Source organism: Globicephala melas, chromosome 2 (assembly GCF_963455315.2).
Source record: "Globicephala melas chromosome 2, mGloMel1.2, whole genome shotgun sequence".
Taxonomy (NCBI): domain Eukaryota; kingdom Metazoa; phylum Chordata; class Mammalia; order Artiodactyla; family Delphinidae; genus Globicephala; species Globicephala melas.
The window spans coordinates 165,442,961-165,549,661 of record NC_083315.2 but is presented as its reverse complement, the minus strand read 5'-3'; the positions used below and the strand labels follow the sequence as shown (position 1 = coordinate 165,549,661).

The 106,701-nt window shown below is 39.5% G+C and overlaps 3 protein-coding genes across 8 annotated transcripts; 2 read left to right on the top strand and 1 right to left on the bottom strand.

Annotated features, from left to right (window-relative positions):
• Positions 1–23,273: 23,273 nt before the first annotated feature.
• CPSF2 (cleavage and polyadenylation specific factor 2) lies at positions 23,274–54,809 on the bottom strand. Its single transcript, XM_030883523.3, has 16 exons — positions 54,651–54,809; positions 50,945–51,005; positions 46,490–46,671; positions 45,260–45,419; positions 45,074–45,179; positions 43,937–44,066; positions 41,876–41,991; positions 40,555–40,742; positions 39,578–39,868; positions 32,847–32,947; positions 32,315–32,515; positions 30,314–30,466; positions 29,363–29,588; positions 27,956–28,255; positions 26,604–26,738; positions 23,274–26,204 (listed from the first exon to the last, which is right to left on the bottom strand). The coding sequence occupies exons 3-16, from the start codon at positions 46,636–46,638 to the stop codon at positions 26,112–26,114; spliced, it is 2,349 nt and encodes a 782-aa protein (XP_030739383.1). The 5' UTR covers positions 46,639–46,671; positions 50,945–51,005; positions 54,651–54,809; the 3' UTR covers positions 23,274–26,111.
• Positions 54,810–54,930: 121 nt separating this feature from the next.
• NDUFB1 (NADH:ubiquinone oxidoreductase subunit B1) lies at positions 54,931–60,286 on the top strand. Of its 2 annotated transcripts, none has more exons than XM_030883526.3 (3): positions 54,931–55,132; positions 59,098–59,242; positions 60,177–60,286. In XM_030883526.3, exons 2-3 carry the CDS (start codon positions 59,103–59,105, stop codon positions 60,211–60,213), a joined length of 177 nt encoding a protein of 58 aa, XP_030739386.1. In that variant the 5' UTR covers positions 54,931–55,132; positions 59,098–59,102; the 3' UTR covers positions 60,214–60,286. The 2 variants fall into 2 exon arrangements, with proteins under 2 accessions (XP_030739386.1, XP_060151189.1); XM_060295206.1 differs by lacking the exon at positions 54,931–55,132 and adding an exon at positions 55,285–55,290 and having other exon boundaries at positions 59,096–59,242.
• A 5,287-nt stretch (positions 60,287–65,573) lies between these two features.
• On the top strand, positions 65,574–98,809 carry ATXN3 (ataxin 3). Of its 5 annotated transcripts, none has more exons than XM_030883536.2 (11): positions 65,574–65,683; positions 72,575–72,739; positions 72,967–73,011; positions 74,530–74,615; positions 75,041–75,107; positions 77,954–78,041; positions 83,662–83,794; positions 84,130–84,296; positions 85,600–85,696; positions 89,779–89,858; positions 94,289–98,809. In XM_030883536.2, the coding sequence occupies exons 1-11, from the start codon at positions 65,660–65,662 to the stop codon at positions 94,381–94,383; spliced, it is 1,047 nt and encodes a 348-aa protein (XP_030739396.1). In that variant the 5' UTR covers positions 65,574–65,659; the 3' UTR covers positions 94,384–98,809. The 5 variants fall into 5 exon arrangements, with proteins under 5 accessions (XP_030739396.1, XP_069901102.1, XP_060151186.1 ...); XM_070045001.1 differs by lacking the exon at positions 94,289–98,809 and adding an exon at positions 86,874–86,927 and having other exon boundaries at positions 89,779–89,833; XM_060295202.1 differs by having other exon boundaries at positions 65,609–65,683; positions 72,512–72,739.
• The last annotated feature ends 7,892 nt before the right edge of the window (positions 98,810–106,701 follow it).

Sequence of the window (106,701 nt, the reverse complement as noted above, 5' to 3'; positions counted from 1 at the left end):
GTCTCTGCTGGGCGGTTCTCACACAGGGCCTCTCATCTAGTTGCAATCATACATTCCTCTGCTGGAGCTGTGGTCATCTGAATGCCCATCTGGGCTGGATGTCCAAACTGGCTCACTACTGTGACCTGTGGTTGATACTACCTGTCAGCTGGGAGCTCAGCTGGGGCTGTTGACTGAGGGCACCTACACGCAGTGCCTCTCGAAGCAAGAACAGGCTGTGAAAAGGAGCATTCCAGGAGCAGGAGTTCCAAAACCCCAGGTAGAACCCGTAAAGCTTCTTATGGCTGAGCTACAGAAGTCCCAGGGCATTACTCTGCCGTATTCCATTGGTCGAGCAAGTCATTAAGTGCAGCCCAGATTCAAAGTGGGGAGGAGTAGACCCTTCCGCCCCGTTTCAATGGGAAGATTAGCAAAGAATTTATGGCCATCTTTAATTTACCACATTTATTAAACAATAAAATATATATTGAGCACCTACAACATGCCAGGTGCTACTGTACGTGCTGGGGATGCAGAGGCAACAAGACAAAGTTCCTGCTCTTCTGGAACTTACTTTCTAGTGTGGGGACACAGACAACAGACAAGCCAGGAAATAAGTAAAGCTAAACAAAAATATTTAAATTAATTAATGGATTAGGTGATATCCCTGTTTCTCTAAAGTCCTGGGAGCTTTTTAAAATTTTATTTATTTATTTATCTATTTTTGGCTGCGTTGGGTCTTCGTTGTTGCACACGGGCTTTCTCTAGTTGCAGCGAGCGGGGGCTACTCTTCATTGCGGTGCGCGGGCTTCTCATTGCGGTGCCTTCTCCTGTTGTGGAGCACGGGCAGTAATTATGGCTCGCGGGCTCTAGAGCGCAGGCTCAGCAGTTGTGGCACACGGGCTTAGTTGCTTTGTGGCATGTGGGATCTTCCTGGACCAGGGCTCAAACCTGTGTCCCCTGCACTGGTAGGCGGATTCTTAAGCACTGCGCCACTAGGGAAGTCCCAAAGTCCTGGGAGCTTCATCGGTCCTTGGCTGTGGGCACCCTTGCCTTTGTGCCTTGGGCTTCAGGTGTTACTGTTACAGCTCGTATCTTTGGGGGGATAGGCCGTTTCCATCTTAGCCATCTCTGAGGGTTCCACGTAGAGTGACATTCAACAGTGACTGTACAGCAAGGTGGTTAAGAACATGGGGGCTTTGGAGACGGATGTCGTAGGTTCAAATCTCACCTCTGCCAAGCTTCTCATTGTGTGGCCTCAGCAAATAACTGAATTTCCCTGTGCCCCATTTCCCCCATCTGTAAGCTGAGGAACTAGGGCCAGTAAATGAACCTACTTCCTAGAGTTGCTGTGAGAAGTTGCTTGAGAGCCTCTTGTAAAGGTGGCACACAGTAGGTGCTTTATCAGTGTGTGTTGAATGAGCGGACATCTCCTCAGGCCTCTGACTCAGCTCCTCCGCTGCAGGCGCTCCAGCCGCCCACCCACCCACAGCTGACGGGGCTCATGGTGCTTGTTCACACACAAGCTTTAAGTGGTGGTGATGAGCAGGCCCACTGCACCTGTCACTTCAGGACAACTAAGCAGATGTTCCCCTCAGGGGCTGTTCACTCACTAATTAGCTCAGCCCCGGGGAAGGCCTCCGGGTGCTGGCTTAGTCCTCCCATGGCCGAGCTTCACGGTGCAGAGTCTGAGCTCACGGCCACACGAGCCCTTAGCCTCACAGGCTGCAGCTTCCCGGCCTGTGAAACGGGATGCCAGCGCCCCCCGTTCCGGGTGGGGCGGGCTGGTGGCGCGCTGTGGCTCCTGCGCCTGGCCACTCTGTGGTTAAGCCCAGTGGCTTACCTCGTGTGCCTTCCAGCCCCGGCAAGTAGGTTAAGGCCAGCCTGGGAAGATTATTTGCAGGGAATTAGAGCAGGATTAGGACACACTTCTGACTGCTGGCTCAGGTGGCTCATCCGTAGCTGCTATCTGCAAAGGGCTGGTGCTACATTTAGCTGACAGCGAGCACTGACGGGGGGGTGGAAAGGGTCTCTTATGGGCTAGAGAAGCCGCTTGAGCAGGGCCCTCGGGACTTGGGGGGTGCTGCCCTGCTCCCCGCTCCCCCTCCGAGGCCCTCTGACCAGCTGCACCAGTTCCGCAGAGGACGGGCGGGGTGGGGGGAGGGGAGCTGGGAACGAGGACACCTGAGTGGGTGCTTGTCCTGTCACTCACTGTGCAACCCGGGTGAGCCACCTTGCCTTTCTGGGCCTCTGTCTCCTCACCTGTCTGGGCCTATGACCCGTCAGAACTCCCTGCCTCTAATGTTTGAGAGACCATTCAAATCAGAAGGCAGGAGGTTGAGGAGGAAAGATCAGCTGGGGATTCCTAGTGGGTGTGAAGGCGACACCAGCAGAGAAAGGCCGAATTGACACTGACAGGGAGACAGTGAGAATTCAATGTTGAGTGAATGAATAAGGAATGAATGAATGAATGAATGAATGAATGAAATGGTAAATGTGATTGATATATAGGACATTTAAAGAGCAACAGTTTCCTCCCAAGGCTGTGAAAATAATATAACTAAATTTGCTTCTGAGGGCGAATTATATAATCCCCATAAAATGGATAAAATCAGAATTATTCATATACTTAAACAATATGAACAGTAGCCCTTATCGAGCACTTACCAGACATCGTTCTTTGTGTGTTACAACTATAACCTCATTTAGTCCTCACAGTAATATAAAGTAGTTAATATTATAACCCCCAATTTAAAGATGCGGAAACCGAGGCACAGAAATGTCCGAGGCTAACCCTGTAGTCTTGCTTCAGAGCCCTTAGGCGAACATTCCCCAGGTTAGCCTCATAGTAGCTAGAAAGGCTCTTAGGTCAGAGCAAGCCCTGGCCACATGTCCCTGAGGTGTGTACTGTTTACCTGAGACCCGCCTCCATCACCCCTTCCAGATTAAGAGTCCTCCACACTGAGTGGGGTAAGACGTCTGAGCTTCGGACTCCCCAGCTTGTCCAGTTAGAAACCTTCGGGTTCCCCAGTGTCCTGCACCAGCTCTGCCAGGCACCAGGTCCACAACCCAGCTGCTTGCTGCCTGGAACCGGTCCACAGTGCTCTTTTCCAGTCACCAGCAGGGCTGTGGGGCAGGAGGGTGTCCCCCGACCCTTCCCTGACCCTTCCTGTGCCACACGCAGGCCTGGACTCACTCCAGAGCCCTTACCTCACCGCCAGCAGAACATTTCCTCAGGATGAAAACTCAGGGGCAGGTGCCAGGCTTCCTACAGGATGATCCCATTGACAGACCCCAAATCCTGCACGACGCAGGGGCCTAGAAGTTTGGGAACGAGTTTGTGGGGACCTCAGGTCCTCAGGCTGGTTCCACTACTTAAAAATGACCTCAAACAGATCACGGCCTTTACTCATTCCTCATAGCCTCATAGTAGCCAGAAAGACTCTTAAGTCAGAGCAAGCCTTGGCTACACGTCCAGGACGCACGCTCCTGGTTGGCAGCAGAGGGCTGGAATATCAGATGAATTTTTTTTCTGTCACAGGCACATGACTTCCAGCCCACACAGTAGCCCACAGAGGTAAATACACCATTTTTCATCAGTTCTAAGACATGCCATTATTTTATAAGCCACTAAGAAGGGGGAAATGCTACTAGTGAAATTTTGACGTGCAAACAATTTTAAGACTCATCCCAATTTCAGAGGCGTTAAAATGTGGGAAAATGTGCTTTTCGGAATGAATGAAATATGCTATAATCCTCATTTGAGAGGTCAGAAAACCAGGGCCTTGGTGTCGGTGAACGTATTCAAGGTCACATGGTAAATGAGGACGTGTGGTTTTCAAGACCTGTTCTGACAACAAATCCTGTTTCTGCTATGTGTCCCACTTCTCTGAGAGGTCATGGAAGGAAAGGAAGTGGGAGGGCCAGCCTTGCAGAGACGCACATTGATCAGCAACGCGTTGTTTATGGGATCAAACTTTGCCTCATGCCCCTTCGGGATCCTCTAATTGCAGGGAGCGCAGAGGGTCACAGGAAGACCTGTCCCTGTTCAGGAGGCAGGGCGAGAAAGGGACACTGGAAGGGCAGGCAAGCCCCAGTGAGGGGAGCAAAGAAGGAGGGTGGAGACCCCCAAATCTCAACCCTCCTACTCATCACCTGGGTGGTCCCTGCGCTGACCCCATTAACAGAAGAGGAAACCATTTCTGAGGCAGATCGTCAGCGAGATGGATGTTGAATAACAATGCACTTTGAAAACTGTGAAGCACTAATATTTAATTTCCTAATATTACAAGTGAAATTTAATTTCCTACTATTACAAGTGAAAATACACAAACCCGGGCTGCTGTGCAGTTCCATCTCAGCATGCTATCACCTTCAGAAGAAACCCCAAAATGACTGGAAAGCAATTTAACTCTTTATTTATGCTAGTCTCTTCAAAAATTCCAAAATGGGATTCAACGTCTCTTGTGCTTGTCCTATGTGATACAAGGTGTATCTCTTACAGCATCACCCAGTAGCTGCCTTGAAACTGCATTCAGGCAGTTCAATCTCTCTTCCTCCCTCCCCTTTCTCTCTCCCCAAGAATTCCCAAAACAAAGGACAGAGGGGGAGGGGGAGAGAGAGAGAAAAAGAAAGCCTAGCCCACAATGGCCTTTCTCTTTTCTCTCAGTTCCTCCCATTTCGGTATTTACCCCTTTTCTCTTGTATGCAGATCTCTGCCCCTTTGGAAATAACTCAACCTACATTTTCTTTGCCCTTAAAAATTCTGCAGTTCTATCCCCCATCATCATTAGCACACCACCACCCGCCCAGGCCCAGGAGCTGCCCACATAGCAAAGGATTAGTTCTCTTGTGGGTGGAGTATGGGGAGGATGTTAATACTTTTTTTCTGGCATATAAATAACCATCAATGACCTACCTCTTCACCTATCACATAGCAGCTGTTGGATTCATGATGGGCAGGTAAATATAATGCAAAGTATAAGTTCTCCTGGTGACTAAGCTCTTATTATATACATACAAATATTCGTCAAGATTCCCCCCAAAATTATCCCTCAGAAAAGGGAGCTGCCTTAGATCCTTACAAATGTTACAGGAAGCTCTCCTTCCCATGTTACAGGAAGCTCTCTTATTTAAAATATTAAAATACTGTTTAGAGAAGACACATCAGTCTGAAAAAAAGTCGGTGCTAATTAGGGACGCTTCTAAAGCTCCTGATAATCACCTGATAGAAACAATAACAAAGGAGACACTTAACACAGATTTATTTAGTCCCTAAGGGGAAGGGCCTTGCAATTATGTGAAATGTTGTTTTTTAAAAAAAGTTAAAAAAAATTATTTATTCATTTATTTATTTATTTATTTATTTGTGGCTGTGTTAGGTCTTCATTGCTGCGCACAGGCTTTCTCCAGTTGTGGTGAGCGGGGGCTACTCTTCATTGCGGTGCACGGGCTTCTCATTGCAGTGGCTTCTCTTGTTGCGGAGCATGGGCTCTAGGTGCGTGGGCTTCAGTAGTTGTGGCACGCAGGCTCTGTAGTTGTGGCACACAGGCTCTAGAGCGCAGGCTCAATAGTTGTGGCACACGGACTTAGTTGCTCCATGGCATGTGGGATCTTTCTGGACCAGGACTCGAACCTGTGTCCCCTGCACTGGCAGGCAGATTCTTAACCACTGAGCCACCAGGGAAGTCCCCCCCAAAAGCTCTTTTACAGACCACTAAAAAGCAATGCATTTACCAAGGCTGGGCACCTGCTGGGTCCCCACCAATCTCTGGCATCCTGGATGCCTCTCCCCCTCTCTTGGGCTTTCACACGCAACTCCACATTGCGCTGGGGGATGAGCTCACCCAGAGGAGGCTGAGGTCTTGCAGCCTCTACACTCCCTCTCTGTGGGGGGCAGAACAATGGCCCCGAGGTGTCTGCGTCCTAATCCCCAGAATCTATGAATATGGTACCTTACATGGCAAAAGGGACATTGCAGGTGTGATGAAGGATCCTGAGATGGGAGATTATCCAGGTGGGCCCAAAGTCATCACAAGGGACCTTTTAAGAGAGAGGCAGGAGGTCAGAGAAGATGTGACAGCAAAAGCAGAGGTTGGTGTGATGCAACGCAGCTGCAGACCATGGGCCCAGCAATGCAGCAGCCTCTAGAGGCTGGAAAAGGCAAGGAAATGGATTTTCCCCCTCAAGCCTCTAGAAGGAACGCAGCTCTGCCAACACCTTGACAGTGAGACTCTGTCAGATTTCTGACCTCCAGAACACTAAGATAATAAATTTGTTAGTTTAAGGGGGAAAAAAGGCAAGGCATTTAGTACTTATAATGCAGAGGTTATGAATGTGTGTCCACAGGAGGAATTGTTCCCTGTGTTTCCAATGACAGCGTCACACACAGTTTCAAAAGAGTTTGCATCTCTACCAACATGGGCTGAGGTCAGAGGACTCGAGTCAGAGGACTCGAACGAGTAAGGATAGAGATACAGATGTCAATGAACCTCCAGCAGAGCTTGGATGAAATTGCTCCATGAAACCAGACAGGGCAAAAAAGCCAATTTCTAAATTAATATAACCTTTTTATATAATGTGTGACTTTTAGATATGGAGGGTACAATAAAAATTGAATCATAAATACATAACTATTTTATTTATTTCTCCAGAAGTTTATATATTCAAGTTAGCCAAAAACATTGGTCTTTGTTTCCTTGGTTGTTTGGTTGGCTGGTTTTGTTTGAGCATGTTTTAAATGTTTTCATTGGGATAATGGGAAATTACTTTATACTTAGAGTTATATGAATTGGGCATATATGGGCATAATAGGAACAGAATTAATGGGCCTAGAGTTTATGTTTTAGTCTGAAGGGAACTAAAACCTGCACTTACCTGAAATTTTAGGTTGATGGCTCCATATTTGGAGGGATGCATATTTGTTTCCTGGGTTGTGACTTGAAGAACAGTTGTTGAAACATTTAAGACACGCAACGGCTAGGTGAGCCCCTTACCATTGTCACTGGAAGCATTAGGCTGGGAATTCCTTCTCTTTGTAAGATCTACAGAAGACCTTACTGGAGGGGGAGGGAAAGGCAAATTCAACTAGCGTTGTCCTTTTCCATCAGAGATTTTTTTTTTAGATAAGAATATTGTTATTGTTTAATACTTGGAAGAGTTCTAAGTATTTGCAGATATCAGTAACCAAGGTAATTTCTTTTTTAAAAAATTTTTATTGGAGTATAGTTGATTTACAAGTTGTGTTAGTTTCAGTTGTACAGCAAAGTGAATCAGTTATACATATACATATATCCACCCGTTTTTTACATTCTTTTCCCATATAGGCCATTACAGAGTATTGAGTAGAGTTCCCTGTGCTATACAGCAGGTTCTTATTAGTTATCTATTTTATATATAGTAGTGTGTATATGTCAATCCCAATCTTCCAATTTATCCCTCCCCACCCCTTACCCCCTGGTAACCATAAGTTTGTTTTCTACATCTATAACTCTCTGTTTCATAGATAAATTCATTTGTACCCTTGTTTAGATTCCACATATAAACGATATCATATTTGTCTTTCTCTGACAGCTTCACTCAGTATGACAATCTCTAGGTCCATCCATGTCACTGCAAATGGCATTATTTCATTCTTTTTTATGCCGAGTAATATTCCATTGTATATATGTACCACATCTTCTTTATCCATTCTTCTCTTGATGGACATTTAGGTTGCTTCCATGTCCTGGCTATTGTCAATAGAGCTGTAATGAACATTGGGGTGCATATATCTTTTTGAATTATGGTTTTCTCTGGATAATCCCAGTAGTGGGATTGCTGGGTCATATGGTAGTTCTATTTTTAGTTTTTTAAAGAACCTCCATACTGTTCTCCATAGTGGCTGTACCAGTTCACATTCACACCAGCAGTGTAGGATTCCCTCATCAGAGATTAATTCTAAAGAGAAAATATCTTACCTGTGACATCAAAGCCCTGGCTTTCCCAGGGTCCTTCAGAGAAGAGCAGAGTGGTGTAGGGCAGGAAGTTGGGGGAGAGTAATGACGCCCCCGCCCCGCAGTGGAGGCCTGAGTTCCCCATGCTCTGCCTATTCCCTGCCTTCAAAGAAGTAACCAATGGGGCTTCCCTGGTGGCGCAGTGGTTGAGAGTCCACCTGCCGATGCAGGGGGCACGGGTTCGTGCCCCGGTCCGGGAAGATCCCACATGCCACGGAGCGGCTGGGCCCGTGAGCCATGGCCGCTGAGCCTGCGCGTCCGGAGCCTGTGCTCCGCAACGGGAGAGGCCACAACAGTGAGACGCCCCCCTACCGCAAAAAAAAAAAAAAAAAAAGATGTAACAATGACAATCTATCTCCTGGGATTCAATGTCTAAAGAATTTTCCAGATCAAGCATTAGCAAATTCTAATCCAAGCTATACCCTACCTCTTTCCAATAATTCATCATCTTCCCTATCATTAAGGAACTTTTAGAAATCCAAACCGAACTTGCTTTCCCCTCTACAGGGCCTGGTTAGTGTTTCTCTTGATGACAAGAAACAAAAGGAAAAAAAAAAATTAAGGAATTTGGTGCCATATTTTGAAATACTAAAAAAAATTTAGGAAAATCTCTGATTTAGCAACATTTCTACTCAGACTTCCCCAAAGAGTCTTGATTTGAGAGAAGAGTTGACGAAAAATTATTCAGTGGTACAGTTGTGTAGTGTTTTGATTGTCAAAGGGCTTGTCGATCTATCCTGTTTGATCCCCTCAACGACCCCTCAAGGTAAGCAGGGCAAGTATTACCTCCAATTTGGAGATCAGAGAAGATTTAGGTTTGGAGAAAAATGAGAACTAACAAATATTTGTTTGGCTCTTACAATTGTTTGGTCCTATGGGGTGGGCCCTCTTTAGTTAGAACTCTTCTAGTGCAAGTTTCAGAAAAACCAGCTCAAACCAGCTTAAACAAATGAACAAGCCAAAAAAAGGAATTCATTGGTTCATATAAGAAGTGCAAGGGGTGATTTCAGAGGAATTCAGCTCTCTCCTCTCCCTCCTCTTGAAACGGAGCAGGACCCTGTGGTCCTCGCCCCCCATGTCCTCAGCCTGCCTTTTGTCTGTGGAAAAACTTTAGCCAAACAATAAGTTTAATCAGAGAAGTGAGAAAATGCAGAAACAAAGGAAAACAGTCAAACAAGACCAAATAATAATAGTCATTAAAGCAAAGTCAAGGACCTTAATTCCTCCTCGAGGGCTCTAGATCATATTCTGAGCCGTATCCCGTGAGCTGTCATATAGATACTGAGATCCCCACCAGGCGGAAGAAGTTACCTACATGATGAGCAGACTGCTGCCATGATATCAGCTGCCACAATTCTGAGAACTGGCCTCAAAGAAATGGGAACAAACCGACCCTGGCACTGAGGACTAACTGTACTTAAAACAGTCAAGATGACGCTGATCAGACCACTGCAGGACCAATTTCAAGATGATGGTCAGAGCTGACTGTGCTCTTTCCGCGTGCAGCCCCCTCCCTCCGTCTATAAATCCCCCCCAATTGTCAGTGGCGGGGAGTCAGCCTTCAGACAGGCGTCCGCCCCATGCCCAGCTCCCACAACAGGTTGCCAGCCTGTGAAATAAAGCAGACTTTCCTTTCCACCAAGCTTGCCTTTCTTGGCTTTAGAGCAGCGAGCAGCCGGACCCCACTTTTGGTTACACACACACACTCTCTCTCTCTCTGTTCCCCTCACCCCTTCTGTTTCCAACTGTAGCTTTCTTCTGTGTTGCCTTCATTCTCAGGCAGGCTGTCCCCCAAGAAGCAGAGATGACCACCCCAGGATTAGATGCTACCAGTTTAGCAGTCCAGTGGAAAGCAAAGTCCTTTCTCACCACTGTTTCAATAAAAGTCGGATGCTGGGCCTCTTCAGCCTGACCTGAGTCACATTCCCAACCCTGAACCAATTACTGTGGCTCTGCCTTGTGTCAGTTGCTTCCGGGGGCGTGGTCATTCCCCTTCCAGTCAAATGACAGGAGACCCAGGAGAGGATGAGTCTCTCAAAGGCAACCTGGCGTTGTTACTAGCAGAAGGGGGAATGGTTGCTGGGTAGACAAAAACTACAGAAGTCTATTCCATTCATCATTTTCATTATTCAGTTGAGAAAAGTGAAGTACAGAGGCATTGTCCTGGGTCTTATAGCCAGATCTCAGACCACAGAGCCCATGGCCTCTTTGCACATTGGTGGAGACAAATCCATTGACATGCCTTAAAGTGGTTGAACTGATACCTGAACTTGGGCCATCTGCTGTTCGGCTCTAACTCATGCTCATTGCCAGAAATACGAGCTTATATAGTCCTACTATGCCTCACATTGTTAGCTCACCTCCCACCGCCATCCCAATAAAGCAACCTATCGTTTAAAGAGAACATACTCTCAGGTCCAGAGTAAGTCAACCGTCAAGCCTCTGCATGCTCTTCCTTTAGACCTGCTGGGAGGCAACGGGAAAGCCAGCCAGGCCCCAGCCTCCATTTCTTCCTGAGGTTGCCCCTGCTCCACCTTTGCTCCCCAGCCAGTAGGAGGAGCTCAGTAGTGTTCCCCCACTTCCTTCTTTCTCTCCACCACTCTGCTCTTGGGTGTCTATCCAGTCAATACAGTTCTGATCTATCTAAGAGACTGCCATACCTGTGCTCTTGAACATATAACTATTTAATGCCAGGGATGGGACCTTATTTCTTTTCTCCCCGCACCCTGAAGGTAGTCAGCTTTCCATAAATGATTCTGACTTGCACTAACCCCACTTTGGTGGTATCTTGAGGGTTAACATTCAGTAGATTAAAGAGATGGCATAATGATAGGTATTACTCATTTCTCTTTCCAAATTTTCTGATCACAGATTTTCCCAGAAGCCACAGATTGCTCCAGAGTGGATGGGAACAATTCCATAAGCATTACATTGGGTATGAATTGGTCTTAGGGTTATTTTTCTAATCAAAGCATCTTTCAGTTGCTTTACAGTGTATTTTTTAGCAAACAATTTCTCCAAATCATGTCTTTTCTTAGCCTAGTTCCTCACAGTAAAAAAGCCCCTCTTTTACGTTTCTCTTTCCATTCTTTGAGATACTCATTTTTTTCTATAGATAGATATAAATGAATTAAATATATTTCATTTTCCTCAAATTTTAATGTGTTTTCTTTAAATTCTATCCCCTAGTTCAGGCTGAGAATAGGGAGTTAGAATATCCAGAGCATTAAAGATTTATCACTTCCATCGTAATTTATAGGACTTCTCTTATTTCTAAGGAATATCTCATTTGCTTAGGTGATTTTGCAGAAGAAAGGGGAATTAATATTTTCTGAAGCTCTGTATGAGTTTTCAAAAATCTGTTGGATGGTGAGTTTTTAATAACTCCAACTAATTACCCTTTTTAAGATTAGATGTTAGGTAGAAGCCTTTAGGTTTCCCACCATTGAAAACTACTAATAAAACCAATTTATAATGAACAAAATGTGGTTTCAATATGAAGATGCCTCCAGGGGACAGCCATTTGTACAAGAAAGATTTTCTGCAATTCAGGTCTGAGGAGATCTATAGTAAATCCTTCCAACAAAGGAATGTTGGTTGGAAGTACTAAAATTACGTGAGCAGTTTTCCCCTTTGCTGAGAGCAGTGGGCTGAATTAATGTGATATTTTTTTCTACCTACTGGGTTGTAATGGTAATGAGTATGGGGAGGGCCTCGTGGAGGATGAGAGCTGTGGGGACCCCGGAAAGTCTTCATTTGCCAGGTCTTACTTTTATTACCTATTCCCCACAGTGCCCTGGATCTAAAAAATAGAATGTCATGCCCTAGGCAGCGCAATATGTTTGACTTGGGTGATAGAGTCATAATGCAGGCCGTGTCTTGTAAATTATGCAGACTAATCCCACCCCAGGTCCATTTTATGGATAAATAAAGTGAGGATCACCGAGGACCAGAGACTTGGCCAGGGTCCCCTAGAAAGTGGCAGTACCCAGCTTTCCAAGTCTCCAATCAGCATTCTTCCTACACTGAGACTCATTTGTTCTCACTCATCATGCTTGTCATCCATTTTGGGTGGGCAAGCTGAGGACAAGACCCAGATTTTTTTGAACATGTCACCTGAAACCACACTTAATATCAGAACTTGTCCAGACTTTAGCGTATATTGGAAATGAGATGGCCATAGATGGACAGGGGTCCATTAGCTGCAAGAGTAGAAATGGGAGGGCAATGAAGCCAAGGGCAGTGATGTTCCAGGAGAAATGCTTCCATGCAGCCTCTCTACCTTCATGGTCTTTCCTCCTCCCCTCCTTCCCCAGTACCTCCCCTACTGCCTCTCTGCAGCTCCTCTGTACACTGGCACTGAGGATTGCTGAAGAATGGGGAGGTGGGAATTTTCATGTGACACCCATACAGTGTCCTTTTAGACGGAGTACTCACTGAGGCAAAAGAATTAGTAAAACTCATGAATCAAAAACTGGGAAATTTTTCATCTTCAATGCAGACCTAGGTTAAAATCCTCCCTCAGCCATTTGCATATATGGTTTTACAAAAATGTAGTCATACCTTATATATTACTCTGCAACTTATTTTTTCTCATTTTAATTAATGTGAACATCTTTCCAGGTCAGTATGTAACATAAATGTCAATCAAAATTATTTTTTTTAATGGGTGCTAAATATTCCACACTGTGGAATAATCAATTCAACACCATAATCAACTCAACCGCTCCCTTTACATGGATGTCCAGTGTTAATCAGGTTTGCTATTCAAAAAAATGCAGTAATAAAGTGCTTAGGCCAGTGCCTGCGGTAAAGGCACACCAAACATCAGGCTCCCTGTCTTCCTTAGCTATTGGTGCCTTCACAACCCGAAATGGAATTAAAACAGGAGTCAAAGGTAACAACTCCAAAGACTCACTAATCATCTTGTACATCTCTGCTTCCTGAGTTCGTAAGTTTTTCTTACTTTCTGAATTTGCACTTGACACCAGTCCTTTTCCTACTGTATTTCAAAGGAGGACATCTCAAAATGGTAAATCTGTCTGGAGCAGCTCTATCAGCAGCAGAAAAATGCTCCAAAGATGGGACAGGGGAAGCAGCAGCATGCTGTGGAAACATTTTTTTTTTAACATCTTTTATTAGTATGGAGGTTCCTTAAAAAACTAAAAAAATGGAAACATTTAAAACAAGGGAAACATCACATGATTCTGGATTAAACATCAGCTTTAAGCTGAACGCTATTTCTATTTTGAAATAGTGGTGAGGAAAGCAAGTTGAAGACCTGGGAATAAACGGATCCTGAAGTTTCAACCCAATGGACAGAGAAACATGGAGGCTTCCTTCTCTGAAAGATAGGAAATACACTTGTTTTATATCTTCGCATTCTTTCAATCCATACAACTGTTTCCTTCCTCTTTCCTCAATATCTATGTGTTGCCATGTTGGGATAGGCCTACAAGTGTAGTCAATCTTTTGAAGTCTTTAATCTATCATAAGAGTGGAATACTCAGAAAATCTGGATTCATATCCTGGTCATGGTTGTTATTTACTAGTGATTGACACCTGGGAAATTCTTAGCGTTGAGTCTTCACTTCCTCATCTGTACAGGGGGGTAACTTGTTAGATCTGGCTGCTGCGAGGGTTAAATAAAAGTAATGCAGAGCAAGTGTGTGACACATAGTAAGTGTTCAATAATAGTCCTCTTCAGTCTGGATCAATGGAAACACAGATCCTTTCTCTCCCTGGTGTATTAGTGTATAGCATACTATTGTTAACAGCTTATATTTCTGTTGTCCTTCATCGATTTCCATAGGATTGCCAAAAGATATTAATCCTTTCTGAGCAATTGGAAGAAAAATATGCTTATACTGACCTGATTTTTTCAGGAAACCAAAGTCATGGAATGAAGAATTCACCCAAGACTAAAGCACTGCTGCTTCTAGGAGTGGCTGCAGGAGGCTGATGTTTGTGGGTAAGTTTGGTACAGTTGCTCGTGTGCTCTGCCTTTTCCCACTGTGAAACATGGTTTTGTTAATTTATTTTATTTTTGGCTGCATTGGGTCTTTGTTGCTGTGCTCAGGTTTTCTCTAGTTGCGGCGAGCAGGGGCTCCTCTTGGTTGTGGTGCGGGCTTCTCACTGCGGTGGTTTCTTTTGTTGTGGAGCACGGGCTCTAGGCACACGGGCTTCAGTAGTTGTGGCACCCAGGCTCAGTGGTTGTGGCTCGTGGGCTCTAGAGCGCAGGCTCAGTAGTTGTGGCCACGGGCTTAGCTGCTCCGTGGCATGTGGGTCTTCCCGGACCAGGGCTCGAACCTGTCTCCCATGCACTGACAGGCGGATTCTTAACCACTGTGCCACCAGGGAAGCCCGTGAAACATATTTTTAATAATTACTAGCAATAATGTAGAGAGTGACAGTTCTAACAAATCTTAAAAAAAAATTTTCCTGGTTCCCCCAGGACGGTCAGGGTCAAATGTAATGTCATAAGTTTTGAGAGAGAAACCTTGGGAGGGGGAAAGGCAGCAAGAGAAGGAAAGATAGATAATTCACATAGAAGATGCTGGCACTGGAAGCAAATTCTCGGAACAGTTATGTTTGGGGGTTGGTGGTGGGTATACCACTGATGCTCTCATTTAGTTGTTGAATGTTGAAGACGTTACTTTTCTTCTCCAAAGAAAAGGCGTTGACTGCACATTAAGTACATAAAGCCAGGTCACTACTGGGAAACTGAAGAACACAGCAACTTACCTGATAGTCAGTTGACTTGGATGCTTTTAGTAAGATCCTTAGCTCATTTCTTTGTAAGGTACCCTCTTTTCCAGAAAATGAGCCCTATTGCATACTCCAACCCATATTCTCAGTTTCTATTTGCAGTGGTTTCCAGGCCATTCAGCAAGCTGGTTACTCTCCTCTGGACCTAATTCAGATATTAATGTCCGTAAAGAGTGGTACTTAGGCTGTTTGCAATTATGAGCTAGTACTAATATCATCACCATGATGCATGACTTTATGAATAAATCTGTATACATTTCAGATTATAGAGAAAAATTGGAAACCATCCAAAAACTGGGAAGAGCTAAGTAAATAATGATACAGCCATATGATGGAATATTTGCAGCCATTAAAAGATGTTTATACGGACTTCCCCGGTGGCGCAGTGGTTGAGGGTCCGCCTGCTGATGCAGGGGACACGGGTTCGTGCCCCGGTCCGGGAGGATCCCACATGCCGCGGAGCGGCTGGGCCCGTGAGCCATGGCCGCTGAGCCTGTGCATCCGGAGCCCGTGCTCCGCAACGGGAGAGGCCACAACAGTGAGAGGCCCGCGTACAGAAAAAAAAAAAAAAAAAAGGGGGGGGGAAAAAAGATGTTTATAAACCTGGGAAATTCTTCTCTAAAGACAAGGGCAAAATTGTATACGTATTACATAAACATTTTATTGAAAGAGATGGAAATAGGCCAAAATGATAAAAGTACTACATTTAGTATAGGGCTTTTTCCTGTTTCTTTATGCTTTTCTGCACCCTTCAAATTTCCTATCATGTGCATTTATTAAATAGTAGAAGGGAAAGTAAAAAAAAAAGGGGGGGAGGGAGAAAAATGTATTCTGAACTAAGTGGAGTCTTACCAGTAGAATGAAGTAGCAGGTCCATCACCATCTTTATTTTAAACACTGTCTTAGTAATTACAAAGTCCATGTGTCTATTAGTAATAAGGCTCTAAGTCATTACCTTTTTTGACAGTTATCGTTATACTCAGCTTATAGTCCACTGAAATGCCATTTTTTTTTTTTTTGGCCGCGTTGTGCAGCATGCAGGACTTTAGTTCCCCAACCAGGGATCGAACCCGTGCCTCCTGCATTGGGAGCGCAGAGTCTTAACAACTGGACTGCCAGGGAAATCCCTGAAAAGTTTCTTTATAAACTTAGAATCCTAGGCTAGGGTTTTCTCTCCATTATATATTTGTGCCATTGGTTTAGAAAGACAGGTGAAATTTCATTTTCTCAGATTTCACCCATTGTCCAAACTTGTCAGGATCCCTTTAGGTACCAATGTTATCTTATCATACAAGAGCTATTTCTTCTAGTGGCAGGTCATTTGCAAACTGTCTTAACCTACCACCAATATCCTGAACTAGAAAATTTATAAAAATGGCATGTAAGATGAGGAACAGAGCCTGCTAATTCAGACTAGCACATGTCCATCAATGAGCAGCTTTTAGAAATGGCTACAGAAGGGTTAGAAACCCACTTGACTAAATCTCACCCGACCCCCATCTCTCCCACTTACCCATAAAGATTTTAAAGTAAAGTGTTAAGTGGCTTTTTGGAATCAATATATAAGCATTCCTGGATAAATATATCCCAAGATTCTCATGCAGCTTGTGGGTTTTCTCATTTTGACCATGGGAAGTCTGTTTTCTGTAATTCTATGGGGAATAACATCACCAGTAAAGATAAGAAAAGATTCAGTATCTTTAGATTAATGCATTATCACCTTGACCAAATCAGAAAGTCTGCTGCATTTAAATTGTCTTAGAAAATGTCTAAAGATAAAAACGTCTTTGAGCTACATTAGGTCATGTGGTATAAATTCCACTGTTATTTAGAGTAACCTGTGAGTAATACATTAGAAGTTACTTTGAAGGATCCTTCTCTAGAAGCTAAATGGATAAATATTAGAGCACTTTTTGTAGATCAAGTGGTAAAAGCACCCGATTCACTACTGATCAGCTATGTGACTTTAAATAAGCCACTTAGACACCCCAGAGCCAGTTTCTTTTTCTGTAAAAATGAGGTGACAGGTAGCCTTTAGGGTTGTAATAAAGATTGAATGAGGTGATGGATGTGAAAGTGGCACTAAATAATTATTAACATGTATTGAGGTGCTTACCATGTGCCAGACACGCCACATGCTTTGCATGGTTCATATTATTTAATCCTCATGCAAACCTAGGCAATGGTACCATTACCATCCCCATGTATTTGAAGCGCTAAGATTTAAAGTAACTGGCCCAATCCACACAAAGTGGTACTCAAAACTAAAGAACTCTGGGGCTTCCCTGGCGGCGCAGTGGTTGGGAGTCCGCCTGCTAATGCGGGGGACGTGGGTTCGTGCCCCGGTCCGGGAGGATCCCACATGCCGCGGAGCGGCTGGGCCCGTGAGCCGTGGCCGCTGAGTCTGCGCATCCGGAGCCTGTGCTCCGCAACGGGAGAGGCCACAACAGTGAGAGGCCCGCGTACCGCAAAAAAAAAACAACAAAAAACCACTAAAGAACTCTAATGATATATCTGTAATGCCTATTATGTGTCAGAATTGGGAGACTAATAACAGACCATAAACTTAAGTTTCCACATCTGTAAAATGGGGTAATGACAGTGTCCATCCTGACCGTGATCATTATTGTTAAATGAGACAATGCATATAAAGTACTTGGCACAGTATTTGGTACATAGAAAATACTCAGTGTCAGCTACTACGATAGGGGCTCAGTTATTTTTTAGTAAAAAAGCACTTGTGCAATTATTCCCATTAGATGAACCACATCTCTAAAATGGAAATAATTATGACCATAGACTCCATTTTCCCATTGGTAGGATTAAGTTCTAGTAATTATTATACAGGTTCCACATTTGTTACATAACTGGACTCCATCTTAAGCTTACTGAGGAATCGTTTGTCCAGGGGCATATTATTCCTCCCACTCCAAATTGTTAAGATTGAAGAATAACTGACTGTTTAATAAAAGAACACCTCAGCACTACTCAGTATAGTGAACTTGGTCATGACACTCCTAAAGCTTAAGAGTTAAGGGCGTGGATGATCCAAATGATGAAATGACAGGCAAAGTTTTTTTTGCAAGGACAGTTCTAAAATAATATTAACACAGATCTTAAGAGCTTTAACTGCTAATGTGTTTTGCTTAGACAGCATTTTGGATTGTGATCGCCATGTGTGGTATCCTCTTGCCAGACCCGCTACTCCCGAGATGGGGTTTCCACCTCCTTCCTTTTCATCCTCTCCTCCACTAACCCCACTCCACAGTGATCATTACTTTGGCTTAACTCTAGAGTAGGAAATAATGAGGAAAATATTGTAGCAAAATAACCAAGACAAATACCCAAAGACTATAAAGTCCCATTCAAAGTAGAAACCCTTGGAATCTGTGCTTATTTCACCATTGCTGGACCATCATGTAAACTGGAACAGAACATCTGTCGAGGCCAAAGGTGCCTTCTTTAAAATACCTGCTATGGGGTTCAATTGGCAGGTGCTGCCATGGAGCGAGGAATAGAAGGAAACTCTGTTCTTGTGGCAGCTGTGTGCAGGGGGCTTCAAGCAAATCAGCCAGCCCCATGGTCAAAAATTGATTAATTACAGGGGAGTGAACAAATAAGTGACTATATTGAAGATTATGGGAGCCCCTGTTTTTACTATAGGGTAAAGGAGGTACAAATATGAAGAGAGGGAAAGCTAGAATAAACCTTGTGGAGTAGAGGTGGAACTGGAGAGCAGTGTGAACTTGTGGTTTTTAACATAGAGGGATGGATGATGAGGAAACAAGCATAGATGTAGATATTTCCTAATTGTTTACTGAGGACCTGGTAGCAATGATAGCACCGTGGCAATGAGCACAAGTGAGCACCCAAATCTTGGTTCTAAGTGACATTCTCCACTAAAGTGAACCAGGATTCTGGAGAAATGGCTGATCCCAGGACTGGGGTAGTGAAAATGCAAGATGGAACATCTTGTGGTGACTGAAAGTTAGGAAGTGCTCATAGAGCCATGGGGACGTGCAGCCATTATGGAAATCAGTATGGAAATCCTCGAAAAATTAAAAATGGAATTACCATATGACCCAGCAGCCTCATCGGATATGTATCCAAAAGACGTGAAAGCAGGATCTCAAGGAGATATTTGCACACCCATGTTCACTGCAGCATGATTCACAAGAGCCAAGTGGTGGAAACAACCCAAATGTCCATCAACAAATGAATGGATAAAGAACATGTGGTACAACCAGACAGTGGAATATTATGCGGCCTTTAAAAGGAAGGAAATCCTGTCACATGCTACAACATGGATGAACCTTGAGGACAGTATGCTGAGTCAAATAAGCCACTCACAAAAGGACACCTACTGTACTGTTCCACTCATTAGGTATCTAAAGCAATCAGAACCATAGAAACAGAAAGTAGGAAGGTGATTACCAAGGGCTGGGGGAAGGCAAGCGAGAACATTAGTGCTCAGCAGGTATAGAGTTTCAGTGTTGCAAAATAAAAAAGTTCTAGATCTGTTGCACAACAACGTGAATATACGTAACACTACTGAACTTGTACACTTAAGAAAGGTTAAGATGGTAAATTTAATGTTATGTTTTTTACCACAATTAAAACAAACAAAAAAGAACCTGAGACCATGTCAAAAGAGCACAGAAGCCAGCTTAAAAGTGCTCCCACTTAGCCAAATCTAGGAAAACTGCAGCATCAAAATGAATCACGACAGTTTGTAGATCATAAAACAGAATCCATGTTCCACACCGATATAAACAATGAACAAACAAATGGGGGAGAAGAGAATGTGCTTACACTAGAATGTCAAATAAATGTAGAAGCCACAGTGTACTAAGAAAATCACCTTTTGGCAATCTTATCTGATTTCTTCAGATAAGAATCATCAATAGATTCTAAAACTAGAGGATAAATATTTATAAAGAACAGGATATTGACATAGTCTCAAAGTAGCTCCCCACAAAATATTTATTAACTTGACAGTGGAGAAGCCTTGGAAACATAACCATGAAAAATTAACATCACCAGTAATGGGGAAAATTGACACTATGTGCTTCCTGATATAATGCAGAGAAGAACAAAGCATCATTTACTTCTCTAGTATTCCTGTCAAAAACCCACAACCTGAATCTAATCATGAGGAAACATCAGACAAACTCAAAGGAAGGGCCATTTACAAAGTAACTGATCGGCACTCTTCAAAAATGTCAAGGTCATAAAAAAAAAATTTTTAAAAAAGGAAAAACTGAGGAAGTCTTCCAGATTGAGGAAGACTGAAGGGAAAACATAACTAAACACATGCATCATCCTGGACTGGATCCTAGACCAAAAAGGAAAGGGTTATTTTAGGGACATTTTGGACTAACTGGTAACATGTGAACGGGGTTTGTGGATTAAATGGCAGAATTTCATCAACATTGGTTTCCTGACTTTGATGGAAGTAGTGTAGTTATGCAGGAGAGTCCTTGTTTTTAAAAAATACACACTGTAGTGCTTATGGCTAATGGGACGTCATAACTGCTACTTAGTATCAAACCATTCAAAAAATAATATGTATATATAGATAGAATGATAAATAAATACGGCAAAATGTTAACAACAGGGGAACCTAGGGAATGATATATAGGATCTTTTAAACTATTCTTGTAACTTTTCTGTCAGTTTAAAATTATTTCAAAATAATAAGTTAGAAAATAAGACACACACAAGTGGTCTTTTAGCTATTATGAATTTATTACACTGGTTTTTGTACTAGAAAAATCTCTGCTTAATAGTTTCCTTATCTCAGGTAAAACTATTCAAAAGAATATTTGAAATAAATGTGAAAGAAGTTTTTTTAATGGGCAATAATGTAGATATAAGATTCTGCTTAATAGTTAAAAATGCACAATGTTCTGAATCTTTCTCATTAAACATAACTTCTTTCATCCTACAATAGTCTGTCTCCTTGAAAAAAATTACATATGGGAGATATTGAAAAACCTTGAGAATCTGAATCCTATACATTTAGGTAATTTGTTTTTCTTATAACTGATAGAGGATTTCCATAATCTCATTAGAGACACACATCCTTTGATACTTGAGTAGGAAATTTAACCTGAACAATGACCTACTGATGATATTGGGAATGACAGCATCTTTATGATTTCTGGTATATTCCACTGCTTTTATTTTCATTATAGTTTGGTATTTAATAGGTAACTTTTTAATATAAAAAATCTCCTATGATACCAAATGTCTGTCCATAAAAGAAGAGTTTTTAAATATTGGGGGGGTGGTCATTTAGAGTCAAATGGTAATGGCATATGTTGGGCCAAGACCACATGTGTTTCTAAGGTAAATTACATTTCTCATAAGCTCGGTAAGTGAATCTGAAGAGAAATGAGAGCTCCAAAAATATTTAAAACGAGGACAGCAGGCAGCACCCTTAGAATAAAAACAGCTTCCCATAGAGATTTGTTTGAAGGACTTCACTAGTTTTGAATGTACAATTAGAGGTGCCTTTAAAAAAAAAAAAAATTGTGTCAAGACGAAAAAGGAAATGCACACAATAAATTGGATATTGAACGTTAAAATAACCTCAGAAAGCGATGTAGTACGTCCTTATGAATCCTTTGTGTATTCTCTGCTTGAAACTATCACTCAGTATCAAATGTTTGAGTAGGATCCATAGAATTCCATTAACAATGTCACAAAAGAAGCACATACACTTTCGGTTCTCTTCAACTACAATGAGGAGAGATTTAAAACTCTCCAAACTCCTATTTTGCTCCTCGAAATCACATTTTGACTTCAAGAACTAAAATGAAATGGGCTTGAGTAGTGAAGGAAAAAGCACCAAAAAAATAGAGCTGTGTGGGAATGGGGCGGGGCGGAGGGGGGACCAACAGGAGAGAGAAGCCAAGATACCCTCATTTCCAGCAAAGTCCTGGGTTTTTACTGTGACAATTTGGGGTATTTTCTCACAAACACAATTCACGTGGTTAGAGTGAAAGAAAAGCAAAAGAAGGAAAAAAACCTTTCCTTGATCCCTGCCCAGGTAGGCAGATCTGAAGATTCCTTCTCTAGTTCGCACTGCATCGTCACTTAGCCATCCACTTTGTAGTTATCAAAAGGCTGAATAAAGAAGGGGTTAGGGGTGGCAGAGAACAACCACCACGCAAACAAACAAGCAAACAATCAACCTCTCAATCACTGAATTACTAACCACTATTTACACCCTTTGACTTAAGTGGTAATGAGTTCATCAATACTTAAAGGACAATAACCGTGTGATAAAACTCTAGAAGCTTAAAACCAAAGAAAACTACAGAAGGTGACATTTACCCTTTCTCTCCCCGCCCTCCCCACCTTCACTGGCCATCACACAGAATGGAAGCAGTCTCTCTCTCAGCAGGCTATTGTCCTAAGTAACAGCTGCCAGATGCTGTTCTTAGAGCAGATAAACTGAACATATTCCCCCTAAGCAAAGTGAATATAACTAAGGAAGCGAAGCAGCACAGCACTGCAAGTAAAAAAGTACTTGAAATTTACAGCTTAAAATCTCAGAATGTTATGCCTGAGAGGAACTGCAGAACTCATGTAGTTCAACATACTTATTTTAGTATTGAATCAATGGATTCTATAAGGATTCTAGATTCATTCATTTAATATAAAATGAACGGACTCTATGAAGGCTAGGTTCCAATTCCAACTCTGTCTCTGACCAGCTATCTGACTCAAGCAAACCCCTTACCTCCCATAGGCCCATTCATTCAATACTAAAATAAGCGTGTTGAACTAGATGAATTCCATAGTCCCTCTCAGCCATAACATTCTAAGATTTTAAGCTCTAAATTTCAAGTACTTTTTTTTTTCCTATTAAAAGTGAGTGGCCTTTTTACAGAAATTGATAAACTGATTCTAAAATTCATATGAAAATGTTAGGGAACCAGAACAGCCTAAACAACCTGGAAAGAGAAAAAAGGTGGAGGATGTACACTTGCCAATTTCAAAATTTAATACATAGTTACAGTATTAAAAACAATACTGGCATAAGGATAGATGTATACATCCGTGAGATAGAATTGAGAATCCAAGAACAAAGCCATATACTCATGGGCAACTGATTTTCAACAAAGGTGGCAAGAAAATTTGATGAGGAAATAGTCTTTTCAACAAATGATGCTGGGCTACTGGATATCTAAATGCAAAAGAATGAAATCAGACCCCTACCTCACATCATACATAAAAGTTAACTCAAAATGGATCAAAGACTTAAATGTAAGAACTATATTAAACCATAAAGCTCTCAGGGAAAAAAAAGCAATGGGTTTCTAAGATATGACACCAATAGCACAAGGGACCAGAGAATGAAACAGATAAATTAAGACGTCATCAAAATTAAAAACCATTGTGTTTCAAAGGACACTATCAAGGTAGTGAAAAAACAAACAGAATGGGAAAAAATATTTGCAAATCATACATATGATAAGGATTTAGTATCCAGAGTGTATAAAAAACTCTTTAACTCAACAATAAAAAGATAAATGACCCAATTTAAAAATAGGCAAAGGATCTGAACAGACATTTGTCCGAAGAAAATATACAAACAGCCAATGAGTACAGAAAAGAAGCTCAAAATCATCAGTCATTAGAGAAATGCAAATCGAAACCACAATAAGATACCTCTTCACACACACTAAAACAGCTAAAATAAAAAAGATGGTGAGTAACCAGTGTTGCCGAGGACATAGGAATGTAAAATGGTGCAGTCACTTTGGAAAACAGTCTGGCAATTTCCCAAAAGGTTACACAGAGTTACCATATGACCCAGCAATTCTACTCTTAACGTATATGCCTCCCCAAATCGAAAACATATGCCCATACAAAAAACCTGTACACAAATGTTCATAACAGCATTATTCATGATAGCCAAAAAGTGGAAACAAACCAAATGTCTCTCAACTGATGAGTGGATAAACAAAATGCAGTATATCCATATGGAATATTATTCAGCCATAAAAGAATACTGATACATGCTACAGCATCGATGAATCTTAAAAGTTATGCTAAGTGAAAGAAGTCAGACACAAAAGGCCACATACTGTATGATTCCATTTTTATGAACTGTCCAGAATAGGTAAATTCATAGAGACAGAAGATAGATTAATGCTTGCCTGGGGCTGAGGAGAAGCGAGAATGGGGAGTGACTGCTAACGGGTACGGAGTTTCTTTTCGGGGCGATGAAGTATTCTGGAATTAGATGGTGGTAATGGTTGCACAACTCTGTAAATATACTAAAAAATAATAATAAATGTAACTTTAAAAGAGTGAACTTTAAAAGTATGTGAATCGTATCTCAAATTTTTTTAAAAAGGCAAAGGCCCTCCTTAGAAAACTGATTTTCTCACTTCTGTTTCAGGCCACCTACTGGTTCATGAAAATATAGAAAGTTTGCAATGATACTTGACATTTATAATCCCACTGCCACAAATATTACAACAAAATTTCTTTTTAACCAAATTATAGCTATCAGCTGATGGTCCATTGTATTTATTTTGCCTCTGCACAATGACGATCTGAAAGTGCCTCTGAGTTCATGATTTACCTCAGAGTCCTTTTTAAAATTTATATTTTTCTTAAGTAACTGAGACTAAACAAATGCCTTCATTTTAGAAATTTTAGTAATACTGTCATCTAGAAACAGGTAAAAATATTGCTCCTGCATTGACATTAGTTAGCACAGCCATCTTCAAGCAGTACTTTAAAATTTAATTCCTGTGCATAGGACAATAAAAACGCTAGGCAAGAGACAATTTTTCAATATCACTATTGCAATGTAATATGTATAACCAGATGCTTTAAGCCATGAAACAAATGCAGACTTTCTTTCTCCGGAATATAAATAGGATTCTAGGCTTACTCTATTCAGTAGTAAGAGTTTAAGTGATTTTTTTTTCAAAGCTCTGCAAAGAAAACATACTCTTTATCTTCATCGTCTGTAACTTGTTTTGTGTGTCTGGTTTTCAGTACCAGAAGGCTGTAAACTTTGCATTAGCAATTTAACTCACAGTAAAAGCTTTCTAAGCATTTGAAATAGAGTGAAATATTAATTCTTGTCTGATATCACTGGGTTGTATTATACATAGTTCCATATAAGTTAAACAAGAAATCTGACCCTTCTAAAAATGCTTAAGTGTAAAGAGTAGGGTTTAAATAAGAAATAAACATCAAGGTCTGTCGTGATTAAGCTACATTCTAAAAAAGCACCCACAGATTACAATAGGGTGACATGACTTTCATTTTTAAGTTCAATGAGAACTGCATATACTGTTTTTACTCTTAAACACAAGTGGTTTATACTGTATCAGGGATGCTAGCCCCAAGAAAGAGATGAACATAGAATGGATGGCCTTATTCAACTTCAGTATTATTTCTGTAGTAATGTGTGTAAAATCCAACCACTGCTTGGGCAACCTTAGGAGAAAGCAAGCCTAAGAGATGAAGACCTTTACACCCTTTAATTATACTGCTACCTTATAAAAATATGAGGTTCAACATTTGTTTCCCTAAAAGCAAAGCACAAAACAGTCTCCAGTACAGTAACCTAGCTGATAGTTAAGATGTGTTTAAAATGTATGCAGGACCTTTAAGACTAGAACACGTCAAGGAGTTTTTTCTGAATTATGTATATTCAAATGATGGTGTTATAATTCAAGCTGAACAACAACAACAACAAAATCTTGATAAAAAAGGAAATGGGAGAAATAAAAACTGGTTTCTGAACCAAATGTGTACCATCTCACAGTAGAGTGAATTACTGGGAAACGTAGGCATGGAGTAGATAAGCTCCCTGTGAAGAAAACTGCATACAGGAATTCAAAAGAATTACAGCACACACTCTGTTTTTTTTGTTATTTAAATACATAGGCTCAAAAAACTGTTTCATCAGGGTTTTCTTACAGTGCATCTTTTTAAGATAAATTCTCATTTTTCATTCCAGGAAATGTAAGAAACAGTTTGCAAGAATTCATGCAAACATGTTTCTCTAAGGCCATGAACTGGTTTGCTAAGTTGCATTGTTTTATTCAAGTAACAAGCCCTTCTAGAATAAGGGGTCTCTAAAAGAAGCCAATCACCTTCAACTCCAGGGCCTGCACACTTGTAAGGATCTCTCACTCTGAAAGCCAAAAGGTAGCATGCTCATTTCAGCATTAGCAATATGGTTTCTATTTACATTTTAAAAAATCTAATGCATGTTCAATTTTTCTGGCAGATTCTTTTTGTATGTTACAAAACGAAAATGCAAAAGCTTAGAGTAAGAATCCTTTTTTCTTAGAAAGGTCAAACAGATACTTCTTGACATCATGTCCTTTACACAATGGCATACTGTTCATATAAAAGGTCTCTTATCCTATAAAAATCTTGACAAAGGCAGCCTTCTAATCCAATGCGTCCAGTTTCCGTCTAGAAACCAAGTAAAAAAATAAGTTATTTAGCAGACTTTCTATCCATTAATATGCAGACATAATAACCAAACTATATTAACTAGATTGCTCTATGACTGATTAGGAAATGGACTGCTCTGATTCACAGAATATGGATATAATATTCAAGTCATGAATTTTACATAGACACATAAATGTCACAGGAGTCAAATAATAAAAATTTACAATAAAATTATATATCACGTCTTTGAGAGTCACTTTTAAAAGCCATCAAGGTCATCACTATAAATGTGATGTCTTCACTATAAATTACTGATCTCCAGTGTGTAAAATTAATTCAATCAAGAATTACAGAATTCAAAATAACTGAACATCAGGAGCATCTGTTCAGTGCAGCCCTTCTTAAAAACACACTTACTCTACGGACTGCTACTTGATTGTTGCAAACGAGTACACCTCCTACGAACTCAGCTTGGATCCCCTCCCTTAGAAGAACTTGTTTGAAGTCCGACAGTCTTGGTTCATTCATAAAAACTGACTGATGTCCAGGAACCTTAGATAAGGTTAAAGGCGAAAGAAGAACTTCAAATAAAACACCAGACACAGATGTACTGAATAAAGTGAAATAACACATGATCTCTAAGATATTTCCTATTATCCCCTGAATTCCTTTGACAGATCATTTCAAGACTATAAATCACATTCCAAGTTGTTAGTCTGAATTTTACCTCATTATTTTACATTACAAAGCCCTTCACATTTCCTGAATGTTTCACAATCAATTTTATTAGTCGTGCCTCACAATAACAGAACGCCGTTTGATAACGTTATGCTCTTCACTCCCCCACTTGCCTAAGGGGGTCAACTAGAGTGCGAGTAGGCAGAACTGAACAAAAAAATTCATTTTCCAGATCCCAGTCCTTTGTATACAGTTCAGAGGATAATTCTCCCCTGATCCCACTTCCACTTTCCTTCCTCCCTCACAGTGAATGCGTGGGTTTTAGAATCAGAAAGGCAAGTGGTTCAACCTAATGCCGCTGCTTTGAATATATTCTCTAGCCATAGAGGACATACGCTCTGAAGTTGCTTTGACGCGCGGCAGCTTTAGCACAGAAAGAAGAAAGTTCCTAATTCCTCCCCACAATTTTGTTGTACTTGAAGGGAATCCAATGACAGAGGCCATCTCTCCATTCTTTATTGCATAGAAGGGCCAAAGACATCACTTGACAGTCGTGTCAGACTCTCATAATATAGTTTTAATATTGCTGTAAGTTAATTACCTGGAAGCTCTGCCAGTTAACTAGCTATCTCTTGAGAACACGTAAATAAAATACTAGACTAAAACTATTCCTATAGGAAATAAATGATTTCTAACTGCATCAAAACCAAAAGTGTTTAAGTTGAATCAATAACACACAAAAATGGAGTACAAGAGTATGACATTCTTAGAAAATTATAAATCTCCTGACTGGAAGCAGGTAGATGACCCTCACAATCATCAAACTTAATATTTAAAAATCCATACTGAAAAACAAATCATGAAACAATTATGTATCTTATAAGAAGATCTGCTACAGGTTTCCTTACTATCGTTATCATTCTCTAGCCATAGAGGACATACGCACGCACACTGAGACATACCTTGAGTAATTTTTTTTAAACTCCAAAATGAGCCTATATATGACATATTTTAAATGGTTAAAAACATTTAAAAAAACATTCAAAGGATGACAAATTAAAGGAGAGAGAGAAGCAGCACATGCTTTTTACCTCATGAGGTGGTAAGGGTTCCAAAGTAGGAATGATCTCACTTTCTTCACCTGTTTCTTTCTCATCGTCTCCAAACAGACTTTTCATGGCCTTCTGCTGTGCTATAACGCTAGAATCTGAAGGAGCATCCACTTGCATTTCTGAGTCTTCTCCGTCATCCTTTAGTTCTCCTTCTTCTAAAATAACTCCTGTGTCCACTTTGGAAACTCTCATGTCTAAGACACCATCTATCCAAGCTAATTCAGCATCTTTTGCCTTACAAAACTGAAGGGAGCTGACAAGTGAATCTTTTAATCTCACCTAGATATGATGCAAAGGGGAGGGAGAGAAACAATGCCCAAAGAGTATAACTTAACAATTAAATATGACCTATTATTATTTTCTAACTCTAGTACTGTGTATTAAAATTTGAAAATCTTTCATTCATCTGATCTTCACTGTAACTGGTAATGACCTAATGGCCTGTAAAATCATAGGGCCCCTGTCTACTTTCTTAAGGTTCTTAACCTTGACTGTACATTGGGACCACACGGGAATTTTTCTTTTTTTAACATTAATGCCAGGGTCCCACCTCCAGTGATTCTAATATAACTGGTGAGACTAAGGCCAGAACATTGAGCCCCTTGACTCCCCCAGAGCTCTCCAGATGTGTAGCCGGGGTGGAGAACCACTGATCAGTCTCATCCCTAGGACCTGATGCTACTTCAGGAGTACTGAATGGCTTAGGGTTTCCTCAATATACCACGCAGTTTCACACCTCCATATTCCGGGAACGCTGCTTCCTCTTGTTCTGCCCAGAATGACGCTGCTGCCTGGTGAATTCCAATCCATTTTTTCCAAACAAATATAGACACCACTCTTGCCTTACCTGATACCATCTCCCACTACCAGATATGAGTTAATCAAGCCTTCCTCTGTGCCATTCCTGTTTTCTATACCTGTCTCCATTTTTTTTCAATTAGGAATAGAACCTTAACATCTGTGAATTTTTAGGAAACTTCTGAATTCCTAAACACTCCCCATTCCCCTCACCTCTATACTTTCACAAATGTTGTTCCCTCTGCCTGGAACACTTTTTCTCCCTCTCTTTACCACTCTATATACCACCCTGACAACCCGTCTAAATAGCCGTCGGGATTCAGCCTAGTTATCCCTTCCTCTGGGAAACTGTTTCTAAACCTCCCAAATTCGGGTTGGAATCTCCCTCTTGATACACTCATAGCATCCTGTACTTCCTCTATCAGAGGTATAACAGTATGATAAATGCTATTTCCTTGTTACAAGCCCCACAGACTATAAAATCTGCTAGGACAAGGGACCACATTTGTTTCACTCACCACCGTATTCCTAATCTATCTGTCCTAATCTGCAACAAAAAGTACTTATTTCTATGTGGCTCATACTTACCTGGTAGATATGAGTTTCACTAGTGGCATCGACTGTTTCATGTAGCTTTGGCATGTACACTTTAATATCTTTCCCACCAAACCCACGGCAGCACTCTGCAAGATCCTGACTGGCCTCTGGTGGTCCATGGACAATGATCAACTGTCGTGGTTTCATCTGATTGATGATTTTTTTAATGGAATCCCCATCAGAGCGTCCTTCATAGTCTATGTAAGTAACCCTGGCTCTGTAATTACATGATTATTCAAGCTTACTTTTCTGGTAAGTTAATTCTAAAATTAGGTTTTTAATGGCTTTTATCATCAGGAAAGAAATGTATCAATATGTAGAATGAGGATTTGAGGAATACACGTGTTACATTGTTAATATGTATTTTTGAGCTCTTAGCCATACCCAAGAATGTATACTAGATGATACCACTAGACAAAAAGCCACTTTGCTCTCTGATAACTTTAAAAATTATATTCCAAAATGATCATTTACTGGTGTTAACTGCACTAAACAGAGAAAAAAAGGTTCACGATTTTTTAAGGCACAGTGGTTATTTTTAAGACACAGTGGTATTTTTAAGATGTTAATGCACTCGCAGAGATGTTTGAGTCAAGGAGTTTATTTTATTAAACAAGAGTTTAGAAAAATTAAACTTGAAATTATATAAGCTCACCTGCTACTAGACTTACTAGAAAGACCAGAAAGAATGTTTTTTCACATACATGTACAATTTAAAGTTTAACCCCCTCCTCACCACCAATTCATTTTGGCATTCAAATATCATTAATGAAGGGAAAAAAAACACCATACTTCACAAGAAGAAAAAAATTACATTTTAAAAGCACAAACTTACTAGAGGATATTCAGAAATCTCACTTTTGAAACAATGTAAATTATGTGACTCAAGCGCTTGAAATTTTACCTCCTAATCTATGCTCAAAATGCAACAAGAGCACTTACTTTATTTCTATAGATTCTGTTGTAGAAATACACTTAGTAGGAACATCAGATAAATCCTGATCCATGGGTTCATCTCCATTTGTCAGGCCAGACTCTAATTTGCTTTTTTCTTCTTCAGTAGCTTGAAGTTCTGGCACTAAGAAATCCTCTGGTCTAAATAAAAAGTCTCTAATTAGAAGCAGTAACAAGCAAGCCAATATTACTTAATACATACAACTAATTAGTAGATGGCATAATTTTTAGACTCCTCACATATATCAAGATTCAAATACACATTTGATCCAAAGTCAGTGCAACTTCACAATATCAATTATCAGATGACTGCATATATTACGTTCTTCATGACCATCAAGGAGTAGTACACTTTAAAACACACCATGTGGGTGAGTGAAAAGGCCCTACCTACACACGTCATTAGAAGACCTTAGTGGCTATCATAAGTATTCTTGCAACCTGGCCCTGCATTTGTTTCAGTAATTCTTTTTCTCAATTTCTGTGGTTTCTCTTGTCAATTTCCAGTCCTTATAAATCTCAGATCTCCTTTGGTTTCCTTAAGACACCCACATTATTCCTTCCCTGCCCGACGAAAGCAGATGACTCTCCATTTTTGCACATTACAGAGAAACCTGAGATACAAAATCATTAGCTCCCTCAAGAGCCTTCAACTTTATTTCAACAAACTACTAGCACAACTGTTTTCCAATATCAGAGAGAGTTCTACATTAAAATTAAAAAGCAAACTTTTTTTTAATGTTCTCTCTAATCTCTATATTTATCATGCCCTCACACTCCTGAGAATCCAGGCCTCTGTCACCCAACATCTAGATTGCTGCAGGAGCCCAACATCTCCAACTGTAATCCACATAACAACTGTAGTAGCAACCACTTAAAGTGCATTTACTATGAGTCAGGTTCTATGCTAAGTGCCTTCAAAAGCATAACCTCGTTGTATTCTTACCCCCATTTTTCAGATAAGAAAATTGAAGGTAAAGAGCACTGTCCATATGATAAACAGATTGGCCATTAATTAAGTGAAATGGTAAGCAAACTCACCAATACGGTTTAGATTGTTAGTTTTTCTCCCTACTATTTTAGAGGGCCAAGTAAACAGTAGAATTTTCCTAATTAAATTCAAGGATGACCTAAGACCATAGGCTCAAGATATTTACAAAGAAAGTAAAAGAGAGGGAACTAACTGTGTTGCGGTGGCAAGGGAGAGACAGGAAAGTTTTCCAGTGGTTTGTGAGGCCAGATTCAGCAGCCTGAAAGCTTGGGATGGGAAGGTAGAACCAAGCTGAAGGAAGAACATGGGTAAAGGCATGACATGAAAAAGCTGAGCAGGGGGAAACTGAGAGAAGGCTGGAACCACCAGAGTGGAGAACACACACTGCTGTAAGAGAAATATAGAGAAATATAATAGAAAAGTAGGGAGAAACCAAATTGTGAAAGACAGCGTGCATTATGCTAAAAGGCAGTTGACATTTACGGATCTTTATTCAGGATAGTAGTGTTTTCAAATCTGTGATTAGAATGTGTGATTTCAGTTGTTTTTCTAATAGTGGGTATAGATTTGGTAGATTTTCTATGGTTCCACTCACACTATCTCCTATTCTTCTTGTAACTAAAACATGTGTGCAACACTACTTGAGACATAACCCATTTCCCAAACTTAACATAACCTTAGCCATCAAAAGTTCTTCCTATCATATGTTTTTCTCCAATGCACATCCCTTACCTCTTTTTAAGTGGGGAGGGCATGAAAGAGTCCTGATCATCATTTTAAACATTTCACATACCTAAGTAATAAAACTACCAGTTTTCCTTTATTATTAACTCTCTATATGTTCCTCAACCTTTCTATTTTTATATTTCAAACTACAAGCTGAGATACTCAGAAACTAAGTACATGATGACCAGAAAGACCAAATTCTTTGAGCTAAAATGACAATACAGTTACTACCTCCAATCTGTAAGAAAGAAAAACTTGTTTTGCTCACATACTTGATAATTTCTCCATATTCATCCCATTTAATTCTTTCTTCTGGGGCAGGAAACATAGGATAAGACTTTTTAGCCTGTTTGAAGAAACTTCCTTTACGACTACCTTCACCTTTCATCATCAGGTCATGCTTAGTCTTATGAGCTGATGGCTGGTCAATATCTTCCTCAACGTCACTCTCATCACTGGAATCTATGTCTGCCCTAAGGGAGTTTGGGAAAAGACAAAGGTCATAAAGTCCCCAAAAGACTTTTAATTAATATTTATAAAATTATTAATGAATTAACATTCACTATTAATTCAATGATAATGATAATATTACTGGATTGATATTTCGTGACATAGAGCATCAACAGCCAGTTAGTAAATTAACGTTAGCACTGAAAGGATTTAGTATTCTAGCACCACTGGAAAGATGTAATAAAAGTAATAAAGTCAAAAGAAAATTTAAATATTTTCAACTAAACGTTTTTGTCCAGAAATAAGTTATCAAATTACTTAGATAAACTTCTAATCTGTCTGAAAACAACTTACTCTTTTGACTGTTCAAGTTTTTTAGCAGCTTCTTTCTTTAGTTTCTCTTTTTCCAAGTATTCTTCAAGTTCTTTCCCTTCAAGTTTCACACGTTTCCTCAACTACAGAAAAATAGCAGATGAAAGGAAATATCAATATTAGGGGGTTAAGGCAGTGGGGTGTGAGATACATCACATCTCTAAATTGATTCATCATCTTTAAACTAAATTTTCCTCTGAAATTATTTAAGTTTCCATTATGTGCAATTACAGATCCTATTTAGATTAGGACTAAAACTGAGCTGTCACATTTCCAGGATGGGTTTAATTTAAATCAAACTGGCTAAAAATCACCAATCAGGCAAAGAAAATACAGAGAAGTATTTTTATAATTTGGTGTAGGTGAGACCTACACATGACATAAAACCCAAAAGAAAACGTGAATAAATATGGTGACAGGGAAAAAAATATTCTCACATTTTAAATCTCATGAAATTTAAAGAAACTGAGAAAATTATTTGCAGCATTATTTGACTATCAGAAGCCACTCTGTCCTAAGAGCTCTTCCAAATCAGTTAAGAAAAAGATCAAAAAAGGACAAAATGATATACAAGCAATTTATAAAATAAGAAAAATAAACAATAGCCAAAAAAAGATATATAACTTTACTAATGATTTTTGAAAAAAATTTAAATGTAATACCATCTTTTAATTTATGAAATTGGCAATGCTAATTACTAATGGGGAAAGGGTACTTTCATCTGCTCTGGGAAAATTAGTGCAACTATGTTAGAAGGCAGTTTGTCAACATCTAAAACTAAAAATGTGCTTGTCGTTTAACACAGCATTTCTACTTCTAGGAATTTATCCTACTGAAATGATCACACAAACATGAAGAAAAAAAGTACATGGCAGCAATGTTTGTAATAGTAAAAAACTGGACATAACTTTAAAATCCATCAACATGGAATGATTAAATCAGTAGTTCCCAAACTTTCTGATCTCTTTTAGACTCTTAAAAATTACTGAGGGCTTCCCTGGTGGCGCAGTGGTTGAGAATCTGCCTGCCAATGCAGGGGACACGGGTTCGAGCCCTGGTCTGGGAAGATCCCACATGCCACGGAGCAACTAGGCCCGTGAGCCACAACTACCGAGCCTGCGCGTCTGGAGTCTGTGCTCCGCAACAAGAGAGGCCGCGATAGTGAGAGGCGTGCACCCCCATGAAGAGTGGCCCCCGCTTGCCGCAACTACAGAAAGCCCTTGCACAGAAACGAAGACCCAACACAGCCAAAAAAAAAAAATTCTGAGAACCTCAAATAATTTTTGGGTTTTGTGGGTTATATTTATTAATATTTACCATATCAGAAATTAAAACTGAGATTTAAAAAATATTTATCTGTTCATTAAAAAGTAATAAAACCATTCATTACATGTTAACATTAACATCATTTTTTACAAAAGATAATTATAGTTTCCAAAGCAAAAAAAATTAGTAAGATGTATGGCATTATTTTACATTTCTGAAAGTCTCTTTAATATCTAGCTCAATAGAAGACAGCTGGATTCTCACATCTGCTTCTGCATTCAATCTCTTGCAATATATTGTTTTGGTTAAAGTATATGAAGAAAATCCAGCCTCACACAGATGAATGGTTGGAAAAAATTTTTAAATAGCCTTTTCATGAATATTCTTCTTTGATATTACATTAAAACTCAGAAAGTGGTAGTTTCTTAAAGGTTAGTTGTAATGTGGAATCTGTAACCATACCGATAACTTTTATACTCTGTTACTAAAATTTACTGATTTATCTTACACTTTGACTGCATCTTTTATTTGTACATTATTTTGCAACTTCATGCAGTAGTTATTTGGAAAATACTAGTTCACTAAGTTACACAGATCTTACAAATATTGACAATATTTTTAAAAATCACATTTGCAAATATCACCACCAATCTCATCAGAAAAGTCTTTTAAGTTGTCAGTCTCACAGTGACGGGCGTAAGTTTTCCAAAATTCTAATTTTCACTTGAAAGTTTCAATTTTATCAGATTGAGGCAAGAAATGCTGTCAATTGTTTTCCTTAGATCCGCAAGCTCAATTATTTATTTTTGGGAAAATATTTACCAAATAGCCAAGTCTGAATAACTATGTCATTACTTCAAGTAAAACCAGTGTTTCAGGAAAAAAAAAGTGGCTAGTTTAACTCAACAACTCAAACAATTACACAAGTGGTTTTCTTCAGGACAAACATCATATTTCAGTATGCAACACAAGTGCTTTTGTATATTTCACATATTGGCACTCAGATTATTTAAAAAAACCTTTTTACTAAAAGGATTTAATTAAGTTAGTAACTTTTACTGCTTCATCAAGGACATTCTTAAGTGAAACTGACTTTTTTGAACTACAAGTGTGTGGTAATGAAAAATGCAGTGATTAATACAGTTTGGTGCCACTGCCCTGATTTATGCTAAGGCACCAGCACTTTACCCACCATTGCTTTCACTAGTCAATATAAATGTAGACACAGTAAAAGGCAAATAACATCTTAATATTATCATGAAAAACAGTCTGTGGACTCCATGAAAGCATCTCAGGTAGTCTCCAGGGGTCCTTACACCATACTTTTGGGAACCACTGGATTAAATAATCAAAGTACGTATACATAATGTATTATTAAAGAATTATTAAAAAGAATTCATTCATTTATTCAAAAACATTTGAAAATTTATTAATACCAAGTATTAAATACAGTAAATCTGTATCTACTTTCACTGTTCAAAAATATGTGGATAATTTGGCCCCATTTCTTTTTTAAAAAAAATCATATAGATATTTGCATGTAAAAAGAAAAAGAAATCTAGAACATATATACTTCAAAAATGTCAAGTCATGACAACTAAATGCAATGTGTAATCCTGGATGGGATTCCGAATAAAAAAGGAAAGGGTTGGGCTTCCCTGGTGGCGCAGTGCTTGAGAGTCCGCTTGCCGATGCAGGGGACACGGGTTCGTGGCCCGGTCTGGGAAGATCCGCCACATGCCGCGGAGCGGCTAGGCCCGTGAGCCATGGCCGCTGAGCCTGAGCGTCCAGAGTCTGTGCTCCGCAACGGGAGGGGCCACAACAGTGAGAGGCCCGCGTACCGCAAAAAAAAAAAAAAAAAAGGAAAGGATAATTATAAAGGACATTGTTGGAACATTCACCAAAAGTCAAGGGGAGTCAGTGGATGAAATGGTAGTATCATATCGGTGCTTATTTCCTTATTTCAATGGATGTATTATACAACAGTTTTGCAGGAGAGTCCTTGTTTCTAGGTAATACACACTGCTGTGTTTAGAGGTAATGATGGAATACCTGCAGCTTACTTCCAAAAAAATATCTAATATTGTGTCTATATGTATAAAAAGAAGTCATAAGGCAAATCCAGTAAAATGTTGACAACTGGGAAATCTGGGCATACTATTTTTTATAACTTTTCTGTTAACATTGAAATTATTTTAAAATAAAAAGCAACAAAAAAAATTAAACCGAAATCAAGTGTTTCTACTATATAGGATGAAAGAGTGATTTACATGTTACACCTGGCATCCCACATTTGCTTACTTGGAAATAAGTTCAATTTAGAAAAGTGTCATTATTTTCCTGTAGTACACACTCTCAGCAATTTACATAGATCTCTATCTTAACCACAAATAAACTTTGACAGAACATTTACCTCATGATTTAGTTTATGCCTGTTGCTATAATAAATTTTACTCTCCATCTTATTTTTCATTTAAGGTATCTAAAGTTAATGACTATATTCAAAAACAGATTTCTAGAATAGTCAACCCTAAGATGTTTTTCTCCCTAGTCCTTCACTGTATTACCTCCAAGTTATTCCTTTTTCCTAATCAAATTTACTCCAATTCATTAATCCTTATTCATTTACTGTTTTTGCTCTTCTTAAATGAGTAAGATTTGACTCTAGAGAATGATAAATGTAGATGAAAAAATACCATACATAGTAAACTCTTACCTAACATGATAAGAAATCTGGTTTATTGCCTATTCACCTATTTGGTCATTCATGAATTCAACCAACACATTTATTGAGGACCTTCAATGTACCAAGCACTGTTCTGGGTGCTAGGGATATAAAAAAACAAGATCCCTTTCTCATGGAACTTGTATTCTAGTTGGTAGTAGGAAAAGGAAGACAACAAACAAAGGAAAATATCAGATAGTAATGGGAGCTAGGAAAAATAAAGTAATGTGATGGGTTGGCAACTAACTGAGTAGTAGGGTGGTAGTCAGAGAAGCCCTACCTGAGGAGGTGACCTTTAAACTGAGACTTGAATGACAAGGAGTGACCAAGTGCAAAGCTGGGAAGAACATCAGAGGCAGGAGACCCTGATGCAGTGAAGCAGTGTTGAGCATAAAGACAATGGAATGAGATATGGTCAGAAAAGTGGGTGGAGATCAGATCAGTGGGATCTTGAAAGCCCAGGTAAGGAGTGTGAATTTTATTCAAAGAGTAAAAGGAAGCCACGAGGGTTTAAGCAAGGGAATGACATGAAATGATGAATTTTTAAAAGATGCCTTTGGGAGTTGTTCAATGGGTACAGAACTTTTTGCAAGATGAAAAGTTCTAGAGATCTGTTGTACACCAATGTTCATATAGTTAACACTGCTGTGCTGGACCCTTAAACATGGTTCAGATGGTAAATTTAATGTTATGTGGCTTTACCACAATAAAATCAGAGACAGAGACAGAGTGAAAGGGAAAGATATGTCTTTGGCCGCTATGAGAAGAAAGGATTATGGGAGTATAAAAGTAAAAACAGGGAAACCAATTAGAAAACCACTGCACAGTCCAGGCAACACCACTTAGCATGGGCTAGGATGATTGGGAGTGGAGATGGAGAAAAGTAGGCGGATTTAGGATATATCTGGAGGTTGAGTCAATAGGACTTGCTCCTGGATTAGATATGGGTAGTGAGAGAAAAGTAAGGAACTGAAAATAAATTTTAATAATCTGTGCATTAGAAGCCTGGATAGTGGTTACCCTTGGAAGGATAGGGAGGATCAGAAAGGGGGTATCTGGGGTACTGGTAATAGTCTGTTTCTTGATCTGGGTATAAGCTAGACAGGTGTGTTCAATTTGGGAAAATTCATCACGCTGTACACTTACAATATGCAAACTTTTCAGTATATATTACACTTCAATGAACATTTTTAAAATTTCTGTATTTGGGGCTTGAATAAATATGTGGAAAGCATTGCTAGTCCATGACATGAGGAAGACTCAGAGAAGAACAAGTTTGGGAGTAGAGGAGGAATAGTAAAAATTATTTTGGATGTCACCAAGTAGAGGGAAAAGGTGATAGATAATGGAGAGAAAAAGAATAACTACAGAAGAAATACCCCTAACAAGGTGAGAGGGCAAAGAACCCTAGACATATGGGGCTTCCCTGGTGGCGCAGTGCCTGGGAGTCCGCCTGCCAATGCAGGGGACACGGGTTCGAGCCCTGGTCTGGGAGGATCCCACATGCCGCAGAGCAACTATGCCCATGCGCCACAACTACCAAGCCTGTGCTCTAGAGCCCGCGAGCCACAACTACTGAGCCCATGCGCCACAACTGCTGAATTCCGCGCGCCTAGAGCCTGTGCCCCGCAAGAGAGAAGCCACCGCAATGAGAAGCCCACTCACCGCAACGAAGAGCAGCCCCCACTCACCGCAACTAGAGAAAGCCTGTGCGCAGCAATGAAGACCCAACACAGCCAGAAGATGGAACAATGATGATTAGCAGAAGTGGTGAGGTTCATGAATTGAAAGTCCCAATGGGACCAAAGAATTGTTGGCATGAGAGTACTAGAGAAAGTCAGCTATGAGACCAGAGTGGGATGCTTGAGAGATCTGGAGATCATAACAAGGTTAAAGGTATGACCATGGGAGTGGACAGCATGATCATGGGAAGGGATGGCTGAGGTGGAGTGGAGGAAAAGATCATTAAGAAATAAGGTGTCAAGGAACTGAGAGGGCCAAAAACTGGATAAATCATACATATGGATGCTAAAGTCATCAAGAATAGAGTCCTGAGTATGAGTGGACTGGAAGACTGTGAACCAGGGTCTAAAGTCACCGATGAACAACAGAGAATGACCAAGAGATCAGTGTCTGAAACAAGGAGGGGTCAGTGTATTTTCAAGTCTGACAGCATGAACTACAGAGGGAAGAGAAATGGCTTGAAAGCTGCAACACAGAACAAGGATACCTACCCCGCCCAAAGTACACGAAGCATGAAAGAGAAGGCTACAGGAAAAAGAAATCATTAGGAAATAGCCAGATTTCAATTACAGGAAGGATGTGAAAGGAATTTTTCAAAGAGCAAATAAGAATACAACATATATGCATACTCTCTGGGTATGGTTCCAGAGGGTACCATGGAAGGGTTCAATACTGAGAGTTTCCAATTAAGGAGCTCTGAAATATGTGCTATTAAAGCTTCTCTACTGTTAGTCAGATAAAAATCCTGAAACAACTTCAAGTTTTATTTTGGGTCACTGTTATAAACATCTTGTATAATGTACCCCCCAAACAATTTTAAGATAAGGTTCATGGACTTCCATGGCAGTCCAGTGGTTAAGACTCCGTGCTTCCACCGCAAGGGGCATGGGTTCAATCCCTGGTCAGGGAACTAAGATTTCACACGCCACACAGTGCGGCCAAAAAAGAAAAAAGATAAAGTTCAGATACAAGCACTTACCTCTATTTCTGTAATTTTTTCAGAAGGATTATCAATTAGGAAACGTGCTAAAGTCCCAGGAGTAGTTCTGTAAGTTAGAATGATCGAGTTTTTAGGGTCCTGGCACCACTGAATAAAGAGATCCCTTGAAAATCCACATTCTAGGTCGGGTTGGCTGGCAAGTACCACTTTAGGGCTAGGTACTCGAGCCAAGTCAGAAAGACCATGACATAGAGAGAGATGACGAAACTGAAATGGATTATTTCTTTTGTCTTCAAAACATCTCATCAATTTATCACTCATCCATTCTACCTAATATGGGGGGAAAAGGTGACAATAATTAGAAAATACTGTATTAAAACCTCAATGTATCCTACAATAGTCAAGGAGTTCAAATTCCATCTTGTTTAAAGTCTTTTTTCCACCAATGGCTGCTTATATTTGTACCATGTTAATAAGCAGCTTATTGTCTGTTTCTATTCCCCATCAGATCTTCCCAGAAATTCATCCCTAGAAATCTCATTTTGCATTACGTTTCAGTTATAAGTCACCTTAAATCTTATTCAGAAGGCGGTATATAAGTTCTAAATGAATATCTTACCCCAGACATTGCTACTTCAAGAGAAAGAGCTTATCCAAAAGGAAGAGAAAAACAGATTCTAACAATTATATCCTATGAAGTAGGTTCTACTTTTGCCGTCATTTTACAGATTGTGATACTAAGCATTAGAGAACCAAGTTGCCCCGTCTGTAAAATGGGGACAAAAACAGAACCTACTTCATAGGATATATAAGGATTAAATGAAAATAATACACAAAATGTACAGAACAGTAAGTGGTTGATTTTTAGTTTTTATCATCATCATCATCATTACCAACATTATTATCATCAACCCCAAGAGAAAAAGAAAATCCAAAGGGCAATTAACACATTGTTTTCCATAAGCCCAATCTCTGCAGAAAACATCTTTATTACAAATGATAACATGAAAACCAACCTGGGACTTAGAAAACTCCACCACATTATAACTGACATTATTTAGGAGTGCCAATGAGTAAACACCCAATCCTGCATCTTTAGTTCTCCAAATTTGATCAAGGAGTTGAGCAAGTTCCAAAACCCTGCCAGCAGTGTCCACTGCTATTAACACATTTCCATCACCTCGAAGTGTTTCCAGGACATTTGCTAGAAAACAAGAATGTAAAATCCTTATAGAACATAACAATACTTTGCTATAAAATTAAAGATAACTTTATCTCCATGTTTTTACTATGAAGACTATAATTTATAAGAATGCCATTAACTCTCAATTTTTTTTTCCATTGGAAAATTATAAATCGGTGGTTTCCAACCCTTTCCCCCACAGTATACATAGAAAATGACATTTGTATAGTATACCGGGAAAATTGGGTGAATAGGGCAAATGCAATCAGCCTTGGGTTTCCAGCTCACTCTGGTCTTACCTGCCTACCTCAATGAACTTCATTATAAAACATAATTCCCAAATTTATACACACACATTTATAGTTTAGATTAATACATACATATTTTGTATGTATGTATGCCTGTAGAATAAAAGATAAATAATATTCCCTCTTCCAATAAAAGACTTTCTAGATGAAAGTCTGCTTGGAAATATTTAGTCAAATCAAACTCTAGCAAAAACAAACAAACAACAAAAAAATACCAAGAATTGAAAACTTCTTAAAAGTTAGAGTAACACAGTATATAAGTCATACTTTTTAAGTAGAAAAATGAAGGCAGTGGTATCAAACATGTTGAAAGTGGAATCCAATTTTCCCTGTTGAATTCCCATGCAGCTTACAAAAAAAGAATGTAAGGTAATAGGGCTCAAGCCAAAGCAGAAGCAACCAGGGATGGCCGAGATACATCTCTTTAGAATCAAGACTACTAGACTAGAGCATAAAACACCCAAACACCAAAATCAGCAGACTATTTGCACCCTCATTTACCTCCTTTGTTCATTTTTCTTTTCGAGTGTAAATGTTTTTCTAGTAGATTTATACGAGATCTTTATATATTTTGATGTTCCCTAGACATATACCAGTGAGAGCTAGCTGTGTGCTGAATGGCAGGAAGAAACCAATCTTTATACCTATCCCAAAGAAGTTAAATTCAAACCAATTAAAGCATCTTTTTGTAAAAATATTGATATGGTCACATAATATTTTTTCAAAAATACTAGAGTTAGCCAATCTCATATGACAAGAAAAATGTCAAACAGAACAGAATAAACAGTAATTCATACTACCATGTACTTCCACAGCTCTGTACAAAGGACAGTATGCAATACATACTCAGAAGTTGCTCGTCTCTTTGTTTTCTCCTCGGCTGCACATACGTAGCATTAAATGAATCTGTGATAAGTAGAGAGGGTCTGCTTAGCATTTCCAGGGAACATCCATTTAAGTGGCTATAACGAAGTTGAAGAAGAGGAATACTTTATATCATTTCAAATAAACAATAGCTTTTCTTACCTAAAAAATAACTTCTTTTATAAGGTTTTTTCCTTTTCTAACTATAAAAGTATACATGTTCCTTGATAAGAAAATCTGATAAATTCAAAAAAGGAAAATTAAGCTCTTCCAGAGTACCATCACTCAAAAGATAATCGAGGGCTTCCCTGGTGGCACAGTGGTTGAGAGTCCCCCTGCCGATGCAGGGGACACGGGTTCATGCCCTGGTCCAGGAAGATCCCACATGCCGCGAAGCAGGTAGGCCCGTGAGCCATGGCCGCTGAGCCTGTGCGTCCGGAGCCTGTGCTCCGCAAAGGGAGAGGCCACAACAGTGTGAGGTCCCCGTACCGCAAAAAAAAAAAAAAAAAAAAAAAAGATAATTGATATAATATTTTGGGGTATATCTTCTAAGTACATAAATTTTTCTATGCGTATATAGGTATATGTGTTTTACAAAGGTGAAATCCCATGTATATGATTATATACTCAGTTCTATATCCTACTTTTCTCCCATGACATTAAAATCATTTTCTAAATCTGATTTTTAACAATTATAAAAGCTTTCTGTTGTGTTTGTACAATATTTATTTGGTCATTTCCCTTTATTGATATTTAGGTTACTTTTTTTTTTGCCATTATAAATAATCTGTCAAAGAAAACTTTTGCAAAAAGCTTCAATTGCATTTCTAGTTGTTTCTTTAGGACACATTCCTAGAAATGTATTTACTAGAATATATGATATTGCTAAATGGCTTTCCAGAAAGGTTTAACCTTTTTCAGAAAGCTCTCCCTTTTCCAGAAAGGTTCAACCAGAAAGAATGACCAACTCACTAAATATTTCCCAGAAGAATACTACCATTTAAAAACAATTTTAACAGTATTTAATTTAAAAAATCATTACCATTTAAATTTTCTCTTTTTTGACTTTATAACTTTTGTCCATTTTGCAACTGGTATCTTTTTGATTGATTAATACCTGGTCTTATAAATAAGTCTTTGCTCAACTTGATGTAAATATTTTCCCTCGTTTATAGGTCTTTAATTTAGTTTGTTTCAGACATTTTAAACCTGTATGTAATCAAATCTAGCAGTCTTCCTTTGCAACTTGGTCCACTGCCTCTCTGCTTACAAAGTCTTTTCCAAATCAAGAGATCAGACTCACCAATACTGTTTCATTTTCTATTTAATTCTAATCCAACTGAAATTTATTTCATTATGTGGTAAAAAAAAAAAAACACAAACCAAGTTTTTTCCCAAAATATTTGAATACCATTTACTCAAATACCCATCTTTCCTCATTAACCTGTGATTACAAGAGCCTAAAATTCAACTTATTAGTCTTAAATATTTCTTAAAAAGATACAAAAGATCTTGAGGATACTGTAATCTAATATAGAATAGCTATGTACTTGATGTACAGAAATTACAAAAGAAGCCAAAACAATTTTATAGAAATGCTGTAAGTACAAAATGAAGTTTTAAAATTAAACTACTGTGTCCCCTTTTAAAGGGAGTTTGACTTTAAATATAGTTATATTAGATGGTATTAATGACTTTATCAAAAACAGAAAAAAAAAAACCCCACCTGCAAAGTTCCTCTAAATAGGTCAAGAACATATAAAATATAATTTGTTGTACAAAAATTAATCTCCTTTGCAACATCTCCAGAGAGAAATCTGTTTTATAAGTGGATATTTGCATGTAAATTTCAAAACAATGTCTTTTATCTCATATCAAACTTTTTCCCTTACAATGCAAATAACTCTGAAAACATTCACTGTTTGATGTTTTTAAATTGCTCTAGATTTCTAGTTAAAAAAATAACTTTGTTTCTAATTTTCCCTCCAAAGAATGAAATAATACGAATTGCATTTCCATTAGCTTTTGTCTTGATATACCTACATCTCCCTCTTGTGGTTGAAGTCAACTGCATAAACAATTTCTTCTTCTCCATCTTTGACTATCTTCCATATTGTTCCACCTATCATATGACCAGCTGGTAGAGGTGTGATAGACAAGCCATGTCCTTTACCTATGTCAACAAGATAACGACAGTACTCAGATTTCTTTTTACAACCCTAAAGAAAGGTTACTTATTTATAGCTATTTTTAAATACGTAACATATGCAATGATACAAAATTCAAAAGTAAAAAGGCATACAGTGAAATGCAAGTCTCACCCGCCTGTCCCCCAGCTGCCCCATACCTTTATGCAGGCACTCTTGTCATTTTATTATATATTCTTGCAGATATATTTGTGCTGATAAATAGAAGGCTAGAGACTGCCATTACTATTTAATAACTTAGCATGAACTAATAAATTTTAATATTTCTATTGTGCACATAATTATCAAGTGTTTCCATCTTCGCTAACCTCTAAACTGACAATTCTTATCTCATTATGGTAAAGAATTATCGTACAGAAAACAAGTACAAGCAAAACTGTTAAGACCATTGTTACTTCCTGGCTAATCTTCAGAGTCCATTTTGTGCCATTTTTTCATATTTATGGGTTCAAATTTATAAGAATGTTTTAATATAATTCTCTCTATAGATGAAAAATGTATACTTAATATATGACTTCCTGACCTAATTAAATGACAATTTTCTTTTAATGTTCAATTCTAGAATTCAGGCATGTTCTACTCTGTGCTGCCATAGCACTTCATTGACTTCAGTCACTACATTTAGTCATCTGAGCTACTCAACCTACATCTGATCTACTGTCCTCAACCTAACTATGAGCTCTTAGAGAATCTGGCCACATTTACCTTTGTGCACTATATACAGTAAACACTAAATAAGTGTTTCCCAAATTAAATGTGAAAAGGCTTGAGCTGTTGCATTTTGTTAGAATATAGTCTGGAATATTTTAAAATTCAAATGACTTTGGGGAATTTCATAGTTCCCTATGAAAAAATGCTAATTTTTTATTCTTTAGACAATAGTGCCTATAATTTTTATGACAAATTCCCCTTGTACTTTTCAGTAGTTTAAACCCCATTAGTCCAATTATTTGCTACTGGAAACAGCTTTTACCTTTCAAATTCACAATCTGAGAGAATTTTAACTGCTGTATTTTATCAAAGGCTGCATCCACATCATCTAGTGTAAAGAGTGTAAAATCTTCTGTATTGTGTCGGGACTAAAAGAACAACACAAATAAAAGGTTAAAAATGTTCACTGCAGGAGTGTTAAAAAATTTTTTTTAATTGCTTAAATTACCTGATACAGATCATACATGAACATCTGCCCCATTTTATAAACAGGAATGGTTGCATAGATAGCACAGTTCAGACCCAACTTTCCGACAGCATACGGAAGGGCGCCAAGATGGAGAGGATCGGGGTGAGACAACAGTACTGCATCAATCTGGTGAACATGCCTAGAACACAATCAAAATGACTATTTCTCAGTCTTGTTCCCAAGGGTAAAGGCAGGATACTCAAAATTAATTTGCCAGTTCTGATTCCTCTCAGTACTCTGAATTGAAGACTATGCTGGGGTAAAAGAAAAAACTAAGAGCTAAAATTATGTTACCTATGAATTTCAATTATTACTATCCCTGTCCTACATAGAGATCAAAACTATGGTATAAGTTGCACATAAATATATAGTGTCTAGACACATTTTTTTAAAAAAAGGAAAAAGAAAGGGAAACAGTAGACACCACACATAAGCTGATTTCAAGTGGCTATCTTGTATACTATTAATTTAAGTTCAAGAACTCAGCTTAGAATTTAAGAAATTGTTAAGGAAAGGATATTTAAGAGGCCACATATTTATTATGGATTTTTGTCTCAGCTTTTTAGCATGGTGACTGACAGTATATTCATGATAGTAAAACTTCAATTAGTCAATGAATAATATGTTCTCAACAAAAAAATAAGAAAAAAAATTTTTGCTACAAGTTCTAAGTGTTTTAAATGTTTAAGTCCTGGTTCCTTCCATAATTAGTACAATACTGCTAACGTAACTAAATTTTTCTTTGACGGATTAGTATCCTTTTGTATCTCACGGTCTTTATTCTAAGTATCAGTTCTCAAATTGAATCAAAAGATAACAGGAATTGCATCAAAAGATAATAGAAAATAAGCTAATGTGATCTGACTGAAGAACTTTTACAAGGAAGGTTTTTCCTCTCTTCAAATTCTTATAAACTTAATCTTACTCTTTTTCTAAAATTAGGGTGCAAAAACTTCTACTGAGTTCCATCGAGCAAGTAACAATTAACTTAATATTTTGCTGAATTTCAATAAACACAGCTTGAGTCAATCAAAACTACACAAATAAAAACAGTCAGTATTTGGCTCTGCAGCATAAGTAAAACTAAACATTTTACTATCAACTAAATTAGAGCAAAAAAGCAAATACTGTGTAACATCAAAATGGTATAACAGTGTAAAAAAGAGAAGTTGATTTACTAAAAGTGTGGAAATATTAACAGCAACTTACTTCCTCAGGGAATCTATAATATCCATAGAAAAGTGCTCATCCCAGCCACAGTCCAATAAAAATCTAAACTCATCGACTTGGAGAAGATAGCAAAGAGCAGACTCTTCCTGGACCCCAGAAAGGGTAGTTAATTTGATAATAGATGTCATTTTTTCGGTCCAATAACAACAATCCAAAAGGTTCTTTCAATAGAAATAAAAACATAGTTAAACATAAAAGTCATTTTAAAGACCTATTTCCATCATTGCTAAGCGTAAAGGTACAAACATAATCTTACACACTCCTGTTTACAAAGAGTCCTTCTGTGGCTCCCCAGTGTGGTTTAATGAAAAGTAGTAGATTTTGGAATCAGACAGACCCGTATTTGAATCTACTCCTATGTGGTTCTGGGCAAGTTAATTAACATTTCCTCACTTATGTATCCTAGTCTATAAATCATGAGTATTAATATATACATAGAAAGGATGTTGGAAGATTTCAAACAATGTGTAAATTACCTAGAATGGAGGCTACAAAGTTCCTCAATAAATAAATGTATACTAAATTAGTGAACCTATTCTTCAAGGTAAATTTCTTCCTCCTTTATTTTGCTCTGTGATGACAGTAATTACACCTCATTACAGTTATTAGTTTATGGGTCTTTCTCTACTAGTAGACCAGGGGTTCTTAAATAAAGGGACCCCCACCCCCGAGAATCTGATAAAGGGCTATGGACCTTTCCTTCTCCCCCCAGTCCTTAAAAAAAGATGAAAAGGCCCATATACATGTAAAAATTCATGTATTTTTCAGGGAGTTTAATGTTAAGAACTCTTGCACTGGAATGTGAGCAACTGAAAAACAGAGGTAGCACCTTATGTTTGTAATTTCTAAAAGAGAACCTGACACATAGTAGGTGCTCAACACATACTTGATAGAATATAGTCAGGATGCCTACTACATATTTCAAGAAGATACAACGTGAACACATGTACTGGAATTTAGGACCTAGAATTTGTGTGCTATTAAACAGATGTTATTAAAAACACTGATTAGCAAAGTACAACTCCACAGCTACATTTCAGATCTTAGCTTTAGCCTTTCCTGGCTAACTACGCAAGTAAGAGAGGTCACTGCATATCTCACGATCCCTCGCCATCTGCCCAAGGTCATCTCAACAAACTAAGGTAAACCGCCCACCTTTCTTAACAGGCTGTCAGGGGGCTAATCCTGCCATATCATATCTCCCATCCTTGTTCACCTCGGTCATAGCCAAACATCCAAGACTCCTAGGTTATCCATAATCACTGATGTGTACATCTAATTGGACCCAATCCACTACCTCTTCTCCCTCCGAAATCCTTTCAGTATGCCCTCTGGAACTACTGCACTAACCTGGAACTTCAACTTCTTCTCTGAACATTCTCCTCACCTGCAAATCTTCACAGAAACCTAGTTTCTCCTGCAGGCTTCTCAAGAGGCCTTTTTTCCTCTTGTACTCCCTGACCTCCGAAGCAGGAAGGATGTGCTCCTTCCTCCTCACTGCAGCTTCCAACCTGTCTTCTCCTTCCTCCTCAAAATACTCCAGTCCCATTGAAGGTCATGCTGCCCAGCCAGCTCACTGTGAGCCTTTCCTATTCTTCCTTACTGCTGGCATCTATTAATCTGACCTCACTCACTGAGGACTTTTAGTTCCTGACTCAGTCTTCCTCTGAGTAGCTTCAATACTGACCTCTTAGTTCCTTCACTTTCTCAACTCCAATAATCTTCATTTCACTTCAGCTACCCACCACCACAGTCACAACCATGACCTTATCATGGCCAATAAGCTGCAGCACTTTCAAAATATCACCTTCAACTATCTCCCTCTCTCACTCCCACCTTCCTTACTCTAGAATTCTTCCTTACTCTAGAATTCCCACTGCAAAAATCCTTTAGCCTCACTGGTATCTCTATCACTGGCTACTTTTTCACTGTCCATGACCGCCTCCTGTCTCCACTCATGTCTTACCATTGATCAGCGATCCATCATGATTATTTTGCAAAATACTCTCAAGTATCTTGCTGCTCTAATCCTTCTTTGTACGAGGCTGGCAAAATCCCAACCCTCATTGATTCCAATGACTCACTTTGTCTATTCCAGCAGCTCAATGTTGCCAGAAGGGGAAAAAAAAAACAATCACAAAACTATGCTATTTGCTCTTCAAATTCATGGCCAAAGATCTCAAACAGGCACTATGTCCTACCTATCGATCTGATTTTTCTTAGTAGGTTGACTTTCCATCTCTGAGACCATCATTTCACATCTCCTCTTCTCTGCTCAAGTATCACACCCCCTTCTCTCCACCCTACTCTCTGTTGATAATCTCACCTCATTCCTCAATTATAAAATAAAAGTAATCAGACAGTAACCCCTCATTTTCCAAATACCCTGTTAACCTATCTGCATGTATACTGTTGTGTCTCCTATCATAAGGAACAAATAGCTCAGCTCTCATCCAAGGCCAATCCCCTGTATGTGCTCTGAATCCCACTCTCGTTTCTCTTCTAAAGATAACTTCTTCAGTCATCTCCTCCTTCTCCTGTATCATCAACGTCACTGATGTACCATTCCTATTAGCATACAAAGATACTCTAGAATTTCCCAACTTAAAAGAACCCTCTCTTAATTCTCCAATCCCCTGCAACTGCTTCATCATTTCTACACTCCCCTTTCACAGCAAAATTTCTCAGAATATTTGTCCACAGATGTGTCTCCACTTTCTCAGCTCCCATTCACACTACTAAATCTGACTTCTTTCTCTACCCTATCACTACAAGAGCTTTCATCAAGGTCACTGACAAACCTCTATACAACTGAAGCCAACAGACATTTCTGTGGTCCCAAATTACTGGAAATCGTAGAAGCAATCAACAAAAGTAACAGCTCCATCCTCCCAGAAACACCTTCCTCTTCTCCTCTGTCAACCCTCTCCTGTTTTTCTTTATATCTAACTGGCCATTCCTCACTCACCTTAGTTAATGCCTCTTTCTCCCCTCAACCTCTAAATGAGGCAGTGCTTTTCAGCAGGACTTTCTTTTCTCTTTTCTCTCTAGGCAATCTTACCCAATCCCACAGCATTAAGACCATCTGGCCTCTGATGGCATCATCCTTGATTCCTTCCTTAACTTGTTGCTCACATCCAATCCATCAATAAGTCCTGCATTTTTACTTCTATTGTATTTCTCAAGTATAATAATTTCTCAAGTATTTCTTTCTATCTCTACTGTCACCAAGATCTCTAACTAGTTCGAGCGATTATTTTCCCTGCCTCAAATTTATTCTCTCAGAAACATTTTCTGACCACCCTAAAGTCCATCCCCACCTCAGTTACATCCTATAATGTGCATCTTCCTTCTATTTTCCTCAAAATACTTAGTGCCCACCTGCACTTGCTGCTTATTTACTTACTCACTTTGTCCATCCCCTTCTCTCCTCTTAACCTCCACACCAGAATAATGACTCCATGAAAGTAGAGACTTGGTCTATTTTGATCATAGTTATATTCCAACACCCCACGGTGCCTAACACATAGTGGTGGTCAGTAAATGCTTCTTAAATGAATAAATGAAGATGGCTGGTATTAAATGAGCTTAATGCTGTTACCACACCATTAACAGCTACCTATTTACATGTATTTCCTCTGGCTTGGAAGAGCTCTCTGAATGCAGGACTAGGTTTGATCTATTTTTGTATCCTTACTATTTTAGCACATCTTACACGTAGTGGTTGTTTAACAAATAGTTACTGAAACAAAGAAGTTAAAATTAAAAATATATTGACTTAGGGACTTCCCTGGTGGTCCAGTGGTTAAGAATCCTCCTTCCAATGCAAGGAACGCAGGTTCGATCCCTGGTTGGGGAACTAACATCCCATATGCCACGGGGCAACTAAGCCTGCGTGCCGCTAACTAATGAGCCCACATGCCACAACTAGAGAGAAGCCTGTGTGCTCTGGAGCCCGCGCAGCGCAACTAGAGAAGCCTGCGCCCACCCACGCACCACAACAAAGATCCTGTGTGCTGCAACTAAGACCTGACGCAGCCAAATTAATTAATTAATTAATTAAAAAAAAATATTGACTTGGTGTGTTCCTATTTGTAAGGTATGAGATATACAAAGATACTAATTCTCTATCTGATGAAAAATGAAAAATTAAAAATATTTATAAGTACACTTTTGGATAGGACTTGAATCTCCCTGTACCACAATTATATTAATGGCCTAAGAGAAACTTTTCCTACTCAAATCTACCTTACCCCCCACTTTCCTTATTTAGAGTATGAAGTGAAAATACAAAGTTTCTTGCAGGTAGAACTGAATGAGCTCATGTTAAAACTTTTTTGCAGACAGACCCAGATTTCAATAGATGAAAAGATTTTTATTACAATTGCTTGTAATATAATAAAGCTGTATCTTTATTAGACAGTCTTTACTTACTGGTATCTCAGTCGTATATAGGATGAAACACCATGAATTCAAAGAAAGAGTTCTTTAAAATCTAAAAAATAAAGAAATAAGAGTCTCATGAATGCGGTATAATGATTTACTTCTGTTTTTAATTACAGTATTTAACGTCTATGTCTTGCCCTAAGGTGAAAACCTGAGCAAATAGAATAACATATGCTCCTTTTTTTTTTTTTGGCCGTGTGGCGAGGCATGCAGGATCTTAGTTCCCTGACCAGGGATGGAACCAGTGCCCCCTGCAGTGGAAGCACAGAGTCTTAACCACTGGCCCACCAGGGAAGTTCCTATATGATTCTTTGTTAAAAAAAATAAATTTGTAGGGCTTCCCTGGTGGCGCAGTGGTTGAGAGTCCGGCCTGCCAATGCAGGGGACACGGGTTCGTGCCCCGGTCCGGGAAGATCCCACATGCCGCGGAGCGTCTAGGCCCGTGAGCCATGGCCGCTGAGCCTGCGCGTCCGGAGCCTGTGCTCCGCAACGGGAGAGGCCACAACAGTGAGAGGCCCGCGTACCACAAAAAATAAATAAATAAATAAATAATACGTTTGTCATAATTATAGGAAGCCTAAACTTACATAAAAAAAATAGGACTAAGATAATAAAAGACAAAAATAAATAACATGAAATTGGCTCTAATCAGGGGCTGAAATATGCGGCTTAGGAAATAAGATTTTAAAAACTGACATTAGCTTATGTTATTGAGAATCAGAAAAGAGGTGGGATCATAAATTATTCGATAGGTAAGGACTGGTAGGCCGTGGGCAGAAAGAGACAAAGAGAAAAAGCTATTCAAACAGGGGAATAACATGATAAAAGGCATAAAACAAAAACTTAGAGTACCAGTGACAAAAGTAGCCTGGCACACTTTCATATAAGCAAAAAATTAAAGAAAAGTCCTAATGAATAGAAAAGGGCCAGCTAATGAAAGGCCTTAGAAACTTTGGACCCAGTTCTAATTGTTGAACAGAGAACAGGCAACAGAGAGACATTTTAAGATCACTTATCAAGTAAGATGACGTGATACAGGTAGTTCTGTATTTTAGAAAAACTAGCTGGGGTACATGATTAGATAAAGAAGATAGAGAAAGCAAGGAGATAAAAAAGGAGAGTATTTAGGTATTTAGCAGCACACTTCCTCCTTTCAACTTTGCTGGTTCTATTTTGAGACTAAATTTCTTTAGACTCAAATGTACCTTATAACTCTATGACATGACTTCTTAATTGTTATCTAAATAACCAAGGCTTGAAACACTCCTTGTTTTATTCCTTCCTTTACTTCTTGAACAGACTATTACCAACTCCTGATTATTTCCCCCTGAGAATGCCTTGTACATTTATCATTCCCTTTCCATTCCTACTGGAAGTACCTTAATACAGGGCCTCGTTACCTTACATTTCGGTTTCTGTTTCTTTGCCTCCAGCCTTTCCTTCCTTCATCTCAACGTATACCTTACTACCAGATTAATCTTCCAAAACACCCCTGCACTTAGGATCCCTTACTCAGAAATCTCTGAAGGCCTCCTACTGCTTGAAAAAGCAGAACCTGAATGCCTTAACTGGCAATGGAAGGAGCCGGCAAGCTGCTCTGACATCACCATTGACTATCATCATTTTAAGGCCCAGCTCAAATCCCACTTCCTCACTAATCCCTCTATCATTAGTCTAGACTAGAACAGCTCTGTCCAACAAAAATATAATGCAAGCCAGATATATAATTAAAATTTTTTTCACAACCACATTGAAGTTTCACAGGTGAAATTACTTTTATTTAACCCAATATATCCAAAATATTATCATCTCAACATGTAATAATTAAAGAAATTATTGAGATTTTTTTTGGTACTGAGCCTTCAAAATCTAGTGTGTATCTTATAATTACAGCACATCACAATTCGAACTAACCACAATTTCAAGTGTGCAATAGCGACATGTAGCTAGAGGCTACTGTAATAGCAGAGATTTCTAGAATCTAAAAGCAATGTTTTGGACTGTAGAGCATTGTGCTTTGCCACTCCTAAAGTGCAAGTTGGCACCATACTATTTTGTACATGTCTTAGGCTTTATTTAATGGTATCACCAACCACTTAGTCTCCCAGACTAAAAATTCTGAAGTCACCCTCTTATCACCATTTTGGCTGCCACCAGTTGAATTCTATTTGATATTTCAGAAATGTCTGACATCCTTTACTATCCTGCCTCAAAGGAGGCATTCATTACCTTACCTGAATGATTGCAATTTCCTCTCATCTAGTTTTCCTGTTCCAAGTTGATCTTCCACACAGCTATCAGAGAGACCACCCTAAAAAACAAATTTCCTCATGCCCCTTCCTTGTGCAAAGCAGTCCTTGACTTCCGGCTAAATACCGAATAAAATCTAAACACCTTCCTTGGAAAGCAAGGTCCTTCACAACTTTACCTCAATCTCCCTGTTGCTTCACCAACCGCCCTTACACTGCATGCTCAAGCGCATTCATTCTCCCGTTCTCCCTAAGCATGCCAAAACTTCTCAAGTCTCTGCATCTCTGTACTGCAGCCAGGAATGACCTTCTCCTGAGCTTAGTACATTCCTTTTGACCCTTCCTGACCCAGCTCAAATATTTACTCCTTTATAAAGCTATTTTGGTGTCTCCAGGCAATGTTATTTATTTTTAGCTAGCGCAAGTAGGCACAAAGAATATATGTTGAATGGACGTTAAACGTATGGGGGAAGAGTAAAAGTGAATCTTTTTAACTCCAATACCAAGCACAGCGCTCAAAGCAACATAAATGTGCACTGAAAGGAATGAACCTTCACCATATTATAAATTCCTTCCGGGCAGTGATTTCTGACGGATACCATTTCACCTTAATTATCTATCAGTTAATTGCTCTCTCAATAACGATCGTGCATGTTGATGACAACTGAGGGGAACCATGCAAAATCTACGGGAAAACGAAAGAGTCTGGGTTAGCACTGGAGCTCAAGTGAGAAAAGTCTCCTCCTGGTCAATTCCGGGAGAGCACGGGTTTCACAACACGGTCAAAGGGGTTCTAAAATTAAAACTTAGGACATGGGCAATGATAACGCAGGCTCGCCTGGTCACAGGAAGCCAGCCTTGCCGGAGTTAAAATTATTCTGACCTGTTTACTGAAGAGCATGTAAATAGAGTAATGATGCTGGAAGCGCTCAAAGGAGATGCTGGGGCGGGGGGGGGGGGGGGGCGGGGGGCCGAGGCTGTTTTAACAAAGCACTGTAATGTCTTAAAGGTCTTTGAAGTCGATTAACTAAAAAGAACGCCTACTTTGTGCCCAGTAGTCTCGTGATCTCTCAACCCGAAATGACGGGAAGACCCCGAGCGAGGAAGCTGAGAACAAGGTAGCCACAATGCTAAGAAGCCAAAGCTGGCGTCCAGCGACGAGAGACTGAAAGGCCGGAGGGAAACAGCAAAAAGGAGGAAAGGAGAGTCTGGGAGTGAATCGTAGGAACTGCCACAAAAGACCGAGAGCTTTAGACACTTGGAGAAGTCAGTCTCTTTCCCTCGCTGAACACTTCTGCCAGAAACGACCGGGACAGTCGCACCCGCAACCCTGGGGGAACGTCCGCGGCGGAGACCGGGTCGGAGTCGGAGCCAGGCTCTCCCCGAGGGCCGAGACGTTCCCTCCCCCATGCAAAGGCGCACTGCTTCCTTCCGCCCCCACTTGCCTCGTCAGTCCTCCCCCAACGCCGTCCACTGCCCTTCCCAACCCTTAGTCGCATCCAGGTTCAAGAGCGAGAAAAGATGAGGTTGGCTCAGCAGCGCCGGTGACGATCAGGCAGCAGAAGCCCCTCTATGGCAGCCGCCATTTTGAAACTGGAGGCGATCCGCGGAGGCGGGGAAACCCAGGGTGATACCATCTTCGGGGGTGGGAGGGACTAAGCTGGAGGAAGGAGGTGGCATTTACACCGAGTCTCGTCACCTGGGGCCGAAGTTTTATTTTTACAGAATTTACAATGTGTTTAAGCTAAAAGAAATATGAGAAGAGTCAAGCAGTGAAGGAAGAAGAGGAATAATTTATCGGAGCCACCCCTCCCTTCGAGCGGGCGCGGCGAATGGTGGGTACCGAGGCCGCAGCTTCCGCCGGCGCCGGTGGCTGGGCTCACCGCCGCCCTAGGTCGTGGTCTCGTTGTTGTTCCCGAGGCTTCAGGTGGGTCCAGGCTCTCGGGAGGTCGAGGCGGCGAGAGTCCTCTTTATTCAGGCGGGGCGGGTGCACCTCTAGGAAAGCCCTCAGCGGCGGTGTGTACCTGCGGGTGGGGGTGGTCTGGGCCTCCCCGAGACTGCAGCGGCCCACCTTCCCGAGGCTTCCAGCGAAGGAGAGAGGGAAAGGCGAGGAAATAGGGATTGCTTTGATGTGGGCGGCTGCGCTCACGGTTCCTGCCTGGCGCCTTTGGGAACGGGTACTCTGAGGCTACCCTAACTGAAAAATATCTTTAGGTTCACGGCTCCTAGGCTGCAGCGGGGAAGGGACTGCTTCTTCGCGAGCATCTCCGATTGGTCCAAGTTTCAGAGTTCTGCCTTCCTCGTTATTCAGGATTGGAAGCTAACCTTGCTCTCTTCTAAGTCTCCAACCGTCTTGAGCCGACCATTCCACAAAATACACACTTTTTCAAAACTTAGTTTTTAAAAAAGTAATACTTAAAAAAAAAAAAAAGTAATACTTATGCTTGATTTCTCGGGCGTATACGTCATTAAGACGAGGTTCCAGACCTCAAGGAGTTCCGTTTCTCCATGCATCCAGAACTGCTTTTTATAGGTTAAGTCGACACTTTTTGATCACTACATATAAAGTGCTGTAGGGACTAATTAGAGTAGAATTTATTTTTTTAATGTCTAGTCGTCTGTATTATTCCAGCGTGAATTCAGAGGGGCTTACAAAAATGCACACTATATACAATTTTCTTTTTAGAAGTTAAGCGGAAAAAAATTGGGTTGAAGAAAAGGTAATACAGGCATATCAAATTTTATCGTGCTTCACAGATAATGCATTTTTAACAAACTGAAGGTGTGTGGCAACCCTGCATTGTCAGATGTTGGTTAGCATTTTTTAACAATAATGTGTTTTTTAGTTAAGGTATGTACATTGTATTTTTAGACATAATGCTATTGCACACTTTAGACTCTAGTGTAAACCTAATTTTTATGTGCACTGGGAAACCAAAAAATTCTTGTGACTCGCTTTATCTCTATGTTATGTTCGCTTTATCGCGGTGGTCTGGAACCAAACTCATGATATCTCCAAGTTATGTCCTTATTAGGAAAAACAAGATAAAGCCAAAAGTAAGGTTAATATAAATGTTGACCTTTATACTTACTGTAAGAGACAGTAAAGCACCAATGAGCTTGGACCAAGGATCCAGACTGCCTGGGTTTTAATACCGGTCTGCCACTTACTGCATCTGTGACGTTAGGCAAGTTGATTGTCCCTGGATTTCCTCATCTGAAAAAAATATTCCTACTGCATTGGGGACATTGTATTAGTTAATACGTGTATAGTAATGTGAGGATTACATGAATTGGTGATTGTGAAAAGCATTAAGAACCATGCCTTACAGAGAGTACTCTAAGAGTCAGCTCTTTCTAAAGGTAGGGAAAAAATTTTGGATCATTTTGGTATCAAAGGATACATCATCCGTTACTCAATTCCCTAAGTCCATAAGATAAAAACTAGTTTGTTTTGTTTTGTTTCAGGAATAGCATAGCTACTCCCCAGTTCCAAAGTAAAAAGAAAATTTTTCTTGAGAGATCTTCATATAAAGAAGACACTAATAATATGTACAGTGACGTTGAGGGCACCCCTGTGGATGTCACTCTTTATCCAAGCCTAGACCTGTCTCATTAGAGATTGGCCCAGGTGCTTGCTGCCCTTTGCCCATCAGATGAAGCCGTTTTACTGTCTTGAGCCGGTGATCAGGAGCCTGTCTACGTTCCCCCTCCTATCCTTTCTCTAGGGAATCATTCTTGCTCACTTTTTATGTCCATCAATCTTTGTCTTCCCTGGTCATCCCTTTGTCTTTGCAGTGACATATGCAGGATAAATTATGCTGAGTGCCACTGGGTCCCAAAGTCCACTTAGTAGTGGACTGTACAGTTGTAATATGAAATGCCTGTGGGGCTAAGATTTGCCATTTATGTCTTTGGGATGGAATCAGGCTTCCATCATGGTAGTTGAATCCTGTAGAGTCTCTGTGAGAGCCTGTATACAGCAGGAGTCTCAAGGTCTTGGCTCATCTCTTCTGCTTAGAGTAAAGCCAGACAGAATTGCCTTCTGGCCCTGTTAGAGGAGTGCCAACAGTAATGGCTTATAGCCCACAGGTGGCCATGGGCTTATTTAAAAAGTCTTGGGCTGAGAGTCAGGAATTACTTTTTTTGTTGATTAAATACAGTTATCTTACAGTCAGCTGTGCTGAGTGTTAGAATTGACACCTCTTAAGAAACTTGAGGAACCTAATAAGGACAGGTAGGAGAATAGATGACCCCCAGACTTCTCTAGAAACCTATATTGTCTAGTATTTTGTAGTTTAGTGCTTTCCAGGTTACATCATTTTATTAAGGCATGCATTGTTATTCCCATACTTGACTGGCTCAAGTTTATAAAACAAGTGGCTAACTTGATCGGAATCACAAAAAGTACCTAAATGTTTATCAAACAGTATTTAAGGATCTAAATGCAAATAATGCTACTTAGGGAACGTACAATGCTAAGAGAACCACCATCTTCTAGGAATAAGGTAAGATTGGTTACCCTTACATTTATATCCCAAGAACTATTTGCAGCAAATCAGCTGGGGAGTTATTTCAAACATCTCATTTACTTACATCATAATTTTCTAGATCAGTGATATTCAGACTGGAATCTGCTGTGTGTAATATTACACTCTGTGAAAGACAGTATGTCGTAATTTTGTGACTTAACTTCATGTCTATTTCCTAACCCAGTGCCTTTAGATAGTAAAGCTTGAGAAATAAAGAATCAGAATGTGTGTGAGAACCAGTATCCTAGAAAGAGCAGCAGGAATCCAGTCTACATAATCCTAGCAGAGTTCAGTGCTGAGCCCTTTTGTTAGCAGTAATGTATTATCTTTCTATGATGTTGTCCTGTCTTCTCAGCCATAATATAGGATTTATTTATTATAGATTGATGTGCATACATATGTATTTTTATTTCATCTTTAGATACAAATTTTTACAGAAAATTGATGATTCAACTGTGTTTTTATTGAATTACTGCAAATTCATTTTCTATATGATGACTTCTAGATCTTCTATGAAGAAGTCCTCCTCTTCTGCCTTTTAGAAACTCTTCTTAACACTTAAAAAGTCTTAAGTACAATAAATATCAATTAGGGGAAGGTTCTCTACAAGAGGCATTTGGATATGATAGAAGGAGCTAGAGCTTTGGAATGAACCTGAGTTTGAATTCCAGATCTACACGTAACACCTATTTGGGTTAAACTGTATTCTTACCTGTAAAATAACGATAACAATGTTTCGTGTTATATATTGGACTATATGATGGCTCTGGTACCTAGTAGTCATTCTACAAAAGTAAGTTCCTCTGTCCCCATATGTTTTGTAGAGTCATTTAATTGATACTCAGATCTGTTGTGACATTATTCAATAGGATTTTTTAAAATTTCTCATATGTTTTCATTTCCTTTCAAAAATTAGTTTAAAAAAATAGTTTTCAATAATTACAGCTTGAAAGAATTCTGCTTCTGACAAAATACTATTATATTTGGTTTAACATTGTGAGAGGTTCTAAAAATATTTTACAAATGTAAAGGTTCTAAATCAATACTAGGAGGGTGCAAATACTCAGCTTTTGCAGGTAGAATTTTTTTAATACTCTCTCCATTCCTGTGTTATATCAGATCACTGGTGGAGCTAGAAATAAAAGGTAGTAAATTGACTTCAGTGCAGTATAATTTTTATACTAATCACTGTACCTATATAATCTTCATCAAGTAGATTTTAAGTAGTATACTACATTCTGATGCCAAACAAATGTAAAGAGGCTTATTACGCTTTTAACATCTATATCCTTCCTGTTTCAGATGTGATTTAAAAGATACTTCAAAGGCAGTTATATTTCTGGTCATTTTTTTTTTATAGCATTCATGATGAACTTACTTCAGATTGTGCGTGACCACTGGGTACATATACTTGTCCCTGTGGGATTTGTCGTTGGATGTTACCTAGACAGAAAGAATGATGAAAAGCTAATTGCCTTCCGGAACAAGAGTCTGTTATATAAAAGGTTAGTTTTTGTATTTTTTTATTAAACCAACAGTCAGGTTTTAGAAGTATTCTTCTTAATGTCATTTGTGCCAAAATAAACAGAAGGGGTAATTTTCCCCCCCTGAGGATTTAGTTTTAAGTGATATTATTTTGTAGTCTTGTTTGTTGCTTAATCCTTAGACAAAACTCTATGATTACTTTTGGAATGTAAGTAAGTCTTTAGTTTCTGAACAGGCTATTTCACATCTTTGAAAGTCTTTTTTTTTTTTTTTTTAAGTCAGGGTACATTTTAACCTAGAAACAGTCTTAAACCAGCTTGCCAAAGCCTCCCCTATGTACTTTAACATATATGATCATACACTGTCTTACTTAGGCCATGATGTAGCTGAAAACAATGGCACTAATTGTGGCTTGGTGCTGTGTTCTCAGCAACACTGGTTGAGACCTTTAGACATGGTGGTTGGGTGATCAAATAGCACCTGGCAGCTGCCTGGTCCCACTGTGTCTCTGGAGATGGCACCAGACTTAGAGTTAGCAAGACAGGGTGTCTGCCACTGACTGTGCAGCCAGGCAGGAGGAAGCTCAAGGGACAAGAGAACCAAGCAGCAGCCAAAGGCGTTGTGTAGAGGAGGTTCCAGCCAGGGATTTCAAGAAAGAAAATGAGCTAGAAACAATATAAAAAACATTAAATGAACTCACTGAGAGGATAATTGCTTTCATATAAAGATAGACTAAGAAATTACAGTTCTTTAATCTGGAAAAATGAAGAGATGGTAAAAGTTTAAAATCATGAGAGAATAGAATGAATATGTTGAATCTCATAACTTTTAAATGGGTCAGTTTAATACAATATGAAATACTGAATCCATATTCTTGTGACTTTCCCTTTTATCCTCTCATAAAAGTTTTATTTACACTTTTGCTTTTTCTTCCTTTTTTTTCTTTCCATGCAGGGAATTAACACCCAGTGAAGAAGTCACCTGGAAATAAAGGCTGCTGCTGAATTACAGAATGTTCACAGTTTTTAAATTATAAGAGAAATAAAAACACATTCATTACTTAATTTGAAGACTTTGAAGTGTGATTCTTTTTGTGCTGAAATAATCTTTCCCATTTCAAATAACAGACACTTAGTAATTAAAAAATAATCACTGAATCATATGGCTCAATTTTTCAGAAAAATTTTTTCAAACATGTTCTTCAAAGGCACTCTAAAAGGATAATGCTAGGATTTTATTTGGCAGAAATCAATAGCTGAAAATTTTAGTGACCTTGAATTTAGCAAAGATTTCTTAAATACAATACATAAAGCATGAACCAGTTTTAAAAACCAAGACATTGTACTTTATCAAAATTAAAACTTCTTCAAAAAACACAGTTAAGGGAATGAAAATGCAGCCATAGACTAGGAGAAAATATTTGCAAAACATACACACAACAAAGAACTTATATTTAGAATATGTAAACTCATAACTTACTAATAAGACAACCCGATTTTTAAAAAGCAAAAGATTTTAACAGACACTTCACCAAAAAAGGCATATGAGAATGGCATACAAGCACGTGAAAAGATGCTCAAATCAGTAGTCACTAGAGAAAAGCAAATTAAAACCACAATGAGAAACCACTACACACCTATCAGAATGGTTAAAATTAAGGAGACTGATCTTACCAAGTGTTGGCAAGGGTGTGGAGCAACTGGAACTCACACCCTGCTGGCAGGAATGGAAAATGTAGCTGCCAGAAGTTGCACCACTTTGGAAATCAGTTTAGCAGTTTCAAGTTAAACATGCACCTACCATACGACCCAGCCATTCCATTCTGAGGTATTTACCTCAAAGAAATGCATATATGCCAAAAGAAAGCATATGTCCACACAAAGACATCTACATGAAAGTTCATAGCAGCTCTACTTGTAATAGCCAAAAATTAGAGACAACCCAAATGTCCATCAACACGGATAGATAAATTGTATTAAATCCATATAATGGAATATTACTACTCGGCAATTAAAAGAAATGATCTATTGATACAACATAGATGAATTCCAAATTAATTATCCTGAATGAAAGAAGCCAGACAAAAAGCACACACTATGTGATTCCACTTATATAAAATGCTAGAAACTGCAAACCATAGTAACAAAGCAGACCAGTGGTTGCCAGGGAGGTCCAGGAAGGGGTTGGAGGAATCATTTTCTTGATTATGGTGATGGTTTCTTGGGTATGTACATATGTCATCTGTTACATTCAACTACCTCTTCTTGGAAAGCAAATTCTGTTTCAGGTAAGCTTGAATTTAGGAGAAGTGAAATTACAATGAAATGATACTCCCTTATCACTGATTCTTTTCAGAACTCAGGACATTTAAAGATGACACACAAATTTTAAAATCTCAGTTGTTTTGAAATTCTGTTCAACTATTTGGTTTGGGGTAACAAAATTTAGGCCAGTTTAAAAGAGACAATGTTCAAGAAGATAGATATAACTTTGTGCCATCTTGCTTGTTAACAAAATTTCAATGAGGTAGATTTAGAGATAAGTTGAACTGTCCAAGGTGAAATAGAAGTCTCCTGGAAGTGCATCTGTTTCATGTCCTCTGTCTCCAGGAACTCCTTGATTGGCTCAGTAATCACTGTCTCCTACTGAACTATTGTAATACTTGTCTGTGCCCCCAAAATTTGTACATTTATTCACTTCTATGCACCAACCCTTGTTATAAAGAGTAAGACTCCTTTGACACTCAAAAACTGATAGTCCACTGGCATATGAAGTAGTCAGTCCGGTGTGTTGTAATGAGGGTTTTAATGTAGGCAGGTGCAAGGTATAGTGGTGGCACAAACGGCTTTTCTTCAGAGGACTTTCCGGAAGTCAAGGGAAGCTGTTGTGACTGGAGCAGAGGGAATTCCAGGAGATAAAGCCAGACAGGTCCAGAGCACAAAGAACCTTTTAATCCAGCAATAGGAAGCCACTGAAAGATTTCAAATAGAGTAATACCGTCTAATTATTTAAGGATCCCCCCCAATATAAGCTCTGTGAAAGTTGGACTGTTTGTCTCTCTCATGGTTATAGTCCCAGTGCCTGATACGTAGTAACATTCCATTTGTAAAGATAAACTGGTGAGGTTTGCATTTTTGAAAGATCACTGACAGCACTATGAATTAAACATACTGAAGCTGGAATCAGAAGACCAATTCAGAGATCCTGGACCTGGAATACACAAGAGACCAAGAAGGCTAAGCAGTAGCAAAGCAAACAGAGAGGAAAGAGCCATGAACATGCACATTTGAGGACTGACTGGAACAAAATGTGAAGTGGAAGAATGGGGGGAAAAGAATCAAGAATGATTCTCAGATGCTAGCTTCATTTGAAGGCATTTAATTCATTTGAAAGGCATTGACTACAAGATATACAAAGTCAAATAAGACATGGACCCTGCCATCAAGACATTTATAGGGTATTGGCAAAGATGTATGGTCAAACCAACTGTTATGATACTATGTAAAAGGTACCAAGTAAGATACAGGCACATACAGGAGCTCAGAGGAGGGACAGGAACCTTTAAGTTAGTTGAAGAGCCGGGGATGCTTCCTGGAGAGTGTGGTCATTGAGTTGTTTTTGGTTTTTTTTTGTTTTTTGTTTTGCGGTACGCGGGCCTCTCACCGCTGCGGCCTCTCCCGCTGCGGAGCACAGGCTCAGAACGCGCAGGCCCAGCGGCCATGGCTCTCGGGCCCAGCTGCTCCATGGCATGTGGGATCTTCCCGGACCGGGGCAAGAACCCGCGTCCCCCGCATCGGCAGGCAGACTCTCAACCACTGCAACACCAGGGAAACCCGGTCATTGAGTTTTGATGAACAATACGAGTTAACTTATGAAGTTCAAGTTTGGGATGTGCCGAATATCAAGTGGAGTTATCAGAATAGGAAATGCAACAAATCTAATACCCAACTCACACATGGCTTCAGGGGCAAAGCCACACCCAGAATTTGCATTCTGACTTCCAGGCGCTGATCTTTTCATTTTATGATGCTTGCTATTAATCACATACTCAATAGGTCGGAAGGCCTAACGAAACGATTAGTAGTAATTCAACATTACTACATATTGCCAAGCACTGTTCTACATGCTAAATGAACAAAACTATACGGTCCTTTGGGGTCATTTACATCCTAATAAGCAATTAGTCACTGTAGAGAGTTGGATCATTACCCTCCAAAATTCAAGTCCACCCAGAACCAAAGACCTTATTTGGAAACAGTTTTTGCTTATGTATTTAGTTAAGTATCTCAACATGAAATTACTCTGGATTAGGATGGAACCTAAATCCAATGACTGGTGTTTTATAAGGGGAGAGGACACAAACAGACACAGAAGGAAGAAGGTCATGTACAGAAAGAGGCAGAAATTGGAGTTAGGGTGCCACAAGCTAAGAACACCAGGAGCCACCAGAAGCTGAAAGAAGAAAGAAAGGATTCTCCACTAGAGGCTTTGGAAAGAGCATGGCCCTGCTGACACCTTGGTTTCAGACTTCTGGCTGCAAGAAGAATAAGAAAATAAATTTTGTTGTTTTAAGTCACCAAGTTTGTGGTAATTTGCTACAGCAGCCTCAGGAAATGAATAAAATCACATATTTTTTCTGAATTAGTAATACATTAATTAGCTCAAAAAAAAAAAGACTAGGAACTCCCCTGGTGGCGCAGTGGTTGAGAATCCACCTCCCAATGCAGGGGACACAGGTTCGAGCCCTGGTCCGGGAAGATCCCACATGCTGCGGAGCAACTAAGCCCATGCACCACAACTACTGAGCCCGCACTCTAGAGCCTGTGAGCCACAACTACTGAGCCCACGTGCCACAACTACTGTAGCCCGCATGCCTACCTGTGCTCCGCAACAAAGAGAAGCCACCACAATGAGAAGCCCGGAAGCCCGCACACAGCAACAAAGAGTAGCCCCCGCTCGCCGCAATGAGAGAAAGCCTGCGCACAGCAACGAAGACCCAACGCAGCCAAATAAATAAATAAATAAATTTATTTAAAAAAAAAAGGACCAAAATTGTATACAGTGAAAAGTCTCCCTCCCACTCTTTCCCCATTTGCCTTAGTTCCCTTACCACTCAAACATGTAACCTCTGGGTTTTCTGTATATTCTTCCAGAGATTTGTAATGCATATGCATGAAAAAAGAAATACATGTTTCTCTATACAGACACATTTTCTTTAAAAAAAAAAATCAGAAAAACTGGTTTGCATATTTTTTGCTTCATGAGACCATGGTTTCTTTCCCCAGTTAGGCCACAATTTCTTAAGAACACAGACTATTTCCAATACAGGACTGTATTTCCAATACAGGACTGTATATGCAGAGACATTGGATAAATGGTTACTGAATCCTCCCCTTGAGAACCTGGTCCTCGCTGGCAGTCTCCTTTCCTTCCCTCCCACTGCCCCTTCTGTCCCTCTGGACCTGCACTCACCAAGGTCACCAGTGGTCTCCATAGCAACACAGTTCAGTTGGCTCTTGTAAGTCCTTATGTTGCTGGACCTCTGGGCAGCAACTGACACTGACTGCTCCTTGAAACATTTCCTTCCTGGGGCTTCCATACGTTACACCTTCCTGCTTTTCCTCCCTTCTCCTAGGCTATGCCTTCTCTACCCTCAGGGCTCTGTGAGATCCTCTTCTCAGTCTCTTCCTTTTCTCCAAGATGATTATATCCACTCCTGTGGTTTCAGTTCCCTTTTTTATGCCAACAGCTCTCTGTTCTACAGCCAAACTATCTGTCTACCTATCTAGTTGTGCTGTTCTTAATCTCTTCATGCCTCAGCTTCCTCATGTATAAAATAAGGATAATAACGCCTACATCAAAGTTTGCTGTATTAAATTCGTTAATACATGCAAAGCACTTACAAGAGTGCCCACCGACAGTAAGCCCTACGTAAATATTAACTCTTATTTTTACACAAGTGCTCAGTATTCAGGGATGTAATGAGAATTTCTGCGCAGGAGGAGGAGAAAGATATTAAATAATTGTATGCAAATGCGATAAAAAGAAGGTACAAGGTAAAATAGAAAACAAAAAGAACATAGAATTCAGGTGGTCCTTATCCAATCCCCCTGAAGCCTAAGAATCCACCGCAATGAGTGGGAAGCGGAGATGATCCTCCACACGGCAGGGGGCGCTGCATCATCCTCCAGCCGGGGGCACAACGGGAGATGGGAGGACGCGCTACAAAGGTCACGTGCTCCGGAGTTTACCGCCCCGGCGTTCACGCCTCTTCGATCCACGTGTCTCGCATCCTCGGGGGTGATTGGTCTACACGAGACACGTGGGCGGGGGTGGCACGAGGCAGGGCGGGGCATGCTGGGTGGAGGGGTCGGGCTGGGGGCGGAGCTGGAGGGGGTTGGTTCGGCGCGGGGGCCGTTGGCTCCAGACAAATAAACATGGAGTCCATCTTCCATGAAAAAGTGAGTGTCCGCGTTCGGTGGGGAGCTGTCTGCAGCGCGGTGGCGGGCGTGGGGCGCGGCATCGCTGCCTCCCGGGGAGCTGGGTGGGGCCCGAGATGCCCCCATCCCGATCTCGCCGGGCGGGAGGAGCTTCACCTGGAGGGGAGTTTCACCGATGCCCCCATTGCACCCTAAGGCCCGTGCCCGAGGAGCCGGAGGAGACCCGGGCCTGAGATGTCTGGGAAGCCCGCAGGGAATAAGGGCAGGGCCGGCGGCACAAGAGAGGAGGTGACTTCCGCGCTTTCTCTCCACTTTCCGTGGGAGTCCTCCAGTTCCTCTCCCCCACTCTCCCTAGGTTCTAGCTAGTCACCTCTTGGACACGTCCCTCTACCCTTCCCAACTCCACGTCGCTCTCCCAGTCCTACCCGTTGGAAGAATTAACTTTTCCTTCTCTGGGCTCCTCAATTCTAAATTGGAATTTCTCATACACTCAGATCCCTCTGCACTGGGTCCGTGAGCATCCCGGGGGCAGGGACCTTGGCTCGTCCCACGGAGGGCGTGACCCTTAGGGAAGTGAAGTAGGAAACCCAGTGCGCCCCTGAACTGGGAAGTCGTCACAAGAGTTTTTGTTATGAGATGTTTGGGTTTCGTTTCTTTTGGTAATGGCATCTTTCCGGATCAGGAGGCCAGCTTTCTTATTAGGTATTAAGAGTGGGCAGGAATAATTTTGTTTTTGTCTGCCTAGCCTGTTTTGCTTTGAATCTTCCATGACCATGCGCTTGAAGATAATGTTTGTGGCATGTGGAGAAACTCGTCTTTTCTCGCAGTTATCAAATCATTTGGGTGTGAGTGAAACCTTCCTCAGGACAACTTTGTCACATATCTTGTTTCATAATAGTTTCGTGTTTAGAAAGGGTTGCTGGTGAGGCTGTTATTTAGTAGGAGCGAAGGGGTTTTGTTTTGTTAAATACTTGTCCATTTAAAAATACACACACAGCAATCAGATAAAGCAATCGAAGACAAAGGAAGTGCAGTATAAATCTAACCAAATTGTTATGGAATGCTTTTCTTTATAGAAAACATTTCAGAAAGTTTGGTACTAGAATAGACCAGTTTTTATGTGTGGGTGAGGAAGGTCTCAGTGGTACGGTTATCACCAATCTTTTGACTTGACTGACATGTTATATGAATCCTGGACAAGAGAAATTTAGCTGCTTGGCTAAGGAGACTGGATGAAGAGAACCTCGAGTGGGCATATTTTTATGACTGATTTTCAAAAGCTTTGCTGTAGGACCAGATGGTTCAACACTGAAGATTTTAAATTTGTGCACATCACTTCCTGAGAATTATACAATATATATTTTTTAACAATAATGATTGGTACCTAGTTTGGATAGAGTTCAGCGAAGGTAGCTGCTTAACCATGGGATCAAAAGAAGCTGGACGCTAGCCTAATGAAAATCTACTTACCTGAAAGCAGTCACTCTGAATTATCAGCATGAATGTAGACTTAAACCTACTTCAAGAACACATTTACCCTTATCAACTTATAGGTACTTAGCAAATGAAGACTTAAAGTTCTTCAGGCATATTTCAATAGTATGGAAAGCACCTGTAACCATAGGGCCCATTGTCCATCTCATACACTGTCCATTCTGGGAATGTTTGAGCTCAACATGACATTTTCCAGAGCACCCCCTTCCCCTCCTCCACATACATTTAACTCTAGGTCCTGGGTTTGGAGAGCCGGAGAACCAACTTTGGCCCTAGGGAAGCTGTGCATGTAGGGTTATCTGACTACAAAGGACTTTGCAACCACTTCCTCTTGGAATTTTGGTTTCTCCATTTTCAGAATTGTCTCTTGGAGTGCCCTTTGTTAAATTAAAATGTAAACTCAACAGTTGTTTATTGATATATCCCCAGTGCCTGGCACATAGCAGGTGCTCAATAAATATTTGAATGAATCAAGAGTGTTCCTTGAGCACCTAAGATGTATATGGTGCTATTTATCTAAAGTAAACAAGTTTTTCTGTAAATATTTTATTTTTTAAAATAGGATTTTTTGGGGCTACATTGAGTCTTCATTGCTGTGCGGGCTTTCTCTAGTTTCAGTGAGTGGGGGCCACTCTTCGTTGCGGTGTGTCGGCTTCTCATTGCAGTGGCTTCTCTTGTTGCAGAGCACGGGCTCTAGGCTCACAGGCTTCAGTAGTTGCGGCGTGCGGGCTTGGTAGTTGTGGCTCGCAGGCTCAGTAGTTGTGGTGCATGGGCTTAGTTGCTCCGTGGCATGTGGGATCGTCCCAGACCAGGGATCAAACCCATGTCCCCTGCGTTGGCAGGCAGATTCTTAACCACTGCGCCACCAGGGAAGTCCTTCTCTAAATATTTTAGACTTTGCAGGTTTTTTACGTTCTCACATATTCTTGTGTGTGTGTGTGTGTGTGTGTGTGTGTGTTTTCCCAACCATATAAAAATGTAAAAACCATTCTTAGCTCCTGGGGCAGATTGAATTTGGCCCAAGGGCTAGAGTTTGCCAATCCCTAACTTAAACCCTAGTGCTATATGGCCACCAACTGCTGGAGTTTTTTGTTGTTTGGGTTTTTTTTTTTTAGTTCTGGTGCCTGATTTCTGTCGTTTTTGTTATCCCTTCTGTTGCTGACAGCTCTTGGTGAGGTTAGTGTGCCATCTGAATTGGTACTTTTATGTGTTTACAGCTGTGAATGATAGCCAAACTTGTTGGGATTATATTTAAAATTAGTGAAAATACTGGAAAGATGCTGAGATTTGACTTTGTGACATTCGTTATGGTTTTTTTTTGTGATTGGTGGTTCTTAACCATCTTCAGGATATTTGAAGTTTAAGAATCACCAAGTTCCAAATAGGTGGCTTAAGGAAGTGGTAATAGTACAGACTTGAAACCTCTGCCCGGGTTTGAATCTCAGCTCTGCCGTTTACTACCTGTATGATCCTGGGCAAGTTACTTGTTATCTCTGTTCTCCAGTTTCCTCCGCTGTATTTGAGGGTTTTGAAGTGTCTGTCTCAGCGTTATGAATGCTTAGAATGCTACTTGGCACATAGTGCTGGACAAGTGCTGGCCACTGTTGTTATTCAGATGCTTGTGCTTGCCAAACTTCATAATAAGGGGTGGGACCTTATTCTTACTAAGATGAGATGAACAAGTGCTGCTAGGTTGATTGTGTGGCCCCAGTTAGGCCATTTCTGAGCACACCTTTGGGTTTATGCCCAGTTTCAGTTGGAGGCAGTAGTGTCTCTGGGAATTTGAACTAGTTTCAGGGAGGTCCTGAAGACTCTGGGGACAGTGAGGGAATGATTTGGTTGAAGTTACCCTTGGTGGTTTTGTAAGATATCTTGGTAAAACTGAAGATGCATTTTGTTCATCCTTGGATCCCAACACAATAAAGTCCGGGCTTGAAATCATGGAATTTCAATACCACTGAACTTTGACTATAGCAAAGTGAACTTCTGTCCAACTTTGGTTAAAGTTTGATGAGAAAGAAGTGGTTGGGGGACTTCCCTGGTTGCATGGTGAAGAATCCACCTGCCAATACAAGGGACGCTGGTTTGAGCCCTGGTCCTGGAAGATCCCACATGCCGCGGAGCAACTAAGCCCGTGAGCCACAACTACTGAGCCTGCACTCTAGAAGTCCGCAAGCCACAACTGTGGAGCCCACATGCCACAACTACTGAAGCCTGTGCACCTAGAACCCATGCTCTGCAACAAAGACAAGCCACCACAATGAGAAGCCCACGCACCGCAACGAAGAGTAGCCCCCGCTCACTGCAACTAGAGAAAGCCCGCACACAGTAACGAAGACCCAGTGCAGCCAAAAATAAATAAATAAATTACTAAATTAAAAAAAAAAGAAAAGAAATGGTTGCGGGGACTTCCCTTGTGGGCCAGTGGTTAAGACTCCATGCTCCCAATGCAGGAGGCCGAGGTTTGATCCCTGGTCAGGGAACTAGATCCCGCAACTAAGAGCCTGCATGCCACAACCAAAAGATCCCACGTGTTGCAACTAAAGATTCCACATGCCTCAACTAAAAAGATTCTGCATGCCGCAACTAAAGAGCCCGCACGCCGCAGCAAAGATCCTGAGTACCGCAACTAAGACCCGGCATAGCTGAATGAATGAATGAATGAATGAAGTGGTTGGGGATAGTTTAGGGGGTGGGATGGGCAGGCAGGGAAATGCATAATCTTAGATGGGACCATTTTACAATTTTTTTGGTCCATGTAGAATTTGACTCATCTTGTGACTTTAAAAAATAATTTTATTTAAATTTGACTGTACAATTTGTTCTTTCCTTCTATTAAATCATCTTAGAAGTACAGAACTTGATATAATTTCCTAAAGCAATACAGTATTACTTCAATTAGGTTTAATTTCAAGTGCTTATTTTTTGTATTTTAAAGCTAATTTTTTATAGAGAGAATTTTAAAATCAAATATTTGGATTCACTGTTTCTATGTATGTTATTACATATGGTGACCATAGTCTGAGAGCCCCAAACTGAAGCATGTAGCCTGACAGCAAACAGAAAATTCCAAGATAATCCAGTGTCTGGTCACTGTATTAGGTAGCTCTTAATGTGAAGTACCTGTATCTTAGTAGAGACTTTTTTATCGTTGTTTGAATTTTTTATTAAGGATAACAAGTGTAGATGCACACAGATCATAAGAGTATAGCTTAATGAAGTGAACACAAGTGTGTAAATAATACTTAGATCAATTAACAGAACATTTACCTGCATCTTATAAGCCCCCTTACATCGTTCGTCTTCCAGGATACTAACTCTCCCTCCACCCCTGCAAGGGTAACCACTACCCTGATTTCTAACGTCATCGATTAGTTAGTTTTGTCTGTTTTTGAAGTTTTGTAAATGGAATCATATAGAGTGTACTCTTTTGAGTCTGTCTTCTTTTGTTTAACATTGATTGAGTCATCCATATTGTTGCAGGTAGTTGTAGTTAACTCACTGTCATTGTTACATAGTAGTCCTTTGCGAATGTAACACAATTTAGCCATTCTACTGTGATGAGCATTTGGGTAATTTCCAGTTTGGGGGCCAATACAAATAGTGCTTCTATGAACGTTCTTATACATGTCTTTTGATGAACACAGGTTTACATTTCTGTTGCTTATGTTATGTACCTAGCGGTGGGATTGCTAGATCATAGGGTAGGTAAATGTTAAGCTGTAGTAGATATTTCAAGTAGTTTTCCAAAGTGGTTAAACTAATTTACACTTCCATCAGTAGTATATAATAGTTTTGATGTCTCTAATCGTCTCCAACATTTTAGCCATTCTGGAGTGTGTAGTAGTAACACACTGGTAGTTTTAATATAGGTTTCTCTGGTGGTTAATGAAGTTGAGCCCCCCTCTGTGTTTTTTATCCATTTGGCTATCCTCTTGTGAGTTCTTGTTTGTCTTGCCCACTTTTCAATAGAATATAAGTAGACATCTGTGTATCCCTCCAATTCACATTATATTGTTCAGTGAGACTGGCTTTCTGGCAGGAGGAATACAGTAGAAGAAAAAAGAAGTGGAGACAAGTACTCTCTCACCATCGTAGTTATGACTTGAGGGATGGATAGTGTCTTCTTTACCGCAGGTTACTTATTCTGTACCAAAATACGAAGATAAACTTGTCTCAGCCCCCTTTCTCACACTCAGACTGTCTCAGTGCTGCATTCCTATTCCATTATATACATATATCCTGTATCTTCTTCAGCAGCGGAATTTTGTTCCTAGAAAATTAACTCAGGAAAAAGATGTATCTTGCAAGGTGTTGGTCTTTGGGGTCTGACCTATTGTGTGACATAGCTCGAAACAAACTGCAGGATGTCAGACAGGTTGGGTTAATGAACAGACTTTACTGGGGAAATGGAGAACTTAGAGGGCCAGAGTTATTAGCAGGAGAAGAAGGTGTTCTCCCATCTGCCATCATACTACAGAAAGACCAACCCGGGGCTGGGTTCACTGGGAGGGATCTCATCCACCCATTAGTCTCCCTTCTTATAGGGAAACAGGAAAGCAGCAGTGTTGAGGGGAGAGGGGTGATACACAGGCTGCTTAGTTGGAGGAAGCCTGGATTTAGGTTTGGGGTGCCAGTTGTGTGAGAAAGCCAGCTGCCCAGCCCGCGAAGGGCCTGTGGGAAGTTGTTTTCTCCCCACACCCATAACAGGAAGCCAGTGATCCCAGTTCCCAATTGGAGAACTGAGCTTGGATGCAGCCCCCTTGCTGTTTGTCCAGAAGTGAACTCCAGGGGTGGTTTTTGGACAGTTTTGCTCATGCACCAAAACTGTGTACATTATCTGCAGAGTTCTTGAAGAGAACCTTGGCTCTGTAGCTATAAGTCTTCATAAACATCGAACAGAATTTTTCTTACTATATCAATTTTTGAGATTCTTCATCTGTTCATGGATTTGAAATTCCATGAACGAACATTTAGATGGATTAGAGATTATCTTGTTAAAAGAAAAAATGTTCTAGGGATTAAAATTCCTTTTCAGCATTAGTAATTTACCATGGAATCTCCAAAAATGTATTTATTTTGGCCACTGAAAACAAAGGAGGCTAAATGTTTATTATAATAGAGTAGTTTTTAATAAAAATTGGATTTGGTGTATTTGACAGATGATGTTTGTTTAGTATAAATCATTCTTAAATTTTTGATCATATAGCTAAATAATTGTAGTTTCATTAATGGTAGAATTATAAAATAAATGTTAACAAATGAAAATGCATGTACCCGTGTTAATCATGCTTGTCTAAAGCTAAAAATGTTTGGTTTGCCTGTGTTAAATTAATGATTAAATTTCTGTTTCAGGGAAGATACTGTACAAATCTGTTTTACAAATCCCATTTGAATTTTTTCTTTTGGAAATATTAGCAAGAAGGTTCACTTTGTGCTCAGCATTGCTTGAATAACCTGTTACAAGGAGAATACTTCAGCCCTGTGGAATTATCTTCAATTGCACACCAGCTAGATGAGGAAGAGAGGATGAGAATGGCAGAAGGAGGAGTTACTAGTGAAGACTATCGCACATTTTTGCAGGTACTGATTTTAAACTCACTAAATCACACTTCTTAAAGAAATGTGGGTGCTGTTTAGAAAAGGATGAACCGCTCTTCCTATGGGGATCTGACTTGTTAATTATAACTCAGCTCTCGTCTTTGTAGATGGGAACGCACAAGCTGTTACTTTAAATATGCACACTAATGACACTATCCTTCTCTTCCCACCCTCAACCCCTGTCCCAACTACCTATCCAAATTAAACAGCAGCCTTCTGGAAATATGGATGACAGTGGCTTTTTCTCTATTCAAGTAAGTAGTCACAGGCATCTACTAAGTGTTGTTTATGTCCCAGGCACTGTTTAAGCTCAGGGTATGCTTTTCACAGTCTTTCATAGTCACTGTAATGATGTAACCATCAGAAGTTCCTCCAGTAGATTATGTCTAAGATTCTATACCAGAGTACTAGATTTTTATGCAGATAAACATGACAATTAGGATGACAGGATCTTCATCTCAGAGGAGGGCTTCCTCAAAGGAGGTTGTTAATTTGCATCCGGATGCTAATAACCGTAATTCCAGTAAGTCGCAGGATTTCAAACTTACCATCTCCTGTGTAAATTTGAGAAAATACAACACTTTCCTACCTTCCATTTAAATCAGCCCACTAGGATTGGATTCCTTCATTATGGTCTGTGTCTTTTGCCTTTTTCCTTTTTAAATCTTATCACTCCCCTTGAATTCTGTGGGTGAATATATGTGTACTTGTGAGATTGATTCTTTCATCCGTGGATCTTTCATTCCATTTCTAACACCTGTGAGGCGTATCCAGCGTTCTTTAGAACTTCTCTTGGGGGAACGTTTTCTGCAGATATCTCTGCTTGTGTTCTGCTGTACTGTCCTCCTGGACTCCTCAGTCACCAGCGTTTCCAACCAGTGCTTTATTGTGGACCGTTCCAGGTGACAGCTACTGCACGGCTTGGAGCAGAGGCCTGAGCAGGGCCAGTGCTTGCCATTTCCTGTTTGTGCAACGCTGCTCTTTTTTTTTTTTGGTTGTACCACGTGGCCGTGACATGCGGAATCTTATTATACTTCCCCAACCAGGGATGGAACCTGCATCCCCTGCAGTGGAAGTGTGGATTCTTAACCACTGGACCACCAGGGAAGTCCCTGCAGCGCTGCTCTTGGTGCCAGTTCACATTTGCGCACCTCATAGCGTTCACTTTTTGTTGTAGTCGTGCCTGGTTCACTTACTGCTTTGTTGGCTACCTTGGAGGGAAGGTAGTGAATTTTCAGAAATTTCCCTTTTTTTTCTCAGTTTGAAATAATCAGGTTTATCTTTTGTTTTTTTCCTACAAATCACAAACCCATGATAACAGAAGTTTAAAATTTATGAAAGCTTCAGTTTAAATCCCCAGAAATAACTCATTTTAATAGACATAAAATTATCATTATTACATATCAGGTAGTGAGTTGACTATCAGTTTTCTAAAGCAGGACCCGTAGCAGCCAAATTATCACGTTTGCAGTGGACTAGTTTTAAGAGTAGCACTTACTGGATAGAAAATACATCTGGAGTTTTGAGGCAGTTTTATCTAGGAATTGTGTGGTTCTCTGGAACATTCCAGAAACTTAGTGTAAAAAGTACTCTTTTAATGTTACGTTTGTATATTATTTATGGACTTAGTGATATATCTAGACACACACACACACTTTAAAAACCATAACCTTCTGGGGAAATTTATATATGAACTACAATTGTGTATACAACTAACATGGCTACACCACTTAAATTTGGAATTTTTAAAAGTTGTTATTTTTTTATAACAGGTTATAAGCAATGCCTTGAAAGTTTGGGGTTTAGAACTAATCCTGTTTAACAGTCCAGAGTATCAGAGGCTCAGGATCGATCCCATGTAAGATTTTATTTTGCCTTTCCTACATTTGATTTTTAAATTTATACTTTCTTAAAGGAGAAAAATACATCTTGCATGCTTTTGTTTTGATATTGCCCGTTTCAATCCCTCAGGTTTTCCTAGTTCACCTTTTGCGGCTGTCTGTGAACATCTGCCCACTGAGCCCTCCTGACCCCTCAGTGTCTGGCAGTGCAGAGCTGATCCTTGAATGGGGTGTGGTGCCATCGCTTTTGCACGGCGTCACTTATCTGCACAGAGATTCATACTGTTTTGTAATTTTTTAAAAATCAGTGATACTTAAAACTGTGAATATAATCCTAAATCCTCATAGGTTTTGTGTAATACTTTCCAATAGACAAACTAAATGAATATGAACTCTAGTATTTCAACTTAATATTATGTATGTTTTTTTTTCCTGTTTCTAGAAATGAAAGATCATTTATATGCAATTATAAAGAGCACTGGTTTACAGTTAGAAAATTAGGAAAACAGGTAATGCTTCCCCTCTTCCCCTGTCTTTTTCCTCATTCTGTAGCTCATTTGCAACTGAAGTGTAAGGGATTTGTGCCTTCGTCTTTAAGGCGCCTGTCCCTTTCACTTCAGTTGCAAATGAAACTCACCAGTAATGTGTGTATGTGGCCTGGTTTCAATAGAGAGAGAGAGGACATAAGTAAAATTCTCTATTTAATAAGACAATACAGCCGTGGTTACTTTTAATATGTTTATGAGTTTTTATGTTGTAAAGATGCTCCGTCAGTTAACCACTATTTTCATGGGTTTGTATTAAGCGTAGCAATGTCACAAAGCCTGAAATAGTGTCTAGCATGAATAAAAATTTCCAGTCATGTTTGCTTTTGCTTAACAAGGTTATTCGCATTCCAAAATGCCATGTAATATATGTATCTGCATAAATCATTTCTATTTTTTCTAAAAAAAGGACATGGAATGTGTCTTGAGCAAGGCTTTTTCTAAGATCAAGAAAAGTACCTAAAGTGTTATTTTTTAAAATAATTGCCAGTGATCTTTGTATACACGATACCATTTTTGAAAGAGTTAAAGTCCTTTTTCTTAGAATTTTGACACTTTGAAAGAGGATTATTATTATTTTTTGGCATTATTTATTTACTTGTTTATTTATTTATGGCTGCATTGGGTCTTCGTTGCTGTGCGTGGGCTTTCTCTAGTTGCGGCGAGTGGGGGCTACTTTTCATTGCGGTGCGTGGGCTTCTCATTGCAGTGGCTTCTCTTTGTTGCAGAGCTTGGGTTCTAGACACGCAGGCTCCATAGTTGTGGCACGTGGGCTCAGTAGTTGTGGCTTGTGGGCTCTAGAGCGCAGGCTCAGTAGTTGTGGCGCATGGGCTTAGTTGCTCCGTGGCATGTGGGATCTTCCCAGACCAGGGCTGGAACCCGTGTCCCCTGCATTGGCAGGGGGATTCTTAACCACTGTGCCACCAGGGAAGTCCGGAAAGAGGATTATTGAAAACAGGCTAATGTAGTAAAAAGGAATGAATTATTGATACATGTAACAACATGGATGAATCTCAAAATAATTATGCTGAGTGAAAGAACCTAGACACAAAATACTACATACCATATTGTTCCATTTATATAAAAGTGTAGAAAATGCAAACTAATCTGTAGTGACAGAAAGCAGATTGACTAGTGGTTGCCTGGGGATGAGGAGGGCAAGGAGCAGTGAAAGAGGAGGATTACAAGGGGCGCAGGAAAGTTGGCAGTGACGAATATGTTCACTCTTGGTTGTGGTGATGGCTTCATGGGTATATACATATGTTAAAATTTTTCAAATTGTATACTTTAAATATGGCCAGTTCACTGCATGTCAATCATACCTTAATAAAGCTGTTTTAAAAAATAAACTAATACAAAACAAAAAAGGAAATGAAATCAAGAAAGTTGAATTAAATCAATACAAGATAATTCAAAAACAAAAGCCTTGCTATTACCTTTTAAGTCTGCTGCCTAGAAGCAGCTTCATCATAACTGATTATTTCTTAAGGTCCCTCCTTGGGGGGGCAAAGAGCAAGTAAGGAGGTGTGGTGTGATGCAGGAAAGACTGACCCAGGTGGGAATCAACTCTGGGAAAAACCAGGGCAGGACAACTGCCAAGGTTATTTAACCTCTGGGTTTTATTTAGATCTTTAAAAATATGATCAGGTATTCTTCACTTTCAAGATCTGAAGACTTAAATTCTAGAAATTCTTTTGTATTGATTTGCATGTAAACTTACGTTATTATTTTGAGAAAAAAAAATTTTTTTTTGTATTTCTTTATTTACTTTGGCTGCGCCGGGTCTTCTTTGTGGCACTTGGGATCTTTGTTGCAGCATGCGGGATCTTTAGTTGCGGCATGTGGGCTTCTTAGTTGCGGCATGTGGACTTATTAGTTGCGGCATGCATGTGGGATCTAGTTCTCCAACCAGGGATCGAACCCGGGCCCCCTGCATTGGGAGCACAGAGTCTTACCCACTGGACCACCAGGGAAGTCCCCTATTTTGAGAAATTTTTAAAATTTTAGTTCTTCAAAATTGAATTTACACATTTCAAATTATCTTTGACAAATACAGGAAATGTCAAAGTATGGCTTATCATCTTTGGTTCTAATTTGTACTTTTGTTTAAAATTGTATTTTTCCCTATAGACTCTTGTCTGAGGTCCCTGTATAAAGAAAAAGATGACTGAGAAAAATATTATCTCTGTGAAAATCCAGGAAAAGTAGTTGGTCATGTTGCTGACAGTAACTTCTGAAACTTTTGTATCTTGTGGGTTAAACTAGGAGGCCCATGAAGTAGTGACCAAATGATGTTACTTACATGCAGTAATGGCTTACTTTTTAAAATGAGTTGGCAATTATAAATTCTCTTCCTGGAATGTCTGGCTTTCTCTCAATTGAACTATTTTGACCAAGATTATCAGCACTGAGAAAACTGGGTAGTTTTCCTTTTTCTTCCACCATCAATATAATATGATTAGATGAGGATTTTGTTGGGCTGTTCCTTTGAAAAAAGATTTAATTGTCGCTATCAATAAAGATACTTTAAAATACTGGCTATCAGTTTCTTTTCTTTTTTGGAGGAGGGATTTAAAGCTTATGGCTCAAAGCAAACTTTTAAAACATTTAATAGTGATAAATTTGCAACATTCTATTTCAATTTTTTAGAATCACATTATTTAATTACTTAAAAAAATCTTGATTTGACATGTTTTCAGTCTTTAGACAGTCTCACTAAGTTTAGATGGGTTATATCTATTCTTAACATGTGAAACTTCCTTATTACTTACATGTGTACTAACTTAAACATTGACAACTTTTTTTTCCAGTGGTTCAACTTGAATTCTCTCTTGACGGGTCCAGAATTAATATCAGACACATACCTTGCACTTTTCTTGGCTCAGTTACAACAGGAAGGTAAGTAAAGACTGAACATTTTATGTTACCTTTTGAAGTAGCCAAATAAAACTATTTCCTTAGAAGTGAGTGTAACAAGGGGCTTCCCTGGTGGTGCAGTGGTTAAGAATCTGCCTGCCAATGCAGGGGACACGGGTTCGAGACCTGGTGCGGGAAGATCCCACACACCGTGGAGCAGCTAAGCCTGTGCGCCACAACTACTGAGCCTGCGCTCTAGAGCCTGCGAGCCACAACTACTGAAGCCCGTGTGCCTAGAGCCCGTGCTCCGCAACAAGAGAAGCCGCCGCAGTGAGAAGTCCTCACACTGCAATGAAGAGTAGCCCCCGCTCACCGCAACTAGAGAAAGCCCACACACAGCAACGAAGACCCAACACAGCCAAAAATAAATAAATTAATTAATTTTTTTAAAAAGTTAAAAAAAGGAGTGAGTGTAACAATATTGTTTTCATGGCAGCGGCAGGGATATAATTTTTATGTTTCATGTGGTGAGCTTTAGGCTGTGATTTGGATGATAACTGCTCATTTAGCATTCTTGCTGACACTTGGCCCTCCCCTGGGGATGCTGATTCCTTTGCAGCCCTTCTACAGTAATGGTTCTTTTGTCTTCCGTACCCCACATACCACAGAGCCAAGGGGAGGTGTAGGTATTCTTCTTGCTCCTCTTTGCCCCTTCCTGGCCACTCTTCTTCCCTAAAAACTCCAGGTGCTTTGAAATACATGTCACGAGATTAAACTCTACCCCATGCTCCTTTGTAGTCTTTTGCACTCTGATCTTCCTCCTTTTCCACTGAAGATTTTAGGATCTGACTCACTGTCATCTCTCTACTTCAACTCCTTTCATCTTTCTTGGTGATTTCTACATCAAAAATCAATCCAATTCAACCTCTTCTTACTTTCAAAGATCATTTTCTTCACTCTTGCCTTGCCATTACTAACTACCACCTTCAAATCCCAGTTGTAAGCATCCTACTCTTAGACTATTGCCTCCTATGTTTACACCATATTTTTGGTTTTTTTTTATTTCCAGCAATTCTTTAAACCCTACTACAAACCTAAACATTCCCCTTACATCCTAAAATCCTGTATTACCCTGCTTATTTCCAGTAATCCATCATTATAATAATTCTGTTGCATTTCTCAACTCCTTTGTCCTTCTCTCCCTCCATCATACTTTTTTTTTTTTTTTTTTTGCGGTACGCGGGCCTCTCACTGTTGTGCCCTCTCCGGTTGCGGAGCACAGGCTCTGTACGCGCAGGCCCAGTGGCCATGGCTCACGGGCCGAGCCGCTCCGCGGCATGTGGGATCCTCCCGGACCGGGGCACGAACCTGCGTCCCCTGCGTTGGCAGGCGGACTCTCAACCACTGCGCCACCAGGGAAGCCCCCTCCATCATACTTTTAAGACAAAATCCCAACCCTGGTTAAAACCCAATCTTGGGCTTGTGCAGTCCTCCATCAGAACAGCTGAACATGACTAAAGATAAAATATGATTTATTTTGCTTTAAATTTATAATCACAAATTTTTTTTTTAATTTTTATATGATCACAAATTTCAAATGAGCCTTTAGTGCTGCTTGACATCCCTACTATGTTCTCTCGGTTAGTTCACTTACCACTGTCCAAGGTGATGATTTCACAACTTCTGCCTTCAAACATCTAACCACTCCCCTCCCCCGTCCTGACTCCTAGCTTATGGCCTTCCTTTATATTCTACTACGAAAACAGGAGCAACTAAAAGAGAACGTCCTCATTTTTCTACCAGCAATCTATCACCTTGTTTCTATCTCTACCTGTGCTTTGAGCCTATTAAAATAGATAAATTGTCCCCTGTTCCTAACCAAGACCAACCTCTCCACTTTGGGGCTAGATCCCAGCTCCTCCCACCTACTCAGGATCTTTGCTTCTGCTTTTGTCACTCCACTCTCCTGTGTGATTAGTTTCCCCCTCTTTTCTGTATTATTTCTATCAGCAGAGAAATACACTTTTTCTCTCCATTGAGTAAAAAGAAAAAGCATCTTTAACACCAGGAAACTCCAGCTGTCTCCCATTTTTATTTTCTCCTTAGAATCATCTCTAGGGTGTTGTCTCCTATTCATGAACTCATTCCAGTTACACTGTCATAACCAATGTGTCACTGAAAACCCTCTTCTCAGTGTCACCAATGACCTCCACATTTGCCACTGCCAGTATTCAATTCTCAGTCTTCCTTTGACCTCATCTTTTCTGAGGGTATAGTTGATTATATCCTCCTTTAAACAGAATAAAACAAAACTTTCTTACCAAGAATGTCAAACAAGTATAAAGTATGGAAAATAATGTGATGGATCCTCACGTACCCTTCTCCCCGCCTCAACAAATATCTCATGGCCAGTCTTGTTTTACCTTTACCCTAGCCACTTCCTTTTCCAGTTTATTTTGAGAAAATACTAATTGTCTTATTATGTTCTTTGTAGGTGTCTTTTTCATTAAAATCTTTAAAAAACAAGGACTCGTTAAAAAAATATAGTCACAATACTATAATGACACACAGAAATTTAATTACAATTCTGTAATAACATCAACTAATAACACCAACTAGCCAGCCAGTGTTCAAATCTCCAATCTCCTTGGTTAATTCTTCTGGGTTTTTTTTTTGTTTTTTTTTTTTTTACAGTTGAAGCAGGTTGAAATAAAGTTAATTGATTCCATTGGATTGCTGTGTCTCTAAAATATATCTATAGGTTTCTTCTCCTCTTAATTTTTTTCCTTGATTTATTCTTTTGAAGAAAATGGATCTTTTGTTCTCTTTCCCACATTCTAGATTTTGCTGGTTGCATCCTTTTTTTCGTCTGAGCCCTGGATGCCCAATAGACTGGTCCTTATATCTAGAGGCTGGATCAGATTCCGGTTGATTTGGGGAGGACAGAATTCTCTTTACAGATGGTGGTGTCTAGTTAGCTCTCTTTTTGTGATTTGGGTAGCTATTGATGATCAATGCCTAGTCCGTTATTTCATTGAAGACTGCAAAATGGTGATATCAGATTCCTGTCATTCCTTCATTTATTAGTTGGAGGACTTCTATACAAATAAACTTTCCCTCATCAACTGTTTGGTTATCCTGAAGTATAGTTCATATAGAAAAAGCAGGATAAATATTTCTTTTATCAGTTTTTTAAATGAGTCGGTTTCATAGTATCCTTCCTCCAAAGGTAATTGGTTTGTTTCTGAAGTGTCAGTGTAAACAAATCCATTAAAACCATAGTTCATTTGGTTTAGTCCATTGTAATTATTATTCATGTTGATACACAAAATTGTCCCATCTTGGATGAGTGGGAACCTTTTGAACTTGACTCCCAAGCTTCTGAAATGACCACTCTAGCCTTTTGAAGCCCTTCTTCCTCATATAGTAAGAATTTTCAGTCTTATCTTGTGTATTTCCTGCCCTTTTAGTAATGGTAGTTAGAGATCACAGTCTGGGCACTGGCATGCTTATTGCTACCACGTTGGTTGTCATGCACCTCTCTCCAGTTTACATGTAGGATCATAGTGTTGTAACTTCTTTGACTTTATATACTTGTATCCCTTTTCTTTTATGCCTAAAACCTTTGTTCCTAGCTATATCCTCCCTTCTTGAAATACTGTCTACACAAGGCTTCCAGGCCTCTGTGGAGGTTTACCTGCTGCTTGGCTGCTTCTTTCAGATTCCTTTTATGGATCTTACTCTTTTCAATCTCTAACTAATGAAGTGACCCAGAGTTCAGTCTTTGGACAACTTCTTGACTGCTCTCCCATTATTTTAAATATCATCTCTAAATAAAGTCTATCTGCCAATAATTCCTTAGACTTTTATCTTCTGCCTAGACATCTACACTGAACTCCAAACTCCTAACTTTAACATCTCCACTCAGAAGTTCAGAAAGCATTTTAAACTGAACACGTCTACAAAAGATGTATTTTTTTTTTCTCCCCATATATGCTATCCCTCAGGTTTTCCATTTTAGTAAGACCCACTCTTCTTGCACACTGGTTCCTATATATTTTGTGGATAAAGCAGCCTAGAGTGCTTTTTAAAATGTAATGCACATTATGGCACACCTTCATTCGTCAACCCTTCAGTGGCTTCCTAGCACACTTAGAATGAGATCTAATCTTGAATGAAACCCAAGATCCTTACAGTGCCACCTCCATAAGGCAGTTTCTGCCCTTCCTGATACTCTTCATGGAATAGCATCGCGAGCTGACATAGTTTATTCTAGAATCTAGAAACAATTTTATTGGTGTAAAACATGTTAAACCATCTGAACTCTGAGCACACTTGTCCTTGTGAGAAACAAATGTTAAGTGTATTATGATTTACTCTTTTGAGTTTTTCCATTAACAGTCCTTTTCATCTTTGTTCATTTGTTTCATTATCTGTTAGTGTTCACAAAGAATATCCATAACAAGCACCAAAGTTGAAGAAAATTTATGGTAGAAAAATGTAAATTGAGGGACTTCCCTGGAGGTCCAGTGGTTAGGACTCTGCACTTCAATGCAGGGGCACGGGTTCGATCCCTGTTCGGGGAACTAAGATCCCACATGCCACGTGGTGCAGCCAAAAATAAGAAATGAAGAAAAACATAAATTGATTAGAGTGACTTAGGTGTAGCCCACCCTTATTTAGCTATTGTGTGGCGTATCCAGCTGGGAAAACCCTGGCTTTCTAGAATCGTATTTATAAAAAATTACACTGGGCCGGTGTAATTTTTTCAAAACATGAACTGCATCTTCAACACCTTGACTAGATTTGGGATATTGGCTTTCCAGCTCCTGTTTTCAGTTTGGAGGGATGTGTATGTGTCAGTGTCAGGGTCAGGGGCAGCTGTTTCCACAGATGACTCATTTTACCCATATTACACATTATTACACACATCCTCTGATTGTGTCCTCAAATAGCCCTCCGAGGAAGGTACAGTATAATCTATGTAGCAGTTGAAGAAACCAAGACCTAGATGGGTAAAGGGGTTTACCAGAGGCCAGGCAGCTAGGAAATAGATAGGGGATTAAAACCCAGGTCATCTGATTCCAGATTCCTTGCTCTTCCTTATTCCTTTCCTTGCCTCTCTGGTATCATTTAGTGTAACCTACTTGGTCAGGCACTGTTTTAGTAGATCCCTTTACAGATTCGATTATTTCTCATAGTCACTCTGTGAGATGGCTCTTCCCATTTTACAAGTGAAGAAAGCAAGGTTCAGAGACTATGTAATTTGTTCTAGATCACCCCACTAGTAAGCGTAAGAATCATTATTTGAACCCAGGTACTCCTGACTCCTCAGTCTGTGTCCTCACTCCACTGCTCTGTGCTGCCTCTCTATCTGCTGTCATTTTTTTTTTTTTTGCGGTACGCGGGCCTCTCACTGTTGTGGCCTCTCCTGTTGCGGAGCACAGGCTCCGGATGCACAGGCTCAGTGGCCATGGCCCACGGGCCCAGCCGCTCCACGGCATGTGGGATCCTCCCAGACCAGGTCACGAACCTGTGTCCCCTGCATCGGCAGGTGGACTCTCAACCACTGCGCTGCCAGGGAAGCCCTGCTGTCATTTTTAATCAATTTTGAATCACTTGCTAACTGTTTTAGTTTATTTTTGCCTTTTTTTTTTTTTAGGTTATTCTATATTTGTTGTTAAGGGTGATCTGCCAGACTGTGAAGCTGACCAACTCCTACAGATGATCAGGGTCCAACAGATGCATCGACCAAAACTTATTGGAGAAGAATTAGCACAACTCAAAGAACAAAGGTAAAATTGAGCTTGCAGTATGGAATATATGATAGTATTTCATTACAAAAATTAAATTTTCGTGCTTACACTGAAGATGAGGTCCTTTTATTATTGGTGATTTTTTTTAGACCTTTATGTTTTAGTGAAGTTTATTGGTTTAACCATGGATCAACTCTGAATTATTTAAATATACTTAGATTCACATCATAGTAAAACCTTTATATTATTAGACCTTATCTGCCAGAAAATGTGTAAGTTTTGACTTACATAAAAATCTTTGGTTTATAAATGTCTCTGTTATATCTAAAATAGAAGAGTGGTCTGCAGTTATTTTTAGTGCTTTTTTTCTTTAGAGTCCAGAAAACAGATCTAGAACGCGTCTTAGAAGCAAACGATGGATCAGGAATGTTAGACGAAGATGAGGAGGATTTGCAGAGGGCTCTGGCACTAAGTCGCCAAGAAATTGACTTGGAAGATGAAGAAGCAGATCTCCGCAGGGCCATTCAGCTCAGCATGCAAGGTATGGACATTCCAACACATACTTTATTCACTGTTGAAGAATTGATTCAGATCATTCTTGGTTCTTCTGGAAGTTAATGTACTATTGGTAGAAGTTCTTGGACAATCACTGCAGAAGCAATAGCTATGTACAATCAGTTATTGTTTTTTAGATTTCTTTTAAAACAACTTTTTACGACTTGTGTTATATTAGGACTAGTTTTATTTTTATTTCTGGTTATTCCACTTGGTTATAATACTGTGCTAACACAGTAGCAAACTGAGGTTAATCATTGTGAGGTCAGTGGGCCCTTACCCAGACCAACTGTTCTAAAAATGTATGCTAGTGCACACGAAGGAAGGCCTGGACAGAGAAAGTAAATTGATTTTACAAAACTCTAACAATTAGTGGCTGTGCAGCTTACAGCTTAAGCCCACTTCGGTGAGCCCACTTTTTTAGTGATATAAGCCCATCAGCTGAGAGTAAAGATGCATCCCTCAGGGAATCCAAGCTGAGGGAGTTGTCTGGGATGTTGTTCAAAGGGGCTTACTTAAAAGTGTGAGGGGTTTTCTTTTCTTTTTCTTTTTTGATAGTTTTGATTTTGTCTAATGTGAATTTGCCTTCTACTTTCTAATGAAATTACTTGTCAATTGAATTCCTTAAATATCTAAATAAGGAATTCACAGGTGTGCCAGGAGGCTCATGAGTAGTCCATATGGTGTGCAGGCCCATTTTGGATTAGTAGAGCCTTGCTAGATTAGCCCAGTAATGGACAGACACCAGCTTTAATAGTTTTAGATATTTCTGTGTACTTTCCTTTCCTTTCCACTTTATTTCACAGTTTGTGCAGAATCTCTGATTGGTGCAATAATGAAGTGAGAACATGGAAACATACTTAAGTTGTTGTAGTACCCAAATGTTTCAGGATAGAGGGATGCAGAGAATGAGTTTGTTTTATGATCACCCACTTTGAGTTGCTTCTAGGAATTCTTTGCCTTTGAAAGTGCAGATTCGTTTCTAATAAGAGAGCACACAAGTGTGGCGTTAATTATTTCTCCTGCCAAGTTGGTCGTTGGGCTTACCTCCTCACATCCACTACATCACAGATGGGTAACAGCTTTGGCTGCAGTGGACACAGGTTAGATTTGAACTGCCTTATTCAGATTCTCCCTGAGACTTTCAGAGCCTTTCTTACATTTACAGAATGGTACAGAATATTTTTGAGAACAAAACTTATCGAAAGTTCCTTCACATAAGTATAAACATATTATTGCTTGAATTGGTAAATAAAATAGTATTTTGTTCTGTTTTATTTTGTTTTCAGGTACTTCCAGAAATATATGTCAAGATACTCCACAGACGTCAGGTACACATCTTACTTCAGAAGAGCTACGGAAGAGAAGAGAAGCCTACTTTGAAAAGTAAAGTAGTTGGTACAATATTAAAATTGCATATTTAATATTTACCTTGGCTGTTTTGTCTATTTGTAAACATACAGCTTTGACTTAAACCATTTATTGAGGGTTCTCTCCTTTTTTAAAATACTGGTTACTGCCTGACCCTATGAGCATTTAAATGTATTTTTTAAAAATTTGTAGGTAGGGCTTCCCTGGTGGTGCAGTGATTGAGAGTCCGCCTGCCGATGCAGGGGACACGGGTTCGTGCCCCGGTCCGGGAAGATCCCACATGCCGTGGAGCGGCTGGGCCCGTGAGCCATGGCCGCTGAGCCTGCGCGTCCGGAGCCTGTGCTCCACAACGGGAGAGGCCACAGCAGTGAGAGGCCCGTGTACCGCAAAATAAATAAATAAATAAATAAATAAATAAATAAAATAAAAATTTGTAGCTAATAAACTGTGAAATCAAATATAGTTTTAGGGGAAAACTTTGCCCCAGTACTAATTAAATTTACATGAAATAGGGTGAAGGAAACCCTGTAAAATTCGTCATCAAAAGGAAAATGGAATTGGGTCAAGGCAAGAGCAAAGCCTAATGATCCTTTGAATGTACTTCTTGGTTACTTGGACCAACCCTGCGAAGTTCTCCTGTGAATTAATAGGAAAAACAGCATTTGCGGTAGGGGAACACACCCCCAAATAGAAGTGATGGTTAATTGCTCCACTCATTGCCACAGTAGCGGGGTACTGCAGGCCCATCAGCATCAGGGACATGAGGGTAACCATAAATCTGAATCATCAGCTCCTAAAACCTAACTTTGTGCCCAGGTTTATAAGTGCTTTCAAAATAGAAATTTCACCTATAAAATTATCCTTTCCAGTAACTGTCACTCACGTCTTCATCCCTTTTTCTTTTTTTAATGATATAACTTCATCTTAAGATCACAAGATCTATAATGATACTCAGATCCTCTGATCCCAGGTCAGAAAACAAAGGCCAGTGGCTGAGTCTGGCCTATTATTTACTATATTTCAACAATTCTAAGGTGCACATTTTTTCACATGTCAACATCTCTGCAATTCAGAAGACTCGTACACATCAGAGTTGGTAGTACTTTAGTAGTATATAGAATGTTAGAGCATTTTACATTTGATGGTATAATGAAGATAATATTTACTTTGTTTTCTGTTTTTTTTTTTTAAGTCACAGCTCAGAAGTATATGAAGGAAAGTTCTGATCAACTGACATCCTCTTAATGTGAGATATTTCTAGTCTTTATTCAGTGATAGATTAATGGATTTAATTATGTATAAAATTTCAAAATAGTGCTTATTAGTGCTTGTCACTCCCTTTTAAATTTTAAAATTAACTTTTTAAATTTTTTAATTATGATAAACTTCAAATTTATATAAAAGTAGAGAAACCAGCATAAGGAACCCCTATTTATCTGTTGCCCAGATTTAACAGATATCAGCACATGGGCCATCTTGTTTTTTTTTATGCCCCCATCTCCCATGCTTTCTACTCTCCCAGCCCCAGGGTGGGATTATTTTGTAACAAATCTAAATCATCCTACTGCATCTGTATTAATTTCTGTGTGTGTCTCTAAAATATATGTTTTTTTCTTAATATAGCCAAATGCTCTTATCATACAATAATGGAATAATTATCACATGATGATTATTAATGGTAGTTGTATAATATCATCAACTATCTAGTTATTGCTAAAAATAGCTTTAAATCAATAAAAAATAATATTTTGGAAATTTTATTTTTAGAAATATCTAAATTAAAAAAACATAATCCTACCTTTAATAACTGATGTGAGTGTTTTGGCAGTCATACGCTTCTAGTCACACAAACGCCCATATATTGTATATCAGTTATACCCATTTTCCCATGATACTAAATATTCTTTGTAATAGGCTATGTTATATTTCATAAAATGAATTTATGTATCACAGTTTATGAACCTTTTGATTTTTGCTATTATAATTAATAATGCAATGAACAATCCTTGTATTGACTTTATGCCGCAAATCTCTCATCATTTCTGCTAATTATTCTGAGAATTTCAGATTACTAAGTTAAAGGACATGAACATTTTTAAGGCCTTGGTACAGATTTCTAAACTGCTCTCCAGAACAGTTTCCAAGTGATACTTCTGCCATGCTTTTTTTCAGACTTCAATTTTTTCCAGAATAAAATGGTCCAAACAGACATACTTTATAGAGAAACTATAAAATTCACAAGTACGTGTAAGAAAAAGAAAATGTCTTTAAAATATAAAAACAAATCCCTCTTTTTTTAAAAAAAAGGTTTTTAGATTTTTTTGGATTAAAAATGTAGAATTTCCAATGAGTTAAACTTTTTAGAATACGAAGGATAATGCAGTAACATTCCATAATGACTAAGTAAGTTGTAACAAGCGCAATGCCAGCTATAACTAATGCAGGTGTTTTATTCAACGTTGCACCCTTTTTTAAATGTTTGAGTCTCCTTTCTGACTGGGGGCAGTTGATTGGGTAAGAAAGTACTGTGATGGTTTCCAGCTTCGCCTTACTATCCTCTGCCTCCTGGTTTGGCCTTGAAAATACTGGTGAGAACTTGAGTAGAACTAGAGAATATTTTACAGTTACTTGTTGCTGACTAGAGTTAAGAGCTAACTTCTTGGGGTTTCTTTTTAACTTTGGCTAGCATTCAGAATCTTGTAGGACTCATTAGTGAAGGAGCTGAGAAACTAATTTTTGCTTTTCAGTAGAATTCCTGATTACTACACCTATATGGGTCCTTGTCTCAATACCTTCTATTTTGGAGAACTTGGCTCTAAGGTTATGGAGCCGTTTCTTCCCTCTGATTCTTTCCAAACTGACCCTGGTGCTAATTTGTTTTTCATTGAAATGTATAGGTTGTTTTTTTTTCCTGTAGAGTGTTTGAAGCTTCACACTTAATATAGTAGCCACAGTGTTCATGCATTAAGCATGAAAATGCTGTTGAAAGTCTACCTGTTGCAAATTCATAGTTTATGAGTAAGAGTTGTTAACTGATATTTTCGTAGCCATGATATTTTTTCCAGTGGTAATCTCCAAATCCATGGTACCTATCATAAAACCCTGAGCAAAACTCTGCTGTGTCAGCTATGTCATTGTAAAACCTTAACTCACATGTTATGTGCATCAGATGAGGCAGTGTGTAAAACTGTTCTGTAAACTGTGAAGTAGCCTACAGGTATATGTCAGTGTTATTAATGCCTTCTCCAGCTCTGAATACCACAGACCCGGACCGGGGTCCCTCTTAATCCTGTGTTTTAAATATAAGCAACAGGGCTTCCCTGGTGGCGTGGTGGTTGAGAGTCTGCCTGCCGATGCAGGGGACACGGGTTCGTGCCCCGGTCTGGGAAGATCCCACATGCCGCGGAGCGGCTGGGCCCGTGAGCCATGGCTGCTGAGCCTGCACGTCCGGAGCCTGTGCTCCGCAACGGGAGAGGCTGCAGCGGTGAGAGGCCCGCGTACCGGAAGAAAAACCCCGAAATAGCTACCAGTGACTCCTTTTGTACAATGTGTTATTTTTGTGGTGAAAATACCTACCCATTAATTTGCCTGATAAATTCGAATTTTCTAAGTTTTCTAGGATCAGAACTGTGATGCTTTTCAGTAATTTATATGAGACTGATTGCTCTTTTTTTTAAATTGAAGTATAGTTGATTTATAATGTTGTATTAATTTCAAATATAGAGCAAAGTGATTGAGTTTTAGATATATATATTCTTTTTCAGATTCCATTAGAGGTTATTACATCCATTAGAGGTTATTACAAGATATTGAATATAGTTCCCTGTGCTATCCAGTAGGATCTTGTTTATGTATTTTATATATAGTAGGTGTATCTATGAATCCCTAACTCCTAATTTATTCCCCCCCCTTCCCCTTTGGTAACCATAAGTTTGTTTTCTATCAGACTGCTTGCTCTTGCCTTCTTTTGTGGTGTTCATGCCAGTGACTCTTCTGTTGTGTGGAACCGTTTATTTTCCACGTGAATATTTTTTCTCGTGGCATATTTATTCTTAGGTTTTGTTTTTTAAATACACATTCACTCTTGAATGTTTCAGGCAGCAGCAGCAGCAAGATCCACCAGGACATCCATGTGAAAAGCCGAACACAAGTTCAGGAGCACTTGACAGTGATCTAGGTACGCCTCTCTGATCGCATATCCCATTTGTTACCTGCATGCTCTGTTTGACACCCAGACTCCATGTGATTTTTGGCTTTATAGGCTTTTTTTTCTCCTCGCTTTCATTATATTGACACTCTTGAAGGAATTGGTAATGTACCAAACCTTCTTGGCTTAAGGAGTAGGCTAACTCCTTAGTGTGTATCCTTAAGTGCCCTTGAAGCACTTAAGCAATGTTTTGCTTTAAAATTGTAAACATCACTTGCAACTTCACAGTAATTCGTACATTCTCCAAAAGTTTCTCAGAGATAATGAATATTAGTAGGTGGAAAATAAGTTCATTTTACCACTGGGAAAACTGAAAACACCTGAGTGTAGTCCAGATTACAACAGAGAAATCTAGAGTTACTCCTCAGGCCTTGGTTTAATAATAGGTCTTAAACTTTGGCCAATTATTGGTAGTAGAAATCGAGTGAGAAGGAAACTGTACATGACAAAGAACTTTTAAGTAGAATATGTAAAGAACTCTCAAAACTAAAATAAGAAAACAATTCAAAAAGATGAGTGAAGGATTTGAACAGACACTTCACCAAATATATGGATGACAAATAGCACATGAAAACATGCTCAACATCACTAGTCATTAGGGAAATGCAAATTAAACCCACAATGAGACACCATTACACACCTACAAGAATGGCTTAATAAAAAATTAAATTAACAATACCAAATGCGGCAAGAATCAGAGCAACTGGGACTCATACATTGTTAGTAGGAACATAAAATGGTACAGCAATTTTGGAAAACGGTTTAGTATTTTCTTAAAAACTTAAATGTACACTTAACCATGTGATCCAGTAGTCGCACTCCTAGGTATATAACCAAGAGAAAAGAAAATTTAGGTTCACACAAAATCTTGTACATGAGTCCTTACAGCAGCTTTGTTCGTAATAGCCCCAAACTGGAAACTGCTTACATGTTGTCCTTCAGCTGGTACATGCCACAGAAACTGTGCTACATCCAAACAGTGGACTACTATTAGCAATAAAAAGGAATGAATGGGTACTTTTTCCTAATCATTCTGCTAAGTATAGCTAACAACCCCAGACATTTGTATAAAACAAATATAAGAAGAATCTGAAAGGTAGAAGACAGACGGGCTGAGAAGCTCAGGACTAGAGGAAGACATAGTGGTCAGTATTCTGGATTTTCTTTTTGCCCCAAGAAAAGCCTGCTCTATGGAGCGAAAAGGGAATACTTGGCAAGACAAAAACTTTTAGATAATAAACACTCTAGTCCAGCCAGCCTGGACTAGGTAAATAAACTGGTCCTACTGCCACCCTACCCCATTGACAAAGGCCAAGTAACGTAATGAGGCACATCTCCCGCCTCTCTGGGCCAGAGTGGTGTCAGAAAAAGCCAAGTGGAGAGCTGGGATTTTCTTTTCCTCCAGGAGACAATGATGCCCCCTTTCCCATGGTGTCAGTGGTCTTAGGGAGCCTGGACTTCCACCCAGCAATAAAGAGGCATCCTTCTGGCTTGTCGCCTGGGTGATGTCAGAAGAGGTGTAGTGGAGAGTCAGGCCATCACTGATTTGAGGCAGTAATGAGGAGACCACCCCCACAGTGCCAGTGAGAAGCAGTAACGAGGCATTCCAACCCCTCCCAATCAGGCAGGTATCAGTGGGAAGCCGGAACTCCCACGGATGTTCAACAGTAGTGGTCACACACACCCTCTCCCCATCCGGAAGCAGCAGGGCACCACCCCTTTTCTGCCACTGGTGCTCATGTCAGAGGAGGCCTGCTGAAAGAGGAGATTTAAATAAGATTCACGGGACTTGCCTGGTGGCGCAGTGGTTAAGAATCCGCCTGCCAATGCAGGGGACACGGGTTCAAGCCCTGGTCCGGGAAGATCCCACATGCCGCAGAGCAACTAAGCCTGTGCGCCACAACTACGGAGCCTGCGCTCTAGAGCCCGCGAGCCACAACTGCCGAGTCTGTGTGCCACAACTACTGAAGCCCATGCGCCTAGAGCCCATGCTCCGCCATAAGAGAAGCCACCACGATGAGAAGCCCATATGCACCACAACAAAGAGTAGCCCTCGCTCGCCACAACTAGAGAAAGCCTGCGTGCAGCAACGAAGACCCAACGCAGCCAAAAATAAATAAATAAATTTATTTATTTATTAAAAAAAATAAGATTCACATTCTTATAAGCTAATACCCCAAATATCCAGGATTCACTTAAAAATCACTTGTTATATCAAGAGCCTAGAAAATTTCAACTTGAATGAGAAAAGACAATCAGTAGACACCATCACCAAAATGACACTGATGTTAGAATTATCCGGCAAGGATTTTAAATTAGCAGCCATCATAAAATGCTCCAGTGAGCAGTAATGAACATGCTTGAAACAACTGAAAAAAATAGCCTTAGGAAAGAGATAGAAGATATAAAGAAGAACCAAATAGAAATTTTAGAACTGAAAAATAACAATAACTGAAATTTTGAAACTCAGTGGACAGACCCAACAGGTGGATGGAAGGACAGAGAAAAGAATCAGTGTGAACTCGACAGAACAGTAGATATTACCCATTCTGAGCAACAAAGAGAATTAGACTGGAAAAAATTAACAGAGCCTGAGACCTGTGGGGAAGATCTAACATTTGTGCCATGAGAGTTCCAGAAGGAGATGAGAAAGAGGGTAGAGCTGAAAGAGTATTTAAAGAAATAATAGCTGAAAATTCCCCAAATTTGGCAAAAGGTACCAACCTACAGATTCTAAAAGCTGAGTGAACCTCAAACAGAATAAACCCAAAGAAATCCATGCCAAAACACATCGTAGTCTAACTTCTGAAAACTGAAGACGAAAAAAAAAAATCTTAAAATCAGCTAGAAACAGCTTGCCTACAGCAATTTGCGTGACATCAGATTTCTCATCTGAAATCGTGGAGGTCAGAAGGAAGTGACAGACATTTTTCAAGTGCTGAAAGAAGAGAAGTCTCAACCCAGAATTCATGAAATTTTCTTCAGGAATGAAGGGGAAAATAATGGCTAAAGGAAGTTCTCTAAACAGAACTGTTAAAAAGTAATTTTGAAACATCAAGAAGGAACAAAGAACAGTAGAAAGAATAGAAATATGGGTAAGCACAACAGAATTTCCTTTTCAGTTTTCTAAATTACATTTGATAACTGAAGGAAGAATTGTAACATTGATTTGGTTTTTAGCGTAAAATATAGGAAGTACTTAAGGTAGTTATAAACAGGGGAAACTAAAGGGAGGTGAGACTTCTAACTTTCATTTGAACTGGTATAGCCACTCTGGAAAATAATTTGGTAATTTCTATAAAAACTGAACATACATTGACCATGCAACCAGCAGTTATATTCCCATTTAATACCAGAGAAATGAAAACTTCCATCCATGCAAAAACCTGTACGTGAATGTTCATGGCAGCTTTATTTGTCATGATCAAAAACTGGAAAAAAACAAATGTCCTACAGTAGGTGAATGGTTAAACACGCTGCGGTACCTCCATACCATGGATACCACTTGGGATTAAAAAGAAACCAACTGTGGACACATGCAACAGCTTGGATGCATCTCAAGGGCATTATGCTGAGTGCAAAAAAAAATCTCAAAAGATCTTATACTGTATGATTCTATGTGTGTAACATTCTAAAAACGACATTTATACAGATGGAAAGCAAATTAGTGGCTGCCTGCAGTTAGGGAAGGTGGGGGGGAAGAGAAGTGGGTGTGACTCAAAAGGGATGGCAGGAGGGAGATCTTGATGGTGCCGTACAGTTCTCTGTCTTGATTGCAGTGGCAGTGGTTACACGAATCTACATGTATGACGAAGTCCCAATATTCAGATTTAGGTTTGAGCTGTAGGTATGTAAGATTTAATTATTAGGTGAAATTTAGCCAGAGTGTACACAGGACCTCTCTGAACTATCTTTGCACCTTCCTGTGAGTAAATAATTATTTCGCAGAACAAACTTTTTTAAACTAATTCATCATCGATAGAAAGTTAAACTTTCTTCCCCTTAGCTGAATGCTTTTACGTGAAAGATGCCATACTGAAAGGCTACATACATAATGATGATTCCATTTGTGTTGACATGCAGGAAAAGGCAGAACTGTAGGGCAGAGAACTGATCAGTGGTTGCCTAGACGTAGGGCTTGGGGATTGATTACAAAGGGGCAGGGCGAGGGAATATTTTTGGTCAGTGGGACGGTTCTGTAGCTGGGTGATGATAATGGTTATACCACTCTACGTATTTGTCAAAACTTACAGAATTATAAAAGTGGATTTTATTGTATGTAAACTTTTAAAATCAACAAAGGAAACTATAGTAGTCAAACAGTTTCTAAGAGCTTACCTTTTGATGACTTTGGAAATTTTCTAGAAATTTCTAAGAAATATGTGTTTTATCCCCAACAGGTGATGCTATGAGTGAAGAAGACATGCTTCAGGCAGCTGTGACCATGTCTTTAGAAACTGTTAGAAGTAATTTCAAAACGGAAGGAAAAAAATAATACCTTTCACAAATCATTTAGATATTCAGTCTTTCCAATATTGTCCTGTGTGTTTACAGCATAGGGTCCATTTTGGTAATGTGTCAAAGAGAACAATTTTCAACAGAGGAAATAAGACTTAGGTGGTTTGCAAACAAAAAGTTGAGAGGGTGGAAAATACATCCGTTGTAGGACTAAATAACGATCCTCCAAACACTAGCCAAAGAGGCACTCAGCAATTAAAGAAATTTAAAATAGTTTTCTAACTGTTCTTTTTTCTTTTTTGAGTGTGCAATATCTAACATGTTTAAAATTAGGGCGTTTTTCTTGGCTCTTTTTGCAGACCAACTAATTATAACCAGCTATTGCCACAGAACTTTCCCCCCACATTTTATCTCCTTTTCCTCCCTTCTGCATAGGGAATTTGGCTGACTTTCATCATCTAAAAGTTGCTCTTATTTCTCTTTAACCAAATTAACCTTTTAGGACAGTGTCTCCTCTGTGTTGATAATAGTAACAGTTCCAGAAGGCTAAGCTGTTTACCCTCTGACTATGTATTGTGCACTTGGGTGTTTTCTCATGTTATTTTCTCTGATCACAGTTTCTCTGCTACGTGGTTTTCATTACTTTCTACAACTCTTTTGAAAGATGGTAATGTTTCTTGAGGTTTTGCTTTTTAAGCCCTCTAAGATGGGATCATTATTTCATGATTCTGGTGCATTCCTAAACTCTGAAATCAGCTCTGCACAAGTATTTGAGAATAAATGAGAATTTTGTTAATGTGTGAGCACATCCTTTCCCAAATGCTTTGTGAATGTCTTCTCAGTTATGTCAGAACTGTATAGGTTTGCTGTAACCCTCTTTCCTGCACCTTGTTATTTCCTTTTCTTTTCCAATTAAGAAAAATAGGAGAAGCATAGTGTGCAAGTTTCCTACTGTTATAAAACAACATCCAGTGCCCACCATGAATGTATGATAGATAAAATTTGGCCTTCAATTTTAGTAGGAGTTTCATTTTATTTTTCCTCTTGTGACTGGAGCTGTCCTGTTTACAATTGAGTCATGAAGTGCAGATGTCTGCTTCTGCTGTACATCTTTTAGTAGGTATAGTTTGCCAGAGATAATGATCTAGAACATGAAAATAACTTACCAACAAAACTACATTTAAATTTATACTGTGATTTAACACGTGCATCATGTTTAAATAGCTTAGAATTACAGAAGTCACAGTACTTACTGGGTCTGTAAATAAGAAAGTCTTTAGTTTTGATAAACATTCTTTAATTGGGATGCAGAGTTTCTTGCTGGGTCAATGCAAGAATGGGATGATTTCAGTGAAAATTAACCATGTCTCTCTGAAATGGGCCTTTTAAATTCTGTCATCTACTCCCCTTCATTCTCCATCCCCTTTTGAAGCCCCTTTGAATGATGAATTGTTCATAAGCTAAAATTTAAGAAGAAATTGCAGCAAACAACTTAGAAAATTAAAGTATGATATGTTGCCATATCCTGGTGTATGGCTACACACATTTTATCAGGGAAAAATTTTTGATGTAGGATTTATTGCTAACTGAAAAGAGATGAAAAACTGCCTTTTATTTATGATTATGAAATAGCTTTTTCTTGGATAGAGACAGATTTTTTTTTAGTCATTATTTTGTGCCAAGTAAGTTTTCTGAAGTTTCCCTTACATAAAATTAGATGGTTTTCTTTTAAAATCTAAAGTTTTCTTTTGACAATTGAAAATGTTTTAGAAGAATTACAAAACTTTAGAACTACAAGGGATGTTGGAGTTTGATACTACTCCCTACTACTCCCTATGATTTACAAACCAAAATATTTTAAGACTGGACATTTCTGTAGTTATCCCAAGGATGCCAGTCATATTTTCCATGGATATTCGGCCTGTATCTTTTCCCATTGAAAAATTATGTTAAACTTTTCATATATTTAAATTGATGAGCTACCTAATATAAAAATGAGAAAATGAATATACATTTAAGTTTTAACCTTAAGAGTTAGGGTTAGTTCTTACATTACACACCCTTGTTAAAGCACTTAAAGAAATGTGGCATGTTGACCTTCGTTTGTTAGGGATTTTTTTAAAGCAGGGCTGAGCACACACTGGATATATTTGAATGTGTTTATTTAGTTGTGAAATTGTTATATTTGGCAGGCAGATTCAGAATCACTAGTGAACTGCCATCTTGTGTGGATTGGCATATATTTAACTGAACATTTAGATTCCATTTCTTAATCAGTTGGCCAGTATGAAAAGATGCCAGTGCTCATAACCACAGTAAGAAAATTTGAAAGTTACACAAAGCTATAGTTCACACATCAGGAAGTGCTGTTTACTTTAAACCACCTGCAAGTCAGGAACAATGCAATTCACTGTCCTAAGAACTTTATTTATATAAAGATTTCCATTCTGTTTTACCAATTGGGAACACCTTAATGTTTAATATTTAAACTATTGGTATCATTTTTCTAATGTATAATTTGTATTACCGGGATAAAATACGTACCATGACAATGCTAGTATTATAAGTAAAGTTTAAACAATCTTTGGAAATAACACTTTCATACTTATAGATGTCATAGATTTAATAAGTAGTTATTTATGTTTTAAAAATTCAGAGAAGTTAACATCTGATCTAAACCATCAATGTACATTTTTATAGTAATTAACATACGAATATTTCAGTAATGTAAATTGTTTGAGGGGGCTTCCCTGGTGGCACAGTGGTTGAGAGTCCACCTGCCGATGCTGGGGACACGGGTTTGTGCCCCGGTCCGGGAAGATCCCACATGCCGCGGAGCGGCTAGGCCCCTGAGCCATGGCCACTGAGCCTGCGCGTCCAGAGCCTGTGCTCCGCAACGGGAGAGGCCGCAACAGTGAGAGGCCCACGTACCGCAAAAAAAAAAAAAAAAAAAAAAAATTGTTTGAAAAGGTTGCTGCAGGTAAACTGTATATCAGCTCTAAGATCTTGGCCAAATAGTTTACAATTTGCAGAATATTTAAGGAGGTGCTTTTTTTCTTTAAAACTTAATTTTTCTTAATTAAGACTTTATTCATGCCAAAGTTAACGAGGAAAAACTCAACTAGTTGAGGATCACTATAGGCAAAACTACCCATAGTCTACATTGTTTCATTTAATATTAAGTCAAATAAAGTAAATTTTATGCCAGTAAGAGCTTAAGTCACATTTTTAATGTCTGCATGTTTGATACTATTTTTAAATAGTATTAAGTTAGTGCCAAGATTTACTAAATGTCTTAAAATTCGCCCATTGGACCTGTGCAAATTCAAAAAAGATTGATTCTCAGTGCATAAGCAAAATATAATGATAATAATTGAAATAGCCTAGAATGAAAACTAAATCTTGATGTTTTAAATTCTTAAGAGGATTCAATTATTAATATTGATGACTTTCTATTAAAAACTTTATCTGCAATTGGAGAGGTCTATGGCCACTACTTTCAAAGTAAATTGTTTGTTGTAGCTGGGCCCTAACAAGCATGGAGATGTTACAGATGTGACCTTAATTAAGAAAAACCAGATTGATTAATCATTTCAGCAATATAAGTAATTTTTCATATTTTCAAAATAAAAACTTTGCTTCATTTCTGGTCCATTTATAACCGTCATCTTTTGCTAAAGAGATGAACCAACTTGTTTTTTAAAGTCTTATACATAAAATATTTTTGTTCCATTTTGCTCTCATGAATGAGAAGATTATTGACATGGTTGGTTAATTCTTGAATTTTTATCTTTTTGTTTTTTAATTTGAAGAAAACCTCTGCTATTTTAATTTTTTTGCAAAATGGTCTGGCATTTTAAGAATTAATGCTAGTAACCACTTCTAAATTTATAGCAACTGGCATGTTTAATTATAATAGTGTATCAATAAATATTTTAAGACTATGGATTCATAGACTAGGAATGGGAAGCATTAGTGAAATATATGTGGAAATGCCTGATTCATTTAGGAAGCACTTCACTTGGCTCCTTCACATTTCAAAGGTGAATGTTTTCAGGAATTTTTTTTAAAGAGGAAAACATACATTTGAATGTGATTATCTAATTTCTACAACACTGGACTACTAGGAATAACTTTTTAAAAATCACTGTTCTGTACAAATAAACTTTGAAATTCAGCTACCAAAAAACATCTGAAGTAAAAAGCATTCTTTTGGCCATGACACAAGTGCACTGTGGCAGTGCCATTTCTCAGGACCCAACTCTGCAGCCCTTCTGTGTGTGCTCCTCTGTCTGAGTTGTTTTGCCGTTAATACACACACAGGCCTTCCTGTCTGGTCCTTAGAAAAGCCGGGCTTCCAAAGCACTGTTGAACACTGAGGATACTGTTGTTAATGTGGATGTTCGATGAGTTGTATTTTAAATATCAAAGATTATTAAATAAAGATAATGTTTGATTTTTTACTTGTTTTTATTTGTTTATTGTTAATTTATAGCTTTGCATTCAACGTATGGTTGGAGCATCTACACCCTCAGAGCTTCTGAGAAATGCAGAGTTTCAGGCCACACTCCCACCTACTGGATCAGAACCTGCATTTTTAACAAGATCCCCAGGGGATTCACATGCAGAGTGAATTTGAGAAGCATTTTTTTATGGCTGTGGTGATGAATGAAGCAGGTCAGGGGAAGCCACTGATTCTCCATTCCAGCTACAGCAAGTGCTGCCGGAAGGCCCATTGTTACTGGATCCTCTGATCTTTTCTAAGAGAGGCTAAGAAGTCCATATTTTTATTTGAAATCTGATTTTAAAATGTTGGCTCAGTTGCTTTTTTAACCCTGAGAGCCAAGCAGAGCACATTAGTCACAGATTTAAGCGTGCCATTTTTCCTCATTTTATCTAACTCCGGACACCAGACTAACAATTGGAATCCACCTGGACTGATTGAGGGTTATAGAATCCTCAGCTTTTATAATGAGCGTTTTATATCCATTTTAGCTTTACTTAGGGTTGGGCACGAATTTTGAAACAAAAATTTCAAATTGATCACATGCATCTTTTTAGCATAACTTCATAGCTTAGTCCTCAGATGGACCAATCCATTGAATTTGGATGCCACCAAATGACTCTGATGTCGTCAACATCACCTGTGGGCCCTATGAAACGTACAAGTTGATTTGAATGCCCATTTTATGGTTAGCTAAGAACTTTTATAAAGGATAGGCAAACTTTGGGTTGTCCTTATCCTGAAGATTTGCGTGTTTCTGGATCCTTTCATCCATTTTGTGTCTGCATCGCTAATGCTCATCGTTTAATTTTATAGGTAATTCGGGTCCAGCTGACCTCTTACGCCTCTACTCTTGACATTTCCCCTTTTCACACTATGGTCCTAGCAGGCCTCCTTATAGGTCTTCAAAGAAGCCGAGTTCTTTCTCACCCCCAGGCACCCTAACACTCTCGTTTGCCCCTTTGCCTTTGCCCCTTGGGTATCCCTGTCCCTAAAGGTCATTGGCCTGCTATGAGGACTTTCTCTTTCAACTGGACTGCCACTCTTCTCTGGACCTTATTCTCTCAAGATTGTACCAGTTCTCCCTGGGTCAGGATCCCCAACCACCCTTTGTCTCATGGGCTACAAGAGAAAACCAATTCCTTATTCATTCACTCACTCAGCAAGACCTGTGTGCGTTCACCATGTGCCTGGCATGGTTCTGGGTTCTTGGAACAGAGCCATGATTAAGATACTCTGCTCTGCTGGTGCTTGCATTCTGATTGGCCATTAGGCAGAGGAAACATCTGAATTACTGAGCATGGCTTCATAACATGTTAAGAGCTATGCTTGTTCTGTGAGATAGGAAGACAAAATGATGATGTGATAGCATGTAACTGGGAGGGAGTGCTGCTTCAGACTGGTTTCAAGGAAGGTCTCTGCAGAGGTGCCTTTCAGACACCTGAAAAATGAGGAGGCGCTATACTGCCTGGGGAAACAGCAAAAAGCACAATGACTCTGGGGCAGACAGAGGTGGTTGCTTGTCTCTGAAGAACAGAGAGAGCTGGAGAGGCTAGCGGGTAATGAACAAAAGCTGGAACTGGGATGTAGGCAAAATCTTATGTACAGTTTTATAAAGATAAGTTTGAACTGTATTTATATTTTATTACACCAAACAATCTGATTCTAGAATATTCTCTCCTCTAGAATATCCTAAGCCTTTTTAAAAAAAAATCTTTTAAAAGGCCCATTAACTACATCTTCTACCAAAGAGCCTTCCATGCCAGTGTCCACCTTAAGCAACCCGAAAAACTGAATTTTTAACACTAAAGGTATATTGCTTAACCTCTCTCAGATCAGAATTTTAGGCAAGGCTCCCACTTTCCACTTGTGCATTTTGTTTTCCTTCCCGTTATATTTATGCAGTATTTTTCATCACTGTCAGAAACTACCGTTTTGAAAACTTAGCATTGTATTGATATTTTGCTTGTCAATCCACATCATCAATTGTAGTGATTAATATCTGAGTAGCTCCCTTTGGTCTTTCTCAGCCACTTCTAGTCCAGGACATCATCATGTCACATTTAAGCATGTACCATAACACCCTACCCGTTCACTTGGCCTTTGGCCTCTCTGTTTTTGAAACCAGCTTTCCCAAAGCTCTTTAGGCCTGTCACTCCCATTACCTTTAAGTGAACCTTCATTACTGTCAACATGTTATCGTATGAAATGATGATGTGTAAATATTGGGAAGGATGATGCCTAATTATTTGCTGATATGATTGTACACCTAGAGAACACAAGGAAATTAACTGAAAAGCTACTGGAACTAATGAGGGAGGTCAATAAGTCAACAAAAACCAATAGCTTGTTTGTATACCAGCAATAACCTGGTAGAAAATAAGACGCAAAAGTACCACGCTCAACAATGCCTAATCCTTGGAGCACCAGACGGGTCCTAAGTTCCAAGCAAAGGTGAGTGGAATGGCCTTGTCTCAGCCCCAAACCACACATTGTCACACAGGCCCTGAGAAGCTCTGCTGGTACCCAGAGTCCTGCTGAGTCTCTCAGAAAATCGTTCAGTGGGTTCTGGTATTCACCCCTCTAAAGTGGCTCAAACCCAGTGCCAGAGGCCAGGAAGGAGCTGATCCCACACCTTTCATGCCTTCTCCAAATAAGAGATGTTTTCTCCAAAGGCTGTGTGTCTCTTCTGTACAAGGGTAGCCCTGTCTCCAACACTGAAAACATTCTCAGACCCAAAGCAGATTTAGCTTTTTGGAACAATCATCTGAATCGTCTCCCAGGGACTTTTAGTTAAGTGCAGAGGATTACTGTGTGATTCTACTTATGAGGTCCTTAGAGCAGTCAAATCCATAGAGACAGGAAATAGAATGGTGGTTGCCAGGGGCTGGGTAGAGTAGGCGCTAAGGGGTTGTTATTTAATGGGTACAGAGTTGCAGTTTAGGGAGATGAAAAATGTTCTGGAGATGGATGGTGATGATTGCACAACAATGTGCATGTACTTAATGCCACTGAACTGTATAATTAAAAACAGTAAATTTTATGTATATTTTTTCACAATAAAAAATACATAGGATTGATCACTGTATTTACTCCCTTCCAAAATCCCACCTAAATGAAAGTAAAGGGACTTCCTTGGTGGTCCAGTGGTTAAGAATCCGCCTGCCAGTGCAGGGGAAACGGGTTCGATCCTTGCTCCAAGAAGATCCCACGTGCTGCGGAGCAACTAAGCCCGTGCACCACAACTACTGAGGCCATGTGCTGCAACTACTGAAGCCCACGTGCCTAGAGCCTGTACTCCGCAACAAGAGAAGCCACCGCAATGAGAAGCCTGCACACCACAATGAGGAGTAGCCCCTGCTCGCCACAACTAGAGAAAGCCCGCGCACAGCAATGAAGACCCAACACAGCCAAAAATAAATAAAATTTTAAAAAAAGGAACTACATAAATGAAAGTAAAGAAAAAAATATAAACTCATAAGTACAGAGAGACCAGCAGAAGAGATGAATTCATTAGATTAGATTTGACTGTCATAGAAAAATCTAATATAACAGTGACTTTACACGCTACAAATTTTTTTCTCTCTCATCTTCAGGAAATGTAGAGATTGCCAATCCAGGGCTGATAGGGCATCACACAGTGTCAGGAATCTGCTTTCTGTATTCTTGCTTTACATACATGGCTTCCATTGCTAATGTCAATTCATGGATCTAAGACAGCTGCTATGGTGCCCATGCTTACATCTGCATTCCAGCAATCAGAAAGCAAAAGGAGGGTGGGAAAAGGCCATGTGCCCTTTAAGGTCACCTCCTTAAAGTTGCACACACCACTTCCAGTTATATGACCCCCAAGGATAGGTGTGCATGAAAACGGTAAAGGGGTGACAGGCTCAGAAGGGGCACTGGCATCTTTTACTGTACCATTGTCCAGGTAAAAAGTGACAGTTCGGTCTTCCCTGGGGGTGCAGTGGTTGAGAGTCCGCCTGCCGATGCAGGGGACACAGGTTCATGCCCCGGTCCGGGAAGATCCCACATGCCGCGGAGCGTCTGGGTCTGTGAGCCGTGGCCGCTGAGCCTGCGCGTCCGGAGCCTGTGCTCCGCAACGGGAGAGGCCACAATAGTGAGAGGCCCGCGTACCGCAAAAAAAAAAAAAAAAAAAAAGTGACGGTTCAATTACTATGCCCAAAGGGGAGAACAGACTTTGGGGAACAATTAGCAGTCACTGCCAGTTGAGGCAACAGCAGAAGAGAAATGCGAACTTTTCTCTGGAAGACGGAGAAAGTTGATACAGGAATGAGCAGAACTGAGGAAGGTGCATACCAAGTATTAAAGAGAAGGACATCCAGCAGTACCCAGGACATGAAGCAACACCTATCATGGAAGGTGGGGGTGAGATGTGGACTGAAACCAGGCGGATTGATTAAAAATAATCCGAAAAACAGCTGTTTCCCTAGAGAGGGGCCATTCATCAATAAAAAGTATTTAAAATAATTTGCAGAACTAAAAGACATGGTTTTTGAAAGGGTTTGCTGAGTCCCCAACATAATTAATGAAACAACAAACCCACCCCAAGGCACATCATTATTAATTTCAGAGCATCACAGATAAAGGGAAGCGTCTACGAGGTTCCAGAAAGAAAAACAAGGCCCAGAGAATAGGTCAGGGGAGAGAGGAGCAGGGAAACAGAGGACTCCGGGTAGAAAGGACTGAGTCTAAGCAAATAATAGAATTCTTGATACTTTCTTGAAGAATTAGGAGCATGTTTTACAATTCTGTTGCTAAGTTTTAGAAGGATTAGTGATTCTGTAATAACATTGTGCAAATCTAAAAGATGGAATTTGTTAACTTCAGGAAGAACAGAAGTTTGAAAAATAAAGGAAATGTTATCTTAGCATACCATGTGGCTCAGCAATGAACAACACTTACGTAGTCATATAAAGTAAACTTTAATTAGTGATGTTACCAATAATTATGATATCACTCTATTGGGAGCTCAGAAGGAAGGGAAATAGAGGCATGTGGTAATACAAGACTGCTAAATCTTTTATGTTCTGTAAGAGAGAGAAGGTAATGTCTAAAATTAATGAGAAAATGGCAATTATAAGCATAATATTTAGAAATTCAGAGGGAAAGATCAGACTAATATTTTAAATTCTACTTTAAAAAATGTGTTTTTTTTCCTTCACATTTGCATAAATAAAACATTTGGATGGTTTCATCAGAACAAAGGAACTGTTCTCCCTAGAGAAGTATTGGTGATGCTGCCTCGAGAAATGGAAACCAGTTTGCAGTTGGTAGTACTTTTTGTTGTTGTTGCTGTTAGCTTTTTAAAAAAATCTTCTACCTGTTGAGGTTACAAAAATCCTAAGTTCAGAATTTCAGCTGGGCAGCCTGGATCCCACCACGGGGAGCCATGCAGGTTCATGGGCTCTGTCTGATGTGGTATGTTTGATATTGCTGGGCTGATTTTGCTACTCATTAAGTGATGATGAACACCCTTATTAGCTACAGGGGTTTTGGGTAGGAAAAAGAAGAGGTGTCTTCAGCCCAAACTTCATCAAACTTGTATGTCTTTCAACTTTTGATTATAAAAACTTTCAAATCTATGCAAAAGTAAAAGACCACTATAATGAACCCCTATGTACCCATCACCCAGCATCAACAATGATCAAGTCCTGACAATTCTTGTTTCACCTACCCTGTCCCCATTTTTCTGAAGCACAGCCCAAACATCATATCATGCTATTTATCAGAACCAAACTTTAAGTCTCTCAGACCATAGTCCATTGCACTATAAACAATTCCCCCTAAGGAGGACTTCAGGATGTAGCTTTTATGTTAATAACTTAATACATGATGTGAAGACATATATTTTGTTTGTTTTCTTCATTAACTGCAGTATCTTTATGGCATAACATGAGTTTATGGAAATGGCACTCCAGAGAACTTACACCTGTAGGAAATAAGAGCTTGATTTACACTAAACTTTTCACTGTCATCCAGGAACCCAATTAGGTCCTAAGTTCACGTGGCTCCTTTTCTCAAAGCAATCCCTCAACCTCCTCTAAGTTCCTATACTGGCTTACCAGGTCCTATGTGATCTGCCCTCTCCTATTCTTACTCCTTGGTCCTCACTGCTTACCACCATTCCCCAGCCCACTCTCCTCCAGCCATCCTTGCTTTTTGCTAATCCTCTAACCTGGCAAGGATTCTCCTACCTCAGGACCTTTGCATCAGCTGTTTCTTTTGCCTGGACTGCTCTTTTCCAGATACCCACATGTCTCACTATCTTATTTCCTTCAAGTCTCTGTTCGAATATCACCTTACCAGTGAGGCCTTGCCTGACCACCATCTACAATATTACAAGTGCCATTTCTCCCCACATCCCTTCCATATCATTCTTACCCTGTTTTATATTTTCCCCATAGCAGCCATCACCACCTGTCTTATATTTATTACATTTAATTTCTCATCTGTTCCTTCCCAGTAGAACGCAAGCTCCACGAGATCAGGGACTTTGTGTGTGCTTTTTCTCCTGCTGTATCCCTGGTGCTCAGAATAATGGGAGACACATTAATAACTTGCAGGTCACCTTTATGTCACAATTTTAAAACTTTACACTTAATAGAACTCACCACGTACCAGGCACTGTTCCAAGCACTTAAAAATTACCTTACTTAATCCTCCAAACAACCCTGCCCAGTAGATACTATTATTATCATTCCCCATTTTACAAATGAGAAACTGGTACAGAGAGGTTAAGTAACCTACCCAAGGTCATACAACTAATAAATGAAAGATCCAGGCAGTCAGGCCCCAGAGTCTGCACATCTAACCCCTGGGCAATGATTCCTTTCAAAAAACTACATGGAAAACATTTAAAAAAAACTTCCAGAACGAGATGCAAATTTTATTTGAAAAGCATTCAGATTTCTGGGAGGGCTACTATTCCTATGTGCCATCAGAGTTCAAATACTGGAGGCATTCCCAATGTTCCACTCACAAATGAAATGAAATGAAATCTGTGGCGGCCCCTGCTGTGAATAAAATCGAAGAGAAAGATGCTGGTATATTTGGTGCTATGCTTAAAAGACCTGCAGACCTATCCTGCTCTTTTCAAAGTAAAAATTGTGGCAGTCTCTCTGGCCAGGTAGTGTGTGTCCACATACCACTGCAGCAAATGCCTGTAAGTCACGTGACTTATTTTCCTTTAGGGAGGAAACCAAGCAATTCAGGACACAGGTGTGTGCACCAACTTGTGTAACTGACGGCCGTGGGAGGGGTGGGGCCTTGCAGGGCTAGTGCCACCAATACCTTAGGAGAGTTCACATTAGAAGAGCTTTCCTTCTGTATTAAGTTGGCATACTGTCCTCTAAAAAGTTATTTTTAAAAGAGATTGTCTGTTTTTTCAACTTCATGGGTTAGGTCGGCTTCATGAATAAAGCTCTTCGTATATTAAAGAAGGCAGGGTATCAACTGTGAGCTGGAAAGCCAGCAGAGAACATTTCCATTATGAAGATAATCTATGTAAGTATGTTTGCTGCCTGGACACTTGAATTTGCAACCCATCCCTTCTGTGTATCCTTAGTTAATACCGTAGTGCCGGGCACAGAGCTGCCCTGGACAGGGTGTAGAATAATCGTTACTGTATACGTGTGATAAGTTATGTAAAGTCCACTTCCTGTCCGGTGGAGGGTCTCCGCCCAGTCTCCTCGCACCGCTGCCTTCGCGAGTGTAGTCAGAATTAAAGCACTCAGGTTTCACCAACAGAGTAGGAGTCCACGGGGTTCCCTTCCCAGGCCACGCCGGCTTTGGGGGGCACCCACCGAGGGTCGGCTCTACCTGAAATCC

Excerpts from the sequence above, each read along its gene's own strand:
- CPSF2 (XM_030883523.3), bottom strand. The coding sequence starts at position 46,638 with ATGACATCTATTATCAAATTAACTACCCTTTCTGGGGTCCAGGAAGAG. Across the intron at positions 32,948-39,577 it reads AAAAAATTACAGAAATAGAG|TTGAGGAAACGTGTGAAACT; the intron begins GTAAGTGCTTGT and ends ATTTTTCTGTAG. Across the intron at positions 29,589-30,313 it reads ACAGAATCTATAGAAATAAA|AGCCAGGGTTACTTACATAG; the intron begins GTAAGTGCTCTT and ends ATGTAATTACAG.
- NDUFB1 (XM_030883526.3), top strand. The coding sequence starts at position 59,103 with ATGATGAACTTACTTCAGATTGTGCGTGACCACTGGGTACATATACTT. Across the intron at positions 59,243-60,176 it reads AAGAGTCTGTTATATAAAAG|GGAATTAACACCCAGTGAAG; the intron begins GTTAGTTTTTGT and ends CTTTCCATGCAG.
- ATXN3 (XM_030883536.2), top strand. The coding sequence starts at position 65,660 with ATGGAGTCCATCTTCCATGAAAAA. Across the intron at positions 65,684-72,574 it reads AGTCCATCTTCCATGAAAAA|CAAGAAGGTTCACTTTGTGC; the intron begins GTGAGTGTCCGC and ends TGGAAATATTAG. Across the intron at positions 84,297-85,599 it reads CATTCAGCTCAGCATGCAAG|GTACTTCCAGAAATATATGT; the intron begins GTATGGACATTC and ends TTTTGTTTTCAG.